We start from the raw sequence: 141,110 nt of genomic DNA on the forward strand, positions 1-141,110 counted from the left end.
TGCTTTTCCCTCTGAGGAAATGGGCCCAGCTCAAGGGCAGCACACGAAGCTCAGCAGCCACGTGTGTCTGTGTGTCTGTGCTTACCTAAAGCCAGGCGCTAAGAGGCACAAATTTAGGAAGTGCCTGTCCTATGATAAGGTGGGAAATGCCATTTCTAGCAAAGCCAAACTGCTGCAGGGAATTTGATTTGGGGAAACAACTTCCAGTCCTCCCAGCCCACAGCCAGGCTGTCTCAGTTGGGCAAGAAGTTCACTGATTCCCCTGGCTCTGTCACATGTCAGCCCAGAGCTAAGAAACCCTCCAGCGATCATTTGCATCCCTGTACCTGGAATGGCAGAAATGCTTCTAGAAAAGTTCCCAGAGGCTCTGCATCAGCAGAAGAGCTGCTCTCCTTGCTGTCTGTCTATAGACTGGAGTGTCCTGTTCTCCCCAGCAAGGAGCATCGTGTAAGGCTGGGTGATTCCTCCAGCAGACAGGAGAAATGGGGTGGGAGGATGCTTGTTTTTAGCAAGCTCAAAATCCATCTTCACCATGTTGGCCCAACCTGAAACGTGGTATCCAGGGAAAATGCCAGACAGCAGCAGCTTTCTGTGCTGAGAGTCCCCATGGTCCCCAGCTAGATGTCAGGCACAGCCTGCTGTAACCAGGCAGCCAATATCCCCTGCACTCTGCCCAGCCTGCATCCCAGTAGAGCACACAGAAAGTCCCCAGGGAATGGCAATAGTGAAGTAACTGCATGTTTTCAGCAAAACAACTTGGAAGGCAGAGGTGGTTGTGGGTCTGGGGTGCACCTGAGTGTCAGCACATCTTGAGCAGGTCAGCAGGGTGACAGACACCAGGAATGCCTCCCCGCCACTGTGCTCAGCTCTCAGCAACTGTGGTGGGGTTTGCAGCTTCGGTGTGTCACATTTTCTGTGCTGTCCCCTCCTTCCAATAGGAACAGCACCAGGATTGAGCCCTTATGTGAGCTCTCAGGTCTGACATCCAGAGAGCTGGGGCCTATGACCTGCCTGAGGTTTGTCACAGCATCCTTGAAGTCTGCTGGTGCAAAACAACTGGGATTTAACAAATTTGCAATCTCCAAGGGGGGAAAAAACCCTGTTCTGCTGAAGCATTTCCAACCAGCTCTGTGGTCACTGTATTTTTCTTTCAAGAGTTGATGTGTTGGCAGGGATGCACAGCCCACGCACAGTCCCCCAGGGTGGCCTCTCCCTGCCTGCATCTCCCACCTCTCCAGCTCATTTCCAGCACAATTCCCCGCTGCTGTCCATCACCACTGTGAGTTACTCTGCCACTCAGCACTTCCAGGAATGTGCAAGTGCACAGCCTTTCCCACACAGTCCCTGATGCCTCTGGCACGGACTGGTCCTGTCCAAGCCCGGGGAGGGACAGGGTGGGAAGCAGGATGCTGTGGGGGCGACTTGCTTGCCCTAACAGCCACTGTGTCAGGAGCTGGCAGAGCCATCGCCAACCAATCTGGGATTGTCCTAATTTGATTATTTGTTGGCTGCCTTCAGTGTGCCAGAGGACAATGCACACAGCCAGGACACTCCTGTGGGTTGGTGATGGAGATTCATTAGGCTCATTGCATACCCCATCACACAGTTAGGAGATGCTCTGTGGCTCTGACACAGTTCTCTAGAAGATTTGCAGTCACACTGCTCTTCCTTGCTCTGTCTGCATTTGTTTCAGGGAAGAAAGGGGGAGCTAGGCATGATGGTGGCTGGAGAAACACTCCATGTGGAACTATTCCCATAGGAGAGTCCACACTTCCGCAATCCCTGTGCAAGGAGCAGGGAAATGTGATTTTCCAGATGAGAGCATCTCTTCTCCAGCTCTGGACACATTTACTGCGTTTTCCTTTCCTTCTCCCTTCTCAGACAGCCCAGCAGCAAAGCAAGATGTTGCTCCCTCAACTCTGGTTCACCCGGTTCCTCCCTTGCTTGCTTTCCTGGGCAAATTATGCGTCAGCTTCAGGCTGAAATCCAAGAGTCCCAGAACTGACTTTCTTGTTCAGTTTCCAACAAATTAAGCAAGCAAACACCAGAACTGTACAGGAGTGTTCTGGGGCAGCAAAGAACATGAGCCCCTTCCCTTTGTCACTGCCCTGGTAATAGGGGGACCCCCAATACCTCCCCTCCGACCCTGTCCCACCAGGAGAGTGACCACACAGCTCAGGCCAAGGGACTTTTTCTGGGTGTTGTTTCCCCTCTGCAGCCTCTCTGTGATATGGACAGGGCTCAGCCTGAGGTCTTCCTGGGGGGATGAATTTTCCTGTCTCCTCTGAAACTTTTTGATGTGTTTCCCAGGAGGGCAAGTCTGGGGGAATCCCGTGGGAAGTGCTTTGTCTGGCAGGGCTGTGTACTGCAAGGTGATGGTTATTAGCACGCTCAAAGCAGCTGTCAGTTATCTTTCATCCCGCTGTATCCCCTGGGAATCAGGCAGAAAGCTCTGCACAGGGCTTTGCTCAGTAGGCTCAAGTCTTTAACATAGGGCTGCTGAATTAACAATCCTCAGCAGCAGTAACAGCAATGGGATGTGACAGCCACAGCCTGGGATGTCTCTGGTGTCTCGTGTCGGCCCTGCAGACTCGCCTTCTAAGCAACAAGATGTGGGACATGCAGGATTTTGCTTCCCAGGCTTCCTCCAAAGGCAGCATCACGCCTCCACCATTCCTGCTCCCACCCCAGCCCAGCAGTCTTCCTCCCATGTCATCCTCCTTGCAGAAGGAGCCCAGGGAGCACTGAGAGCCTGTCACAGTGAGTGTTCCTGATGGTCCCAGGTTAATCACTGCCTCTCACGCACACAGACACTTAAGGCTGTCGTTTGCTGCCCCAGGAGACTCATTACTGGCTGCCTCACAGGGCAGGAGGAGAGGAAGGAGGATGGGAGTGATGAACTGCAGACTACAGGGGGAGGAGAAGAAAGGACATTTGGGATTTTCAGGGTGAAGGCAGTGCTGAACTTCACCTCTCCAAGTGCAAACGTCTGGTGCCAGTAAGTCACTGTAGCACCTTCCCAGCCAATGAAGGGGAAAATTCCTCCAAAGGAGAGGCTGCTTGTTAGAAATGCCTGTTGGGACAGGGCCTTCCAGGGAGAAAACTGCCTCTTCATTGACCTCCAGATAATCTCTGTGTGCTTCTGTCTATCAGAGTTAAAACATAACAGAATTTCGGTTGAATTACAAGATTCAGCTGATGGGAGCTGTACAATTCCTTCCACAAAGTCTTTGTGTGTCTCAGTGGCCAGAAGCTTTATCAGGCTCGGAAGAATAGAAAGAACAAGAGCAACCCTGGGGATGTGAATAAGGAAACATGAGGTATCCAAATCTCTGATGTTAAGATACGAATTCATCTCTAAAAGATAAAAACCTGACAAAATTCACAGAGCAGCTGAGCAGCTCCATCCCTGGCTGATGGCTACCTGCAGCCACAGGGCAGCCTGGAGGAGTGAGGCTCCCTGAAGATGTGGAGGTCAATGACTTTGAGACATAGCTGAAGGTTTGAGCTGACCCAGCAGGATTCATCCCCCAGGCCTGAGCAGCTCCTGGTGCTACAGAGCTCCTGGCTGTCCCTGTTCATCACCACAGATCAGCACCGCCCCTCCAGGGAGCACCTGCCCTCCCAGTCTCATCCTCTCATCCCATCCCACACCCCGTCTGCCTTCCTTCTCTGCTTCTCAAGCACAGCTTTTTCTGCCTTTCTTTTTAGAGACAGAATATAAAGGACAGAGGTCCTGGTTTCCTTCTAGCTCTTGAACACAAGAGCCCTTGGAGAGGATCTATTTTAAGAGAGGAGAGCCTTCTCACTGCTGGCAGAGCGGCCCGGCAAGGGCAGGCTCAGTGCCGTGCCCTCCAGTCGGGCACTTGAGACACCTGCTAACAGCCACTCCAGCTGCCAAATGCTCCTCCAGCAGTGGCAGAAATCAGTGTCTCCACAACAAGCTCTGGCAGGATCCATGGGGAAGAGGGGGGAAGGCGAAACCCTCACTGCACACCTTCTGCACTGGCTCGTGGCATGGGTGGCAGCAATGCCACCTTTTCCCTGGAGTGGGCAAAAGCACCTGCTGGGTGGCTCAGGCCCCCTCCAAGGCTGAACATGTCTTGCGTTCAATCCAGAGGGCTGAAGAAGCTTCCTTGGGAAGAGCTGCCCAGGCTCCCCTTGCTGAGGGCAATCATTTTTAACTCGGTATGAAAAATCCTGAAGCTGATTTTATGTTGGATGCAGAAGGCAGGGCAAGATCCCACAGAGGCCACTTGGCACATTTTGTTCTGTGCTCAGAATTGTAGAATCATTTAGGTTGGAGGAGACCCTTAAGATGATGGAGTCCAACTGTTAACCCAGCACTGCCAAGTGCACCACTAAAGCAGACCCAGGCTTGTGCTCCAGGGTCACATCTCCTCTTGGAAAGCCCCAGTGTGTCCACTCCAACCTTGCCTGGTAGGTCATTCCCTGCTTTTTTGCTTCTCCACTTGGGAAGGTTCTTCTTGACATCTGTTCCGAATTTGATTCTCCTCTATTTATGTTTTATAGCCCTTTTTCCTCTCCTCTTGGTAATTCAGATGATATCTGTATCACTTAAGTTTTTAATCACTTCACCTACATTTTCTTATAATCAGCTTTATTTTTCCCTTTCCATATTTTTTTTAGTGGTGGGTTAAGCATCTTTATCCTGATTTCCCCTTTTCCCATGGTTATTTTCTGGTGGTGTAAACAGAGTTTATCACACTTAGCAAACAATCTGTTAAAAGAGAGCTTGAGCATATAAGTGTTCGGATCCACTGCAGATCCACCCTAAAGAAGACTTTGGACCTCAGTGATGTTCCTCTCACCCCAGAATACATTCAGCAGGCTGGAAGAAGAGCAGATCTATCCTCCAGGTTCAGCTCAGTGATGTAGAAATGAATCCTGCTCACAGGAAAGCTGCAAATCCATTGAAATCAGCTCTTTGTTGCTCTCACATATGCATTGGAGCGTCTTTAAATTCCTCCTTGTCAAAACCATGCAAGCCCATTTTAAGAGCTGGTACCTGTTCCAAGCACTAATGGCCGCTACAGGGAACAGAAAAGCAAGGCTGAAGGCTACGATGTTCAAAGCTGCCTTAATTATTAGAGCTTGAGCTTCCAAATCCCTTGAGAAGCAGGGAGAAATGTTGGCCTCAAAATCCATGGCGTGCTCTGAGAAGCCAGGGAGCCAGGGAGTTTTGGGGACATCTTGACTGCAGTCTGTCTGCCTGGCTCCACCGGACTTGGAATGAGTCCGATTCATTGCAGCAGCTCGGAATTCAGAGCAGAGGGAGCAGACAAGGCTCATTGCCTATTCCAGCCAGAGAGACTGCAACAACATTTGTGGTTTTCTTTTTTTTTCTTTAAAATAAGGTTACTTGAGTAGACAGCCAGGAATAGACCCTCTGTCTCCTCATTCCTAGGCTGAGCCCCACTGATAATTATGTACAAACTGTCAGGGCTGCTTTGGAAAAGCAGTTCTAGAACTAAAGCAGCCTGACATGGCTTTGTGTAAAGCTTTGCCTGGAGAAGTGACGTCCTCAATGACTATCAAAGTCCAGCGGGGAGAGCTGGGACCATTCAGACCCTGCACAGTGCAGCAAGAACTTTTCCTCTTGAGCACTAATGTTCCTGAAGGTTGGGCAGCCTGGCCAAGAGAGGCATGATTTCATTTTACTCCTGAGGAGAAATATATTCCTGTGCAAAGGAAATCTCTGGATATGTAGGTGCATCTGTTTGCAATGTGAAATGTGTGAGGCTCCCTCCTTGCTTCATAGCCTGCTCCACTATTTATCCTCCCAGCAAGCCATCACTGCCTCATCCTCCAGGACTGTGCTTCAACACAGGCATCAGCAATTTCCCCTGCCACAGGCAATCAGTGAAATTACCTGATTTAAGGCCAGAGGAGTCAAAAATGTCACACTGTGGAAAACTCTTTCCACAGCCTCGTTGCTTTTGCACATCTCCAGGCTGCAGACGGACCCATTCGCTTCTTCCATTTTGCACCAGGCTGGAGGAGTGACCACTGGTGATGGCACAACTTTCCAAGCAGGACCCTGAGCATCCTCCACCAGCATCCAGCTGCAGCCACCCTCTACTGCCCTGCACTGCTGGGCTCTGTTTGTCCAAAGCAAATTCAGGCAGATTTCCCTGTTGACCATGGGGATTTTGCTTGCTCAGGTGGATCACCATTTTTATTTTATTTATTTTTCTGCTAAAAGTCTGTTCTATGCAGATAAAACCCCAGGTCAGTCACGCCACAGGTAGCTCCCAACCAAGGCACAAGGATTCATGGATGTTGGTGCTGTCTCTTCATTTCTTGGGAAGGATGGGGAGAGGGTTGGATGCTCTCCCGCAGTGACAAGGTTTGCAATTTCTTTTTAAAAGCCTGTAATCATCTCACTTCTGTGAGCTATTCAGGCATTTACATTGTTTTTCAGCATCTTGAGTGCTGGCTGGAAGCAGCTCCAGGGTTTGGGGGAGTGCAGCAGGATCGCTGTGGGGGGCTGTGCTGACAGGCACCCCCACACTGAGCAGAGGAGGGCTGTGCTCCTGCCCACAGGTGAGCAGGTTCCTCAGCATTGTCTTTTATCAGGAAAGAAAAAAAAAGGGGGAGAAAAAAACCCCAACAAATCAATTCTGTTCACATGAAATTTGAGCTGAACTTCAACTAATAAACACCGAAGGATAAAGAAATGCCACAAAAACAAAAGTCCTGTTGTGACGCAGCCATGGCTGAGGTTCATTCATTTTTTACAGATTGTTTTTCCTTTTCTCTTCCTGGCTAAAAATGAGATTTTTCAGAAAAGAGAAAGCATCACCAGCATACAAACACATATCAAAAAAGGAGCTGACTTTCCCTATGGGTGCAGCCATCTGACACAGGACACAGTGTGGGCACAGAGACCTGGGTAGGAGCTCCCTAATTCCATCCCCCATAGTGGTACCGTGCATGTGCAGCATCTGGGAACCCAAGGAAAAAACCTAACAGGCTCTTGGGTAATGCTTTCTTCCCCATTTTCCCCTTGCAGGTATGCCATCCCTCTGGCAGTGTTTTCTCCCCCTAACCCATGCTGTGAGGCTGGCACAGCAGCTGGGAGCATGGAAAGCCAGCTCTTGCCTCACTTACGACCATTTAGCAGGAGAGGGAGGATCCCCTAACCATTCACCTCACTTCCAGGGATCCAAAGGACTCCCTGCTTTCCACGAGCCACCCCTGCAGAAGTTCCAAGGTCAAAATGCAGCCCTTCACATGAGTCAGTCCTTGCCCTGAGGAGCTGCAGTCGGAGGAGACCAGAAGGCAGGAGAACACTGATTCCCTAAGTCTGTGCCATCTCGTCTCCATGCTGTCATGCCATCTGTGGGCTTTATCCCAGGAACTCCTGTCACATCCACTCCCATTAGCATTTTTTCAATGCTCTCCTGCCCTTTCCCAGCATCTGCTGACCAAGTCCCTCTGGTCAACACTGCTCCTCATCCTTCATCAAGGCTTTTAATTTTCATGATGCTGTTACCCACTTTTGCTGCACTCTGCCCTGCAGCAGCTCAGCACACGAGCTGCAAACCAGGCAACCCAGCTTGCCTGCAAAGAGAGCTTCCAGACGGGGATTGAGCTGCTATTAATTTATCCTATATTTGTTTTGAAAAGATGCCTGGGGAAGGTACACCATTTCCCTTTCCAGTTAGAGGCTTAACAGCCACAGGCTTTCTCCTTTCTCAGAAATGTAAATCCGTGTTTATTTTGCATGTACCCGATCAATCCCCAAGGCATTGCATCCAACAGGCCAAAATCAGAGCTCTGTCTCCACCAAAACACTTCAGGAGAAAGAGGAGAGGGAGACATGCTCTACCTTCTCTAGAAGAAACAGCGATTTATTTGGGACCGAGGCAGCTGCATGGAGTATAAATTATTTTAATTGGTAAGCCCAACAGGACTGACTTCCTCTTAAAGCAGAAAGGGAAGACCTGGAACATCCATTTCCAGAGTGATCACTGAGGAGCAGCCAGACTTCAATTCCCACGAGGCTCTTCAGAGGGTTTGATCATTCAGGATGCTCTCACATATACAAAATACTAATCTACCTGCAGCACCAGCCATAATCTCTTCCCAGTTAAAACTTGTGCAACTCTGCTGAAGCCAATTTATGAAGCAAACATTTAATTTAGCGAGCAGGCTCACAATCCTAAATTTAAACATATGTCAAGCCAGCAAGTGGCTTTGTTTTAATTAACTCTCAAACTTTGTGGCTGTCATTTCTTTATATAAATGAGGATGTTCTGCCAAGGGCAGCCTGTGAGCCTGTGTGCATCCCTACGAAACCTCCTGCTATTTCACAGCCACTTTTCAAAGAGCTCTTGCAGAGGCAAGGGGATGTGGATGTTATTATAAGGGTCCATATGGCAGTACACTGGCACTGCAGCATTAAATCAGAGGTATTGTAGCTTTCCAGCCTGGATTCTCACAGTACCAGGTAATGTATATGTGGCTTTATTGTTGTACAATTTTAGGGGCTATGCATTATTCAGGAGCAGCCTAAGTCTCTGCATTGCCGGAGGTGATTCAGTGATGATAAAGGGAATGCTTTGCTCTAAAGGCAGGAGTGAAGGGATTTCACGGGTCGGTGTCTTCTCCACCCACGGAGAAACAACGGAAGCGTTAACACTTCTGGTAAAGAAATCAGCTGGCGACAAATTCTCATCGATAATTAAAATGAAAGTACAAGCTGCCTTAACATGTAGTTAGACTTAGGAACTCTAACCTGCTCTCTAAATTAAATGCTTTCCTGGATAATTTGGCTCTCGCAGCAGGCACTGAAATCTGCTGGAAGATGCCATCTAGTGGGTTATGGAAGTTTATTTAAGTTTAAATCCACTTGCTGCTGTGGGGCGAGGGTGGCAAGAGCTGCAAATGCTGGGGTGCATAATGGTTTCCGTAGACTTTTTGTTGTTCTTTCAGGAAATTAGGTATTTCCCTGCGAGGGTTTGCATTGGAAGAGAGCTAATATTTATTTTTCCAGTGCCCAGCAGGGCACCGGATTGTCACAGGCTTTGCTGTTGACACAGCCGAGCCTCACGGCTGTTGTGCTGGCAGAGCATCTTCCTGAGCGCCGGGGCTGCGTGCCCTTCATTGAGGAAACGGATCCGCTCCCTATTTTTGGGAAAGCTGTGCCGCCATTGTTGGTTTTTTTTTTTTTTTTTTTCTTTTCCTAAAAAGACCCTTCAAACATTATCCTGTGCCTCTAAATTATGTAGTTTACGTGATAGTTGAAGCCACTTAATTGCTATCCGACTAAACAGCACTGTTTTTTAATGCGAACCACGGGTGGGAATGGGTTTGGAGCGATGCTGCCTGCTGGCGCGGCCGGCGATGGCATCTCCATCCAGGGTGGAGAGTGGCTTGTCCCCCGGTCCTTGTGTGCCCGCGGGGCGAACTCCATCCCCTTGGGGACCACCTGGACCCCTTGGGAGCATCCGCAGCCCTTAACCTTCAGACTAATCTGCTTCTCCCAACCCCGCTCCCCGCTCCCATCTAAGGGGTCTCTCCCAATTAAGGGGTTTTAAGCCAATTAACCACTGTGACTCCCTCCTCCCACCGACGGCCGGTTCGAATCCCGCTCCGGCGACGCCCGCGCAGACACCCCGTCGTGCCGCGACATCCTCGGAGCGCCCTTCCTAGAGAGTCATTAGCGGGGAGTCATTAGCGGGGAGTCATTAGCGGAGGGTCATTAGCGGGGAACGGGGGCGTGGCCTCCCCAGGCGGTGGGCGGGGTCTCCCGGGCCACGCCCCCCGCGCGAGCGGAGCGGAAGTGCCGGAGTTGCCGCCCGGCGCCGCCGCCGAGCGCGGGGGAAAGTTGCGCTCCGGGAGCGCGGCGGGGGCGGCCGGACCGCGCTCCCTCCGCACCGCCGGCTCCTCATCCCCGTCCCGCTGCTCGGCCCGCTCCCGGACAGCCGCTCCGATGCGGCGGAAGCAGAAGCGGCTGCTGCAGGCGGTGGGGCTGGCGCTGGCCGCCCTGGTCTTCTTGCCCAACGTGGGGCTCTGGTCCCTGTACCGCGAGCGGCAGCTGGAGGGCGGCGGCGCGGCCGGCGGGGACGGGGCGGCCGCCGCGGGGGCAGCGGCCGGCGAGGCGCCGGTGAGTGGCGGGGCTGGGGCGGCTGAGCGGCCCCGGGTGTGCCGGGGGGGGGCGCCGGGTTAGGGTCGGGGGGGCTCCCGTGGGAGCCGCTGTCGGACGGGGCTGGGCGAGACCCTTCCCCATCACAGAGGGGAGCTCGGTGCAGCAGGGGGGGCGAGAAGCGGCGGCCGCCCCCATGAGAGGAGGGGGCAAGGGAGGGAAGGCGGGGTGGGCTCCTGTGGTCCCCAGGAAGGAGCTGGTTTACGTGTCCTGTGGCCGCGTTGGAGGGGGAGCGCGAGTACTTCCTTGGCAATTCAAGGGTGCGGGGTCGGGAGGGTCTCCTTGCCTTTTTTTCGGCTGAGCGTGGTAGGGGAATAAAGCAAGGTCTTCGCTTCTTGCGCCGAGGAGTGAGGAAGGGGAGCTGGTCCCATCCGTGCACAAAAAAAGAATAGCAATTCCGTTTGCCAAGGGTGTGCCTCCGTGCCAGTTCTCTTCACCTGCCTTGGAAAGGTGTGGGACGCAAACATCACCTGTTACTTTCTCCGCGTCCCCGCAGAGCTCAGGGCGAGGGCTAGCGGAGAGTGCCAGGTGGAGCCGGAGGATTATGTCAGTGCAGTGATGCTCCTTTGGGAAAAGAGAAGCGGATAACTCTCCCTGAGAGGCAGGAGATGCCCGCCGGATATGTGGCCTGAGGATGTTGCAACACATGGCTGCATTCCTTTCCTGTCCCACTGGTGTAGTAGTAAATTTAACAGCCAAACCTGTCTGTGTAGCGTGTGAGTCAGGAAGGTTGGATCACCAAAATTAGACGTTTGGAAGCGCAGTTTAGCTGCACTTACTTTTGGCTGTGTAATTGCTTTGTCCCCTTCTGGGTTTAGCTTTGTGCCATTAAGAATGATTGGGACTTGAAAGCTTGAAATGTCATTGTGTAACTATCAGTTCAGCTGCCACTCTAAAAGGCACTGCTTGTTCAAAACCACTTAAAACTCTTAGTTGTCTAAATCTTTCCCTCCTTGGAGACTTCCTGCTGTAGCTGCACCATAAAGGTGGAGAAACCTGCTGTGACAATTTCTGCTTTGAGGGAGAGAAGGCTCTCAAAGAGCTGTCCTCAAACTGGGACTGAGCTCTTCTTTCCCCCAAGAAACAGTTTTTCAAATTCAAGCTTTTTAGTGTAAGTCTGGATAAAACCATGCTCCTGTCTCATGCTATTGGGGAAAGGGATCAGCTGTTGACTGTCATAAAACATAAATTTGCAGCAGATCCTCATATCCGCACAGAAGTCCTTTTGACGTGATCATTACATGCCTGGAGTTCCTGGTGTTACTGCCTTATGCTTGTATTTCTGTGGGATGCAGGGAATCTGTTTTGCTTGACTGGTAAAAATCAAGCCCTGCTCCATAGCTTCATGCGGCGTGGTGTTAGGGCAAAATGAAGACCTTTGTAAAAAATCATGCGTCCCCCAGAAGTAATGAGGAGAAAGTTGGTAATTATTTTTAGGAGGCTTCAAAGTGACAGGTTGGTTTTTATGGTTTTGGTCTTCGAAAATTGTCCTTGTACTGTTGGCTTTGGGTGGGTGTAAGAAGGCAGTATCAGCTGATTTCTGTGTCCTTGCAGTGTTCTCCGTGTTTAGGTATCCTCAGCTGCCCGTGTTGTACACAATGCCTGCTCCATTTTTCTTTATGTCTCTGTAAAGTATGGCAGCTGTCAGTGATTTGAGAGATCTGCTTTTGTTTTGATGGTGTGTGGAGCTGGGCAGGAAACGCCTGTGCAGCACGCAGGAAAATTCACAGTAAAACCTCTCTGCGCTTCTGTAAATCAGAGTTGCTGGGTTTGGGGCTGAAGGCTTCATCTTCCAGTCTAATTAACGTGGAGTTATGGGCTGCAGGGGGTCTGTGAGTGAAGATATATTTGTGTCATATGCTTATTTTTTGAATGATTTGGCCCTGCAATGATAGCTCCAGTTACATTGAGCAAGGGAAAACATAGCCTGAAGGACAACAGGCTGTCTTGGTAAAAATAATTTCAGATGAAGCAGAATAAAAACAACTCAGATGTGATGTTGTTTTTCTGTTTAGTTGTGTGGGTTTGTTTTACTGTTGTCATAGAGGTATCTGCTAGCTGACTGCAGAGCGTTTTTTGGGCATCCTCACAATCAATGGTTCCAGCCTCCCTTCCTTGGTCCCGACAAGCATTCATGGGTTTTGTACTTTAATAATCAGCTTCCAGCTTGTAAATGAATATGCTGTTTGTCTTGTTTCTGGAGCTGACTTCTTAAAACAAAACCTCCAGATGATAGGAGAGAATATAATGAAAAAAATATATTCAGAGCAGTCAGAAAAGATTTCCTTCTGTTTCTGGCTCTAATTTGCCTTTTTGTGCAGGCTAATCTTTGAACTGAGGACATTTCCTATGTACTTCAGAACTGAGCTTTTCAATGAAATCTCTGTCCAGGCTCATTCTTTCTCTTTAAATGGTGTCTGCTGTTTCAGTCAGTAGTTTTATCCCTCAGAGTAACAGCAGAAGGGGGGAAAAGGTTTTAAGAAACAGCTGAATTAAAGCTATAAAACAATTCCTAGAACCTTGTCGTGATGCTAAAATTGTGAAGTTTGAAACCACTTCTGTCTGTGCTGTATGTTACCATTAATAACATGGCAATATACATCACTATAGCTGATTTGGCTTTATTTAATCTTTCTAGTGCCTGAAACAAATGTGTCAGAAAATTAAGCAATCAGAAACGATGTAAATATATTCTAGGAAAAATCATTCTGAATGGTTTCTGCGGAAGTGCCTAGGCAGCTAATTGCTTCTGTATTTACATGTTCAGGGGAAACATTATGGTGGCTGAAAATAGTGTCTTGCTTTAATAAGGAGGGTGAGATTTCTGCTCTTTCCTTCTGCCTTTGGGTTTGTTCTTTTGCAGCTCTGTGGGTGCTTCTCGCTCCACAGAGGAGAAATGGAGAGAAGTCATCAAGGTCTTGGCCTCAAGGTCGTTCTGCAGATCTCCTTAGAAAAGCTGAGGCTTTGAGTTAGTCCTCACTTAACTGCTGTGTGCTCAGAAGTGGCCCCTGTCACTCTGTGGCTCGGCAGAGGAGATGATCTGGGAAGTCCTTTTTTCCTGGGGTGTGTAACAGGTCTGGCTGTAAATGGGGGTGGTGGTACTGAAGTGTTTCTGCTGACAGCTCAGAAGCTGCTTTGACTTCATGACTGTACTGTTTGCTCACCACTACGCCTGTCGCCGTGTGCTCACGGAATGCAGATTGACTTTTCTGTGGATTCATCTTTTTCTTTTTTTAACAACTATTCAATAAGTAAAAACATACGATCTGTGGGTGTGGGGGTAGGAAGAAGCGAAAGGAATGCAGCTATTCCTTTTGTCTCTTGGATCTCTGCTGTCTGCCTCAGAGGCTGCTGAGCATCCTCAGCCGAAATGTTTAATTGATGTGGATGTAGCTTTGCAGTGTGTAAACCCTGCATGAGTTAGGCTGTGGGCTGGTGGTTTATGCTTGGGCTAACGCAAGTATTTACGTGGCTTCCAGTGCTCTGCAGAGCTGCTGCTCTGCACTTCTGTGTTCAGGCTGGGGATCTGCACTCTGTGTGAAACCTGCTGTTCTGGGAATGTGGCATTTGAGCTCGCAGAGATACTAAGCTTGACGGTTTTTCTTTGAATTGCTGGCTAAAAGCACTGTAGCAAATTAGCTGCCTTTCGTGGCAGTGCGTTTTTATCTGATATGATGAATGCTTTATGGAGTCGCCCTGTAGCTTGTTGTAGCAGTAATTTGTGCTCTATAAATTAACTCGGGAGCGTGATGGAAGTGTATAAATCACATCGGTGATTGTGTGGTGCCCTCTGCTGCCGGCCGGCTGGAGTGATGTGGGGTACACCCTCCTGCTGCTTTCCTTGGCAATGAGAAACCACCTGCAGACTTGGGATTGAAAAATGACTTGGGAGGCTGCTGCTCTTGGAAAGTTTGGAGCGATAAACTTGGGCTTTAGTGCCGCTGAGCCTAAGGTTTCCAGCCAGCGTGGCTGAAAGTGCAGCCCTGGTGATGATCTGAGTGGGGAGTGATGCTGCTCGTGTCTTCCTCAGCTGTGGGAAGGGGATGGGCTTTGCTGCCCTGACCTGGGCGCAGCTGTGAGGTTTGTCAGGCAATTGAAAAAGCTAATAAGGAATAGGGTATTTGTTGTACAACAGGCTCGGTGCTGCCAGGGCTGGGGAGGGTGGAGAACGGCTTGGGAAAAGTTAGAGGGTAAACCTTTTCTGCTCTCTGCCAGCCTGAGGGAAATAGGACAGCTGGCTTGCTGTACCTCACAGGCACATTCCTCTGGCAGTAGACTGGTCGTGTCCTAGCCTTGCTGCTGCTCCTGTCTGGGGCCTGGCTCCTCCAGGAGACTGCTGTGTTGGCAGCTGTGTTTGCCAGGCATTCGTCTGCTGATGTAAAGGGAAACTTTGAAAAGCTTATTTTTCTAAGTATAGCGTGAAACAACCGGCATCTAAGGGCTGGAGTGCAAGTGCTACAGCCGAACAAGCCTGTTTTAATTTTAAGAGTGACTGATTGAATGTGGGCTGCTCTGAAGTTTATCACTTCAGTGCACTTGTGGAAGGAGCGGGGTTTCCTGAGCTGGGTAAGCGTGTCCTGCACTCGTGATTGACAACGGGAGCTGAAGTGAAGGTAAGATGTCTGGCCCATCTCACAGCTGTAAAGCACAGAGTAGAATTTGAAAATATTTTATAAACATTTATGTAAACATTGAAAGTGTTTATAGAGAAACCGGATGATTGGCAGTCTCAGAAAGAGCTTTCAGTGGCCTTCGCTCAAGGTCTCATTGTGGTGATCTTCATTGTAATAGCAACACTGAATGAAAACATGGGCTGTATTGTAGGTCTACTACGCTCTGTGAAAATAAAAGGTTTGTTATATTTTCTGTTCTTCATCATCAAGCAGGTCCTTCTGTTATTGGAAAAGTGTTTCTGTTTCACTGTTCAAGCATGCTCCATACGCACTTAATTGCTGCAATAGCGACCTTTCTTCGTGGAAGGAACATATTTACTGCAAAACTTTTTGGCTCCTAGCATCTGAACTGTGCTTTAGGTCACTGGTGAAAACCGTAATCATGTGGTGATCTCCAGAGCTGTGTGTTTTTCCTGAAAGAATAAGAATCAAATTGCAAGAGACAACTGATTTGAGAGCAGCCACAGTTACAAGTTTCCTGGCAGATAACTGCCAGGTATTTGACTTGAAAGGACTGAAAAACTAACAGGAAGTTACTTATTACCAGCGGGTAGGATTGGTGAAATTAGGCAGGAAAATGTTATCAACCAGACTTTGTTATAGACTGCCACCTTCCACTTCTTGCTTGAATACAGGTACAGCTGTGACTAGAAAAAGATAAAGAACTGCAGTTTACCTTCCCGTCACTCGGTATTTTCTTCCTTGTGGAGCCAGCTGTAACCTTGCTTACGCTGTGTAGGAACAGACCCTACCTAACTCTGAGGAAATTGTATCCAGGTGTTAAAACAAATCTGCATGCTGCTCCTGTTTGTTTGCAGCCTTTTCCTGTGCCAGGTGAAGGCAGGCAGCTGCCGGGGTGCATTCGGAGTTGGTAGGAGGGATTCTGCTCTGTGCTGGAAATACTAGCAGAAGAAAAATTGTGCTGCAGGAATTTGTTTTGATTCCCCATGAAAGCAGCCATTTCAGCCTGTGAGCTTGTTATCAGGTGGGTTTGAGTGGAGCTGTCAGTGGTGGGTTTTTATTTTTTAGGAGTGCACCTCAACCGGAGTGCAGCATGCTGAGTTCCCTGGTACTTCAGCACGCTGTAAATGCTGGTGTAAACAAAGCTGCTGTGGTATTTGCCATCGGAGGACACTCTCTAGTGTCCATCCTGCTTCATGCTTCCATCCTGTTAACTCTGTGGAGTAACCTGAGTTAGCAGTGCTTCTGTTCAGTAGCAGCATGAATAATGCACAGTTCTGTGTACACTCAGGGAGAGAGCTGGCTGCAGTGACTTTGTGCACGTGAAGTTTTTTTATTAGCAGTAGGTCCCCTCAGGTCAAGTGACCTGAGTGTGTGTGTGTAGATTTTTTTTTTTTTCTGGATCACGTTGTCTAGAAAACTGGAAAGGCTGAATGTATTAAAAACTGTCTGCTGTGATGGCAAGCAGACATTAATGATTATTTTAATAGTCATTCATTTAAATACTATTTAAATGTTGCTTCAGTCAGACTGAGCTAGATTGGGAATAGTTACTTTCTGTTAATTTAATTTGCTCTCTGTTCCTATTCTGAAGTCAAACCAGGGATAGCCTTTCTGCCTGACATTTGCACTTTTCTTACCCTGATCTCCTGTCCCTGGACAGAAAGATTTTGGTCAGTCCTAGTGCAGTTTGACCACTTGCATATTCCTTCTAGATACAGCTTGGCCTGGGATTCCTCTGCTTCTGGAGAGTTGTATAAATGACATTCTGTCTTGCCTTCAGGCCCCAGATTGTTTGCAGAAGCAAAAGCTGTCGGTGGGGATTTTTAGCAGTTCAGGGATAGTGTGAATCTGTTTATCATGTTTCACAGACTCCTGAACAAATTCTGGTGCCTGAGTCACTTTCAAGAGTGTAATAGTGTGATGCTTAATTTCCAAATCCAGAGATAATAGCCCCCACTTTCTAATTTTAAAAAAATCATGTTCTGCTTTCAGACTGCCTTTTGTCTTGGTGGTGGAAAAACTTTCATATTCTCTGTTATCTCTTGAAGAGTCTGCTTGAGGTTTTCCCTTCAGGTCATGACTTCTTACAGCTCAGGGAACCAGTAAGTGCTACTGGTCCTGCTTTATTCCACATAAGGCTGTCCTCTCAGCAGCAGTGATATCTTTTCTATCAGTGTAACCAACACCCGTGGTGGTATTTCCTGCATTTGTGTTATCCTGCATGGCTGATGGATAGGCAACAAGGAACAGAGTGTTTATCTACACAGCTTTGTTAAGAATATAAGTAGTAGTGGATATCAAATTATGGCTGACTTGTCAGACTCTGCCTCTTTTGTTAGATTTACAGGGCCTGGCAAACGATTGGAGAAAGCTACAGATGAGTAAATCAATACAAGCACAAAGAGTTGCCAGGCAGCCCTCCTTTTCAAATGCCTGGGTGGAAGAGTAACTTCTACTGTGTCTGAGGTCTGCTGGCAGCTCTGCACCCCCTAAAGTACAAGAAATGGGCTGTGTGACATTTCTCCTTATTGTCCCTTGTATAAACTTGATAAAGCTTTAACTTGCAGCTTCAAAGAAGGGAGGTCTACCATTTTTCGGTCCTTCAATTTGCTTTTCTTTCTAAATAATTACCTCCTTTCTCTGTCCCCTTTTACAGTTCTTCCATTTTCTGTAATCTTAGCTCTGGGTTATAAGAGAGCTCCCTGGAGCATATATCTATAATTAAGGCTTTTAAACCACACTTAGAGCATCAGCGATGCTCTGGTGCGACCAATATCCAAGGGAGAAACTTGCTTCAGTAGCAACGTTGTTGGTTTTTATTGCAACCAAAGTCTCTCCTGTCCCACTCACTGAGTTTCCTCTGGTACTGCTTCATGCCTTCCCACTTTGCTAAGTTGTATTTCTAAAGCTGATGACCATTAATGGCACATTTTTTCTGTAGCTCACAAGAATAAAAAGGTTTTATTTAGTCCACCTGTCATTTTCTGGAAACACTGGCTGCCAGCTACTGCAAATCACGTCCCTCACGAGCACATTCAGAGAACTGGAGGGTTTAAAATGGAAACCCTGTTTTAAGCAAGCTCGTGTAACTCATGTGGATATTTTGATTCTTTCCTTGGCCAGAAATAGAAAGCAAAGGAAGGGAAGGAGGATGGAGTCTACGAAGGCTTGACTGTGTTGTGCTGCCCAGCTTGGTGGAGAAGCTCACTCTTAATATCACCAAATAATGACTCTGTCTTCCAGTCTTAACTTCTTATTAATTTTTCAGCTTTAACAGTTTTTTCCTTCGCAATTAAGGCACATAGCAGGAAGCAACTTCTAAAAACTGTCTTTCAAAACAGTGAGTCCTTCCCTCTTAGGCTGAGAATTACTTCCGCTCAGAGTTAACTAATTCCTGATCAAATCATCTCCCCTCACCACTAGTTTATGTTTCTCAGGTGTAGCTGATCTAGCAGTGACCTGACACCTGTCCCTGATGTAGCTCTCAGAGACAGACCTTGTCCTGTTCTTTGTGGTTGCAGATCACAAGGTGACTGCTGAAGTGAAACTTCCAAGAGGCATGTCGGAATATTTTTTTGAACACACGGAAAATGCAGCTGTTTACTGAAATAATGACCAACAAAGGGGTTAAATTTCAAACAAAAAGAACTCGTGTCTTAAACTTGGATGCCTGTAAATGAAGCCTGTCTTCCTGCTGTAGAGCTACTTGGTCATAAAAATAAAAGATTCACAGAATAACAGTAGATCAGTCTGTCTCCTGCAAGAATTTTGATTTTCTGGATGTATGAAATGTTCTTGTTTGAATATTCTCCCTTTCAAAAAATCTGATTAGATTGGCGTTTCTTCTTTGTTAGTCAAGGTCTTGTGATGTTTTGGGACTTTACCAGATCTTATCTGTAAACACTGTCAGCTGTTCCTCCTCCACACAGAGCTGCCTTACTTCAGCCCTCCTGAACAACTGGGGTTTTTTTACAAGCTTAAGTTGCTATGAAAAGTTCTGCTCTGCTTGATCCCTAAAGCCTGAAATCCTTTGCTTGCAGCTATGTTTGCAAGCTAAGGTGACTTTTCAAAGGGAAGTCATTTTGTTCTCTCTCTGCTTATGATTATTCAGAAGATCTAATGTTTAAAACCCCCCAGTAGCCAGTCTTGTTTGTTTCTCAGTGGTAGATCACATTGGCTTGTTTTTCTGTAAGTTGCCTTTATTTGTGTTCAGATTCATTTGGGAGGTTACTTTTACCTAGTTGATCACACTAGCAAGGAAACAATTTTTCTCCATGATGGCAAAGAACTGTTTTTTTTTTCTTTCTTGAGCTTCCCTAACGTTTCCCAGCCTTCAGATGGAGTCCAAAGAAGAAATGTTCACAGGGACTAATAAGCATGAGCTGTTTCTTAATAAATAAAACAGGTGAAACAGAGTTTGAGTGTTCGTAACACTTAGACTAAAGTTTTCAAAGATGTCTTAGGGTATGATGTTCCTGTGAAAAATAAGAGTCTTACTGACTTTGATCTAGGGTATGGTATAAAAATAACCACAACCAGGACTGGCAACCTGTAAGATTTTTTTTTGTTTGTTTTCTGAGGGTTTTTATAGTATTTTTAAAAGAGTAAGCAGCTCCTCCACTTCTGCTCAGACTGACTTTAATCTTAACTCTGCTCCTTGGAAGTGGCTCTCCTTAGAGACTGTAATTTCAGCTCAGATAAATACGAGCAAAATATATTCCATCACTGAAGGAAATCAGAACCCCAAAAACTAGATAAATACAGACATAATGATGTTGTAAAAGGCTTTCATTGGGCGAGTAAGTAATTTTCTGTAACATTACAGAAGGTCACTTAAATTTAGCCTGTCAGTCCATGTTAGCCACTGTGTAACCGGCTTATTCGAGATCTCAAAAAGAAGTGAACCCTGTTGATTATCTTCTGTCTTCTCATTTATCTCCCCAGTGGCCTGTTGCCAGTGTTTTATGTGTGATGGCCAAGTAAGAAGGAATAACTCTTTTCCTCCACTCCTGTGCACGTTGGTTTTGCTGATCCACCAAATGCAATCCTGGCTGCCACTTCTCTTTGATTTTCGGGCTGTGGCTTCCTGTGTCAGAAATACTTGAAACTCCTATGGATATCTTGCTACTGCATGTTGCTTAATTTTTCTGTGTGTGTGTGTGTGGCTGTTTTGGAAACTGATTCAAAGTACTAATTTAGCCTAGGGAAAAAAAGTCTCCCTTCAGAAAACCAGCATCTGCTCACAGGTCTTATTCGCAGCAGTGAAGAAGTTAAATTGGTACAGTGTTTGGAGTGAGACTTCTGAAGATTATTTTGCTTGCTTGCTTCTGAGGGCATGGAAGTAAACTGCAAAAATATCTGCAAAGTATTGGAAGACCTGGGATTTTGATGTAGAAACTGGAAGAATTTATCTGGTTATGTGTATGGACACCAGAGAACTATCCAGGTTATCATTGTTGCTGTTGCAGCTGATTTTTGGAAATGTGATTCTTGACCCATTGTGCCCCAGATTGTTTCTGGTGCTCAGATGTGAATTGTGTGCTCTGCTAATGGGGATGTGGATCATGGCAAAAAGTCTTACCTGCCATGTGTGAAGGTCCCACTTGTGTTGTCCTTGGTTTTGACTGCTGCAGAGAATCTCTGTATAAAAGATAACGAGTTTTCATTTATTGTACTGTCATATTTTCTGCAAATAGGAACTTAGGGCCTGCTGATTACAGAAAAAGAGTCCTTGGTAAAGCAATTGCAAACTAACAAGAGAGTGTCTTGATCCTCAATCTGTGCCAACATCCTTTTCCATGCATCTTGGCCAAAGCTGTTACCAGCACAAACTAACACTGGCCACCCTGGGTGAAAGGCCTAAGCTGTGGAAACAACTGATGGCTTGTGGCTTTTCAAGTGCTGATTTTTTTATAATAGGAGGCTGCTCCTGGTAGAAATGCATCTGAGAAGCTGTGAACTGTCATGAATACGTGAGCAGAGAGCACTGGCATTGCTGATGAATTAGCTGGGAATTGTCAGTTGGGTAGAAGAACTCAAATATTGCCTTAACCTGAAAACGTGAAATTAAATAGAAAAGAACAGATTTTTCTCTCTGGGTACTTGAAAACAATAACAAGTCATGTGAAAACTTGTTTTAGAAATTATTTCTAGAGGGTATGAGTTTTCAAGCCTAATGCAGTGAAGTCTATTTTTATAGTCCTTGAAAACAAAACCTGACAGACCATATTTGCCAGCACTTATATTGCTCTGGTGACAGTGCTGCTTTCTCGAGCATGCCAGAGGAAATACTCTGTGCTGGAGCATATGTCAGTGATTAGTGGGACCAGTGCTGCAGGATGAAGAGGAAGAAATATGGTTGTGTGGAAAAAAAGCTGAATGGACAGAACGCGAGAAACGTAGCGGTTTGTGGGTCGGGTTTAGGCTAGGAATGGAAAATAGTTATTTTTAGAAATATCTGTATGTAGCTGACATGCTGTCTTCCTAATCACTGAGGTTTAACTGAGAGGATGACTGCTGCCTTTTTCTGTGTGTTCCCCTTCATTTCTTCTTCATGCAGAAAACTGTTTTCCCTTTGAATTGATCACTGTTTGTACTATGCCGGTGTTACACAATGCAAGTGTTTGTGTGCTCAGGGTAAACTGAGAACTTCAGGGAGTGAGAGACTTTGGTACCCAACCCTTTTTCGTGCATGATTTAAGGGCTGAGGCAGCGAATGATCCTCAGAAAACAGACCTGACATCCTGGGTCCAGAATGCTGGCCAGTCAAGCCCATGAGGCGTGTGCTCGTGTTTGGGTTCAGGGTGGCATTTGTCACCTCCTTCTGTCCCCAGTGCCATCCTTGGCATTGACCACCTTGTGGAGGATGCTGAGGTCAGAGCACAGCTCTCAGCCCCAGCTTCTGCAGGAGCCATGTGGGACTCTGGGTGCTTGTGTTCAAAGCTCTGGGGTGGAGGGAGGAGGAGGAGGATGGAGCCCTGCTACCTTTCACAAGGATCACTGACAGCTTTTACTCAAGAGCTGCAGCAGCTACAGCTCTCAGTTGACTTTACCTCCCTGCTTTGACCATGCAAAATAACAAATCCCTGTGTTCTTTGCAGGCACCAGAGCGTGCAAGCAGGTTCAAGTGATTCATGTGCAATATTGAGGCAGCATTGTACATAAGCCATGTACCCAAACCTGGAGAAATCAGGTGATAAGCCTGTCCTACCCGGTTGTTTTATTGTGATCCTGAAAGTGCCCACAGACCCCACTGTGGGAACACACAAAGCTGGAAGTTGAGCTGCAAGATGCACAGCCTTGTGATTTTCAAGTTTCTTGTATATTTAGCCCTTGACATCATGGGTTAGTCATCAGTCAAGTGCTGTAAAAATGTTCTGCTGCCTCACCCTGTTTTTCATGTCTTGTCACTTACGTTGGAGTGCTCCAAATTTTTTGCTATTCAACATAAATGGGAACAAAATGAAAATGCCCTGTTCCCTTTATCACAGTTGAAGGCTGTACTTGAACTTTGCCAGTATTTGTTTATGAAAACTGCTTGTTTTCCCCTCTGAAATGTTTTTGTCAGAGCAGCTCAATACAACTTGTGTTAGGGGAAGTCAGAAGAGGTTAGAGAATCCCTGAAAACTAGAAAAAGGATAGATTAGACTGCTACATAGAATTACCCAGCTGGTATCAAAATTAAACTGCTGCTGCAAAGTAGATACTTGGCTATTAATAGTCAAAGAAATAATGCAAGAAGCTAAGTAATATTTAACTAAATGCAAGTTGTAAAATAATTGTCTTGAGCTCAATACACCTGTGATTTACCTGACTTTTTTTTTGCAGAGTTTTCCCTCATATTTAAGTGTTTTTAAAGCTGTTTTAGGTCTGGTTTTTTTGCTATCCTGTAAAGTTCTTGCTTTTGAATAACTCTTGAGATAATTAGAAAAACAGAATTAAATTATTTGGGCCCTTTAGGGAAAAGTGAAGGCTTCATGAGATTTGATTTGTTTTTCTATAGCACACAGGAGGCCTAGTCAGTAGTCTGCAGGGAGAAAGTAAAACACCTAAAGGCAGACTGCTTCCCATAAAGTAACCCAAACTGAAAGTATGTATTTATTTTCCTTCCCTAAAGTTGCTTCATAAAAAATACCTTAAAAATTGGATTTTTTGCTGGTACTTGTACCAAAAAAAAGGAGCTTCTCAGCAGTGCAATAATTAGATTTTGTATTGTGTCACCAGTACTGCATGGATTTCTGAAAGGGACATCTGGGTTTGCACTGGTGACTGAATCCAGTGTTTAAAGATTTCAGTGTTTTCAGTCTGATATGTGGTGTCTCTCCGTTCTGTAATTGCTTCATACTTGAATCTGCTGGCTCAGGCATGAGATTTATGGATCCAGTTTCCTCTTCCTTAGTTCGTCAGAGCTGTGAAAGGAGCTCACTTTGAAACCTTGATTATAGTTAATCGTTTTGGTTTTGGACAACTGTTAAGGATCTAAACATTCAAGAGGAGCACCAGCTTACCTCATTTGGGAGTCACAGCTTCACAGTGACAGGGCGTCTTCAGCAAAATGTTTTCAAGCTTGTGGAAGTTGGATCCATTTGTAATGGATTCATATTGGGTCTGTCTGGGATTTTTTGTCTTCTGCTGCAGGATGTTGACAGCTGTGGCTCTTGGTGAAGTGTTGTGATGTTACTGTGGACTTGTTCATCATCTGCAGTGATCTCTGCCCGGGAGGGGGAAGAGAATACCAAAGGAAATTTCCTTCCATCCTGCTTAGGGGCTTTGCCAGCTCAACGTGAATGAGTTTGGGCTTGTGCTCATAGCTGCTGGATTATGCAGTGAGGATTCTGTTCTGGCTTCCTAAACAAGAGCAGCGTGTGCTGCTCTTCACATCACCATTCAGTGTGTGTGCAGCCTGCTCTGGTTCTGTGCTGTGTGCAGTCAGCAAGAAGGGTCAGGATTTAAATAACGAGATCAGATCATGCACCTGGATCTTGTTTGAAATCACAGGGTGCAAAGCTTCTAAAGCCTCTGAAACCTCTCAGCGGCTCCTCAAAAGAGGAGACAGACAAGACCCTGAAAACTCACTGGTTATAGTGTACTCTTAAAATTTAATGAAATGTAACCCATGGTTTTAATTGCATGTCTGGGTTTATGCATTTAATGTTGACTTTAGCAATTCTGCTTAGTACCTAATGAGGCTGAACTCTTTGTGTAACAGTGAACCTCCTCCAAAAGATCTTAAGATTAAGAAATACTTGAAGAAGCAAGGAGGGAGAGACAGCAGTTGCAAAGATATCTAGTTTCTTGAAGCTCCTGGAGTTTTAAGTGTCCTTTGTGGTTCAAAATAATCTTGGCTTCAGTTTGCTATGAAAATTTCCTCCTTACTGGTCTGCAGAATGGCTTGGGCGATCCATGGCGAGCGTGTAAGAGATTTCTGTGATCTGCAGCCACAACAGTGGAAGCATCAAACAGGCTCTTTAGCAAACACACTGCAGAACAGCTCTCCAGAGGGATTTAGAAACCTCCATTCCTTCATCTGCTCCTCAGGCAGCATCCTAATCCCAAACCCAGCAGAGAGAGTGGGCTGCAATGGGCAAACACTTGGCACTAACCCTGTGAAAGCTGATGGGCTGTGTACTAGAAGCTGGCATCCTGTGAATCTGACACAGTGCTTGACAGAACTCTTAATCTGTGTTAATGGAATTGCCTGAGTGGCCTTGGTTTTTTTCATTGTGGAGTCAGCAAGGGGGATGTTTCACGTCTGTGGGGTCGAGTATTTGCTCCTAATGCTCCCACCCAGCTCCAAGGTGGAAGCTGCGTTCTGGCTCAGCAGGTCAATGTGCAGCTGATGCAGAAGGTGGTTGCCCTAGAGCAGCACTCTGAGATAATAATTGTGTGTCCTCTCTCTGGCTTTCGTGTGTCAGAATAGCTCTGGTTTCTCTCCTGGTTTGCAGCTTGAAAGGAAATGTCTGTTATGTAAACATTTTTGTGTGTTTATAACAAACTGTAAACACTGAAGTGTTTTGGTACCTTGCAGTGTAAGGCACCATCCAGAAACAGGGGCATTGGTTGGATGGGCAACTCTCAGACAGAGAAAGGTATCTCTGCTGTAGCTTTTGCTGCTCCATCTATTTCTATCATCATTTCTATTGCTAGAAGGGGGCTGGCTGTACTTCAGAAAGGGTATAGTTAAAAGAAGTTACAGCACAGCACCAAGCAGGGTATAATCTCCTCCAAATAAGTACTTGATAAGGCATTTCAAGACCTAAGCCTTCTTTAAAGAGTAAAGGAAAGTTCATTGGTATCCAGACAAAGACCCTTTGGCCATCTGGACTTGACTTACTGTTGTCTGCTCTTGCTGGTGGGTGAGGAGGTGCTGTCTGAGCTGTGGATATAAGGTGCTATGCAACACTTAAGCTCCCTTGACCTAATTCACTTGCTTTTTTGCTGGAGCACGGATTAGCAGTGGCTTGCTGGCGCAAAAGTAAGCAGCAGTTAATTCTTGTAAGTCAAGTCCTGTATGACTGTGATTTGGGTAATGCCATCTTTGTGGAAAAAGCAGGGCAAATTCCTCAAATGAAGTGATAAAAGAGCGGCAGGGGCGATCCTGGAGGCAAATACTGACACGGCAGATAAGTTGTGTGTTCAGGTTTGGATGATGCTGGCTGCTTCTGACTGCTGCTTTCCCTTTCTAAGTCATGACTGATCTCAGCTCAGCCAAAACAGGCTTCCTTGGCGGCCTTAACACATTCCACAGGATTCCAGATCGTTCTGAAAATGCTTTCTAAATGCTCTCTTATTTAAAGATTTCTCTAAGTCAGAATTAAGTTATTAAAATGTTCCAGGCATTTTCTAGAAGTCTTTTGGAAGCTGGCTGCGCATTCCTTTCAAAGTTGATCTACTGCCTGCTAGAGTTACAAAGTAATATTGTGCTGCTTTTGGGTTACAGATAAGTTCAAATAAACAGACGATTATGGTTTTTTGCTGTAGTTTGCCTTTTTGTGAACTGACACTGCTGTTGCATCACTCTTTAGGATTTTGGGATTGTGTAGCTGTGGTTCTTTAGGAGTAATGGAAACAAATGTTTCATGTGCCTTGGAGGGCACTTCCAAAATCCCTGGGTATGCCAGAGCAGGTAGTGCTGCATAAGACAAGGACTAAGAGCCGTCTAAAATGCTTTTGTTTTGTTTTGTTTTGTTTTGCAGAACCTGTGTCTGCTTCTAAAAGACTGGGTGACCATAGATGGTAGATTTTGAATCATACAGAAAAATTGCACTGTGTGGCAAGTTTGCTCACCCAGCTGTGGTGCTGCAAGTATTCAGTGTGCTGCTGAGGTGATCTGGAGGTGGCAATGCCAAAGAAAGAGAAGCTGTGCTGTCCTGAGTCTGTCCCTGCCACACTCTGGGAGAAGAGATGGTTCTCTGCCACCAAAACAGTGCTTCGAGCCTCAAAGCCGAGCCCCGTCCTGACTTCAGATATATGCACTGACATGGATTGGGTGCTGTTGTTCTGGGTTTTAATTAGGCTTTTAGTGTTTGAAAGGCACGCTGCAACCAGAAATATTCTGTGTGTCAAACTGAAAAGGCTTTGTATTGGAGGGAAGTGGATTTCTGTAGCAATGGAGTTCTTATCTTGAAATACGTGTTTGTGAGAGAGCTCTGGTTCTGCTTCCTTTGCAAATCCAAGTTCTGCACAGATTATGTCCTTGCATTTTGCAGGTAGTTTGGAGGAGTTCGAGTGGAGTTGTCACCTTTTCCTGGCTAGTGTAGTTACCTTCTGCAGGAAGATGATAATCAGTGTCCCCTTGACTCAGCCAGTGTTGGGAAACCTTGGCTGCTGGTTCCAAGATAAAGTCAGTGCACAGGTGTCTTCCTGAGCTTGCAGTTGGCTTTGGCATTTTGCTGCTCAGCTCTATGAAGTTGCAAAAGGTTTAAAAAAAAAAAATTAAATCAGAACCTTTTCAGTTTATATTGCTTCTGCTGGGACCCATGAGCAGCTGTGAAAGAGCTGATAAAGTTGATGTTCCAATTCTGACTGGAATTTGGACGAGCATTTCAGGTTAGAACTTGGCCTGAAAACAGATGTGTGGTTATAGAGAGCACTGTAGTCATGTACGTCATCTTTTACAGTAAGTGAAATGTTAATTGTTTTCTGTTTGCTCTGCGATCTTCTGGTGTATCCAAAGCTGTGTAATTATCTTTCCTTATTAAAAGTTCAGCAGTGGGAATGGATGACTGTGTCCATGTTTGCTGTGCAATTACTGTTAGGAAATGGGAAAGCCTGCTGAGGAATCAGTCAGCAAAAGCATTACTGGGAAACTGCAGCTGTGGAGCACATGGAAGCAGAAGACAAACCTTTAAGTGTCTTTTGTGTTCGGAAAGAAGGATGAGAGGCAGCTCTTACAAACTTTGCACTGAGATCAGAGTCTTAGCAGTGAAGGCAGTGAGTGCATTAATCTGTGGCACTGAGAAAAATGTTTCTTTTCCTAAGATAACAAAGTTTGACAGGGCTGTTTATCTCCCTTAAGTTTCCCAGGAGGTCTGAAGGCAAAATAGCTTGTGCTCAGCCTCTTCTATCACTGTGCTGGGCAATTCCTTTGTTAAACATCTTACCCAGAGAGGTCAGGTTTTTAGCACAAGCCTTGCTCCTCTGTTTCTGCTCTGTTTTTGAGAGTGTTTTGCGGATGCGCCTGGTTTGTGAGAGGTGTTTTCTCCAGGGCAGCAGAAGTAAAAGGAAGTTTATAGAGCTGCTTGCATTTAAAACACAAGGCAGCATCACTGCTCTGTGAACAGTTGCTGCTCTCTGACCCACAAAATAACAATTATTGGGAAGATGAAGTTTTTGGGGAAGACTTACATAGTTTTTGGACCACTTCATTGCAATCTGGAGCACAAGTTGTGTGTTTGTTTAGAGGATTTCCATTTGCAGTACATCACTCTCCCAGCGCTCTTGGTCTGGATCTGGCTGGTGGAGTGTCCTTAGGAATGCTGAGCTGTGCTCACAGGCCACAAAACTGGGCTGAACATTTGCTATTGAAATTGAGCATTTTTGCCTACCTGGAGCACAAGTTGTTTAAGCTGGCTTTGGCCATTACATTCAGGAGTGCCTGTCTGGGCCATAGGAACAGCAGCTCAAGAACCTTTGCAGCAGGAAAATCCTGTCACCTTGTTTGAATGGCTTTTATTCAGAGGGAGTGGGTCAAAAGTGAGTTCCTGACTGATTTAAAATCCCTGCTCTCATGTACTTCGTTTGAAGCAGTAAGCCACTCTTTATTTGAGATGAAGTTTAAATTTAAAACCCACAATGTAAATTACATGGGAAGGGATGTCATTTCATGCACCCATAATGGTGATAAGCTGAATAAAACAATTGCAGGAAACTTATTTCTGGGGGAGAAGCCAAGGGAAGTATTTTAGCCGTGGCACTTTTATGATAACTTCTGGAGCTTGCTCCTCTTACCAGAAAGATTATGGGTGTTTGACTGCTACAATCAAAACCAGCTGGATTTGGGGAATTTTAAGGGGTTGTTTTTTAAAGCATTTTTATAAAACCCCAAGAAGTCCAATTAGTAGAATTCAATTCATAGGAGTTTAAAAATTAATGGTAACTTACCTTATGAAATATGGATCGCTTGAGACTAAACTAAGAGCAGACATATGGTTTGGGGTTTTTTTTTTTTCCCCTTTAAACACCAGCACCGTGCTAAGGCCAGACAACTTTATTTTCCTGATACATTATAACCAGCTGCAGATGTTTTAGACGTTATCGCTTCTAAATGGGCTCTGACAAATGTCTCCTGGAAGCCAGCAGCTCTAAATATTACATACCCTGTATTCCGAGGAAATGTTGAAAATAAAGTTTTAGGAATTAAATGTTCAGTGTCTGAATCAAGAAAATTTATTTTCTGCCTTTCTCAGGAGGATTTGCTAGCTGAAAACATTCTTCTGTGAGACAGGCACAGATGTTAGTCAAGGCACATGTGGAGGCTGGAACAATTATTGCCACAGATGGTCTTGCATGGTGTTATTTACTGGCCCTCTACTGCTAATACTGCAAGGTGGACACTTGAAAATACCTTGAAATACAACTAAATGTTGACCTGGAATTTGTAGCAGGTGTACAGCTCTTCAGCATTTAAAAAAAAAAAAATTGAAGTATTTTTGAAAACATATGGAAATGTGGTTTGTGCATCACGGAGCAGGGCATGGCCCTCTGCTACAGAACTTTTTGTGATATTTCACTTACTCTGTTCAAGATTAAACTAAATAGTTTCAACTAAAGATTTTTTTCGTGCTTCTTGTCTTTTCTGCATAGCTTTGAATCACTCAGAAGGACATTTTCACATGTATGTGGGATACAAAACGTTGCTTGCACATCAGATGTGTGGCTTTGTGGGGGGAGAGGGACCATATGAATATTGACATGGGAATTGCATCTGATGTCCTTGACTTGCAAAATTCAGACAGCTTGATTCATCACTGCATAAGCCATTCATATTCATTTTTCCATATCCTGAGAGAGAGTGGGAAAATCTCTGTGCTTTGCTGTAGACACCTCATTAACATGTGATTCCATATGCAGCTCTCAGAGTTCTCAGGTCAGCACAGGAGAGGAAGGAGGTGTCCAGAGGGGCCGGGGTGAGTGGCTAAAGGCTGCAGGCTGAAAACTGGGCAGTAGAAATACCTCTTCAGGCAGTGATGTGCCAAGTAGGCACCTGATCTCATAGGGCTTGTTCGTATGTTACCAGTTCACCATGTAATGGTGGTCCTGATCGCTTGAAATTTTGTTGGGAGTCTTGCCAAAAATCTTTATAATAGAGTTTTAAAGGAAAGTGGGGATTGCTGAAGTGTTATCCGTAACTTTTTCTTTTCTCTGTGTGTGAGAGCTGCTTTGGTAAATAGGTATTTCAGCACACGGTATGTACTTACTATATATATAAAAGGTTAATGTTGCATCTACTTTGTACCACACAGGGTGATCAGAGGGAATCTCCTTGCCCGTCTGTGTTACCCCTAAAGAGCCTTGCTCCAGCTTTGGTCTGGTTTAAATATAAACCAGCTTGTGCTCACTGGAATCCCTGGAGTCTGCCTGGCACTGGGGAGCAATTCCAAGAGCAGATTAGGGCTGGAAGCATCAGTGGGTAAGTGCCTGAGCAGGGACCTGAATGCTTTGCAGGGAGGGACATGGCACAGTGCCCTGGGCGGGAGCCGAGCCCAGCAAATGCGGGTCTAATGATTTGGATTTTGCTATTTCACATTAGTGTTTAAAACTGCTTAGATATAATCCCCCCAGCAAATCTCTCCATGCTCTGGGATGGTGAACACTCGCCGCTGCACGCTGATTTTTAAGTATGAACTGGTTACACTGAATTCTTGTGCAGCTGAACAAAGGCTCTCTCTGGTGCCTGGCAAAGAGGAGAAGTTTTCATGTCTGAATCTGTTTGTACAGGAGCATGAAATGGGTCTTTGTATCAACATGCTACAACAAATGAAACATTCAGGCAGCGGTTTGGTTTGATACTTGCCAGTTGTGTGGTGGCTCTGGAAAATGATAGAATGTATGTATAAAATCCTTGGCAAGGAGGAGAACTTCTACTGAGTTCAGAGTCCAGAGCATGTGTTGAGTTGGGCTTTTTTTTTTGGCTTACAAATTATTACTAAGAAAGTTTATACATTGAAGTTTGATGTTCATAATGTGAATCTTTTCCTACTGGTTGCTCACCTGAGCCACAAAGAAGTTTCTTTCTCCAGTCACCCAGGATATTTCCACTATCTCTTGAGCTTGCTCTGGTTTCTTGCCATCACTTTATCAGAAAAAAAATCTCAAAGATAGTACGTGCCCCTCAGCTGCAGCTGTCTGAACATACTTATGCTCAGAGGTCCTTTTTCTTTGTGTGTGGAGCCTGAATACCTCACATCTCTGATTAAAAGACAAGCCACAGTTCATTTTCTGAAACATCAGTCAAAGGCACGCAGTATTTTTATGCAGCTCTCAGAAGATTGATCTGAATACCCTGAAATCCATAGAAGCTATGAACTTTGGCTTGCTTCTTCTTAAGGAAAAGAAAATTATCCTACCTTTGATGGAATCTAGCAGAAAGTTGGCTTCCATTTAACTTGAAGGAATTTGGGGTGGCTTCTCATCTCTGTGGTCTAAGTGGAATATCTTGGCTTATTCGAAACAATTGCTGCTTTTTTTGAAATGCATTTAAAGGAATTTTGGAGGTTAAAGTATTTGATTTTCCCTTGTCACTCATCATGTACTATAGTTTCTTCAGACTTTCCCCCTCTTGGAGGAAATGTTCAGCTCACTGCAGAGAGAGCTGCTGCAGAAAGTGTTCCAGACGGTCAGGAGAGTTCTTACAGAGGATAGAGGATTAAGTGATGCAGGCTTTTATAACCACATGAGGATTGGGTTGGTTTTGGTTTGTTTTTTTTTTTTGGATTTGGTTTTTTTTGGGGGTTTTTTGTTTGTTTGTTTGTTTGTTTGTTTTTAAATGCAATGGTCTTTCTGAAGCTTGCAAAGAAGATTAAATAGAACAGTGTTACTGTGGAGTTGTTGTTTAATCGGGCTCTTCTTTGGCTGTCAGTGAGATTAAAATGTTAACACAGGCTTGATGCAGTTCTAGGAACTAAAGCAAGTGCCTGTTTAAAGTTTTATATAGGGAAGGTGGCTTAAATTGCAGCAACTAATTAGATTCAACTGTTTGGAGATGTTAAAATAGGTGTAGTAAGCAGACAAAAATGTGTGGAATTTCTCACCTACTAATAATTATTTATTAATTCCGTTAAGGCTGGCACTGAGGTTTCCCTTCTCTTTTGACAGAAGCAACTTTATGCTTTAAAAGGTTTTTAACCTCTTTGGTTTGATAAGCCTGAAAGTTAGGGGGAGGTGAAGATTGATACATGTTCCTGTATGAGGAAGTATGAAAGTGTGAATTTGACTTTTGGAGTGGTAGAGGTGGAAGGAATAATAGTAAATTAATTGCCTGACTGTGCTCTGCTGCCTGAAAAATAGGGATCCAGTAACCAAGGCCTGTTAAGGAGGGCTTTGACAGGGGCTGTGTCAGTAATAGAGGCAATTTGATGATCTTGCCCCCAATTTCCAGTTTGCTTTCCCCTCCATTGCACTGGTATGGCACTGGATGGGAACTTACTGCAACCAGATCGATGAGAGAAGCTGGATTTGAGACAAGAAAGAAGCCTTTAAACTGAGCTCTGCTTCCCAAGATGGTGAGTGTAGAAGAGCTGTTTAATTCAGCAAACTGTTTTTGCACAGCTGTGTAGAGCAAAAAGAGTGTTGGTCTCACCCTTCAAAGAATTTGCAAGGATTTACTTCAGACCATGAACAAAAGTGTCAGGATTTATCAATCGAAGATTAGCTTAACTTGAAAGTACAGAGCAGCCTTGATTTTTTGTTTTGTAATGCAAATTGGAAACTAATTCCACTAAATTGCATGTACTAAGAATCCTACTTTTTACTTTTGGGCAAGATTGACATCTTGTCATTACAGTAAGTGTTATGGTCCTCCCTCTTGTTAATGTAATTTGTGAAAATCCAGTCCCACGTAGGCTCTTCTGAGCAGCTGTCCTAAATGGGATTACTGAAACACAGACATTTATCTGAGCTTTTTGCTTTTATAATTCATAATAGCCAACTGCTCTGGCTTAGGCTTTTTGGGATGGTGAACTTGTCTTGCCTCTTTGCACACTGGTAAATTTATGGAAATACATAAATATTTCCTAATCTGAGAGCATCATGTGGACGCTTAAATCTTCAAGTCTCTTTGCTTACTTCAAAAGCTGTTCTTAGAAATAAAAAAAGACTAGTTCACTTTGTGTGGCCTCTGGAGTGTTCTGTAACTTGAGGCAGGGGAAAATAGGTCTGGTTGAAGTCATCTGTGAAGAAGCACTGAGAGAGAAGTGGCACTTCTCTCTGAGGTACACACTGAGGAGGGGTGAAAGTGTTTCCTTGCTCTGTCTGCGTGGTGAAGTGAATTTAGATGCATCTGAAAGGCCACTCTGCTTGGCAACTTGGCTGTGAAATACCAAGGCTGACTTTTAGTATGTGTTAGATACGGATTATGAAGTGATCTGGGTCCACGTTCACTGTGCGTATCTTAATAGCATAAAATTATTCAAAGTTGACTTGTTTCCATGCATTAAATGTCTGGCATATTTATGATTCTCTTGCCTTTCTAGCAAAGGTGGTAACTTCCAAATGTAACATTTAGCTTGTGCTTTGGAAAGGCAGTTGCTTTTTTTTTTTTTTCCTCCATATTACCTTAAAACATGTAGCTTGTCTCCCAGTGGTCTTGCATGTGCTGACACCCCAAACTGGCACTGTATGTAATGGATTTAAGATTCAGACTAATGTTCTTGGGCAAAAAGCATTTGCCATATAGCATCATGTTTCGTGATCCCATGGGGAGAGACTGCTTGCAGGAGTAGGTGTGGCTGCCTGTGGTTTGGGCTAAATAATTTGCCTGCCTATTTCTGCTTGTTTTGGTAACCAGTGCGGTGCTTTTTTATTCCCTGAAGCTTGACAACCAGCCCTCCTGCTGCAGTTCCACCTTTACTTAAAAAGCCATCTTTCTTACCACAGCCTGTCTCATCCATGAATCCTTACCCCGAGAGCAGCACTGCAGAGGGGATGTTTTCCACAAGAAGTTGGTTGATTAAATGCTATGACAAATTGTTACATCTACTTGAAAGCAGTTGCTGCTGTCTTTAATTTTACAGTGTCAAGTTACTTCCTCTCACTTAAGTGCCAACACTCTCCAGCTGCCTTTTGTCAAGGTCATTGTACATGGCTCACCTGTAAATATGTTCTCTTCTCTGGGAGGGGAGAACAGGTGTTTCTGCCTCCAAAAGATGCTCCAGGCACTTGCTGCAGGAGGTGGTCAGCAGGCTGTCAGAAGCAATCTTTATGGGCAGGCTGGTCTTTCACAAGGAGATGTGTTTACAGAGCATGAAATGAACATTTTTGCACAGAGGCAAATAATTGCTTACAATGGAGACTTTAGTAGCAGATTTGAAGCTTGAATGATCATTAGTAAGGTCAGCTGGAGCACACACAGTGTCCATCTCCTGAGCAAAGTCATTCAGGACTTTTTTAGCTGTTCTTTTGTGCTGAAAGGTTTTAAGATGTAATGTTGATGCCATGAGCTTGTCACTTTTGATAAAAAAACTTGTGATGGGCTGTGTTGCTACATCTGTATATGTAGTATAGTTTCTTCAAAATCATTCTTGAATGGAAAACTATTTTTTCACTTGCAGGAAGACAGGAAAGCACCCCTTTGCCCATTATCTCAGTCTTGAATTATTATTTAATAGTATTCCAGCATTGGCAGGGTTTTTAAGATTCTCTGCATGAAGTGTGTGTGAAACAGGCTATTGTCACAAGCAAAAGGGATCTCTGTGAAAGCTTTCTGTGGTCAGGAGATGGGTCTGAAGGGCAACAGCTCTCAGGCAGTATTGGCTGCCCCAAAATGCTCTGGTTAATGCTCTCACTCCTCAGGTCAGAGCTCTTTCTTGGGCAGTAATGAAAAATGGTTTCCGAAGAATGGCTATTGGCAAAATTAACCAGATTGATTCTTCACTTATGACACAGATCAAGACTTGAACTTCAGTCTTCTATGGTAATAAGACCAGTTCATCATCACTAATTGCATCTCTTTGTTCCTGGCAGTTTCTTCATCCTTCTTACTCTCCTCCAAGGTCACTTCCTCACTCAACAGATGTGCAAGTCTGACAGAGCGTTTAAAAGCCACCGAGCTTGAAGGAGCTGAAGTTTTTGTTGAAGCAGTTCTGTTTGATTGCAGTTCACCACGTCACAGAATTCAGGAGGCCTGACTGAGGTTAGCTGTGAGTGCAGACAAACGTCAGAGCAGGGGGAGCCTCTCCTCTCTGCACACCACACTTGGAAATGCTTAAGGCTCGGAGTGCTCCATTTCCAGCACATCTGTGCTGCTTCAGGGAGGGAAAAAATTGCCGGTGTCACAAAGGCTGTTCTGAAAATCTCTTTAAAATGCAGCGTGTTACACCCATGATCTTCCCGTTGCTTTTCTGTGGGACATCATTCTCCAGAGGGCAGTGGCCCTTCTTCCCTCGTTCACATGGTGCAGAACAGCATTAACCATAACCCCTTTCAGCAGAGTTATCCTTGTCTGTGCTGAAAGCCAGTGAACGTGGCTCTTAAAAGGAACATCCGAGCATTGCCTGAATACTCCCAGAACAACTGTCCTTGAGTCCAGGGAGCACACAAAATCTAGGATACAAGTTGTGTCTCATTCCCTGTTCCCATTAAAAGGAGGCTTTAAAATAGTTTATGCTAGTCTGTACAAGGCTGAACAGAGATTCACCTTCAGAATTCCTCCAAAGAGATGAAGTGGAGCTCCCTGTGTGAGCTGAGCAGCCAGCACTGTTTTGCCAGTGCTGCTTTTTGCCATGAGGTGTTACACCATAAATTTTCAGAGGACTCGAGAGAGATGAACACACAATGAATTAGTCAGGCACTCTCTAACACGACCTGCTAATAGCCTGCCCTCTCTGAAACAGTCCCAGCAGTGGGAACTTAAATTCTTTTTTCCTGTTTAATGAGACTTGGTAGAAAAAAAAAAACCGCCTAAGCAAATCTGAGGAGTTTGTAGCTGTCATTCTCTGCTGCATCTCATGTATAACCATGCATTTTATTTCTTTATTGATTTTTTTCCCTTTTTGTCGATGCTTAAGCAGTATTCTTTCAATATGAAGCAAGACTCATAAAAATACCAGATATAACACATAACACCCACAAATTGGGTGCATCTTTATTCTGGTATGAGATGCTACAAAAACTGTATTTCAGAGAATGTCCTGTTGTACAGCAATTTTTCTCAGTCCCATGGAGCTTCATTATAGCGAGGTCAGACTATGCTGTAGAGAAGAGAATTTATATTTTATCATAGGGCTAACTTCTGTGCTCTTGTAATGACCCTGAAGGACAGTAAATGCTCTAAATAATTCAGCTTCTTTGGAATTTAGTTCTACTGGGCTAGAATAGATCTAGGAAAATAGAAAATATTGTGGTATATTTAAATGTGATGCCTAAAGGATGCTCCTGAGGATGTTTGGCTGCTGTAATCCTCTCCAGGAAAATTTCAGGAATTCAGTGTATTCTCATGGGAAAGACCTCCCTTAAGATCCTCGTGGTGAAATGAAACTCCTCAAAGTCTAATTGCCTCTTGGCCCAGGATGGAATATATTAATTTCTCATATAGTTGAAAAGCCTATTCCATAATTTCATGTGTGGTACTTTTCATTTCATGTCTTGGCTTTTTTTTTTCTTTGCAGCAGCGTGGAAAAGTGTGAGGGCTATTTGTAATGCATGCCCTTCCTTTTCTGCCCAGTCATCTCTGCCCTCATCAGCATCTATTATTTTGCATTTTTCTGCGTGTGATGTTTTTGTAAATATCTCTGTATGAAATTAGCTTTTTTCAAACAGCAGGACAGAGTTCCATACAGTCATGATGATAGAACAGCTGCTGAACAGCTGCAGAAAAAAAATGTCTCCTTTACCCTTTGAAATGTATTCTAAATTTTTGATGCTTTTTTCTATGGCCGGGACTGCTTTTGAATTTTAATCCCATTCTCCAGTTAGCGACATCAGCAGATTTAACAAGCCTGTTTTCCATTCCAGTATTGAAATCGATAGATAATTTTACAGGGTCTGGAAAGATTCTGGCAAAGATTGTTTTGACGCATGACCTGAATGTTTGCATCAGAATGTGTAAGTTTTGATCAGATTTGAGTGAATTCCGGTTTGGATATTAACAATAACAGGAGTCAGTATGCTCAGTTTTACATCACTGGGTGACACCTCTCTTTTCTCTCCTGTCTGCCTGGTTGTTACCTGTCCCACAAAGAAGCTGCTTGTTTCTTCCTTTTTAATCCTGACACTGCTGTAGTTAGCAGCAGTTTGTCACTTTTGAGATGACATCCAAAAGTGATTTGTCACCTTTTTGACATGTACAATGTTTTGGTGCCTGCATCCCCGGCCCTGCTCTTCCTCAATTCCCCAGAAATGTTCTGCATCTTTCAGTTATTGGAAATATTGTCTGCCTTCCACAGGCAGCCTAACGCTGCCAACCAGCTTCTTCCCAGACCAAATTAATTTATCTTTCCTGCCTCTATTTTCCCCTTCTCCACCCAAACCAGGCTCAGTGGTCACTACTACAGGGCATCTCTAGAGGGTTCCTGCCTCTATTTTCCCCTTCTCCACCCAAACCAGGCTCAGTGGTCACTGCTAGAGGGCATCTCTAGAAGGGACCAGTGGTACCCGCACAGATTGAGTATTCCAGTGTGGATCACTTGATCCTTTCCTGGCCTTGGGTCAGCCTCACCCCAGGCTGCAGCCAGGCACAGTTAAAAGTCTTGGGGTGGCATAAAGATGTGTCATATTCCCAATTTCATGCTGTGTTTGAAAGGGGTGGAGTGAAGCCTCGTGAGCAGCTTGCTTGGGAGAGGAGTATGAAACTTGGGAAGTGTGGTGAGATGATGCACATACAGGAGCAGGAGTGCTGCAGGGAGCTCTGCCAGTGCTTTCCCTGTGGAGGGAGGAGTGGAGAAAGGGTGCCAGACGCTCTCCCTTGCTGGGTACATGTGCTTGGCACCTCAGCTTTTAACTGCTGAGAAGCCTCTAAACATTACTGTAAGTGCAAGTTATTTTTAAGGTGCCCAGAACTTGTCCGTGGGATAAGCTTCCCTGAGTGCTTCCTGGTGGGTTTTTTAGTCCGTAATTGTGTGGTTATGTGTGTTCTCTGAGTCACTGTGGCCACCCATCGGTGGTGACCTGGTTTCCTAGAAGAGGCTGACGACTGAATTTGGGATTTTTGTGCAGTAACTCTGATTTTTGAGATTTTTGTGCATTTTCTGGGTGCAACACGCTGGTTGTGTGAGCAACAGTTAAATAACTCCTTGGGAAGAAGAGCCCTGTTAAGTGTTGCTTTTTAGTGCTTATATTTTCAGTTTAACGTAACACTATCAAGAAGCATCAAGTTTGCCAGGAAGATGGTAAGGAATTCACTTTAAAATCTTTAAACAGCTAAAAGGGAAATAGGGGTATTCTGTTGATGAAAGCCAGAAAATTGTGGTTTTGCTGCATTGCTGCTAAGAAAAGACTGATGCTCTTGGTGGGAATCAGGCAGCAAACCTGATTTGGAGCACCACCTGAAGTAACAGTAAAAGTTTATTGAAAACAATGATTTTTTTTTCCCCCTAAACTAAAGCTGTCAGAGTGATTGTTGATTTCCCAGTGTCTGCAAGGCAAGTGAGCAGTGTCAGCACTGAAGGAACTGCCTGAAGAGTGTGGAAAATAAAACAGAAAAATGCTTGTGGTTCTTTTTGCTTTATTGGAGTTTGCAGGAACTATTTGATTCAAGATGTGTGTAAGTATTATGTAGGCAGCTAATTGTTCCTTGTAGCAGAAGATAAATGGGGGAAGAGTGCACTCTGAAAACACCTGTAGGCCTCTTGATGGTTTAAGTCCTCCCTAAAATCCTTTTGGCTGAGTATTGATTGTGTCACCACATTTCCAGGGACAGTTGAGGGTTAAGCTGCAGTCGTGGTGTGCTGAGCAAGGTGAGCTGGCAGAGAACGTCTGGGGATCCTTCCCTGTGTTGGTGGATGCTGTTCATAGATGTTCTGGCATCCTCTTTTGAGGTTTTGAGTCTGACTTTCCCACAGATGACAGTCAGATTGTGCCTCCACTCAGATATCTGGCTAGAGATACTTCATTAGTTTTATGTACGACTCCTAATGATGGGTGAAGGCTCAAGAAAAAAAAACCCCTAAAATACGGATTTTTTTTTTTTTTTCTCGTAGCTTTCAAAATTCAGGGAAGAAACAGTTTCTAAGCATGATATGCAACTTGCTGTGGGAAGCACTGTGCTGACATAAAACACATTCTCAGTACCTGGCACACAAAAAAGTGGCAGCTACAGTTCTTATTCCAGTTTTTGAGTCATATCTGTCACGTAGGTTTTTGTATGGATTGAATATATTTTTCCATCGCTCTGAATGTTGGGTCTTTTTTTTTTACGTTTTTGAAGATTTCAGAAGAGCAGTATTAACCTTTCTGAAGCCACTCTGCTTGCTAACAAATCTTTGCCCCTCACCAGGCATCAAACCTTCCATAATGTGCCCTTGAATTTTGTTTGTGTAAGTTTGGCAGCAGCCCAATTTCCGTGAGGAAAGGTAAATATCTGATCTACGCTGTCAGCTGCTGCAGACTGCAGCAGCTCTGTCAGGCTTATGGATGCCTTATGGTGCTCTGCCTGCTTTTTTTGGGCAAAATCCTGAGCATTTCTGTTTACTATTATGAACTATAACTGTTGGCAAGCTTTCAAACTGCCTCGCTCATCTTACCTCAGAAAACATGTTCTAGTGCAGTCTCGCTTGTGCCTTTATCACAAAGTGCAGGGTGTCCTGAGAGTATACTTTGCACATTGGTAAATCCCCAGAATTAAGTGGGTTTTTTCTCTTGAAATGTCTGTCTCCGTGCAAAGTACTTCAAATTCATCTTTTGCATGTCTAGCAGGTAGATTTTGTCCTGTCCTTTCTTCAAAGATTATTGGAGCATTAGCAGCCTTATCTTTTTTATCATTTGATTTCTTTTTTCATACCAGTTATGCCAGTTTACACCAGGCCTTATACCAGGGTTTCCCAAGGACCCAATCAGGTGGATTCCACTGAATGAAAGGCACAAATTGCCATGTTTTATCATTCAAATAGTTATAAGTGCTGTACATTTTTTCCTGTAAACTTAACAAAGTCAAACTGGCAGTCACACATTTGCCAGGTCCAGCACCACCTTAGTTGTCATGTTGATTGAGTGCTGGGAATTTCACCTCTGTGTAGTATTTCTGTGCTGAGGATATTCAGGATGCTCATTGTGATGTATTTTTAATGAGATTTCTGCTAATATTATACAGAATTTGCTTCTATGCTTGTGTAACAAATATTTGGAAGATGTGTTCACCTGAACAGTCCTTGATTGGCTTAACATTAATGTATGTAATCACATATAATGTGATCTGGAGTTTATAGCTCGAGTACTGGGAATTCCCCAAAATGGTGGAATTAATAGGTGTTGTGTCCTGCATTTGTATTAAATCTTAATGCAGATCATTCAACTACTTTTGCATGTACAGCATAATCTGTAAGCCTTGCTGGGAAGTCGGATTTCAGAAACAGTGCTCCAAAGTTTGCCCTTGGAGGAAGCCACTACACCTTGTGGGCTGTTCAGCTGAGTTCAGTGGGGTGTGGGTATCTGCAGACGTGTGCCAGGTTCTGCTTCAAGTGCTCACATCTCAAACTGATCTCCAAACCAGCTTGTTTCTCCTCCTGTGAATGTAAGGCTGTATTTCAGACAGCTTCAGCTAGCACTGGATTCTGCAGAAAACAAAGTGCATCTCTCTGGATTTCATGCCCCTAGCTTTGGCCAGGAGTTGCAGTCCAAAACCCGCTCTTGGACGTGAGATAAAACTCTAAATGTACCCTGGTTCCTTGGGAGAGCTCATCTAGCTTCACGTTTCCAGCAAGCTGTAAAGCAGAAAGGGAAGGTGGGAGGGGGGGAAGTCTAATCTTATTTGGAATGTCAGTTCAGAGTTGCTTTTGTCTACATCTTCATTTTGTGTTTGTTGTCCGAACCCCTCCTGGCTCCTGTAGCTCAGGCAAGGTGAAGGGTGGGTTGTCTTCATCTCAACCAAAGGCTAGCCCAGGTCAAGATATATTCTTCGGGAATTTTATAGGGTGTTGCTGGATCTTAGAGCAAGGTCAAAGAAGTGTTCTTACTGCTTGAGGGGAAAACAAGGTGGTTTACCCCAGCTAAATGCCTGCGGGAGCTTATTCCAGTGTTCAGCAGATTCCTGAGACAGGCTCAGTGTGGGAGGTGGAGCAGTTCTGGAGATGGAAAGGGCTGTAAACGTTTTAGTGAACAAAAAAAAATGAGAAAGCTGTTGTGGGCAAATGAATTCTAAAACTAGGCCAGCTGGGGTTTTAACAGCTGAAAGGAAAGTCTGAGACTGAAACTGCTGTGCTATCACAAGACAAGCTTAAATTCAGGGAGGAACTCGCTGCTTGGTGCTCCGTGCTGACCTTGGAAGGTGCTGTGCCTCTGCAGGCCTGGGCTGAATTAGTCAAACAGTAAGTTCAGAACAGCAGACATCACAAAACCGTAATATTATATCTAAAGGTAAGCAAAGAACAAAGTGTGAGGTGTTTGGCAGAGATAGATGACTAAGCTGGATGTCTCATCACTGTTCTCAGCTCATGTCTTGCAGACTTTAATCCGCTGATGATCCAGGACTTTTTGCGAGATGAATTTTTTTTTTTTTTTTTTTTTTTTTTTTGGTGCTAAGAGGTTTTCAGCAATTAATGTCGAATAAAGCTTGTTAACTGAAGGAATTTTAAAGGGAAGGGGGGAGTTTCAGTTCAGAGAAGTACTATTCAGGCATTTGATACAAAAAACTTACTGCATTAAAAAGCAGAGTCAGCTGAAAGCAGCAGGCTGTCCCATCCACCAAGGAGCTGGCATTCTGCAAGGAACATATTCTTTATTAGCTCTACAGCTCCCAAATGTCCCTGGGCATTCTGCACAAAAGGCTCTGCTCTGTGCCTGTCTGCACTGATCCCTTCAGCTGGTTCTGGTCCAGCTGTGGCTTCATTCCCTGACACAGGGAATGATCCAGGAGTGCCCACACCTACCTGAGGCTCTGCTGCTGAAGTAATCAGACAGGAGGATATTTCCATGCTCCAAACCTGGCCTCCTCAAAGCACAAATCTGAATTTCAGTACTGCTGTTGTTCAGTGTTACAGGTGGGAAAGAAAATGATGGCCGAGGGGGATAGCATTCTGCAGGAAAAGTTCAGGTCTGGTTCAAACCTGTTGCATGGATGTGAGTCCCAACAAGCTGTGAAGATGAACTTGGCTTTTTTGTCTTTGAAAGCACTTAAAAATTCTGCATGATGTGGTGCCATTTAGTCCTGCATTGCCTTTTAATAGTTCCTGAAATGTTGAAGGTATAGATTATGTTAATGTACCTTTTAAAATTTTTATGGACTGAAATAGCTTCAAAAATTAACCTTTTGAAAACACTTGGGTAGATCACACAGCAGGCTTTTAGCAGCCTTTTTTTTTTCCAGCAGTGTGCTGCCTCCTGTTCCAGTAAACGAGGAGCTTTGATTGACTGAGGTTATGCTCAGCTCCCTGACCCAGGAGCAGCCTCCAGCTGATGTTGGTGATATTTTTATTTTTCATTAGCTCATCTGAAAGTCTCAGCTGTTTTCCTGCCAGTAAAAAGGATGGAGTCTGTTTGTGCTGTACCAGTTTGTTGTTCAACACTTGCTAATAGAGCTCTGACAAACCAAAACCAAGAATTGCATTTCTTCGCGGTGCAATAAATACTTGCCATCTATTTATTTACGAAAGGACTACTTACAGTTAGCATGGATGGTCCCACGATCATTAAAACCTGAGTTTGCTGCAGTGAGAGGGTGGATTCCTCCTGTTTCTGCTAGACCTGGCCCCCCTCACATTTTGCTTCCTGAAACACCTCGGGTACTGTAGGTTTTGGAAGACTGGAAAGAATCTGCCTATAGATGTTTCCTCTCTCTGTTTTGCCGTGTCACAGAATATGACAGCTGGGTGGCTCCCAAGTGTGTACTCTTGAGTGTTCCACCGAGTTCACCTCGGTGCAAGGTTGCAAGCTCCTTTCATAAATAGAGGAATGGTTCTTAAATGCTGCTTTCCCTTTCCCTGTTGTTTCTCTTGAACTGTTTTGGCATCCTCAACATCTTGTTGTAGGATATAAGTGCAAGATAGACTTGCTGAGGGGATGGGATAAATGAAGAGGTCTGGAGTGAAGCAGATGCCCTGTTTGACACTGTCTCCAAAAATCATGGGTCTGATTACAGCTCCTTGGCTTGAAAGAAAATAATAAATCAGCAAAACAAAGGTTTGAAGCGGGTTTGAGATCTGTAGAGCATTATGGTTAACATAAGTGCTTCGGCAAATCTTTTTTCCTCATGTGTAGAAAACCCTTGGCTTATGTCTTCATGTGCACTTTTTTTTTTTTGGCTGCAGCCAGGCACACTAAATAGTGATTAAACAAAAAATTAAAATTCCATTTTTGTGCATTTGGCGTTTGAACGCTGATCAATTGCTTTGGCGGCGTGTTAAGTAACAGTGTGGTAGACAACAGAAGGGGCTTATTTACAGCAATCTGTCTAAATCCATTTTCAATGTATTGCTTAATATGCCTTTCTACTTTAGTTCATTTTCAGCTTTTAAAAAATGAAGGCTGGAAACAGGCAGAACAGTTTAAGATATTGCTGGAGAAGTAATCACTCCTTAGTGGTAAACAACTTCCAGTTCTTAAGGAAAAGAAAATGTGCTTGAGCTGAAATAGAACGTAGAGGCTTGTTGGAGGAGTTAATGGATGGAATTCAATGGCTGGTGCACTTACAGAGCTTGACTAGATGATCATAATGAAGCCTCCATGCTTTAAAATGTGCTTTTTACATCTTGTTTACAATTGACCATTTAAAAAAAACCAGCAATATTTTTGCAAAATGGAAAGCTAATGCAGAGCAAAAGTGAAAATTGCTGACCTCTTTCACAGGGATAGAAATTCACGTCCATAATGTGAATTTACCCTAACCATGCAGAATTGACAGCTGCAATGTTCAAACAATGGTCCTTGCATTCCACAGAGAAAATGCACATAAGGGGGGGCTATGGTGGAGGGTTTGGACAAAAATGTTCTGCCTTCTGCTATGCAGTTAGAATTAATGAGAAATTAGGATGAGAGTGGAAATTGAGATGAAATACAGCATTAGACGTATGACACAGCTTCCCATAAATGAGATGCTTGTTTAAGAGTTAAAGCAAAAGTCAGTCCTAGGAAACTTGCTGTGTTTTGCAGATTGCTCTGATATCACAGTCTAGAGCATTTGTTGAAGGAGTATCATCAAGTTATGTAATTTGCATAATTGAGTCAAATCCCATGCAGCATCCCTGAAGGAAACCACTAAAAAAAGCAACATTCTGGTCCCTGTATGCTGTGTCTGGATTTCTGGAGCTCAGACATCTTTGTAAAAGAAGGGGGAGGGGAGGGGGGGGCAAGAAAGAAGGAAAAGAGCTCCCAAAATCACATCAGTGTCAGCAACCTGCCCATTTTCCCAGCGGGAGGGACTTGGGGGATATCTGTGCACATCCTTGCTCTGCCCGTGGTGGCATCGTGCCTACAACCTTACACACAGCTCTGCTCATAGTGATGGCATGAGATAAGAACTGCAGTCGAGGAGGAGCAAGGCAAATGTTTTATGGTTCACATTGACTTTCTTTGGTGGTTTGTTGAAATTAGGTTGGTGCTGAAAGTGTGGTTCTTAACCAGAAATACAGTGTTGGATTGGGCTGCTGCAGCTACACCTTCCCTCCAGGGCTGTGCGGATGGTAAGGGCTGGCAAGGTCACCCAGGCAGAGACACTGATGTTCCTTTTCCAGCACTGAAAGTCACTTCAAAATTAATGTTTAGACACTGTTGACAGAACTTGTCAGTGACTCACTTTTCAGTTAGGGTGTTTTAACAGCGACCTGCAAAACCCGTGTAAGCACTGTATGTTTGCTTGCAGGGGATACAGTAAGAAATACTCTAACCTCTTAACATTTACCCAAGGTGAATTAAATGTAATGGAGGACTCCAGTGCTGGATGAACTAAGGTAACTTCCCTGCCCAAGACCAAAAAAAAAGCTCCAGGGTGCAGCATGTCTGCCATGACCTGGAACTGCATCTACCCTTCAGGATTCTAAAAGCCGCTTGGAGGTTTATGTTGATCCAGCAGAGGTTCATGTTGTGCTTGTCCTGTGTGAATCTCTTTTGGTGTTTAGTTGTACAGGGCAGCAACACCATGAGCACTGCAGGCAGAGGAGCTGATAATGACTTACCCTGCACAGTTCTCATTTCACTTTGTCAATGCCAGCATGAGGAAGGGTTGATCCTTGTGAGTCTCCAAGACTGAGAGCTGTACAGAGCCTGTTCCCAGGACTTCAGGATCGATAACTCTTGCTCTGTGCACCTCTGAAGTTCCATACTGCAGTTCAGAGTGGGCTGAATAACTGATCCTTGTGCTTCATAGTTTTCCCTCTTGCTTAATTTAAAGTTTACAAATTACTGACATGTGTGGCCCTGACAGGGTAAGCTTAACCCAGCTCACAGATGCCTTTGTGTGTAAATTTATCTGGGACTGAGCGAAATACATCTGTGTGCCTGACTTTCCACTGTCCATCTGCCTGATTGGTGCTGTGTGTAATGCAGTGGCAGTCTCCATGAGTTTTTTTTTTTTCTTTTTTTTGTTTTCCTTTATTTTAACAGCCCTGGAGGATGGTGTACTGCTGCCTGCTTTCCCTCTGTCTTGGGGTTTAAATTGCTTGCATTAGGTTGTTGTTTGCTCTGAGGATGTTTACATGCACATTGCTGACCCCTCTGAAGAATGGCTTGAAGCTGTGCAGAAAATTTACTTCCCTGTACACATTATTCTACACTGAGCACACAAACACAAGGAACACTCCAGCCCAGAGCCTGGGGATGCACACGCTGAGCAGGGACGGCTGCAAGTGCATTTTAATGGCTTTTAGGCTGCTGCTGTGGTGGGACAGCTGTGTCATGGTCAGAGATGCCCCTCCTGAACCAACCCAGTGCTGTGGCTTCCCTCAGGGGGTTCTGGGGATGTTGCTGTGAATCCTTTGGGGTGTGTTTCAAATGTCTCTCCTGTCTCCTGGGAGCTGTTGTGGAGGACAGCTCCAGATCCATCCTGTTGGTGTATTTCAGAAGGAATGAGTGGTGGTTGTATCTCAGCTGGCAGCTCAGCCCCCGCCGTGGGGTGGGGGTGAGAACTGGCAGAGTAGAAGTGAGAAAACTCATGGGCTGAGATGAAGAGTTTTAAAAGTAAAGCAAAAACCCCGCAAAGCAAAACAAACCAGGGAATCCATTCCCCGCTTACCGTGGGCAGGCGGGTGTTCGGCCTTCCCCAGGAAAGCAGGGAAGATAAATGTCAAAACACCCCCCTGCTTCCTCCTCCTTCCCCCAGCTCTATGGGCTGAGCATGCTCTGGGATGTCCCTGGGGTCAGCTGTCCTGGCTGTGTCCCCTCCCAGCTTCCCATGCACTGCCACCTTCCTCTCTCAGGGCAAAGCAGAAAGGCCTTGACTTGGAGGCCCTGTCCAGCAGCGACAAAAACATCCCTGTTTTATCAGCCCTTTGCAGCACAGAGCCAAACCACAGCCCCACACCAGCTCCCGCAAAGAGAATTAACTCTACCCCGGCCAAAAGCAGCACGGGGAGCAGTCCCTGGGTGCCTGCCGCAATGGCCGGGTGTCTTCTGAGGGATGTTTTCAGAGGTCGGAGGGAAGGGAGGTGCTCCTGCACGTCCAGTTCAAGTTGCCCAAGTCCCAGAAAGAGATGGGATTGAAGCACTCTTAGCAATGCTCTGTTGGACAGATTGGGTGTGTCTGTTTGCTGGGGCGGGGGGTCTCAGTTCTCCTCTTCTCCAGGTCGCCTGAATTCCCTGCTCGCTTTGGGTGGGTTTGACTTGGGGTGCTGGGCTCCCACAGGCGCAGTGCCTGTTGTGAGGTTCAGAGCTGCACTCTGTATTCTTCCTTCGGGATCTAGTCCCTGGACGCTCTGGCCATGCTCTCCTCTGCAGTGGTGGGTGGGGTTTCCAGAGCAACTGCTTTTAAGGGATTTTCACACGTTTAATCCCAGCAAATGGCAGGAGGGACAGTGGCCTTGTCAGCAATTCTCCTGATGTGTGCGTTCAGTTCAGAGCACTATAAACAAGAGACAAAAGAGACCTAAAATATAAAGATCCCAGTCGTGCCAGTTGTTCCTGTGCCCATTGTGATACTTGTGCAGAAGGCCAGTGCTCAGAAAGTTGGCAAAACTCTCCTGGCAAGGAGGTGCTCCGGTCTGTGAGGGCTTTCCAGGACTTTTCCTGGCAGAGGAGTGTGCTGGAGAGGAGACTGCTCAGTGAGCTGGCCTGGCACAGAATTGTTCTTGCAAAACAGAGGCAAAAATTTCACAGGGTGGAAGTGTGCTCTAGTGTGGGTTATTTAGTGGGAATGATTAGAAGGGGTGGCATTATCACCAGCTGGGAATTTACAGGAGAGCAGTGGTGTTTAATGGGACTGCTGGAAAACCACAAGGCGGGTTAAGCAAATCAGTTTGATATTTATGTTTGGTGAGTTCAGGTGAGCCCTTCCGTGACAGGAGTGTGTGGTTTTTCACCAGCTCGGCTGCTCTGGGGCTGCACTTGCCTTCTCCTGCATGATGTGAATCAATAAGGCTTTTGCAGTGCCTCTCATGGCTCCTCTTTCCTTCAGCAAATGTGAGTCTCCATCCTGTGCAGTCAGGGTTGAGCTGGAGACATTGGATTACTGGGGATCTTCATTTGCTGACTTGTTTTCAAAGCAGCTGTGGCTTTTGAATTTCAGGGGCAACATAATGAAATAGAATCTCTAATTGGGTTCAGCAGCAAGAGTCTTAATAAATGACCTTTTAAATCTTATTTTGATTTTATTCAGGTGTGGTAGCGTCTCATTAATAATGATCCTGCAATAGGTCTCCCATTACATCCTATTTAATTAACAAAAAGGCTGTAAGATGTATTGGACGTTTTCAAAATGAAAATGGGAGTTTTTAATAGGTTCTCTGATTAAGAAATACTGTTCTGCATATGTGATGGTGCCCTGGAAAAATATCACTTAACAGATGCAGATAAAAAACCTCACTTCCTCCCTCACCCTTTTCAGGCTAAAAGCCACTTCCTTGTAATGATCTTGTCTTAAGGGAGATGTTTAATTTCCTCTTACAGGAAGGGGAGGCTGCTGAGGAAAGGTTTCATGTGTTGTATATTTATTATATATCCAATTTTTTGTTTAAAAGGCATCTTATGTGAGGCAAAAGAAGGACCCTTACTTTGCTGATGGACAGAGGAAAAAGGACTGGCATAACAAAGAAGCCATAAGGAGGGACTCTGAGCGTGTAGGTATGTAAGATTGCTATAAAAATGTTTTCATGCAGATTGTAACTTTGATTTTATTTGGTCGGCTGACTGTAAAACAACATGTTCAAGTTTAGGGTCAAGGTGATGTTTTTGACACGATGCACCATTAAACCAAATTCATCTGTTAATTGTTTAACTCTGTTAATCCCAATTAAATTCCTTTTTCCTCAACTCCACAGTAACTATTTTGAGGTGCAAATGTGTCACTTAAATCTTGGTGTTTCATGATAGGTGGAAAATTGATTTTTAAAGAACTTAGCCCCCCCCCACACCCCCCACAAAAAAAAAAGTGTGCATGTGCCTCTCCCAAAAATGGGAGATCCAGAAAGGAAGAATAAGAAAAATGTTCTGGACTATAACATTCATGCAAGTCCATTCCATAATTCTGGGGTTTGTCTTGCATTGCAGATAAGGCCCGTTTTGAATGTCACAGCTTTACACTGATGTGTTTGCAAGGCTCTGCCCCTCAGTGCAAGAGCACAAATCCATCTGTGCTGAGAATTCCAGCAGTGCTGAGATACTCAAACCGCATGGATTCTTCCCACTGTGAAACAAAAGGCATTCTGTAGATCCTCCGCAGCATGGCCAAAACCCCTTCATCTGTTTCTGGTGTTAGAAGGGAGACTTTTACCTTCAGTATGCACAGCTGAGTGGTTTGTAGCAAAACTGCTTATCAGATAAAATTGTTAAATTGACGTGGTTGACCCGGTGCTAAATATGAGACAGAGCACAAAACTAATAAGTAACGTTCAGAGGATTATAAGATGCTCTTTTTTTGCTATATGGATTAGTTTCTGGCCCATTAAGCACTAATTAGCAGCAGTGATCTGTATTTACTTTCTGTCTATCCACAGGAAATGGAGAACAGGGAAAACCTTACCCAATGACTGACGCAGAGCGAGTGGACCAGGCATACAGGGAAAATGGCTTTAATATCTTTGTGAGTGATAAAATTTCTCTGAATCGTTCCCTTCCAGACATCAGGCACCCAAAGTGAGTATACAGTTTGCATTTCTACCAGTGAAGCTTTGCAAGCCCTGAATTACCACCTCTACAGGGATGTGTTCTTTTATTTTTGGTTTTTTTTAATGGGCTCTTGTACCTTTGTTCATAAAATACAATCCTTGCAAAGCTGGGTCCTTAATATTTCCTTAATAAGGGGCGGTGTATAGTAATTTCAGTGGGAAATAGAAGAGATCACATCTGGGGAAAAAAATCAGGTTTTGATCAAAGAACTTAAAATTACCACAAACTTGCAACCCTAGTCAGAAGAAATCTTCAGTGTAACCCAGAGGTTCCAGTTCTTATGTTGGCCACTAGCTGGAAATGACTGTGGAATTTCCAGGAGCAGAAAAAGATGTGAGTAGCTTCACTCAACTATGTATGAAGAGTGTTACCTGGTTTGGGGATTATTTTCGTGGATATCTTCCTCATAAAAGCAGCCTCATCAGGGTTTACAAGTAGAAATGAGTTCCAACTGAATGCTGACTTTAGAGTTCGTCTGGTTTTGGACATTATGCTGTAGGATGGTGTTGAACTGGATTTTGGTCAAGCCACAGGTTTTTCCTTTAGCAAAAGTGCATCAGTTAGGACTTAGTCCTTGTTTATGAGAGGGTTTTAAATACTGTTTGTGAGGTTCTTAATCTGAAATCATTGTTAGACATTCGAATCAAAGATTCTTTTGTGTAAACCTGTGTTTATCACAATTTAGTAAATCTGAATTCAACGTCTATTTTATTCATGAGATACAAGTTCCAGAAGTCTAGTTTTATAATTTGTTAACTGCACAATTGAGATATTACCTCTTCAGCTGTCACAGCAGACTAATCAAATACACTGGCTTGACACCCTCTCTCAGTATAAACACATAAAACAAAGTAGTGAGTGTAGCTCCATAAATATTTTAGGTGTGCAGCTGAAATGTTTAAACACAGAGATAAATCAGGTTACTGTAGATGTTTGTGGATCAGCCAATGCTCAGGTTCTAGGAAATACAGTTTGAGTTTACTAATCTAAATTCCACCTGGCCTCCATTTACAGGGTGTGCCTTGGGCTCTGAGAACTTAAATATCAGACAATGCCAGTATTTCATTATCTGAGGGTTTAATGTGTTACCTCAGTGGTTCCTATGTTTCCTGAAATTGCCGACTCAGTGTTGCTAATTCTGCTATTTAAACTTTCTTAAAAATGTGAAACTTCTAACTCCAGCCCCAAATAAAATCAATAAGTGAAGTGTCTGGGACACCAACGACTTAAGCTGTGATTAATGGTGCTGCTGCAGTGGTTTGTTTGTTGCTTGACACATCCTTTCCCCCAGCACAGCAAACTGTAATTGTGGGGGCCTCGAGGAGTGGATAAACAGCATGTGCTTAATGGGTGCTGAGATTAGCTGGGCAGGGAGCAGGGTTACCCATAGTGGGGATGTGCAGTGAAGGAATTCATGGCTGGAAAGATCTGCAGTGCATTCTCTGTGCCCATTAAAAAAGATATACATGAAATGATAATGGTTTGTGTTACTGGAGAGGCTGATGAGGGCACTTTATAGCGAAGTTAGGCTGAGACCTAGTCATAAAGTCACAAGTCCATAAAGAGTATTCCAGAAAGAAGGGAGCTGTGTTTTAGAGCCTCTTACATGCAGTGAGGTAAAAGAGAGTTTGGAGACGTGCCCACATGCAGCAGGGAGGGTGAGGAGAAGGTGTGCTGGGGGAAAATGCATCATCTGCCTTGCCCTAAACTTTGGGGCCACACCTGGACTTCTCTCCAACAGCTGCCCTGGGTGGGGAAGGGCAGAGAAGCAGCTGATGTGTGAGATGGTTTGTGTGGATTTTAATATACCAAATAGTGTGTCAGCGCTGCTTTCTGTTAATTGTGGGACTCAGGGAGCTGGGGCACAGCATGTACTGGATCTGCCTGGTGCACACATACAATTGTTTGTTTCAACAGTCGTGTCTTCCCCTGATAACATTTCCTTTAAGCTCCTCTAGGGTCTTTAATATTAAATACTAATTTTGCAGGTCTTGTAAAGCAATTGTAGATACAGTAGCTGGAGGGAAGCAATTTCTCTCCACGCTTAATGGTTAAACTTAATAGCTAAAGTTTTCCACTTGTTAAAGTTAGTCAGAAAATGAGGATTCCGGTTTAAGAAGAGTTAGAAATAATTCAAGGGCTCTTGGTTCGTACTGGAACAGAACAGTAGCTAGTAGCTGTTGGAAGAAGGTTAGGATGGCAATTCCAAGGGCTGGATGAAAGCAGTCCCTGCAGCTTCAGTTTGCATCTTGCATCTGTGCATTGCAGCCACAGCCTGCAGGCTCTTGGCAGCACCCCAGGACAATTCATTACACCCAGAATAAGTTACTGTCTTCTCACACAGGCACCAGAGTAACTTCCTGTAGGCACAGATGTACTGAGCTTGTATGACATAGGTGCATCCTTCTCTGTGCCCTGGGAAAGGTACCAGGAAAAAACTGCTGCTCCAGAGCTGCTTTCATTCCCCATCTGCCCTTCCGGGGGCCAGGGAAGGAATTACTGCCTGCGTGCATGGAATTGTGCAGGGAGTGACAGCCCCCAGGGGCCTGGCAGGGCACAGCCTGCGCAGCAGCTTTGGGGGCTGTGCAAGGGACAGGGAGCAGCGTGGTATCTCCCTGCCCTGCTCCAGGGCAGCTTGTCCTGCTGGCACTGTCCTTGTCCCCTCCACACACCTCCATTCACGCAGCTGCCGCTGGTTTGTTCTGGACACAGGGGGCTCCAGGGATGGAATAGATTTTTCACCCCCACCGAATACTGTGTGTTTTTATAGATAAATGCTGGGTGTTTTTTAGCTACATTGGGTCGCTGTGTGGCCTTAGAGGTTTCCTGTTTAACAAGGTGTAAAGTCCGCTTATGGCCACACCTGCAGGAGAGTAAACAGTGCACTTCATACTGCAGAATTTATGAAACTACCTTGAAACCAACCCTACAAGGCACGAATTCATTACCCCAATTACAAAATAAAGAAAATCAATGTGCTCTGCATCATTTTGAGGAGTAAAGAATGAACTAAGTTGCTTGCTGGTTATTAACATGGAAATGCTGGTGTGTTTTGGGTGTTTTTTGGTGTGGCTGGTGTGTTCTGGCAGCACCTTCTGACTTGGCTCTGTCTGTGTCCAGCTGCAAGAACAAGCTGTACCTGGAGAAGCTCCCAAACACCAGTGTGATAATCCCCTTCCACAACGAGGGATGGTCCTCCCTGCTGCGGACGGTGCACAGCGTCCTGAACCGCTCCCCGCCCGAGCTGGTGGCAGAGATCGTGCTGGTGGATGACTTCAGTGACAGAGGTTTGTATGTGACATCCCCACCAGGCTTCCCCACCTAAGGGATCGATGCACTTGCAAATATGTGTAGAATGACCTGAGGTTTTTTACTTGCCAGCAGCAGGGCTCAGGGGAATCTCGCTCTGGTACATTTGAAAGCAGAAAATTTGTGTTCCATACTCAGGGTGTGCTGGTTTAGCTGCTGCTGCTGCCGTGGACTGTCCTGTGTTCTGGGCAATAGTAAAAGCCAGGGAAGCTGGTTTTAATATTCAGCTAAGGGCCTGTGTAGCCCTTAACATAAAATGTTAAATGTTGACTCTTGAAATAACAAAAGAAAAGCCAAGGGACAGGAATAGCTCACTCCTTACATTCTGCTTGCTTTTTTTTCTTTCTTTCTTGACGCAGAACATGTAAAAGAATCCTTCATAAAAGGTTTCCACTTGAGAGTGCCTATGATTTGGCTTGCCTTTCTCATGAATTTTGTGCTCCTGAAAAGTAAATGTGCAGCATCCAAATCTTTTCTCTCTCTTGCTGGGAACTTCCCTCAGTATTTTGTACTGCCCTGCCTGGAGTAGTCACTTTGGATTGGGTTGAAGTGCTGTCTGCAGAGGTGTGGAGTCACTGGCATCACCACGAATGGAACAACCACTCATCAATGCAGCAGCAATGTGTGCATGTACTTGCTGAGATCTTTTTCTCTGAGCCATTTAAATGGTGCCTGATGCAAATTAAGCTATGCTTTGCCTTGTATGTTCCACCCTTGCTGTGGTGGAAAAGGCAAGCGAAGGAGGAATCAATGCCTCTGTTGTGTAGACATTGCATAGGTGGAGAAATCCCATGGAAAGTCCTCTGACTGGTGTTGAAGAGGGCACAGTGACTTTGAGAGGTTATGGTCAGATCTAGTAACTCTATTTTCTCCTTTAAAGCTACAAAGTCTATTCAGCTTTATGAGCTGCAGAGTTCAAGCCACTGATATTACTCAAGTGAGGCAAAGGAGCTTTGTGTACAAATCCTAAAGGATACATCTGCAGAAACCTGACATATAGGAAGCTCCTAAATGAGCTTGGAAACAAGCTTGTGAATATTTAGTGTTCTGACCTATACTGGCTTCCAAACGGACACTACCCATCATCAGCTGTAGCACTTGGTCTAAAGTTCTTCTCTCATTAGTTTGCAAGCAAGGTGTGCTGCATTGAACAAATCAATGCTGCATGAAATAAGTATTTCTTCAGAGGATTTTCAGGCTAAGGTGAGGAGCAGGAAAACCCACCCTCCTAACAAGGTCTTTTTATTGCTACTAGAAGCAAATTAGACAAGCTCATGCTGTAACCACAAGTGAATTGTACAAATGGGTTTCTTTTCAGAGAAGTGGAAGTAATGAAATCTAGTTTCCTGTGGATCTGTTTTCCCTGTTCTTTAGATGTGCCCCGACCAGGTGAAAAGAGAGAACTCCTGGCTCTACCCCTGCCCCTCAATCTGCACCTGTGCTGTTTGTCCAGCTCTCTCTTCTTTGTTCCCCCTGCCTCTGATAAGAAAAAAACTATTCTCCCTTGGTCATCCATCTTTCATGCAGAGGTTGCAAGATGTACCTGAGATTCATTTGTGTACAGCATCTATTTATAAATGGATATAAAAGACTCCAGATTCTGGATAGTGAGTTGTCAAGGGAAGAGAGTGTGTTAATAAAAACTGGTGTGGGGTTCTTTTAGCTTGGATTTTTTTTTTAAACCAGTATTTTCCTGCTAGCACAGTTGATTTCTGCACACTGGGACAATTGCTGGTTAGGATGGAACATCTTTCCTTCGGTGCTGTCAGTTCTGTATCTGCACTTTTCTTCCTTAACCACGCTGGTGTTGGCTTCCACATCCCTCAATGGGCTTAAGTAGATCCTTCGTCTTAGGGGGCTCTTAAATCCTAGTCACATGATCTTGACTTGAAAGGCTGATGGTTACAAAGTTCTGGTTGTAATTTATCTATTGTTAAAGGAAAAACAAACCCCAAACCTAAAGGGCAAGCACTTCAACCCACTAACTGAGAATTGATAGTTCAATGCATCAAACTGAAATGCATGAAGGAACAGAAGTTCCAGGAAAACTTTTGCTTATATGTTTGAAAAGAGCACATTCTTAGATTTGGACTGTTGGGCAACTGCTCTGGTTATCTGTTTCTTATGATTAAATTGGGCAGCTAATAAGAACTCGGTGTCCAAGCTGATGATCATCACAGCTGTGCCACAGAACTAGAGTGCAGTAAAAAGAATGAGAAGAAATTTCTTGATGTTTCTTTGCAAATCATAAATGATTGGTCCTCTGCATTGTCTGCAAAGTCTTCTGTATTGTCTTCAAGAATTCTGTGCTTCTGTTTGAAATAATAGTCCCCTAAATTTGTAGTAGCATCCTTCTTTTGAAGTTACAGAATCACTGTTGGATGTAGTGACAGTAGAGGTCACGTCTGAGATCAGACGGGCATAATACAAGCAGTAAATGTCATCTCCTTCCCTGAAGAGATCAGTAAATAGTCGCCATAAACTCCAGTGAAAAGCCAAAGAGGGAAAGGATAATCACTCAATAAAAATCTATTATTAATTTTTTTTTATCGAGATGTTACTGTGTCAGGATAAAACATTGGATATCTCTGCTGTATCTCATGCTGGCCTTTCACTTGAGGGTTGTCTAAACAGACCTCTAGAACTTTAATAACTCTTTAAAGAATAATCTTCAAAGCTTGACCTTCCCTGGCAAGGAGACTTTCTCTCCCTCTCTTGCCAGCATTTCTTGTGTGCTGACCTGTGCTGGGGTTAAATGTGCTGGGGTTTGCCCGCTGCCCTTGAGGTGCTGGAATGTTCCTCTCTTGTCCTGCTGTTTCACTGGTTTCTGGGAATGGTGATATTGATGCTGACCCATCAGCCTTTTTTTATCCCTGTATCTCATACATGGAGAATCTTTGCTGCACATGATGAAGAGAGGACTTTGGTAATAATAGGAAGAGCGAGTGTGGAAACCTGGCTACTGCAAACAGTGGTTTTCCTGACAGATGTTATTTTCATATGTTTTTCATCTGGTTTTAAGCTTGAGTGTAAGGAATTTTTGGTGTGTCTACGAAGAGGGGCTGGGAAGTTGGCTAACAGAGTGACAGGAGAGTGAAGACAGATTTCTGGGTTAGTTGGTGGCTGCTGTGGTCTGCAGCAAACCTGAGGGGCAGCTGTGGCCGTGTGTTATTGGAGTCCTGGACAGATGAATCATCATCTGGAAGTGTCAGCAGCCATTTATTTCTTAATTTGTTTGAAAGAGACAACTCTGTGACCTTTAGCAATAAACATTTTTCATCCAAAAAATGCTGTCCTGATGACAGCAAATCTTAACAGGGAGCAGCAAAAGCTTTACGAGTCATGTTTTCTAAATGTTTCCTTTGCTTTGTACTTGGAAAGTCAAAATGTGCTGAACGACTTGCTGTCTGGAATGGTTTGGGGTTTTTTTGTATGCCTGCAGTACAATGCAAATAGTCCAAATCTAAAAAAAAAACAGGCTGGAGCTTTACCTCACCCAAATCCTGTGCAGGATTCTGCGTCAGCCAGAGTGTTGTGGGAGAGGCTGCCTGTTACTGGGGCCAGTCAGTGTGGTTCCATCCCCTTTGCCTTGAGCTGCAGACCGTGTTGTCACCTCCTGCAGCTCCTTCCTGACACTCAAATCTTCCTCTGTGGGGATTCCCTTGGTAGGTTGGGTTGATTTAAAAGGAGCTGCTTTCCATCATGTGCCATTGGTCACAGCAGAGTGGATATTGCAGGGCTGTTTTTTACTTCCTCCACTGGTAGTCTCTGCTGTCAGTGTAGCATTGCATTAAGACTGCTGTAATGCTTTTTCCCCCCCACAAACTTGATTGAGAGTGATGTAAAAACTTTCTCCCCAGTTCAAAACTTTCGTAGGGATTTTCTGTGCAGGAGAAAATAGGCTCTATTGAAGAGGAAACACCAATTCAGCAAACAATTGTTGGAGAATAAGAATTAACCTGCCCAGCATTGGCTGCTCCTTCCTGCATGGTACAGAGAACTGCTGGAGAGCCACAGACCAACCTCCATTGGTTTGATAAACCTCAGCTATTGCAGGGTGGTCCAAAATAATGCCTGCCCTTCTGGATTAGCAGAAATCAGAATGCAACACATGTGAATTACCACTCTAGAGCTCCTAATCATAAAAATTCCTAGCTGTGGCGGTCCTCTGTGAATTTGTGGCTTCACTTTTAACTTCTATAGCTATTCTTTAGGTCTGCTAGGTTAAATTAAACCTTTTCAAATGCTGGCTTGCAGGGTACTAATTGCATCCCTCCAAGTCTGTTGTCACCAGTATGGCCCTAAGTAAACTAAAATGGTTTTTCCATGTATATCCGTTTTCTCCTGGGGGCTGTCATGTGAAATTTGTTTGCCTTTTGAATATGTAATTACCATGCTGCGGAGTGGGAATTTGGTTCTATTTTATCACAGAAATGGGAGGAGGAGAACTGAAGTGGAATTGCAGGTCAGTCTGAAACACTGCAGGTTTCTCTGTCAGCTCTGATAGCATTTTGTTATTGATAGCTGGCAGCAGGCAGGCAGTTCATGGTTCTTCAGGGTCTGCTTCAGTCCCTGGGCCTGCAGCCTGAATTGCTGTGGTGAGAAATGGAGCTGTTCAGCTCTAGTGTCTGTCTTGTACGAAATGAATTGTTGGTCTCCGCCTAATTCTTGTAGCTTGTGGACACCTCTGCTGTAAAAGCTGTCTCTGAGTCTGCATGAACAGATGTAAAGCTGTCCTCTGTCACTCAGTAATAAATGATCAGCCCTGAGCTGGAGGAGCAGGGGATGGCACATCCCTTTGCAGGATGCCTGGCAGAATGTTCTTTGCATTTCACCTGGTACGTGCTGGTAGCCCAGCACAGCAGGAACATTAAATACTCCTGGTGAAAGGCAGAAGGCAAACTCCTTTGTTTTGGAAGAGAGGTCTCTTACAGCTGCAGGTGGGACTGGAACAGGTACAGAATCAAAAATAGTTGAGTTTGGAAAGGACATCTGGAGAGCATCTAACCCAACCCCACTGCTCAGCTACAGCAGGTTTCTCCAGGTCTTATTATTCACTCAAATTTTGAAAATCTCCAAGGATGGAGACTCCATAATGCCTCTGGGGAACCTGTTCTGCTGTTCAGTCACTCTGTCAGTGACCTAGTTTGAAAAAAAAATAATTAAAAAATACCTTATGCTTAAACAGCATTTCCTGTGCTTTAGTTTGTGCCCAAGGACTCCCAGGTCCTTTTCTGCAGAGCTCCTATAACTTATCTAGGGAACACCTGTAAAAGAACACCACTAAAACAAACTAATTGTTTGCATTTATGTGCTTCTGGAACAAACTGATAGCGTGGATTTTTCAGCCTTTCCCTTAATGTCAGACATGGTAGGATTTTTACCTTTTCAACCCTTTGCAGCAATGGAAATTTAAAAATTATTCAAGACATTTGAAGCTTACTGTGTGCAGGAGGCTGTGACTTAATTGCTGAATGTCATTTAAAAGAAACATCTTGTGGTGTACTTGGGGCTGGCTGTGTGCACAGAGGAAAGGGTACACACCACACAGGGTTTGTCTTATTTCATGGCTGAACCTGAAATCTGTGATCGTGGCTAAGAGCTTGAAATTCACATAAAACTCACGTTTCAGCATTCAATTATTTGCATATTGAGTGACAGCCTGTTCTTACTTGTTTTTAAGATTACTTTGGTATGAATGACAGTGTTTTAGAACAAATGTTGTCCCTTGTTGAAGAAGAGAACTGCAGCATCAGTCATCTCCAAAGCATGAGTTACATGCAAAGCACTGTGTTGGTACAATAATGAAGCTGGTTGTGGCAGCAGTGAAAATACTGCAATCTCCAAACACCAGGGTTGTTCTGGAGGTGTTAACCCAGCTGGGCCCTCTGCCTTATGGTGCTTCATGTCTGTACAGTGGCAAGATGTGAAAACTGAGCATCCTTCTCAGAGTAACCAGGCAAAATCTGCACCTGTCACTGGGAGGCAACAGTGGCTTTCAGCCCAAGTATTTGAATATTTTTGACCCAATATGGCAATGACATTTGCCATGTGAACCTTCTGGGTTTTACATTAAACACGGTTTGGTTTAGGGAGCGGTTATTCAAGGGGCTGTGTGAATACATCCTTGGCTGCAGCGGATTCCGAGGAGACAATTTTGTTCTGAGGAATGTGTATGAGAACTGATTTTCCCTTGGGTGGTCATTATGGAGATCCTGGATTTCAGCTTCATCTTCTAAGACTACCCTGTTACCTTGAAACTCATCTTAATTTGTGAAAACTTTTTTTAGGAGTCTAGTCTATTTATATGTTCAACCATCTAATTTTTTTTATAATTCCTTCCCCATTTTCACTCCCTTTTTCCTTAGCTGTGTGTGTTCAGCAGGACTGTGCAGTCAGGCGTGGAGCTGCTCTTTGGCATCTGGGAGTCACCATGAGCCTGGAGTGTGGTGTGTGGCAATTGCTCATCTTGGAAAGGCAGCAAAGAGCTTTTAGGCCTTTTTATAGAGGAGTCCAAGGAGTGTTTTCCCCAGGAGTGTCATCTCAGCCCTGGGTATTCACCAGCATTGTTTGCCCTCTCCCCTCATGCACCATTGTGCCATCGCCCTGGAGTTGCCCTGGACGTTTACACCCTCTTGGAGCCCATCCTTTCCCAAATCAGAGGGGATACACAACCAAATCCTGCTTTTTCCTTTGACAGATAAATCCCTGTGACATTTTAAACCTCTCTTTATATTTCAGTACAGGTAATTCTGGAGGTACAGGATAATCTGAATGGAAAACCAAAAGTGAGTGAGGCAACTTGGCTGAACCATGAGCAGCATAATTTGGTCTGGAGGGCAGAAGTCACTAAGCAGTGGAGTGAGGGAGAAGGCAAGGGGTGATTAATGTGTCATTTGGTGCAGCAGCAGGTATATAGCAAATACAGCTCTGTTCCATTAACCACGTCTGCCAGGCCTTAATTGAAAGAAATCATGTTCTCAGTATCTGAAATAGAAAAAGGTTTAATACTTGAATTCTTTTTGATCTTTAAATGGAACAGTAACAGATTTATGCAGCTAAAGAGATTATCTTTTCATCTTTAGGCACATGCACTGTAAAAGTAATTTTTTTTTCTCTTAAATGCACTAAAGTGCATCTGGTTAGTGCATCTCAGAATATGGAGTGACTGTGCTTAGGTCAAGGTGATGACAGCCTTTCTTGCTGAATTATCAATATGTTTATCTTAAAGCTTTTTACCATCAAGTATGGAGAAAAGAAGAAAAAGCCACACTCTCTTGGGCCAACTGTGCTTTTCTACAACCTTTTAAAAGTTTTGCTTTCAGGGTCTCTCATAGAAGTTGTCCTGTAACTATTGTCCCAAACAACTAAGAAAAAGATTACTTTTGTAAATTAAGTTACAGAATAAAGAGGATTTTTTCCTCGTTAGAATTCATTGCAGGCCATCTCAGGTCTGTTTGGACTTGTAAAAAATGCCTTAGAAGTAACAGTCAGATAGATCTCCCTTTGCATGAGTGGGAGAAGGTTGGTTCATCTGGGTGGAGAGATGGGAAATTTCTGCCCCAAACTGCAGCAGGACTCCCAGGCAGCACAGCAGAGCAGGGACATGAGTGTGAGTGAATTTGTGAGCTCACCAACACTCTTTTCCCTAGTGAGCACCAAAGGGAGCAACAAAATAAAAGCTGGTGCAGATGTCCCGTTTTTGTTTATGAGAGTAATTTGTAATTCTCCATTTCTGGCAGTGTCTTGTGGATGTGGGATACTTCAGATAACAGTGACAGAGTCTGCTTTGGATCACAGTGAGATGTGGATGAGATTCAATTTTATGTTTTCCCTTTTTTGAGTATTCATTTTTAATGCGTCTTTAATGTCTGTACTCACGTATTCCCTTCATAAAGGGATGTCTAAAACCTGCACTGTTCATTAGGCAGTGGCTGGGGAGCATTAAAAGTTTATTCTCTGGTGTTCTAAGAGGCACGAGGGCCTATTGTAGTTGTTTACTGCAGCTTTGTTTGTGACAGCCTAAATTAACTAACCAGTTTACTTTTCATCATCTTGTATTTATTTCTTTAAGATCAGCTGCTGCAGCTGAAAGATTCTTCTAGAAAGGAGATGAGGTGGCTTTAAAAGGTCAAGTTTACTGTGACCTCTTTCTCAGCTAATTATTGTGTAGTGAAGGATGTCTGGCAGTCTAAAGTTTAAAAAAATAAATAATTGAGGAGCAGAGTTTCCATTACAGCTCATTAAGTAAATCTCAGTGCATTGCTTGCTACTAAGAAACCTTACACATGTAGCTTCTGTTAGAGGAATTTTGCAGGAAAACAGCTTTAATTTTATTCTCCTCACCTTGAAGTACATGTCCTCATCTGCTCGGAGTCAAAAATCTAGATATCTGCCAGCTGCAGTGCAAATCAGCATTTTAATGCTTTACAGCTGCTCCTCTATAGAAGTTAATTAGAAATGTGATTCAAACACCCTCTGCCCATATATGATATCTATTACTGGTAATCGTAGTTTCTGCTATTTAAACCTGCATTTGGAGGTGTATTAACAAAGCAGCTGTTCCACACAGGGACTTCATGATAAAGGTGGAAACTTCACTTTGAGAAAATTGGAAGCTACATGCTGCTTCAACTGAAAAATAAAAGTGGATAAACCAAACCACATTCCTTTTCTAGTTTTAATCGCAGGTATATTTTCTTAGTGAAGAAATGTCACAGAATTCTCTCAGTGTAGCATCAGTTCCTGAGGACCACTGTTGCCTGTTACCCACAAGAGGGATGCACTGGTGGAGTTTAACTGTGCTGAGCAGGGGGAAGCCAAAGCTCCAGATTTACAAGCAGGTACCTTCAGCCATCAGTCCTGCCCTGTCCTCTGTCATCCAGATAAAATTAATGTGTTACTTGAGAATGGTGTTGCCCACAAGATGGCTTAGTTTTGGTATCAGTACAGCTGTGAACAGGCCTGGATTTGTGCTTCAGGATTTAATGGATTTATTGACCTTTCTAGCAGATGTCATTGACTTACTGTGATAGCTGCATTTCTTGTGAGTAAAGTAAACCAGAGTGTTGGGAGCTGATGGTGAAGAGGTCTAGAGGAAGAGTAAAGTGTTAGTTTGTAAATTATACTTCTGGCATGGCATAGTTTGTTACTGCAAGTCAAGTGTGTTCTCCCTGCAGCTGTAGTGCTAATTTTTTCATTTGCCCAATCCATTGTTTACTGTTCTCTGACACACAGACTACAGGACAGACCTCCTTCTGCTTTGTCCGTCATGGTTATTAATGTTTAAGCATCATAGTAGGACCAAAGGATTATCAGTTAGTTTTTCAATATTCCAATTTGGCTGCAACCCCAGAGCAAAAACTTTGTAGTTCTCTGCTATTAATTTTAGGCTTCATAGTTGTTCTTCCTCACTTAGACACTTGAGATCAGAGCCTGTGGGATCCAAAGGGATGCATTCCTACCAAATCAAAGCCACTTTCAAGTGAGTCACATCTCAGGCCTAACGGACTGTTCTCTAACAAGACAAAAGTCTGGAGCAGATTTCTCTGTCAATCCTTGTGCTCTTTCTGGAATATTTCCTTTTTTGATGATTTGCACAGAGCAAATACTTTCAGGCCAAGAAGTTATTTGCCTCTATCAGCACTATTCATGTACAAAGCCAGCTCTCCAAGGACTGGTTTGTTTTGGCATCTTCTTTTCTTTTCTTTTTTTTTTTCCCCGGCAAAACTCAGTGACTTTTAAGGCTTTAATCTCACAGCTTTGATATGTTCCAAAATGTTTCAGTAAGAACTGTCTTAACACTTCCTCTGCCTGCATCTCTTCAAATGATGGCAAGTTTTGCCTTGCTGTTGGTCATAGGCTTTAGGTTCGTGTCATGATACGCTGTGCAGAACGTCACTGGAAGCAGTGGCTGTATCCTGACATGCACCCTGGGCACAGAGGAGGCTTTGGAAAAAGCTTCTGAGATGCTTTTGCACCCCTGCTTGTCTCTCCAGTGCCCAGAAAGCAGTTGATGGTGTAGGTTCAAGGCAATTAAATATTTTTAGAGTGCAGGCATTCCTTTGGTTAAACAACTGGACAGTCAAAGCCACTTATGTGGCCTTAAGATGAGCGCAGAGATTCCTTGGGTTGAAGGCAGTATTTGGGACAGCAATGCCCTTCCTTGCCAGTCACCATGGCTACATCAAACTTGAGCTGAATAATAAGCGTACTGAAGGAATTCACCCCTGGTTTGCAGCTACAAAGGCTGTGTAGGCCAAAACCTGCATCTCTCCAGTGTGTGTGTGCCAGCACAGCAGCTCTGAGGTTAAAAGCAATCAACAGGAAACGACTGAGAGTCACAAAACACCCTCTTTAGATGAGATGTAGTCAACAGAAGAGGGAAAAAACCTAAGTGGGTGCTTTAATCTTGATACATATTTAATGAAATGGGAAAGGAGAAGAGTAAACTAATGAGAATGACTTGACTGTTCCCCGTGGGAGAGATGGGTTCTGGCAGAGGGGGGAAAACTGATCCTTGTGGTTTGGCCAGAAGGTCAGTGTGCAGGAATTAAGAAGTGATGCATACACCACAGGTTGGTTGGCTGCACTGCTCCCGAGGAACCAAAGGTGTTTAAACCTTTACAGCATGAAGGAAAGATGAGTAAATGGATTTTTCTGGATTCCCTCAAAAAGCAGCAGTTGGAATAGACTCCTTTATAAATAAAACTTTTCTAAAAGATTGAGAGGTTGTGCTGTCACTAAGATGTTTACTCCCTGTTTATTTCCCTGCTTGGAAATGCAGCCTCCTAAACTTACCCTGGGGTCCGGGTGTATTTATATACTAATGCCAGTAAGTGTCAATTTTCCCATTTTAAAATGACACCTTTGTGTCTGCATTCAGTGCTAGTATCTCCTGCAGGATACCTGAGCAGGGTTGGGGTGTCATCTGTAGGGTGGAGGAAGCACTGAGAAAGTTCCCCTTGCAAACTGAAGGATGAGTTGATGGCACAGGCAGAACAGCAGAAGTTTATGCACCTGAGTTTATCACAGCACAGGCTCACACCCGTGGTCTTTTCTCCACTAACTCACAACCTGGCTTGTTTCCAGGGCTTCATTCTTCCACTTCTGTGCAATTTATTGTACCTGAAACAGAAGCTCGGTTTGAAACCATTTAGAAGGAGAACAAAACCAGTAAGTTTTTCAGCAAACCCTTTTAATATTTGTGAAGTCCAAATGATGCTATATTTTCATGTGGGATGGTACACATTTAGCTATTGTCCCATGCACAGAAACCCTTTTCCCCCCACAGTTTTTGTTTTTAGCGTTGGGCTGAGACCCATTGCTGATGCAGAATGGGCAGTGGAAACTGGGCCCCCTCCCTTTTTGGAGTCCACCCCAGAACTGGAATCAGTGAAGCAACAAATATTAATTCTCTCCCTTCTCAGGGCTTTTCCTCTTTGTAAGAAGATTCAGCTTGGAAAGCTGTGATCAGCCTAATCAGTTTTCTATTACTGAGACTGGTGCTCATAGTACAATTTGTTAAATCAATTTATTATCCTCCCAACCAACTTCACTGATCAGAGCGTGAAAACATTGAAAGAAAATTAAAACTAGTGGAAGTGCTGCCTGTTTGGATAACAGCACATTTTGCTGTTTCAAAGGATTACTCATCTGCACCAAAACAGGGAGAGAAGTTAATTTCAATGATTTACAGTCTTCTATTTCAGGGAGGCCTGTCTTGCACATTATGATGGATTCAGGAAGAAGTATAATTCGTTCTTAAATTGTTAAACAGCACGTTAGGGCCAAGTATCCAAGTGAAAATGAATGGATTCGTTTGTAATCTTCAACGAGCGTGTCTGTGTGTGGGAGGGTAGGGATGGCAGGCTGGGGTAACCTGTAAACAAATGCTAGATGCGTGCTGGCACCTCAGGCTTTGGTGTTGGAAAGCAGCCAAAATAACCTGCAGAGAAGGGAAACGGTCCTTTTCTGCCTAAAATGGAATTCTGCAGATCCTCCAGTCCTGTCCTCCTGTGCCCTTCAGTGGGAGGGAGAGGTTCCCTGCGTTTTCAGAGTGCAGTGGCTCTCCCATCTTCACATCTTGAAGCTTCTGAGTGTAAACTAAAGCAAAGCACCTCAGCAGGAGCCAGGATCCTGTAGGGCAGAGAGACCTTTGGTGTTAGCAATGGCATCTGAGTAACGTGGGAAGGTGTCTGGGAAAGTTTCCGGTTTCTGCAGTGCTGTTCCTTCTGGATTGGGTTGATGATACACATATGGCAAAGGCACTGGAGCTGCAGATGTGCTGTACAGTGTAAAAATTCAGAAACCAAAGCTGATGGTATCATATGAACCATGAAATGTTGCACTGGGAGGACAGGAGAAGCATTTCACTCATAGTTCTTTCTCAGGACATAAATCAGTTTAATAGTTTCAAGTCATGGCTGATATTTAAAATTAGTTGGGTTTTTTTTTCTATGGCAAATATTGGTACTCCCTTCCCTGCCAAATACTACAGAGCCATTACAGGGACTATAAGCTATTAAAAAAACCCCAAAAAACCAACTCCTTGGACTCTTCTGTCTCCCACTTCTGCATATACTTGTTTTTCAATTTCTTAGGTGCCTCTTCAGGTGGCAGAGTGTGTTGCTGGAATGAAAAGTCAACCGGATATGAGGAATTCCAGTCTTGGAAAGTCCTTGCCATGCTACAAGTGGTCACCAGACTAGAGGGATCTGAGGGCAGCTCTGCTTGAATGAGGCCAGTAGGAAGAAGTACAGTGAGACCACCACAGAATTTTGACCTAGGGGGAAAAAATGCCTTATTTTGGAAAGTTTAGGGCTGCTTCTGTAAAACACGCTGCCTGTTAAAGCTTCTCTGCTGTCTTCACACAGCTTTATTTACAGCTCAAAGTAAAGAAAGCAGCAGTTCTTGACTGGTACTGTTAATGTATACACTGTACATCAACTTTATTGCAAAGTGTGTTAGAAAACTGCTAGAATAGTTTTTAATCTGCAAATAATCTTACTCTCATTTATATTTTTGGGCTGTGTTACTTTTCCCAGGATAGGCACAGCCATTGGAATCCATCCAGTTCACCTAACAACTTTCATTAAAGAAAATTGCCCTTGTAATAAAAATTACTCAGTGTGACAAGATTCCATAATATATTTTTTTAAAGCTTCATTAAATTTTGTAGCAGTTAACGGCACTTGTTTGGGTTTTTTAAATTTTCTTTTTAAAGCAAAATTTGGCTTAATTGGGACAATATTTGAAACAGAATGAAATAACTATTTTCTGTGTGGGTGCATAGAAGCCAGGCTGTGTGGCAGGAGCAGCTGCACAAGGATAAGGAAATAAGAAATCTCTCTGAAAACCACATTTTACTGAGTTTTGTATATTGTGAGGTTGCTCAGAAGTCTATGACTCTTCAATTAGGCAAAGCAGATGCAGTAAACTCTGTCCACTTGGAGTTCATGACAGAGAATTCTTAATCTTACAAAATGCAGTGACCCAACATGGATTTTTCTGCAGCAGTTGGGAGGAGCAGCTTACCTGAGCATCATCAGCTGCCCCAGGTGTCACCACAAATGAAATTGCACCACAAACCAGAACAGTTTTAAAAGGCAGGTGATGCTAAAATGGAAATGATGAATACACATCCTCTGGGATCATTCACAGTCTCATATTCTCATTTTCATTAAAATAAAGAGCTGAAGAAAGTCTCTTTATATTTTCCATTGGTTTGGAGCTTTGGATTTTTTTTTTCCTAGTGCTTTATAGGTTTGGCTTGGATAATGTAAGTATTGTGTAGTCTGATCTTCCAAGTGTCTTCTGCTGTTATCAATCTCTGGCTGTTGTTAGGGAAATCAGACTGAGAGTGTCTGTGTGACAGTTCCCTCCTTTATTATAACGAGCATCAGCAGCCACTGTCGTGTTTATCTTGTCTTGGATGCATTAAGTAAAGTCTGCATCCTGGTTTGGGCTTGGCTGATTTATGCTTGAAGTGAGGATTGTTTGTTCTCTGCGATGAAACAATCTTTTGTGACAAACTAACAATGGCAGGGGATGAGCTCGGATGTTAAACAGTGGTAGCTTTTCTTTCTTTTTTTTTTTTCCTTTTCTTTTTTTCTTTTTTTTTTTTTTTTTCTCCTCGTTTTAAGTCTACCCACTGCCTCAGGAGGAAGGCAGCTGCACTAATAATATGTCTAGTCTCTGTGGAAGGCCCTTATTTGAAAAATCTGTAATTGAGTGGACAAAATTTCTGGTTGCTTGAGAGGATCTATTCAGAAGAGACCTGAAAAGGATGAGGGAAAAGCACACTAGACATCAAGAAGTCCTAAGGGCTCTATTGAGAGGGAAACCTATGTAGATATTATGGGACAATTACACTTGTCAGGCAAAACACTAAAATGGATCTGTGAAAAAAAACTCCTGGGGAATGTTAAACAAAGCTTTGAACAGGGCAAAGAGCTTGCTGGGAATACCTCAAAAGCAAGGAGGTATATTTGGGTGATGTTTGAAGGAAGACACATGACGGCTGCTTCAAAGAGCAGGCACAGAATGTGTGTTACCACAGGGTTCTGGCCATTCTCTCAGTTGCCAGGTCAGCACAAGGGGAGAGCTCATAACTAGGTTAAGTTTATTTGCTCCTTTGCTCTTTTCAGTCAGCTGTTCCAATGCCCAGCCTCCCTGGTGCCCTGTTCAGGGACACTTTCCTGCTGCTGGCCTTTCCAGCCCCTGCCTTTCATGCCTCCTTTGGAAGCTGAGGAAGATGTGCTGTACAGAGTGGAGAGGATGTGTTCCCTACAGAAGGCAAATAACCCTGTCAGGGTATTTGTATTTCAGTGATTGCTTCTAGTTCTGTTCTGTGAGATTTTAAGAGTTAGTTGCTTAGATGTAACATACTAAGTTTTGTCTAGTGAGGCTTCTTTCCTGCATGCCTTGCTGACTGCAGTGGGTGGTGTGGGGCATTAATGAACAATCCCTGGCACCCTCTGAATGGGCTTTGCTGTCAAAACTTCAGATGCCTAAAAGATCAACCTATTAGTGATGAGGCCAGCGTCAGCTCAGCCTATTTTCAGTTTTTTCTTTGCCGCTTCACTCTTTGATGTAAAGACAGCTGTGTTCCCCTCTCTCGTTATGCAGACCAAACTTACTATCTCCACTTTGGAACAAGCTGTCCATTGTTTTGATCACTCAGTGATCTTTCTCTGCAGCTCTCCTGTTCAAATTCTTGTTAATTGTGGTGACTGCCCTGTCTGTGTTAATTCAGCTGTGGCTCCAGTCCATGTTCAGTAGTGTAAATATTTTCATATTTAAATGCAAATGTCCTCAGTTAAGCATTTAAGGAAGCCATCCCCATACACTCTGTGGCTGTGCCTGCCTTGCAGCTTGGAGGGGTGTCTGACTAGGCTTTTTCCTAGGCTTTATTTATGCATGAGTGGATTGTTATGTTGTGTGTTTTGAAGAAACCACATACAACTTAAATGCCCTGAGTGTGGTTTGCTTCTGAAAACAAATTCCCCTGTGTCTTTTCTAAATTACAGTGGTTTTCCGCAAGTGTCCAAGAATCCTGGCTCAGGGTCTGCCAGCTGTCTTTTTATTCCTTTTCCTCTGCTGCTTTCTTTCTCATCCTATATTCTTCGTTCCTTTCTTTTTTTCTCCTCTAATTGCTTCTAAAGTTTCAGAACATCTTCAAAAGTCTTGCTTAGGCAGTTAAAAGAAGTAATTTTTACTTCCTTTTCCTTGTTACTGCATTCGTTGCCTGTTGAGGCCATACTTCCAAAGACATGTCCTCCTGGTAAAGACAGAGCAGCGTTTTTAAAGGGACTGGTTGTTGCAGTGTCCCACTGTCTCCTTTTTCACACAGAGCACCTGAAGAAACGTCTGGAGGATTACATGTCCCAGTTCCCCAACGTGCGGATCCTGCGCACCAAGAAGAGGGAAGGGCTGATCCGGACCCGCATGCTGGGAGCCTCCGTGGCCATCGGGGACGTCATCACCTTCCTGGACTCCCACTGCGAGGCCAACGTCAACTGGCTGCCACCTCTCCTAGGTCAGTGAGGGGGGTTGTTGAAATTATTCCCACCTGCTGCTTTCCCCCTCCTGCTGTAAGTGGCTAAAAGAGAGATGAAATATCATAAAACCAACTGTAAGGCTCAAGGGTATTGTTGGCAACTTGTAGTGTTTAGTACAGGAGTTTTTTTCTGTTCTGGAGTCCTGCACTGTGCAGTAACCTTGTCATATGCTTTTGTTAATTAAAGAGCAGAAATTACATTCTTCTGTTTCCTCATTAAATGAAATCTTAAATAATTTACAGCTTGCTAGAAGAGTAAACTATCACATGGTCATTCAACAGCTTGCAGGGAGGAATGGCTTTATGATACAGAAAAGATCTTTAGGTACAGTTTTTGAGTAGCTTTTAAGGGTTTATCTCCTATATAACTATATTTAACTTCATGGTCTGCAAAGCTGTGAAAAATACTTCTTGTGAATGAGAGCTGCTGGTGTGTATTTGTAGAACATGGGCACCCTTTTCCAAGGCAGCACTCCATCTCTGAGGAGGTGTCAGTTCTTTCCAAGGATGACTAACTGAAGGGACAGTGCCGTCTGTTTCTGGTACCTGTCTGCCTCCGGCCGGCGCCAAACTCCCTCACAGCCCTGCTGTCAGTGACCTGTCAGAGCTCTCTGAGGTGTGACTTTCTCAAATAGGCTGGGGCAACAGGAGTCAAGCAGAGGTTTAAGAAAGACTCAGATTTTCCTGCAGAATTGATGGATGGTTATCCTGTTGCTTTCACTACAGTTTATATCTGGCAATAGTTTGAAACATTTGCAGCTTTACGAGCCCCAGGGAGGGAGGACAGAATTAGCTCCAATGCCATTTAAATGAGAACACGAAGAAGATGCTTTGATTTTTAAAGCACGGAAAGGATTTCTGTGAGATGTGTTTTGGAAGCTGAAACATCATTTTATCGCCTCTGCTCTGAGAGCTAACTTCAAACAAGACACTGTCTCAGTAATAAAGCATTTAAGAAATTCCAGATGTTTATGCAGGAGTTTATCCTGTGCTGTATTATTTGGTTGGAAGAAAAGCTTGGAGGGGAGGAGGTAATACTTGCAATTCTTGAGCCTGCTGTGAGAGTACTTACGCCATTAGTCTGAAACACTTCCTGCCAGATTCTGGTGTGGCAGTCAGGGCTGGGTGGTGCAGTGGGTTTATTCCCTGGATTTGTATCTGCACAGAAGGGGTTCACATCCTGGTCACTTGTGGAAATGAGGATTGCTCACTGAGTACAAGAGGTCTGGTTTTAGCCTGGCAGTCAGTTCTCTGTGGTAGTGTGGCTGTGTCTTCCCATTCTGCTTCTGGGTGATTGGTGCCTGGTGTTTTTCTCTCAGTGATTGCAGAAGTAGCAGATAAATTGATATCAATTGGAGCCTCTGCTCACGAGAGAAGGAATAGGAAGAAAGCTGTGTCACTCTTGAACAACTTCATATTTTGATGCTCTTTTTTTTTTTGTAAATTCATGGTCGAAGGAACCAGCTGGTGCAGGATTTCTAACATGTTTCTCCAATCTTCAGATCGCATTGCCCGAAACCGCAAGACTATCGTTTGCCCGATGATCGATGTTATTGATCACGACCACTTTGGATATGAGACCCAGGCGGGAGACGCCATGCGAGGGGCCTTTGACTGGGAGATGTATTACAAGAGGATCCCTATTCCTCCTGAGTTACAGAAACCTGATCCCAGCGATCCCTTTGAGTAAGTTACTGAAACGCAGAGTGCCAAGAGCCAGCTAATGAAATAACACCCTGCTGCAGGGTTGGTTTACACCTCAGCATAGCAAAAGCCAGAAGCTGGTGTTAAGCTACTTGCTTTTTTGGCAGCTGTTTGCTTTGCTGGTTTAAAAGAAATGCATTGTATATAGCTGTGAACACTCTCCTTTTCATTGCTGTTTTTTGCCACGTTAATTCCTGCAGAAGTTAACATTTCATTGAAAACTAATGTGTAACAATTAATGTGGTCATTTATTACTGAGATCTTTCAAACATAACTTAGTATCCCTAATGCTCTGCCAAAAACAACAAATCAGTGGTGGGTTATGTGTCATTCCCAGGTGGGGGAAGAAGAAAACCTAGCAGAATAATTACAGCAATTTTGATTATTACAGTGCACTGCAGAAGTAAATCTGTGATCAAGTTGTGCTCTGCTGTTGCTGTGCTTGCCAACATTGAGACAGTTCTGCTGTCCTTTATACTCTGTAGTGTTTAAAAAGAAACAAAAAAGAAAAACGAACCAACAAAACACTTTTTGAGGTCAAACTCAAAAAGACTCGACCCTACAACAGAAGCAGAGCACTGTGTGTGGAGCTTACAGATCCCTTGGGCTGAGGTGGTGTCCTGTCACCTAATGGTTAACTCCTGCCTGCTTGGAGGAGAGGCACTGGCAGGTTCTGAAGGGAGCCTGGTCTAGTCCTCTTCGTTTGCAAGTGGGAAATCAGTAGATGACACCAAAACAACTGTTTAATGTTTAATGACAGGGCTGTAAAGGCACCAGGGACACTGGGTGGTGAAAAGAGTATTTGTCAAATCTTGCTTTGTTTTCTTAAATGTTTAGCTAGAGATGTGTGTCTTTGAATGTGTTTGTAATATGGAGTCTGGTTTTTCCTTAAGGTCTCCTGTAATGGCTGGAGGACTGTTTGCAGTCGATAGAAAGTGGTTCTGGGAGCTGGGAGGGTATGATGCAGGTCTGGAGATATGGGGAGGAGAGCAGTATGAAATATCCTTTAAGGTGAGCCACGTTCTCTGGAAATTACTTTTGTTTTGAAAAGTAAGAATTTGTTCCGAGGCGCAGAATGTGAATGATCTGTTTTGTCCTTACTTTTGCGTGTGACTGAAGGTGGAAAAGGTGGGAGTAGTAAGACAGTGCACAGAAGAATCAGCCCTGATGTGAGCAGTGACTTGTGAGGGTCAGTTTTGGAGCAGGATTAGCTGGGTAATCCCTGTTCTGTGGTCACAGCTCTTCCCCGCAAGAGTAAGTCAGCTGGTGTGGAGCTCTCTGCCCCTGAGGCTGCTTAGTGCTCACCCTGGCAAGGTGGTGAAATACTCTCCTCCTTGAGGGATGGAGGATTCCCGTTCCGGGAGGACCTCAGTCCTCAGCTTGAGTTCTCAGAGAGGAGAACAGCTTTGTCTGTAGTCAATCCAGCTGACCCCTGGCTGTGAGGAACTCAGGTTGTTACTTATCCAAGAAGAAATCTTCAAAACCTGGAGTCATTATGGTTGCTGGCAGTGACTTTGGATCATTATCTGCCTGGCCTGGGGACAGTTCTGCTCCTGACTGATGACTGAGCTGGTCAGTGGAGGGCTTTGAGAGTTAGCCAGCTGATTAAAAATGCATACAAAGAGCAACAAGTCACTGTAACCCACCAAGACTGCTGATACCTGTGTTAGGTTGGCATTCTGAAATTCAGTTTGGAAAACCTACCAGAATGTCGCAAGCCCCTGAAGGCAGGTCTTCAGTGGGGGCAATCCTTCCCATAGGCTGGACCAAACTGAGCAAAGATGTCTACATTAAACTCTGTTTGAGGTTTCTTTCAGAGGTTGAATATTTAATTTTACAGGTGTCCGGCTGCCACTGATCTAAGCTAACTGACCTTAGCATGAGGCTAGAGGACAGCAGGGATGTCGTGCACAGTTTGGCTTCAGCAGCTAAAATTCTGCCTGTCTCCCCTGACAAGTCATGGCTGATCTCTCAGAAAACAGATTACACACACCCAGTGTGCCACTGGGCAGCAAACAGTGGGAGAAAAGACACTGATTTTGAGACATCGTTTCCTCACCAGAACCCACAAGTCACCTTGGATGTCCCTTGTCCTCTGTAACAGTGGCAGGAAGGGAGGGGTGCGGGCACCCTCTCTGGGGGTGTCATTGTGGTTAGAGCCACTTCATCTTTGTGTTGGATGTAATGACATTGTGTAAGGCTCTCATTCTCTGCAGGAGGGGAGCATTCAGCCTCCTCCTCTCTGAAAATTCTGGTTTCCAAGAGTGATGACAGTGACTGGGCAAGCCCTTTGTCTCCAGTGCCACAAGCAGACAGTCACACTGCTTGATCTGCAGGAAATAAGACTGCTTCATTCATCTGTTTGCTTATCCCCTCTGAAACACACTGTGTGTTATTTCAGTCCAGAGATGGTAATTTATGAAGGGATAAATTTGCTTTAATTAATCTCTGGAAAGACCCCCTTTTTTCTTTCATTGTGCTACAGAAAAATGAAGTTTTCACTGAAAGAGGCCCAGTGTATTTTCAGAAATTAAGATAAATTGATACATTCATCTGTGAATGATAGATTTAATAATTCTGCTGGAATTGCAAGAATAGAAGGTTTGTTCATAGAATTTATGAAGCTATGACATTTCCTGGTGAGCTCAGAGCTATGTTTTTACCTTTGAAAGTTGACTGAGATTTTCTGGTTAAAGGTGCACTGTTAAATAATTTAGATCTCTGGCTTTAGGTGTGGGGTACCTGCTTTCACATTATTTATTATCTCACGGGAATTCTAAGCATGCCAGAGTTAGACCTGAGCTTTACAAAGAATCTATTCCTGTCCCTGGGTGTTGTGGGTGCAGATACTCTTCTGTGCTGCTGGCCTGTAATCCATTGCATTGGATCTGGCCTTCTCGAGCCTTACAAGGAGCAGAGGGCTTCTTTGGGGGTTATTTTTTTTCTAATTTTTTTCCCTTAAACATATTCCTTTTTTGGCCATTCATAGACTGTCCTTTGCTGGTTTTGCCTTTATTTTAAAATACAGGGTTCTATTGCCAAGAAACTGGAAATAAACAAGTTTATGTAGGACCCTCTTGCCTTTCTTTTTGGAAATCATACCTATTTCTGTTATCAGCTGGCTCTGCTTCCTTCTGAGCAGAAATTTTCAAGCAAGCCAACCTCAGAAAAAAATTAGCTAAAGGGTGGTTAAAACTCTAGAAGCCTTGCACTTTGTATGAAACATGTACATCAAACGTCATTAGGAAACGTTGCATGTAGGAGGGACAGAAAAATTAAGGTGAACTTTCTAACCTTAACTGCTGGTTTGTTGTGTTCTGGGTCTTAGCAATCCCTTAAAACAGAAATTTCTAGTTTATAAATGAAGGAGTTGATCTATCCATTCCATATTCAAGCAGAAAACTGCTTCCATCTCTTGAGCTGTGTGTACCCAGAGCAGCTCAGTGTCTCTGAGCCAGCACTGCTGCAGTCAGGGTGCTCCTGGTCACGTCACCCCAGACACAACAGGCAGATCACAATCTCCAGTGGTAGTTACAGGTGAATTCCCAGGTGCTGACCTTGAAGTGTGTTCTTGTATTTTGGAAAAAGGGTAAACAAACCTTCACATCTGTCTCTCTGGGGCGTTTGTCACCTTTCCTTTCTGCTGCCTTGTGGTTCCTCTGTTCAGCAGGCTTCATTGAGGTGGGGTCCTTTGCACTTCCTTACCTCTCCTCTCTTACAGTTTTTCCTGTTTTTTTTTTATCTTCCTGACTGTGTGAGCAAAACTCAAATCTTTACCCAAAGTTATAATGAACCTTTCCTCTTCTAAACAAGTTAATAGCTGCCTACGTAACCACTTCTTTTTTTTTTTTTTTACATAAATGCATTTAATTTGGAGCAGTATGTGTGAAGCATTTAAACTGTTCCTTTCTGCAAGTGCTACTTTGTACAGCACTTATCTACACTCAGTTTTATTTGAGATGGTGTTGCCTGTTTTCCAGTATTTTTGTGGCTTCTATTCTGTTTGGCTTACATAAATCTTCTCTAAACTGCTTCACGCCTCTCTTCCATAAATACATAGTCTCTGATTTTTTTGGTTATGGGGAAATAGAAGAGTAAAAAGGGATGTCTCTGACTTGTGTAGGCATAAATATAGATGTACTTTGTATCTCAGATCTGAGTGATGTGGTTCTCAGTCCTTTAATTGCACACTCTACTTGAAGAGCAAAGAATGAGGATCCAGAATGTCCCCCTCTAGGTGATAAATCATTTCAGTTTTAGAAATGTTTGCCTTGTAATTTGGAGATTGTAAAGCCTTCATAAAATGCAAAGGGCTCGATGCAAACAACCCAAATTGACAGTTGCCCTGAAAAGAACAATTAAAAGGGAGACAAAAGAGCTGGTCAGTACTTGTGGTTTTCAATTCTTTCTTCAGCAGTAGGAGAAGAGCCATTGCACTTATTCTGGTTCTTGTGGGTCATTGCATTTTTCCAGATCCTTTACCCAAACCGTGAATGTGGATTGTTCCTGATTTCCACAGCACAAAATATGTTACATGTTTTCCAACAAACCCAAGTGCTGCACAGCTTCTGTTCACATGTCTAATGCCTGCCTCTCCTTTGCCCCATGCCAGCAGCACGTTTCTGATTCCCATTTTGCCACTGAGCTCTGGCAGGTGTGTAGTTCTGGTGCAGCTGCCAAGGGATCCCTTCTGACAGTGTTTCTACTTGTGTTGCTGAAGTTAGTGCTGATTGTGAGCCTGCACTGCTTATTCCAGGCACATCCTCACTCCACTTTCCAGCAGCTCACGTTTGCCCACATTGGAACAGGCTGGGCATTCTGCTGGGTTTTTTGTGGGTTGTTTTTTGTTTTTTTTTTGTTAGCCAGCACATGCTGCTTAATTCTAAGGCTCTCAGCTGCAGTACAGGGTGGCTTCTTGATGCACAGATCCATTTCAGATCACTGACTTGAATTTCTTGCCTCTATTCACCCTCTTCTTGGTTCAGATTCCTAAACAGCCTCCCACCAAGCAGCAGCAGGGAAGTGCTCCCCTCCACTCCCTGAGATGTGATTATGAGAAAGTGCTGTCATTACTCTCAAATGCTCCAGACTGTGAGGAGGAGCTGTACTGGTGTGTGGTGTGTGAGAAGGTGCTGTGCACACGCACAGATCCCAGTGCCTCACAGGCTACCTTTAATCTCTCAGAGCACCAAGTCCCAGCAGCAGGAGCAGCTGATGCTTCCATATAGAGGATTACAATTTTCCTGAGTTACTGCCCTTGCTTTCATCCTCTCACCTACTTTGTTATGCAGAGAACTCCCTTGACTTTACCCTCTGTGTCCTTTTCTTCCCATCTTTCAGTGTGTGCTCACACAATCCGCCAGCTGCTCTTTGTTGGTCCATCCCGTGGTCTTCATGTCTGTTGTGTCTTGCAGAAGCAGCTTTATTTTCAAGGCTTTAACTATCCTCTCTTGGGAAGCATTGCCTCATCATGGTGCAGTCTTGGGAAACCATAAACCTTGTATACCCAGATAATTTGTGTTCACACACCAACTGTAGCATTGTATTGTGTGTTTGAGAGGAGAGGTTCAGCTGTCTTACCTGACATTGTTTTCTGAAATTGCAGAAAGGGAATTGGATCAGCATAACATTCCCATGTAGAGAATAGGTGGCATATTATCTGCTGCTTTCACAGCATACTGACTGAATCAAAGGCTCTGGAGTCGCTTTATGAATATGGAGTTACAGCTCTCCAGGCTGCTGGGAAGATGGAAGCAATATCACCAGTGTTACTTTATTTCCCTTGTGTAGTTTTTATTATTAGGGTGAGATTGTGGCCTTAGCTAAATCTGCTCAGTGTGCCCGTTGACCTCAGTGTGGCCAGGTTTTCTCTTCATTCTAGCCGATCTGTCAGCTGCTGGATTCCAAGCCCAAAATGAAGATTGTCAAAATTGTGCCTGAGGAGGAAGAGAAATTTCCTGTTCTCTCTTCATGAGATCTGATTAGATTATTGTAAGAAGCACTGTCTGCCTGACCAGCTTTAATTCTTGTTCTTACGGCATAAATGGCTGTTAGAAATCAGTGCGAGTTCAAGCTCTGACGTTTTCTGTCATGTCAGCTGAGGAGTGAGGCAGGATCTGTAAAACACCTAGAAACTGGCTCCTGTGGCCGAAGGAGAGGCACTAAGGGACAGTCAGTGTTGTGGGGAAGGCGTGAGGTGCTGCCCCACAGCCCAGCACCGTTTCAGCTGGCTGACAGCGTGGTATTTTTAGCGCTGTACGTCCTGGTGTGTCACGCCTGAGAACTGTACTCTCGTTTAAAAACAACCAAATATCAGTAACTGAGTGGAAGCGTTCCCTCAGCTAGCACACAGCTATTTTGGGTTTGCTTCCCTTGCATTTACTCTTTGACAGACCCCTGCATGCAACTCCCTGACCTTTAGCTCTGGCTTTCTAACGCTTTTGTTAGCTGGGTTTTGCCAACGCATATCACGTTCTTTCCCTCTCCCTCTTCTTCCAGTTGTATAGATAAGGACTGGTAATTGTCTTTATGGAGGTTGTAATGAGTTCTGTCACCACACAAAGCAGCTCACTAATAAAATAAATCAAAGCAGCAACGAATGAGTGGAAAGCATGCCTTTAAAATTAGATTTGTACTGCGGGTGCCATACTGTCACTTGCAGCGTGAGGCAACATTAAAAAGGCACAGAGGTGGCAAAGTACCATGAAAGGGTCACTGAGCTCTGCTGGTAGGGATTAGGAAGCTTTCCATTGCCTCCATTCCAGCATCGTTTGAAAGTAAATATTTTAAAGCATGATCAGGAAAAGAGCAAGCCAAACTGATGTTAGGTTTTACTTATTAAGCAACTCAGGTAAGTAGCTTTTCTGATCACATTGCACATGTTTGTGTAATGTTGTCTTCTGTGCCTGGAGCCTTGTACCACCTTGGAGCTCCTGGCCCATCAGTTCTATCCAGCTTCCCACTCCTGCCTCTCCAGCTCTGCAGCACAAGGGCAGCTCTCTCCTCTCCAGCTCTACCGACTGCAGGGCTCTGCTGCTCAGCTTACACAGGGACATCATGTTCCAGAGAAGTGTGTTTGTGGTGGCCTGGCTGAAAGCCTTTCCTTAGAGATGGGGTAGGTCAGGCATGCTGTGGGCAGGCAGCAAGGAAAACAGGCTGGTGTTTGCAGCCAGGCTTGTGTTACACTAAAATGCAGCTGCTGTGAACCCCTCAGGCTTCTTGCTGCAGGATGCAGTGCAGGGTAGTGCAGGTTGTTGAGGTGTGCGTGTCTGTGCAGCTGAGCTTGGGGCTTCTGCTGCTGCTCCTGCAGGTTTTTGTAGTTCACAGGTCTGTTGCAGCTCTCACAGCCTTGCACAAACCATTTCTGTCCCAGAAACACAGACCATGCCCAAATGCTTGTCTCCTCAGCCTGTTAATTTCTCAGCAGCGAAATCACGCTCTGGGCCCTCTGCAGCCAAAAGCACAGTCGCTGCAGAATAAAAAGCATTCCTAATTCCGTAAGAAACTTCACAGAAGCTGAGTGCTAGTTTCTTTTTCATCTCTTCTATACCAGCCTCTCAGGACACAGCAGGGACAAAAGGATTGAAATTTTGTAAGAGTGTTTGTCAACTTTCTTCTTGTCTCTCTCACCGTAACGACATGTAATTAAGTGCCTTGAACTTTAGAAGATGCCTGTGAAAAATATTTCTCTAACTGAGAGCAACCAACCTCCATTAAGTTATACGCAGTCAGCAAATGACTGTAATTATTAGGGCCAGCAGACAGAGCTGAAACTCCAGAGGACTTCAGTGTCAGAGCTAATAATTATGCAGCAGCCTTGGCCAAATATTTCTCTTCCAAGCTAAGTATTTAATATTGTCACTGTAGAATATTAATGGAATTGCCTGCTATGTGTAAAGCTGTTGACTAAGCTCATTGTACAGTGAACTGTGGTGGCTCAAATTAGCCCCAGTGAATGGGGAGATCAAGAGCACTGCACCAGCCTGCCCAAAATCCTTTGGGGCAGTCCCATGGGATCTGGGGACAGTCAGAAGGGCAAAAGCAGTGCCTCGCTTCAGGAATTCAGAAAGTCATTTGTTTGGCATTCTAAAGGGTACTTTTTCTTTAAGTATTGATTGGATATTTCTGTGAAGCACAGAAATATTTCTTAAACCTAATGAGGTAGATTGGCTGGTTTAGAAAACATCTCCTTTTGTTTCACGTGGACATAATTACTACGTCCATGCAATAAATAAAGAATAAAAGAAAGTTGTTGCAGAGTGCTGGCACACAGTAAAATCTTCCCAGATGGGAAAGGAAGCTTTTGGGCCCACTCTAGACATTAACCAAGCATCAAGGTAGTCATCTCCAACTAGCAGTGTGTTCTAGTGACTTCCTGAGGGCTTTTTTAAAGCTATTTATGTGTTCACCAGGCAGAGATTTCCACTTAATTGTAAGGCTGCAAAAGCAATGAATGAATGTCAGCAATGAAACCATAAAAGAGCAGTGATAACCACGGGAAAAAGTAGCAGTTTCTTCTGATTTTTGGCACTTGAACAGGCTCATGAATTCCCTGGAGCCTTTTGCATAACACATGACCACCTGTACTAGGGAGATGGCCTCCCTTTTACAGCCTCATTACACAACCTACACCCAGGGTTTTTTATGGCAGCCCAGTTTAACTATTGTGGTTACTATTGCTGTAATAACATATATCAGTTTAAAGCGAGGTGTGTGCTGTTTCCTCAGTGCTTGAATTTTCTTGCCCTGTTCTTTTCTGTATAGAAGGCTTGAGAGCACTTGTGCTAAATCAAGGCTTGCTGCATGGCTCTAAGCGGGTTGTTATAGGATTTGGGACTAAGGCAGGGAGGGGAGGGGATTTGGGAAGAGTGTACTTTAATGTAAAAATCTGGGTTAAGGTTATTTTATTACTTGGAAGTCTTTTCTTTTTAATTTTCCTCCATAAAGCCAAGATTGAATGTGTTTCTCTGCTGTTCCACAGGTCTGGATGTGTGGAGGTCGCATGGAGGACATCCCTTGCTCTAGAGTTGGTCATATCTACAGGAAATATGTTCCATACAAGGTTCCCACAGGAGTCAGCCTGGCAAGAGTAAGTGGCAGTGGCATTCCGCATGACAGGAGTCTGACTGCGAAGTGACAGTGACCGTGCTGTTGTCTGTTCTCACCCCACAATGGGAGGCGAATGTGGAGGGTTTTGTCTGTAATTTGCATTTGTACAGTGCAAGTTGAGCAGTTTTGCAGTGGTGGATGTGTAGCACAAAGGGAAGCAAGCCCGGGGAGCTGCAGATGTGTGTGTGAACAGCTGCCATGCTCCAGACATCAGCCACTGCTGGGTGCTGGGCAGGGACTTTGTGATCAGGCGCTGGCTATAAAAACAAGATATGGCTTTATTTGTATAATACTTCAGTCATTTTATAGCTGTGCTCTCCAAGAGCAGCAGGCTTCAGTGTGGTGATAGGTTTTGGTGATTGAAAGACCTCTCAACTTCAAGCATCACAGACCACTGAATGGGCAAGCTGTAATTTTCCACAATGGAATGTTCCATGCCATCTTATTTCTTAATCTAGTGTAGCCCAAAGAAGAGCTTTTGTCTATCCTGCTCTGGGTTTCTCTAGCTAATTTTCAAATTGAGGAGGGATTGCATTGCCCTCTGGTGGGAGAAAAACATCCTAGGAGCTAGAAGGCTGCAAAACTAAAAACCTCAGAGAGGTGTCCTGCTGTTCTGAAATCTTAAGGCTTGCACAGTGTTACAATGCTTCCCACTTTAATAGCATCATCCCAGTTATAGATTTGGATTTATTCCTCAGCCCAGCAATGACCTGTCAGAATGACAGAGCACTCTCCTGTCTCTGCCATCTCTTCAGGAGGGAGCTGTACTTCTTTTGATTCAGTATTTGGCTCTTGTGTACTCCCACAGTGCTGGAAGGAGACAGCAGAGAGGTAGGAAAAGCTGTTTCTTGGCATTTTAACAGACACCTTGAGGTAAACACCTGCTCCTGTTGTGTGCAAGGCTGCATTTGGGGCAGGATCAGCACACTCTTAGCTTCCTAAGTTTTTTGGTAGTAAGTGATCACTGCTGGACTGAGCAGCTTCATGCAAGGAGTCACAACTGCACATGGCACATTACCAAGGGGCACCAAGAATGTGCCTGGTGTTGCCAGAGAACAGCCCAAGGTCCAGCACTCCCAAGGGCACTGTGATAAGCAGGTTTTCTTGAGTGGGTGGTATTTGTTGCTGCCCTTGGAGGTGCACAGGGGATTAAGCTTTACAGGAATACATGAAATGTGCTGCTGCCATGAGGTAAAACCCTTTGCTTCTATTCTGAAGGGTCATTGCCTGAAAGCCTCATATTGCTGAGGTATCTCAGTTTTACCCAAGAAAATGGAAAAAGAGTGCTAGGAAAAAGAGTATTGTGAACTGGAGCTTTTCAGAAGGGAGTACTGCAAATCCCATTCCTAGATGGATATAAAAGATGCAATAAGAAGGATTTAAGAAAGCAGCTTTTTGTCAGAGACCTTTGAATGTCCAGTGGTATTTACCAGCATCATGTTCTGACTAGTTTCCTTACAGAAAAAAAGGAAAAAAAACAACTTTTGATTAATGTTGTTTTTCTTAGCCACAAGGAACTAGATATAATGGCCAAGTGCCAGGTTTCTGTTTTGACCTTAACTGAAAATATCTTTCTAAAAGTCCCTTGGAACTACAGAGTAATAAAAATAATCTTTGTCCTGAAGCTGGAGAGAAAGAGTGGATGTGAATGAAAATCCTTTCTGAGCAAAAACACGCGAGCTGCTCTGAATGCTAATGGTGGTTTGTGCAGCACTCTCAGGTGGTTTTCCCCTCTCGTTCTTCCCCACAGAACCTGAAAAGGGTGGCTGAGGTGTGGATGGATGAATACGCAGAGTATATTTACCAGCGCAGACCCGAGTACCGGCACCTCTCAGCGGGCGACGTCGCCGCGCAGAAGGAGCTTCGCAATAACCTCAACTGCAAAAGCTTCAAGTGGTTCATGAACGAGGTCGCCTGGGACTTGCCAAAGTTCTACCCACCAGTGGAGCCTCCAGCAGCTGCCTGGGGAGAGGCAAGTTTGTGCTCTGACATCTGCAGCGGGCAGATAGGCTGCGGTTTGGTTTTTTTAAGGTTGTCCCTGGGCCTCAGTTGCTGTGGGTAAGGTGTGAGTGAGTGTTTAAAGATCTGCTTGATGTTTCAAAACCCCAGAACTCCTCTACCATTGCACTGGCCTGATCAAAGCAGGCAGTTGGGCAGGCAGCTGCTTCTATTAGTGCACAGCTCCAACAAGAATAGAGACTTGGCTTGTTCTGCATGTTGTATATTTAGTAGAAAGCAGAATATGCCAGAGGGAAGACTAGGGAGAGGCAGCAGCTGAGCAATAGTGAAATCTTGTATTTCCAAAGGGCTTCACAACTGTGTTGAGCTACTCTCGTCTTTAGCTTTCCCATGTGAAAGGCAGGAAAACCATCCATATATTTGGAAGTCAGCTGTGTTCTGGGAATAAAATCACCCCAGGACCAAGGCTGTAAATTGTTACACACAACTCTCATGGCTGAGTGTTTTGGGTCGCTTAAAGCATCACTGGCAAAGGTGTTGGCAAAAGCAAGTGTAATATAAAAGTTGAAAACATGACAAAGTTTATTGGTAAAGTTCACTCTGCTGTTTTCTAGAGGGTTAAAAGCACACAAAGAAAAAGCAAACTAAAATCTAAATTCAATCAATCAAAAATTGAAATCAACCAAAACTTACCTGTGTGAAGACTGGGGATGGAAAAGGGTAAGGATAAAAAAGAATAAGAGAGATCCTCCCATGGAATCACAAGGTTCAAAGTGGACCCCCTTACTAAACTTAGCTCTGAACTCAGCCAAGAGCTTAAGCCCAACAGTTTAAAAGCACTTAATCTGTAGCTTAAGCTAAACAATTCAACAAAAGATTCATGTAGAATTTACTATAGCACAAGAGTAACTGACAAATCTAAAGTACTTAAGAATCCAGAAGAGCAACATTCATTGTACATTTGCTATAGCATATTCACACTGGCACAGACTTCAGGGAGGATGTACAAGGTGTAGACCTGTGAAAAATGACACCACCAGACAACCCAGCCCACAGTGAGCCCTGCAGTCCTGTCACTGCTAGGTTTTGCTGTGTGCTGGAGGTACAACTGCATCCTGGTTTGAGTTCTGTGCTTTCTTCCAGCTGTTACTGGCCCCCTCAGACTCACAGTTAAGAGAGGAATCTTAAAAACTAACTTCATACAAATACAGCTGCAATTTGAGACAATTTGAGCCTTCTTTCCTGATAGGAGTAGGAGATTCAGTGACTAATTAACTATTTCAGATACGGAATGTGGGAACTGGACTGTGTGTGGATACTAAGCACGGAGCCCTGGGATCCCCACTGAGGCTGGAAAACTGCGTGAAGGACAGAGGAGAGGCAGCATGGAACAACGTGCAGGTAACAATCTGATAAATCATCGGCCCCTAAATCTGGGGAGGGAGAGGTTCCAGGGGCCAGTGCTGAAGGAATGCCATTTAGAGCTGTCAGGAGCTCCCCAAGGCTCACATGCTGATTGTACTGTGGTACAGGATGTGGCTTGTACTTGTGGCACAGGGGGGTCTGGAGCGTGCCAGACTGTGCAGAGCTTTTACTTCTGCTTTGAAGTTCTTAGAGTGAACAAAAGAAATGACAAGAAAACAGTGTGCCAAAACAATAAACCAGTAACAAGGCAGCTGTAATATGTAACAAAGTGAATATTAACTTCAAAGGTTGTGCTGAAAGAAGTGATAGAGGAGCATCATGCATATTAATGAAGCTGCAGGAGCATTCAATAACTGTTCACTATCATCCTCCTGACAGGAGGCAAATGCATTATAAACACCCAACCAATGCTGGAGAGATGAAACCAGCCAGGTTATAGATTCACCCTCTCAACATATGAGGTGCCAGAAACGACAGCTTTATTGTAACAGAAGGGAGGAAAATATTAGTTTGTCTAAACTGTAGCAGCTGAGCTGAGAAAGGATCAAGAAAACAATGCCTCTGTTACAGAGCCGTGCATAACTCTTCAGGGAATGGCTTCTGTAGTAGGAGACAGAGGGTTGTTGCATATCAATTTGATGCGTGAAAAATAGAAACAAAACCAATTTACTCAGGCACAGTCCAAAACTAAGCCTCTGTTGTGTCAGGAGGATCTTGAAAATTAGTTTTGGCTTATGTATAGGAAGAGAATGCAGTTTGAACTTCTGAGTAGCGTTGAGCCTAAATGATTGTGGTAATTTCTCAAGAGGGATTTAAAAGACTGGCAAGAACAAAGTAGTTCCTTTGTGCAAAAGTTTTTGGCCACACTGCTTCAAATAGCAGGATCCTGTCATTACTTGCCTTTCTGACTGCCCCATGAGAGATCTCTGAGGAGAACTATTCCTCCAGCTGACTCCAGAGGAGCCTCCAGAACAGCCTTTTCCTTAGGGACTGACAGGGAGATGTGCTGGCTGGCAGCCCTGCAGAACCACATGGGCCAGTGCTGCCCTTTCATCTGGGCACTGCATTGCCAGGCATAAGTTGTGCTCAGTTACGGGAGTTAAAGCTCTTCCTCTGCTCTGTAGAGTCCCTCCTTCATTTCACCTGAGAGTGCTGAGAGTTCATTGCAGGGTCAGTAGAAGGGATGATCAGGAAGCAACACCCAAGTGTTTGCCCTTCCTGCACTCTTGTGGGCGGGCTGGGAAGCCGTGGCTCCTGGTCTCCTGTCCCACGAGTGTGGGACAATTTCTCGAGGTGACTGCAGGCTGCCTGTGCAGACTCCAGTGTTCACTGCCAGCATTAACTCCGAGCTGCTGGAGCTCTCTGGCTTTTTTGCTGGCTGGGAAGGGCTGTAATTGGTCAGCTGCTCGCTTAATCCTTGATGTATGTCTGCACTGCAGTGACATCCAGGGCTGCTCTAGTACCCAGGCTGACCAGCATGACTGGCTGCAGCAGCACAGTCTTGTTTCACACGCTGTGTGACAGCTGGTGCAGAGTCCCCTGGTCAGCAGTCCCTGTCCCCAGAGGCAGGAGGAGTTTTTCCTCTAGAAGACACTGTCATTTCCTTGATGCTGTCCCCACCCTGTGGGCACAGGGAACAGCATTCTGCTGGTGAACGTATCATGCCCAGTACCAGCCATCATGAGGGCCCTGTTTGTCCTGACAGGTATTCACCTTCAGCTGGAGGGAGGACATCCGTCCAGGGGATCCTCAGCATACCAAGAAGTTTTGTTTTGATGCCATTTCCCACAGCAGCCCTGTGACCCTCTATGACTGTCATGGAATGAAGGGGAACCAGCTCTGGAGATACCGAAAAGTGAGTCTGTGTGTGTGGGCGTATTCTCCTCAAAGGTGTCAAATTGCCTGAGGCGCTTACGTTTCCTGAAAATGTCACCACTCGTGTTTTATTCCTTCTCTTCATGTAGCTGTAATAAGAGACTCTGCAGACAGCCTCTTGTCGTTGTACCATTGATTAAAAAGAGGTGACTCCCCTGTTCCACTGGTTAGAAGGGTGAGCACCCCAGGGCTCCTGAGCAGAGGACACTCTCTGTGCAGTGTCCCCACAGCTGACAGTGAGGTGATGCAAGCCCTTGTGTTTGCAAAGAGGTGTTCTGAGAGTTGGTCTGCTCTGAGTGCTGGAATGTCCTGCCAAAAGTAGATCAGGATTTATTCTGATCCTACTAAGCAATGCTATTGTGGCCATAGGTAAGTAAATTCTTGTCTAAGTGCCCTGTCCTAGTCCTTGCAATCTGCTGGTACAGGAGGGATGCAGCAGGATTCCAGCCTGGAGAGCCCCTGGGAAGATTTAGAGTCCCAGTACAGGTGTGAGGATTGGGTCGTACTCTGCTGGAAGGGGTGGGAATGAACCCAGACACTTTTCAACCAGTTAAGTGTGGAACAACTTCAGGTACACCCAAGTGACATAATACCTTGCCTTGGTGTTTAAGACTTCTTTCTGTTGGTTGTTTTAAAACAACTTTTCTTCTCCATTTAAGCAACCTCACATCACATTTCTCTCCTTCAGGACAAGACCCTGTACCACCCAGTCAGCAGCAGCTGTATGGACTGCAGTGAGAGTGATCGAAAGATCTTTATGAGTAGCTGCAATCCTTCATCTCCAACACAGCAGTGGATATTTGAACACACAAACTCAACCATCTTGGAAAAATTTAACAGAAACCTTGATCTTTAAAAGACTGAGAGAAAAATATATCTATATTTTACAATTATAGTTTTTACTGGGGAGGGTTACAACAAAATTTTTTTAATACTTTTTTTTAAACACTTAATGAAGGTAAAAGGGAGAATCTCAGGAGAAGGTTAACTAGCAGGCCAGTCTTTATTCTGAAGATGCTGCATCCTTCTCTTCTGGGGATGGTGGAATTTTAAAGGCTTTGCCAGAGCCACTTCTGTGCTGAGACTGAACAGAAACTCTGTTTTTAGAGGAGTCTGAATGTGTTTCAAATGGCGCTTTTTTTTTTTTTTTCCTTTTTTGTTTGGTTTTATTTCCACTGGGGTCTGGTGTTAAATGATTTTGTTATCCAGGACCCTGCAGGACTTTTTGTAGCTGCTATACCACCCACTGAAGCGTTCCCACAGAGGTGCTTTATCTTTCAAACTCCATATAAGTCAAATATTGAAGACAAGATTTAAGCCTCCAATCAAAAAAAAAAAAAAAGAAAAAGAAGCCCATTATTGTAAAATGAAATAAGTATTTTTTTTGCCCTGAACCAAATATATTTCAAACAGGTTGAGTATTATTACTTTCCAAATCATAGCTCTGATGAAGGAATGAGCTCTAGTGGAAGTGCAGCCAAGTGTTGGGAATATGGCTGTTGTTATTAGCCATGAGGAATCTGGGTTTCTGGTCCATTCACTTTGCAGTCAGTTTGTCACTCACTGTTGAATCTTCAAGGTGAAAGATTAGCAGAGGGTTTTTAAATAATCACACTTCTTACAGGTGAAGACTTTATGCTAAGAGCCTTGGGATATCAGGTTCCAAATTTGCCTCTTATAACCTTTTTAGCACAGACATCTCCAGGATTTCTCAGAGTCAAATCTACTGCGTGAAGACAATTTCCATTCTTCCTTTAGAGGTTTGAAGGCTAAGTTAATTTGCAATTGGTGTGAGCAGATTAATTCAGGATAATTAAGTCAGGGCTGAGATTAGCCATTGGTCTTTATCCATTTGTTCATCAGACTGTAGTTTCTTGAGTCTCGTGGTCAGTGGTGTTCTAGCCTTGTGGAAACGTGCTACTAATCTCTCCTCATTTCCCAGCACCCACAGCACTGTACAGTTTACTGTGACTGGAAATCTGTTTATTTTAGCAGAGATGTGGGACTGATGGACACATTTTCCTGGTACCCTCTCCCTTGTGCAGTGATTGAGAAGTGCAAGGTGTTACCCCTTCTGATTTGGCTGTGGGATCTGCCAGACAGTGAACCAGGATTGTCTCAGCCCAGGAGCTGGAATGTACTGACACTAAAGAATGAATGGGAGGACCATTGGTTCAAGTCTATCTGAAGCAAGTATTTTAAAAAATCTGGTTTAAAATTAAGTTGTTGCAAAAACACACGTACTAGTTCCCCTGACTTAGTCTTGTACTGAAGGGAGCAGTGGCATTTTCTGGTAAAAGCTGTGAATGATGATGCAGTGAACAGATGCCGTGTAAATTAGTAAACAGGATTCCTTTGCCAGGAATTGCCCAGCTCCTTGGTTTGTCTAGCTGCCCATGCAGGGGTGTTGCAAGAGTAGGCAGCATGCAGCCACCTCTGGGGGGATGGGGATGGGACCCCTGTGGGATGCTTGATGAGCATGGTTAGTACATTGCCCCTCCTCAGAGGGGCAGGGAAGCTCTGCTCTAGGATGTCTTTCATGTGAAGGCAAGGAGATGCTTCCCTGGTGTCCCAAAACCAGCAGGATGGCTCCCTCTGCAGAGCTCCAGAAGCAAGAAGCCCTTTTGTTGCCAACTGTAGGGTTGTGTCCCATGTTTCAGATGTGTTGGAGGCCCCGTAGTGCTGTGCCTGGCAGCTGGGAGCAAACAAGGACACAGCTGTCTGCCCCCTGAACTCTCCAGTCTGATGTGTTGAGTAGGAGGCTCAGAATCCTTTGCACCTCTCTCATCCACACAGCTGAGGCCGTGTCTGACCTTCTCTGCCAACTTAGCTGGTCCATGCAGTCATGGAGAACAGGAAGCATGGGCACTGCATTGCAGCTGGGACCAGGCTTCCCAAATGTTTGTGTCTAAGATTTTGGGAGTGACGAAAGAAAGAATAGCCCTAGAGTTCCCTTGTGACAGTTCTGCAGCAGCACTGGATGGAAGTGAGATGAGCATCAAACAGAGTTGACATCTTGTTCTCAGTGACTACAGTCTGTCTGTCATTAGGATCTCTTTGCATTTTCTGTGGGAGACAGAGTCACCTTCCAGTGCTTTTTGTCTGGCTGCTGCTTTCCTTAAGTTATTAATGCTCTCATTAGCTGAGTAGTGCTGACTGTGGAGCCACTAGATGGCCTGACTAGATGTCTTTATGAATGTTTTAATGCCTGTGGAACAAGAAGCTGTTTGTCCATGAACACTGCTAGTTTTTTATAACTGGGACACAATCAGCATATTCTATAAATGGACTGTAGGTTGTTCTGCTTGCAGGTTGCAGCTTTGTGTGTCTTAGTTTTCTAATGAGAGGATTAGCTTCTGTTTCTAAACTGCATGGCTTGCTTTGTTCTTGGGCTCACCTTGTGAAGGAAGCCCACGCTTCGCTCACTGGATTCTTGCTTCAGAGAGAGCTGCAGCAATGATCAGGTCTTTTACCACTTGGTGATCTTAATTTGGAGAGAAAGGTCAGCTCTTAGCAGCTTGCACCAACAGATTAGGCAATAGTTGAGGCAATTCCTGTTTGACAACCCACCACCAGTACACAGAATTCAGAGATTTAGTGTCAGTGGTTGTACCAGGCCCATCTCAGTGTGGTTGATCTCTTTCCTGAAGGTTTGGGGTCTGAGTGTGGTAAGAGCCTCACAAATTCTGTACACTTCTGACTAGCTCACTGGGCTTTGAGCTATTAATTATTTGCATCAGTTACACTCTTCAGTACCCTAGAGGCTTTATTGACTAATGCAAAGACTTAATATAGCCAACCATCCACTGATTGAGAAATATAAACTGTGTTTTATCATCTGCATCTTTAACTGAGCCTTTGCTGGGCAATCTGGTTAATTATTCCAATTACTTTTGGTTATTTGTAAGCAAAATCACTAAAGCATGAATACATAATCAAATCTTCACATCTGCATGCAAGTCAAGACTGGTGATTAAACACTGGTGATTATCTAATGCCAAATACATGTTTCCATATTTTTCCCCCGAAAGTATCGAAACACCCCTCTCCTGTGGCTGTATAAGTTTTGCTGTTTTTAAGTATCAGAATCCCAGACAACAGGGTGTGTGTTATGTTGCATAAAAACACTTTGATTTGCTCTTGAAGGTGTTGTTGATATATACTGGTGCTAATCTCTAAGGCCTGCAGACAGTAAATAGGTTTGGGGCTCTCATGTGTGCAAGGTGTCTTTTCTCATACCTAGGAAATTAATTTTCTTTTTCAAACCACAATAGAAGAACGTGAGCCTTCCTGAAAGGGGAATACAGCATCATTAAAATAAAGATGTGCCTTTTTAAATGTAAATGTACAGCAAATGCTTAAACTTGAACCATTCCCTAGTGCCTTGCTGGACAGGAGAGGAGAGGGGAAGGGGTTGGGGGATAAGGATGTAAGAGAAAGCAAGCTTGACTCCTGCAGTGTTTGTGTGTGGGTTTGGTTTTTTTTTAATGTCAAAATTTCAGTGCAAAATTTGCGTGAACAACAGTAATTCAGAAGCTCTTGGGTTCCCTCTGTTAAATCGATATCATTAATGACTCTGGGGAGGTTTGTCACTCCTAATAGGAAGACTTGGAAGGGTTGGCAGCTTCCTCTGGGTGTGCTGTAACAGCTGAAGCTCTAAGGAAGTTGTCTTGGTTAGCTGCTGGATGTTTCACCTCATGGTGAAGGCTCATGATTTCACTGGCATGTGGGACCCTGCATTTTATTTTCTAAGTATACAAATCACAAATAGTCCCAAAAGCATATAAAATCTGTAGCAGAAGTGTCTCTCAGAAGAAGTTGATGCCTTCCATCACTGGGAAACTTTTTCAAGAATGTATTAAAATCTCTAATGCAGAAGTAGCAAGAAAGCGATTTCTCAGCCTGACTTTCCTCGTGGTTGGTTTTACAGCAGTCTCTGCACAGGGCTTTGCTTTACTTTACTCCTGGAGTGTTCCAGTCAGCCAACTTTCCTTCTCCCTGCTGCACTGAGATCAGTGACTGGAGAGTCAAACAGGCACCACCAGCATTGCAGGAGCACAGTGCTCTGAGGCTGCTGCTGGCTCACATCACCCAGGGGAGACATCTCCTATTAGACAGATTGGGAAATCATGGGACTGCCAGGTGAAAAGGGAGAAGATTGTATTCTAAATTGTCTTTCAAGATACAGACAGGGACTTGAATTGATTGGAGAGAACAGCCAGCCTCTGGCAGTCAGCCTGTCACGCTTGCAGTCAAAAGAGCCCCTGTTAAAGCCATGTGTGAAACAGCTCTAGTGATGCACGTGTACCTTACAGCCCACATCCACTTCCAGCTGCTGGGGATCATGGATTCACTGGGTGGTTTCACAGGATACACAGCAAAGTGGAGCTGGCTTGTGAGTCGGGAGCACTGGGTCCTGCCCCCCAGCTCCCATGGCCTGTTACTTGATCTTGCACAAGGAAAGTCTGTGTGCTGCAATTTCCCAGCTTGTGTAGGATTCACTTAAGGTGCTTTATTTTCTGACCTAATGAGTGTTGAGTCCAGATTTTAAAACAGGCTGCAAATCCTCACCTGGTTCAAGTGGAGAGTGATGCAGTGGGTGGAGAATGGGAAATGAGATCTGAAATTGCCATCAGCATTCAACACAGACTCATCAATTAATTTCATATTCCTCATTAACCAGTCAGATTGATTTATTCACATTATAAATTTGAAGTGTAACCAAAATAAGCTCACCTCCTGCTCTGATTTCTACTTTGTAGTGCTGTGCTTTAGCGTGGGGAATCTGTATGGAACTAGGCAATGATAGATCATGGAAACCCTAATAAAAAGTCGGTGTCTGTTTCTGACTCTGCTAGCTGAGTACACTCCTTAGCTGACTGCATTTGAGCTTTCTTGCTGCGTCTGTATGACCCAAAAGGCTTCAAGGATTCCAGCAGTTGTGAGTGATTTGGGAGTTTTATATAAAGCCACTGGATCTATGTGATTTTAAATATACGAGTTCAACTCAAGGAGAAAAGTCTTAATCCAGGTAGTGAGCAAACAAATGTGAACTTCAACCACAAAACAAGATAAAAACTGATCAAGCCAACAGCCTGAAACCTTAGCCCTTACGATAACAGCAACAAATAGCTTTAGCCTCTAGGGTGGAGAAGGGAATTGGTTTCGAAATGCATTCTCTAGGATCTCGGTGATTAGGTCTAAGTTTGTCTGTACCTTGTACTGCATGCATTTTCTCTGTAAAACTGGATGGTGCCTCTTGAATCAGTGTGTATTTATTTTGTGTGTATTAGGACCAACAGCCTAATATCTGGGGGTGGTAAAGGACTTGTAGCACTTTAATGTAGTAGCTTTCATAAATTGGGAATCATTGATAGAATGCCTAGTGTTTTTAAAGTTGAATGGACTTCCTTTTATAATATATTTAAAATAAATTTTTAATGTGTTTTCTGAAAACTGCGTGCAAAGACGTGACTGTCCCCGCCTGTTTTGCTGCAGTGATTGATTTCTTTTCTACTTGTGAGAATAAGCTCAGCTGCCCTGGTGTGGTGTTTGCCCAGCACAGGTTTCCTGTCACTCCGTGCCCAGTGGTGCAGTCCTGAAGGAACCACGACCTGTACCCAGGTAGGACACCCCTGGGGGACAGCAGACATGGACTGTCCTTAGTAGGGCACACTGGGAAGCACAGAGGAACAGAGAAAACCCAGCTGTGATTCTTCTTTCTCTGCCTGTTTGCCTATTTGGGAGCAACTGCTGGCAGATCCATCCCACCCCTTGGTTTATAGGGGAGGGTTTTAACTCGGCTCCATTGGGTGAAAAACAGCGAGGGGGAAAACGGATGGGAGACAATGAAATGTGTGAAAATCTGTGTGTGGGAAAAGGAGCCTCTCTGGGGGGACTACCAAGGCATGATCCCCAGGGAAGACTGTGCTGCGATTCTTGGCCACGGTAACATTGCCCAGGGTAAGTATGTGCCAAAAGCTGTGACAGTTTGAGCATTTTAGCAGGTTCAATATGTGCCACCCTAGAAAAGTGCTGAGGAGAGTGGGAGTCTGGGGGAAGGTGCCAGAGCAGTGTTTTCATTGGCCTCCCCGAGGTACTGCGAAAGGAAGTGGTCTGATTTCTGATGATGAAAAGTTTAAAAAAACCTTCTTCCCAGGACGTCTCACGCAGCACAGACCGCTGGGAGAGAAGTATTTCTGTCCTGAGCCCTTTGAATGGCTCCATGAAAATAGTAAGTTCCAGATGACAGCTACACCACCGACTTATCTTTAGAGGGTAGTGCTGCTCCAGGTGAGATTTACAGGCCTGCACAGGCTCCTCTAATTTGATTAGAGGCTGACTGGGATGGCCAAGCTATTACTGCTTCAGAGGCACTAAAGCTGCCTGGGTACTGATGGGTTTATGAAACATTGTTTCTCACTTCGTTGCAGCTCCCACAAAGAATTATTGGATCAGGTTAGTGATAGATACCTAATAAAGAATGTCTCTATGAGGCAGTTTATTTTGCAGCAAGCTTGTTCCAGACTAGCAGACTGTGAAATCTGGAGGTTCCCATGAGGATAAATATGCTGAAATAAACTGCAATTATAAAAACACCTCCATGCTTTTCTTTTCTTTTCTTTTTTTTTTTTTTTGGGGGGGGGGAGACTGAAAAAAGGTCTCAGCGTGTTAGCCTGAGCAGGAGGTAATTAGCATTGAATTAGCAAACAGACAGTGGCAAAAGCTGGGTTTTTCCTTCTAGTGAGCATTGCAGAAGGACTTTAAACCTCTTTATCTGCAGGGATGAGAGGTTGCAGCCCAAGATGAAATACAGCCTGATGGTCAGTACCAACCTGTTCTGACCCTTATGGTGCCTGTTTCTTCCCAAAACAGAGTCAGGGAGCACCTGCACAATCTCCTCCTCAAGGGGACAGGAAGAAGTTCTGCTTGTTATGGCCATGCCCCCTTTTATCTCCTTGCTTGCTGTTATTATCATCTGTCCCTACAGTCTGTGGTTTTGGCTTCCTGAGTGTCAAAGATAATCCTTCTGCAAGATTTCCTCAGCCAGCCATGTGATTTTTATTGGTAATGTTAAGATAAAGCCAGAAAGCTTGTTATCAGCAGCTCTGAGATCTCTTGTCAGCCTCTTGGTGTTTTTCCCTTTCCCCCAAACAAGGGAATATCTGTATGGTTTCGCCAGGAGGGTATTACTTCAGGCAGGCAGATTCCAATCAGTTTGGCCTGGGGCTTTTATAAGCCGTAGTGTTTAACAATTTAAAATCTCTTTGCTAAACTGCTTGTTTGGTCTGCGGGTAAAGTCATTTGTTTCCAGCAGCTTCCCGTGAGAACGGCCGGCTCCAGGGAGCGTGTCCCCAGGAGGGTGCACTGTGGTTCTCTGCTGGTCACATGCACAAACAGAAATTACTGAGTGCCCGAGGGCACCCGCACTAAAAGCCAAGACAAGAGGCGGAGCTGTTGAGGAGTATTCAGTCTCTGCCCTCCAGATTTATTCTGAGGCTTGTTTGCTGTCGTAAGGAGTGCTTAGAAAATACAGATTTTGGCTTTTCTCAGTTGTGCAGAGCGTGCAGAACTGGTTGCCAGTGTTACTGTGTGGAGCAGCCTGAGCTGATGACTAAGGGCTTTAAAGAGTCTCTTTCTTGCGAAGGTATTTTGTGCGATGCAGCACCGTTCACCCAGTGCTCACGCACATTGTTCCATGTGCAGGATTTCAGGCTTTGAAGTCATTTTAGCCTATAGAACCTTTCTTCTGTCTGCGCAGAAAGTCCTTTCTTCAGGAAGATGAAATCCTTTTCGTTTTAGAGCAGCACAGAAACCTCTGACAACAGCGTTTGCAGTCTGGCATTACAGAAGTCACAGCACTTCCAGAAGTTTCATCTTTCCTTCACAGACCAACAGGAATTTCATTCTTTGCTTCCCCCCCAACTGTGCCTCCTCCTTTTTTTCTCCCCTTTTTTATTTTTGGGGAAATTTTGGGGCTGGGGCGGGTTTTTCTGTTGGTTTTTTCCGGGTTCTTTTTGGGATTTGGTTTTTCTTGTCCTGAAGGTGAAAAATGCGAAGCTTAAAGTCGCATTGCTTTGAGAAACACTTCTCCAGCTCCCATCTTCTCACTATCCCCGCTGCGTGATTACGGGAAAAAAAAAAAATCTTGTATTTATTAAAAAATTACATTTCAGCGAGGAACTCCAGCCTAGGCGACGACCCAAGAACAGGCATTTGTGGCTGTGCCGACCCGAGTTTTATACGAGGGCCGGGTGGGAGCCCGGGCAGTTTCAGGTCAGTTACGGGTTCAGGTCTGTCACAGGAGCGGTGCCGGTGCAGCGGCGGGCGGCTGGAGGAACCCTCGCTCCCGCGGCTGCTGGCGGCTGTCCCGCGCGCGTCTCGGCAGCAGGGGAAGCCCGAAGGCCGGCGGGGCCGGACGCCTCCCGCCTCCTCCGGGCGGTGCCTGGAGCACCTGCCGAGCAGCGCGGGGAGCGGCCGGCTCCCCTCAGGGGCCGGGGGGGCCGAGCCGCCGCTCCCTCCGCGCGCCCCTCACGGCGACCTTCCGGCTGCGGGGGCCGGGCGGCGGCGGCGGACGGACAGCTCCTCCGGCCAATCGGCGCTCGGAGCGGCGCGGGCCGCCCCGCCCCTCCAGCCGTCAGGCCCAATCAGAGCCGCCCCTGCGGGCCGGGGGGCGGGACTTCCGCGGCCGGGGAGGCGGTTTTGTGTGTGCGAGCTCTGCGCGGTCCCGGCTCCCCGCGGGCGGCGGCGCTTGGGGGGCCCGGCCCGGCCCGACCCCGCGGGCAGCGCTTGGCGGCGGCGGCGGAGGGGGGTCCCCTCCCCTGCCGTAGTGGGGGGCCCCCGCAGGGGCGGCGGGGTCCCCCCGAGGGCGCGGTAGTACCGGCGGCTCGTCCCCCGGTTGGTCCCCCGGTTGTCGGCTCCGCGCGCGGGGTGAGGGGCGGGCAGGTGGGCGATGAATGGGTTCAGCACCGAGGAGGACAGCCGGGATGGGCCGCCCGCCGCCCCCTTTTACGGCCAGAGCTGCTGCCTCATCGACGACGGGGACCGCTGCGTGCGCCCCGCCGGCAACGCGTCCTTCAGCAAGAGGATCCAGAAGAGCATCTCGCAGAAGAAGCTGAAGCTGGACATCGACAAAAGTGTGAGTGCGGCCTCGGCCGGGGCTGCCGGGCGCCGCCGAGCCCCACGGAGGGGCGGCCGGGCCGGCCCCAGCCGCCACCGCACTGCGGTGCCTCCGGGGAGATGCGGATCCGCCCGGCGAGTTGAGCTCCCGGGCGGCCGCGGGGGTTGGCGTTGTCCCTGCGGGCTGGGGCTGGGGCTGCGGGGCTGCGTGCGGCACACACCGCGCCTCCCGAGCGCCTTCGCCCGTCCTCAGCCTGGCAGCGCTCGGGAGAGGGAAGAGACGTGCCTGGGTGGACCCGGCTGTCCTCCGGGTGCACAGCCGGCTTTTCCCTGTGGCACTGCCCGCCTGCTGAAGCATAATGTGGCTAAAGCACTAAATCCCGTGTTTGGGAGGCAGGTGGTGCGCAGGGAAGCAAAGGAGCGAGCTGTCAGTGCTTCGGAGCAGGAGTGCTGTTCCCGTTGCGGTTTCAGGTTGGAAAGGCTGCTTACTGCCAGGTGAAAACAACGCTGTGGTTGCTGCTTCAGTCAGGCGGCACTGACGTTACTTCTTTAATTGGTAGGAATCGGTGTTGCAGTAAAGCAGGTTAAAAACCAGGTTAAAAGCCGAGCTGGCTGTGAGATGTGCTGCCTCTTCGGCAGGGCTTATTCGCGCACAGAACAGCCCGGTTTGCTGCCTAATGACATTAAGTGGCAGCTGTCAGCTCGAGATAGAAACGGGTTATTTTGCCCGGCAGAGAAACAGGCAGAGCAGAGCAGATCACAGAGGGAATGTCTCAGTTTCTCAGAAGTGACTTCGTTAACGGAATTCAGCTCTGCACGCTTTTCTCGCCTGATCTTTTAAAGATCAAAACCGTTGAAAACAAAGCAAAAGGAAAAAAAAAAAAAAAAGGTGAAGTTTTGAGTCAGTCTGTTTGGCAGCTCCCCCAGTTGGTCGGGTCCCTTCTGCACACCCGAAACGCATCGTGTCACGGGAAAAGTGACTCAGTTTGAAACATATTCTTAAAAAATAGAGTATTTCTCCCAGATGTAGTTCTCAGCAGATTTGTCTAGTGGCGTAGTAATTTCTTGCATTTTAGAAATGAGTCTTTGTTGACAGATGCCAGGCTTTAGAAACAGAAAGGGGAAATCAGAATAATGCAGTCAGAACAAAGGGAAAGTGTAAAGCAGGCTGCATGGAGAGATTTTGGATGTAGGGTGCCTGTGTTATCCGAAGATATTTTGCCTTATAGATACCGAATAATTTTGACCATTTGAAGTGCTTTGTTTTGCTAACTCTAGTGAGATAACATTTGTTAAAAGAAAGGTTCCATGGCTGAACAAGCAATAGGAAGGAGGCTATTCTGCATTTGGTTTGTTTGTTTTCATTGAGGTGATCAGCCCAAGTTTTATTTGGTCAAGATTTTGAAACACTTGCCATAATAATCCTCTATACTATTCAAGCCAGAAAGTTCACAAGAATGGAATAGAATAATATATTTTTTGATAGTTACCTGCTAGTAAGTCCTGAAATAAATGCACTTCCTCCAGACAGTCACCCTTTTTTTCCCCTGACATATGATTGCAGCCATAAAAAAGAAATACATTATATGCAGAGGTTCAAGGTCAGCTGGAGCTTGAGTTGTTTTATTTGCCTTTAGCTTTTGTAAGGTAAGTTATCTCTGAATAAGGAGTGGTGATACCAGGGCTAGGATTTAAAATTAGAAATTCCTTGATGTCAGCCAGTCACGCCAGTCTTGAGGGATGCACCTGACACTGGTGTCTAAGTGGCTGCTGTAGGATGCTGTTTCACAGGATCTTTTTTGATTGCTTTTTCATCACTTCTGGTTCTCAGGTGAGACATCTGTATATTTGTGATTTTCACAAGAACTTCATTCAAAGTGTTCGGAACAAAAGGAAGAGGAAGACGAGCGATGATGGAGGTGACTCTCCTGAGCATGACACAGATGTTCCGGAGGTTTGTGGGCTGCTTTTCCAGTTCTTAGCACGTTGAAGTTTCACTTGGATGTTTTCATATATCAGAAAATATTTATATTTTAAATTGCAGGGCTATTAAAGCTGCTGTGGAGTTACTTTCACTTTCCAGGAAGAGTTTTTTCTAGCATGTGGTGTCCTAATTTTCTTCATTCCCATATGAGTTCTTTGCCCATGTAAAGTTTTCTGTAAAAAAGAGGTGTGATAAGGTAACTGCACAGCTTCATGTTTGTACAGTTAAAATTGTATTTGATACTAATTTTTTTTAAGGCTGAAAATAAGTTATTTTTGATGGTGTCTGATGCCCCAACATAATCTTTTGGTTCTTAGTATGCATCATTTTGCAAATACACTACAGAATTCGACAGATCACTCACTTTGATTGGATATTTGATACCCAGGGATATTGAGCTGCTCCAGATATTTGCATATATGGGGTTTTTTTAGCACTATTTAAAACTACCTTTAAATAGTTTGTGACACATTTTTATTTTCAGGAGATAGGCCTGGGGGAAGTTCTGTATAGAGAACTCTAGATTAATCCTTTCTCTGTGCCTCTGCGTGCTGCACTTGCTTCAGTGATGTTTCTGGTACTGTTGACATGGCAAAAGTCGTGCAGAGGTGATGTTCAGAGAAGCAGAGCGTGGCCACGTCAGCAGAGCCCTCTGCTGGAAATGCCAGCCTTATTGGCAAAAAGCCTTTTATATTTCTGAAAGGAAAAAAAAAAAAGCCACCAAGAGTTATTTTGCCAGCAAAGCTGTGTCTTGGTGCAAAGCTGGTGCACACACCTCCTGTGTGGAGGTGTTGAAAGAGTGGCAAGTTTTTGATATGGGTTTTTTTTTTATTTTTTTAAGATAACCTGACCTTTTGTTATCACTGTTCATGTTTCCATTCTACAAGGTTCTCCATCAAAACTTTCCTGTTCAAGCTTTGCAGTAGTTGCCAGGGTGATTGCTGAAGACCCAGCTGGCATCTAAAAATGTTGGTGCTGTGGAGCACAGAGAGTATTTGGTGACTGAAACCTGATGGATGCACGTCACCCAGCTGAACAGGGAACTCTGCACCGTGTCAGTTTTAATGTCATTTCCCTCTCAGTTTTCAGCCGAGATTCCTTTTGTCTTTGAAATTTGGCATTTCCCACATGATCTTCATCTTCCCTGCTGTAACCCTGCCACCACCCCCTTTGCTTTTAAACTGTGCACTTCCTATTTAAGTATTTGAATTTCATTTCATCTCTGTACTCTGTTTTATGTCACAAGCCGTTTGTTCAATGCCTGCTAAATTGTTATTTCATGTGTGAGCTTTTTAAACCTTGTGGGAACAAAAGGTTCCCCTTTGCTTGGAGGTTGCAGAGGTGTAATTGAGAGCAGAAATTGGCCAGCAATTCTGTTGACAGCATGTGAACCAGAACAAAAATTTCTATTTCCCTGAGGCTATTTTGGTCCTTTAGTATTAACAAATACAAAGTATACTTAGGTTTGTCAGTAAGACAAGCCAGTGTGGTTCTGAATGCAAGCAAGGTGAAATCCTGTTGAGGAAGAAGTAGTTATTTTTAGATATTTTTAGATAAAATAACTACTCTCAGAAGCTAAAGGCAGTGCTCATGCCCTCTTCATCACTTCCAGGTTGACTTGTTCCAGCTCCAAGTGAACACCCTGCGACGTTACAAGAGACATTATAAGTTGCAGACCAGGCCTGGACTCAACAAGGCTCAGCTTGCAGAAGTAAGTGAGGACAACGGTGGTGTTATCTCTGTTACAAGAAAACTTTATCTCCTCTGTTCAAGGGCACGTTTTGGGGGCACTCACACCTGTGTGACTCAGTGCTACAGACCCAGTGTCCTCTGAAAGGTTTCAGAGGATGCCGGCAGAAAGCTGCCTGCTTGCTTTCACCTGGGACAGGCTTGGAAGGCATGGACACTGACTGCTGAAAGCCCGTTTTAGTAACTTGCTTGTCTCTGCTTCCTTTCCCACCCTTTTCATAGTTCAAATCAGTGCCCTTTAGGGAGCAGAAACAGGAGCCAGTTTTTGGGTGTTACCTGGGGTTGCCTGCTCAGCTGAAACTCAGACTTAACCCACTAATCATCTCCCTAAGTGCTCCTGATAATTTTTCTTTCCTCACAGGCACTTGAACTCGTTGGAATTGCTTATTATTGAAGGCAGCATCACTGTCCATGGATTCAGATTCTTTATTTCCCTCTCTTGTCCTGATGATTCTGTATTATAAAAGGCTTTTATTTTAAAGAGCCTCTGCTGCTTTCTCACCATATGGGCTACTTGTTCAGAAAGAACTCTCTGTATCTCTCTGGTATTTGGGCAAGATGTGCTTGCTGTGCTTCTGCTCTGCTCTCTTTCCTGACTTGATCTGAAGCCATGCTGTGGGAAAAAATCTTCTCTAAACTTGAAAAAACTGTAGTAGTTACTTATTAGGACTGAGGTTGATTTTGTAAGTTGTGACTTTCACGACTGTCTGCCTAAAACTGTCTGGTTTGCTTTTACTTTTGCTTTAAAGAACAAAAACCTGACAGACCGAAAAAGGCAGCAAGACACTGTCTTTCTCTCTTTCAAAGTCAACCAGGGAGTGAATATACAGAATATCAAGAATGTGCAGTGTAGGGCATGTAGGAGTAAGTTGAACAAAGTAGGATGGGGTTGTTCCTCATTAGCAGTCCTGATTTGTCATATTTTAACTAACCAGTTCAAGTCTGTCAGCTGCCTCCTGCCATGAAGGTCTGCCTGCTTAAGGAATTTACCATGAATGTACCCAAGAGGAAAGAAAAGATCAATTACTGTGCAGGCGGAAAATAAAGGGAGCCTCACTTAAAGCTGTCACACACTTCCCAGATTTCCTGTGAAGCCTGAGCAGCTTTGACTCTGTGCTGGATCCTCATCCAGCTCCCATGCTTGAATCACTGCTGCCTGAGGCTCGTACGCTCCTCATGCTATCCCACCATGAGGTAAACTCAGGCTTCCATAAATCTCCTTGGAGTGACTTATTGCTCAACCTGCATTAGAATCCCATTCTAGATCTGTGTTGGGTACCAAAAAAAGAATTTCTTCTCTGTGAGAAGCAGCTCCAACATGTTTTCTGCATTCACTTTCTGAGGAAAAAGCTAATGTTTCAGGACTTATGCTACTGTGAGAGAGGGGTAGCCCTAACCAAAACCTGACCCTTCCCTTGCTAATTCCCTGGTGTTCCTTTCAGTGAAAACTTAAAAGAGTCCAGAGGAGATCACTTTGGGATAAACTTTGCTATACCTGGTTCACACAGCAAAGTGCTGCAGTATTCCTGACACTGTCCTTTATAACACGGAGGTGCAGGGTAAGCTTGCTCACCAAATAATCTCGGCACAAAATGTCGCTGAGGAGAAGCTGTGCTGCTTTGGCAGGAGGACATTCTGGCTTCCAAATTCCTCTTGTAGGTTGGCTGCAAATCCTGCTGACATAGCAAGGCTATGCTATGTTCATACACACATTCCAGCTGTAAAGAGAGAGGGAGGTAAATGAGGACTGACAGTTGGAATTGGTGCATGTTTCACTCAAAGGATAATGCGCTCAGTGGCCATAAAATTGTTTTTGGAAAGTGAGGAGAAACCCTGTTCTGATTATTTCTAGTTTTTAATTTCAGCATGTCTCTTTACCTGTTGTCCTTCTAGACTGTCAGTCGTCATTTCAGGAATATTCCAGTGAATGAGAAGGAGACACTTGCATATTTCATCTACATGGTGAAGAACAACAAGAGCAGGCTGGACCAGAAATCGGAAGGCAGCAAGCAACTCGACTGAAGATTAACAAGGCTTGGAATAAGAGGACCTTGAAGGAACCATGTGGTATTGTGCATTTTAGGTTTATAAAAACTGTTAAAAGTATATTGTAAATTTTTTTTTTAAATGCAGTGTCTGGATGACAGAAAAAAAATATAGACATTCTTATGAGGAGTATTTGAAAACATGTGCCCAGCATGTTTCCGAAGACTTCTTCCCCTCATTTCCAAGTCATATTGGAATAAAGAAATGAGGATAATGGGGAAACCAAATAAACCTGTAGAACTGTGGAGTTTGTCAACTTGGTGTTTTAAACCATTTCTGGAAATCTACATCTCAGTGCAATTCAAATCCCAGATGGAATTTTTTTCACTGAATTCAGGCTGCATCACAAACCACCATGCAGTTTGTCTTGATACAGGACTGGAAGAGCAGCAGAGATAAGATTCATTATCAAGGTGCATGGGTCAGAAGTTTGTCTGAAGCTTGCTGCTCACCTACACATGCTCTGTCTTGCCTTGAGTCAGTGCTTCAAGTCCCAAACTTCTACAAATGCTCCAGCTCACCAGATCTACTCCAGTGAACGCTACTTGACCAGTCTGAAATTGATGGGGTTTTTTGCCATTTTTTTCCTCCCAACCCCATCCGACACAGATGCCAACCAACTCTCTGCAGTCTGTTTTCTAATTTCTTTCAAGAACTCACTAATTAAATTTTCTGTAAGCATTTAAAAACTTCTGCATTTCTCTGAATGTGGTATTAAGGCAAACACAACCTATTTGGTGTGTCTGATCATGTTGGTAGAAGTGCTTATTTAATTGATTTATGCAGATTTCAGTGATGGTAGGTGAAACAATGGCTTGAGACATCAGTCTCTTAATTTCTGTCAGGTCAGTATCGGTCACAAGTGTTGTGCATTTTATACTGAAGCTTTAGCAGGTGTCACAAAACTGCTGTGTGCTTTCAGGGGCTCTGTTTAGTCTAAAGCAGATTTATGGGTGAGGCACCATAACCAGGGCAGTGATCTGACTGGAGCATTTCATGATACATTTCATCTCCCTTTGCAGTGGGCAAGAAGCATCAAAGCATTTGCCTTTCATGAACATTACATGTGCTTTCATGAGAGCTGTGTGAGTGAGGGTGGCACACTGGTGATCCCTAGCAGGGCACTGTAGGAGGAGATCACCCTGATTTTATTTAAAGCCGAGGTGTCCTTACAGATAATACAGTGATTATTTTGGCAAAAGGAGCTTTTAAAAGTGTTGGTCGTGACTGACTGTTCTCCAGTGACCTCAAATTCTCTTCAGGGGATGTCATGATTTAAAGCACCGCTCTGTTTCTTTGCTGTCCTGACCAGTGTCTCCATTCTGGTACAAGATGCCAAGACTCCACATAGAGAGGATATTCTTAACAAGCCTTAAGCAACGAAATGAACAGTAGAAAACTTCGGCTAGCATTTTGTAAATGGCAAGTTTTATTATTTCAGAACTGGATGAAGTTTTGTTTAAGAGCTGAACACACTGGTCATGGTCCCAGCTTAGTACTGCATTGTGTTTTGTAAGGCATGAAGGGTTCACTTAGTGAAGCTCTTGTTGAAGCTCTCCCAGGGTCTCTTCAAAATTGAAGTCACAGTTAAAAGCAAGTTGTTCACATCACTCTGAATTGTTTGCTAATACTCCAAAAACATGTTCAACAAACTTCAGCATGTCTTAAGTCCTGTGTCATAGGCAGAAATACTCTGTTATGGTACATGTCCCATTTGTGACATCTGGGGAGTGTGATTGTTTCAGCATTTCCTTGTTCAATTCCGTATGGATTTTTAGAACATCATACAACAGAGAGGTTCAAGGAATGAGGAGAGAATGTCTTTGTGTCAGTATTTCATGAATGTTTAAAGATTTCCTATTTGTGCTGGTCCTTTCCTCATTGAAAGGGTGAAGTAGTTCCCACATCAGTCAACATGATCTGGCTTCTCTCATTCAGGACAGATGGTTAGAAGGGCACGTTCTCTGACTGCATGATAACCTTCAAAGTGCTCATGTAATCAGAGGATGTTACCAAGGGAAAATGAGTTTCTGAGTTGAGAGGATTATGCCTCATAGTGATTTTCCCCTGTACTGGGCACTGGTGAGGCCACACCTTGTATGCTGTGTTCAGTTCTGGTCCCCTCAATTCAGGAAGGACATTGAGGTGCTGGAGCAGGTCCAGAGAAAGGAAATGAAGCTGGTGAAGGATCTGGATTACAGGTCCTGTGAGGAATGGCTGAGGGAGCTGCAGTTGCTCAGCCTGGAGAAGAGGTGGTTCAGGGGGCACCTTCTCCTTCTCTGCAACTCTCTGACAGGAGGGTGGAGGCAGGTTGGCCTCTTCTCCCAGGCAGCCAGTGACAGGACAAGGGGAAACTGCCTAAAGCTGCATCAGGAAGATTTAGGTTGGACATTGGGAGGAATTTCTTCACAGAAAAGGTGATCAACTATGGGAATGGGCTGCCCAGGGAGGTGGCAGAGTCACTCTCCCTGGAGGTGTTTAAGGAAAGGCTGGCACTTGGTGCCATGGTCTAATTGACACCGTGGTGTTTGGTCATAGGTTGGACTCGATGATCTCAGAGGTCTTTTCCAACCTAATTGATTCTGTGATTCTGTGATTCTAGACCAAAACTGTAAAAATGTAGTTTGTTTGGGATTTACGTTTTTTTGTGGTTGTATTTTATTTTGTTTTGTTTTTAAGAGTAAATAAATCTGTTGGGGTGTTTTAGTAGCCAGCAGCAAAATGATTCTTTTCAAGGAAATACGGTGGCAGGTTCCATCTGTTCAGGTGTATTCACTGGAATGCTTTTGCGCCGAGGTGGTATCCAGGAAACTTTTCTTTTTTTTTCTTCCTGAAGTAGTCAATTGATGTTAAATGTGATCCTTGTTGGTTTCACTTCTAAAGCAATTATACTTTTTTGAAAAAAAAAAAATAAAATTCTTAGCAAAGTGTGATGATAAAGAGATGTTTACCAGCCATTAGCAGTTGTTTATAAGGTGGAAAGCTTGGAGGCAAGACACCAAAGAAACAGAAAAATCTTTGGCTGTCAGACCCCATGGCCTTATAAACCCCTTGCAAATGCCTTATTACCTTGTTCTCAATTTAGCTAGAGCAAAACACCTTGAGCAACAGAAAGCTGATGGTCTTGTTGGAAGGGTCAGCCACTTGCTGGCTCCCGTGCTATGAACTGAAACCACACGTCAATTCAGTAGCAATATCCATGTTCAGGGTGCCTGTGATTCTTGAAAAGCATTTAGTGTCTAATAACCAGAAAACGCAACAATGCAATTGTCGTTGTGTACGATACCGTGCTGTGTGTTCGATTCCTTATGCTGCATGCCAAGTAAAACAAAAACAAACAAAAAAGACTTTCCAACTTTTTATTTTAAATGTCAAAGTAAATGTGTTTGAACCTCACACTTGTGAAGCCATGAGGTGGGACATTTTCTCAGCACTTTTAGATGGGACTTGTTGGAAAGGTGTAAGACCCAAATCGCTTTGGCTGGTATGATTTTTTTTTTTTTTTTTTTGCATTTTGCTTTTCACAGATGGGCCTTAAATTCTGTCTAGCTTTGAACCATGGAGCACAAGCCTTGGGGGCATGGAGGATGACCAGATGTCATCTTCTATTTATAATAGTGGAAGCTTATTTTTTACAAGCTTGCATAGGTGACATTCACCCTGGGGCAGAGGAATTGTCTCCGAAGGTCTCCAGCCATTATATAGCCTAATGCAATTCCATAGCCTAGCTCAATTCTCATTGCAGAGTTCCATTAACTTAATTAGAGTTCTGAATAGATCCAAAGCCATTAGTATGCAATTCAAATAATGCAGAAACATCTCTTCTGGGGTTAATTTCATCCTGTATGCTGACCCTCTACTTACTTCAAGGGAAGAAGAAGAAATCATTGCTGGTAGTTATTGGCTTGAGCTCAACTCAGGGGAGTTGGAAACATGCAAAGACTCGAGTCAGTAGCAACCTGATGGCTGAAAAGTGAAAACACATCCAAGGAGGCTCTGTTAAAATGCAGTTTTCAAAATTTTATAATCTGAAAGATTATTGTGTATCAACCTGAAATAAACAATTGCAGTAAAAAGTAATGTTCTTTTGCCGGGCACTTTAGACGCTCAGCCTGAGAAAAGCAGAGCTTTGTACCACTTCTCTCCAGTATTCTGGTGTCCCAGTTTTCCTTAGAAATGTGGCTCTAAACCACTAGATACCCCAGGGTGCAAGAATTGACCAGAACATGTCAAGCCTGGCATTTCAAATGAGTCCAAAGTGCAAGCAGGGTTCAGAGAGGCTTTGAACACAAGAGCAGAAATAATCTACAGTAAATGGGAGTTTTCATGCGGGTCATGATGGCACAGGGAGGATGAAGCAGGACATGGCCCACAGGGAGAATGAACAAAACGCATTTCCACAGCAGCAGCAGTGTGGAGTGAGATTTATTCTGAGTCAGCTCTTGTGATGGATGTTTTATGAGAGGGGGAGGAGGGTGAGCTGTGCACTTTACATCTTTTGGTTGAGCCAAATGTAAATACCAATGGGAGATCTTCAGCAGGAACTGCAGTTGGAGGGGAGAGGAGGGGTCTGCTGAGGGACTGTTTGTTTAAGTTTGCAGATCGCTGGACTTCCCTGGAGCACTAGAGTCACTTTGTCTCTACAGTTTAGAAACGTGGGTAATACAAGGTGGCCTCCCTTCCAAAAGGAGTCCTTCTGCTCAGAGTAAGGACTGAAGAGTCCTAAAGATGAAGGAATGTTATTGATGTCTCACTCCTCATGTCACTGATGCCCTTTAACCATCTCTAGCTTATCAAGTTAGGGAGTTCTCATTTTCCACTTTCAAAATGCAAATGAACTGTTAGGATGTAAGATACTCCTTGCACTTTTCACAGCTATCTCTGGTCTTGTGTTTTTGACTTGCTTGTGAACACATCTGTTTGGGATGAACTAAATGCTTGAACAAAGTGTGGGGAGAGGCTCCTGCCTTAAACCTGAACTTTGCTTGCAAGCAGCTCTGCAGGCCATCCTGTACATCAGCAGGCTCCAGGAGCCTCTGGCTTAGCTGAGCCTTACCAGGGCTGGGTTTACTCCTGTCCTACCCACACCTCTGCTCCACAGCTGCTGCAGGGGAGGTGGGTAGCAGGTAACTTGCAGAATGGTTTGGAGTCGTTTGGCAGGCTTACTGGGAGAGAAAACCGTGTTCCCTCTTCTGTTTCTGGCCTCCATGTGTTGTGCTGATCTTATGCCAAATGTTTTGGACACCTTGTATTTTTAACTGTGTAATATAGCTGTGTATTGTTAAAGCAACTTAGTAACTTATAGCAAAAACTGTAGAACTCATTTCTCTGAGGTGTAGGAAATGTCCTGCTTCCACTGTGTATGAGACTTTAACTCTGTACTGTCTGACAAAGATAAAATTCTGAATTTCACTTTAATAAATGATCTATCTAGCAACCAGGCCCACATTCCCTTGTTTGCCTTTCTGCCCTCAGCACTGATGGTTCCAGAGCCAAGGGAGTTCTGCTTCGTGTGGATGTTTTGTGCCAGGCTTCTCAGGTTTGCTGCCTTTTTCCACCTGCCTCCCCAGGGCTGAAAACACTGCAGACATGGAGCAGAGAATGGCACTGCTCAGTGGGAATGCCAAGCCTGCAGTAGAAATCTCAGGTGATGGGGTATTTTCTGACAAACCCATGTTGGTTGCACAGATGCAATTCATGGAGTCTTTTGAATGCAACAAAAAGACAACTTGGAAGAAAGATGGAGGCTGATGAAGAGCCACATGCCCTTGCATTTGGGGAAGTGTTGGGCTTTTCTGTGATGGGAATTCCTCCCCTCCTGTATCATGAAGAGTCTGTCATGTGAAGCTTCCCATTTGATTCATGTTTCCTAATGAATCTTCTTTATGTCTAGTTCAACCCTGTGCTTTTGCTCCTTTCTCAGGCACATCCCTGGCTTCATTTCATGCATGATTTATAGCTCCTGTTGTCCAGAGTCAAACCTGCACACCCAGCTGACAAGGTGGGCACAGCTCCAGAGCAGTAATGACATGGAACATCCCAACACTGAAGATCCTTTCCCATGAAATGCTTTGTTTCATTTCTTTTTCTGATATTCCTCCTGACCATCAGCCTTACAGCCAAAGGTGTTTCACTATTTTGCTGCACTGAGGAAGCAAGTGAAAAAACCTGGGACTTGAGTAGTTGTTCATCTGAACTCTGTCATGGTGTTTTTAAAGGCTCTGCTGGCACTGTTTGAGTCGTGCTTTTAGCCTTGATTTTTAGCCAGGAAAGAGGTTGTAGTGTAGCTTTTCACATACTTGGGTTCTCACAGAGGAGGATGATCAGATGCTGAAAGCTTTACACCCAAAACAGATCCCAGGGTCCCCAGTGCTTGCCTTTGTGGATGTGTCTCAAAGCCTTAATGAAGCAGCATAATTTTGGAACATGCTGCTCTGCCACAGGAGGTTGTGCCTGCCTCAGGGAGCTCTGTTGAGGAAGGCAAGACCAGAGGTGACACGGGTGGACACCAATGGGAAAAGGAGCAAGGGTGGATCATGTCATACAACCTTTGTGCTATCAAGGGTTTTTAGGAGGTGTCAGAGGAGTCATTCAGGTGAGGACAAGGGCAGCATGCCCCAGTGGACAGGGCGAACTCCGTCATTTGCATTCCCAAATTGATGAGGGGGGGTCTTCTGCCAGCACACTGAGAAGGAGGGGCAGTAGGGCTAAAGGAGGACAGCTGTAAGCAGCAACCTGTTGTGCAGGTGCTGACTTTAGTACAAGAGGGTATAATGGGAACTTGTGATAGAAATAAACTGCCAGTTAATCTGCTATTTGTATAGAGTAATGAATAATGCTCCTTAGTCTCATGTCCGCTCCCTACCAAGAAACCCACAGAAGATTTCAAGCTGAAAACCGAGGCGGAATCTGCTCAATCTTTAACATACTCACACTGCCAAACAAAGGGAGCAGCAGATGGATCTGATGGGCCGAGAACTGCTGGTCCCTCTCTGCACTCTGGCTGCCGTGCGAGGGCAGTGTTAGCTCAGGAACCCCGGGGGGGATCGCTGCCCCTCCGAGCCCGGGGCAGCTGCCGGGGGCACCGGGGCCGCGTCCCCATCCCGAAGATGCTTCCTTGGCAGGAGCTGCCTGTGCCTGTCAGAGACCGGAAGCAGGATTATGCTGTGCCGGGATGTGGAGATCATAAAAACGGTTTGTTTGGGTTTTGAGGGGTTTTTTTCCTGGTTGGACATTGAAATTGAACACGTCCGATCCTCTGCGTGAGCCGTCCTGCGGCCTCCTTGCAGCCTTGATGGAAACCAGGCCTTGCTTCCCCACTCCCCAGCAGAAAGGGCAGCACAGAGGACCAGGGAAAAATGTGAATGTGGATTTAATGGTTTTGTGTCTTAGAGATGTGACTGTGCAGGAGGAGTATGGAGGGGAGAGACTCAGGGTTTGCTTGCTTCTTTTTTTTTTTTTTTTTCCTTTTTTTTTTCCTTTTTTAAATTTTTCCTCTGTCCAATAAGGGATAACTGCACAGCTCTACCAACGCTCAGTCTCACTTTCTCAGGAGCTGGAGTCCATTTCACGTCTCTTATCCTTGCAGGTAGTACTGGCTTCTTTCCTAAGTACCTGAAAACCCCCCAGTGTGCTTTTACTTAATTGCCTTTGGATCTTTCTCCAAGATCTGGTCCCTTTACGTGCTGCAGGAAGTGCTCCGTGATCTCCCCAGCACCTTCAGCAGGAACACCCTGTTGCTGTAGGGAAGAGGAAACTGTCAGGTAGCTGAGGTGGCTCTGCTGTTTCTCCTGCCACAACTATGGACTGCCGGAGAGCACATCCCATAAGCCCTGGGTCTCTTCCTGGCCTTGACACCTGTGTGAGCAAAGCCTGGTGTATCCAGCTCCTTTGCACCTCACTTTGGTGTCTGGCTTCTCAGCAGCTCCTGCACCCAGCCCAGCAGCCATGGCCTGGGAGGAAGGCCAGGTGAGCAGAGGAGGGAGTTTCAGGGTTCCTGCAAGCTTTGTGCACTAACTCAAACTCGTAACTCCTTCTCATGTCTCAGTTTGGGAAGGAGCTCCTGGCCATGGCAGTTAAACCAGCCTGCTCTGGCCCCTGCTTTCCCCTCAGCTGCTCCTGCAGGTCAGTCACAGGCCATCACAATTTTGTCAAGGTAGCTGCAGTTTGAGGCAGAAAAAAAAAAATGCTTTTCCTCTCAATCCCTCAGCTTTCAGCTGCTGGTGATGCCATAAATTCCCCTACTTCTCTGGTCACTGTAAAGTCTTTCAGGGTGGTCAGGACCTGAATTCCTCACACAGAAGAAGAAGCAGGGGGAAAGGAAACAGCAAGAAGGGCCTTCCCTGCCTTGGGGATCTGTCAAAAGGGCTCAGCGAGGCTCCAAACATGTGCTATAACTCTGCAATCCTTCTGCTCTTAGGTTACTACCTCTCACTCCCCTCTCACCAGTGCACACCCTCCTCCCAGCCTGTGCTTCCCACTCATGATCCAGGAGCCAGCAGCTCCATCTGGCTCCTTGGCCCCTCTGATCAGGTTCCTGGAGCTGCAGCATCTCCAAGTTTGTTATTGCACTTCAGCTTTGGAGTAACCAGGAGAGACAGAGCTCATCCAGCATCACAGGGCTGTGGCACCGAGTGCTGCTGAGCAAAGTGCCTGGATGGTTTCACCCCCTGCCCTGAGCCGTACAGCGCTGTCCTCTGCCAGTCCTTCCATCCTGGGCCTTAAATCCAGCTGCTGCATGAGACACAGGTGGGCTGCTGTGCCACCCCACACCACCCACCCTCACCTGAGGGCTGTGCTGAGATATCATGGGAGATCACTGGGAAATTGGCAGCAATGTGTCAGCACTGCCAGAGAAGGTGTTTGCCATGGGCATTGCTCCACCACGGAGCAGGACAGGAACAGGTGACCCTGCAGAAAGCTGTAGGTCTCCCAATGCACTGGCAAAAGAGCCCCCATGGAGTAAAGGAGCAATGCAGCTTGCCTTTGGAGATGTAGGGACATGGGATGGATGATGAGTTTCTCCATTGTTTGAAGGATGGTCTTGGGAAGGTTGGCCCAAGGTGCAGGGTTCGTGGTCTTTTCCCAACAAAGGCAGCTGCATGGAAAATTTACCCTGGGCAGAGCTCAATGCAAGCAGAGCCAAGCAGGAACTGCCACAGGGGTGAAAACCCAGAAAGTTTGGATTTGGTTTAGAAATTAAAATAAAAGCAAAAAAGTGAAAAAAAAAAAGTTAGCATTCATCTACCTTCTGGCTGCAGAGTCTTCCCGTGCTTGGACATCATTTCTACAGATGGATTAGAAATGCATCTTCTCTTTAGATGGGTCTTGGAATCACATGACCACAGGAGCATGGAGATTTGGGGAAGAACTATTGAATGTCATGAACTTTGCAGCTGGGTGGGGCCTTGGTTGGACAGAAAACCTTCCCACCTGAGCAGTGCTCCCAGGAGACAGTCTGACTTAGGAGCCAGCAACTGGCCTGAGAGGCTCCGAGTGTTGGGAGAGGATCAAAAACTCCCCTGGCAGTAAATCTTTCACCTGCCATGTGACTCACTGGGGCTTGTGGCCATTCCTCCGAGGTCGGCCCCGGGTCAGGATTTCTCCTGTCTCTTTAGCCCCCAAACCTGGAGATTTTTGTCTTATCTTTGACGCCATCTTGACACCGAAAACAAATTATGGCCCAATTACCCTTACTCAGAGGGGCTGGGGCTACCTTAAATGGCCACAACTACCAGGCGCTTCCTTAAGAGCGGTAATTAGTGGGGCGTGGGGTGGGCAGGGGGCAAGGACTGGGGGTACCCCTGGCATGAGGCTGCCCTTGCTCCCCTGTTTGCCGAGGCAGGAGGGGACATCCCACCCAGCCCCATCGCATCCTATCCCCTTCTATCCCGTCCTATCCCTGCTGCACCTTTGGGCTCCGCGCAGGCCGCGCAGAGGTGGGGCTCCCTGCCACTGTGGTGTCCGGGGTGCCTCCCCCAGCCCTGTGTCACCGGCTGGGGCCAGCCCAGAGGGGCCCCGTGACGGGAGGCAGCAGCCCTGGCCCTGGCCGTGACCTTCGGGACGACCTCGAGTGAGTCTCTGCCAGGGCTGTGCCTCTCATTCCAAGCTGGGACATTTCCCTGTTCACCCCGAGAGACACGGGACAGCAGCATCGCAACCTAACAACCGACCTGAAACTATAGAAATTTATTTTTCTTCCCATCTCTCTGTGTCATTACACCGCCCTCTCCTCTGCTCTGTCCCTGGGCATTTTTTGCTCAGGGCTGTGCTGTCTGCCTGAACCCAGCAGCTGTTTTGAGAGCTGGCAAATCCAGCCTGCAGCCTGTCCAGTGCTCATGGATGATCGGGTGTCTGGGTGTTTCTTTCTCTCTGCCCCCCCCCCCCCTTTTTTTTTTTTTTTTTTTTTTTTGTCAGATTGGTATTTTATTTGGCTCCATCCTGTCTACCGAGCTGTCCAGTGTAACCCTTCCCTTGCTGCTTCTGAGATAAGAATAGGCTCCCCCGAGATCAGATAAACAGGCCCATAAATACCTACAACAACAAGAAGCAGGGTCCGGGCTTGGCAGGAAAGGAGGGAAAAAAAAAAAAAAAAAAAAAGGAGCCATTCCTTTGCACGCCAAACCAGGGGCGCAGAGCGAGGGGTGGGAAGTATCCGACAGCCTCCTTGCCCACAGCATTGCCCCCTTGGCCAGACAGGGAGCCAGGGGCCGAGCAGGGCAGGCAGAGGGTCCCCGGCAGTGTCCCTCGTGGCTGGATTCCAGCGGCAGGGAACCTGGCACGTAAGATGCTGCCCCGGGGCCAAGCGATCCCTGCGTGCGTGTTCCTCTGCCCGGGCAACCGCGGGCCCCCGCCGGCGTGCCCCGAGCCAGCTGCTTCCCAACGGCACCAAGTTCACGGCAGGGTCGAGCCGAAGGTATGTGCAGGGCCGTCTCCCCTGACCGATGAGCTAGGCACTTCCATAGTAGCCAAAACTTCCAAGCTGATGGCCAAACTGTTCTTCCAGTGAGTTCTGGCGCCGGCGGCACCGGGAGCTCTGCCGCTGCCTTGCCGGAGGCTCCGGGGCGCCGCTCCCAGCCGTGGCTCGCTGCCGGGGGAAGGGAGGCTGTCCCGGTGCAGGGCTCCCATCCCCCTGCAGCTTCTCCCCCTTTGGGGTGAAGGGGTGACCCCATCCCAGGCTGGAACAGGCGCTGAACTGGAAGCTCGACCCCCCTTCCCGGCCCCGGAGTGGCGGAACCGCCTGAGCGGTGCCGAGCTGGGGAACGGAGCTCGCTGCTTGCAAATGCCTTGCAAAACCCCTCCCAAGGCGTTTTGGGGAGCGGGTAAGCCCAAGGCTACAGGAAATGTTTAGTGCATTTTTTTTTTTCGCCTCTCTCCCCCCAAATGCTGAGCCACTACCTCACAGGAAAACCCCCTTGGCTAGGCAGGGAAATCCTCTGCAGCCGAGGAAACGGAGAGCGCTTTCACTTACAAAATCCCGAGGAGCAGGGGAGGCTGGCACTGGGGACACCTTCCCCAGAAGTCAGCAGCCAGCAGGTACCACCACCAGAAACCTGTGGCAGGAAAAGAAAAAATCCTGCGGGTGCAGGCAGAACACCGCCCTGGCCGTGCAAGGTGCCCCTTCCCAGAAGCAAAACTGGAAACACAAAAGGTAAAAAACCAGCGGAGGTTTTCGGTGGGGTGAAAGGTGCGCAGGCTGCGGGCGATGTACCGTGGTGTGCCGGCACCGAGGACACGATTCCCGTCAGAGTCACCTTTGCCTCACAGCACAGCAAGTCCCGAGTCCCCATTTAACCCTTTCCCTCTCCCGCTGCCGAAGGGCATCCCCACTGGTGCTATAGGGATACACGGACACCGCTGGCACACAGAACAGGACTGCGGCTGGACGCATTTATGGGGAGCTGGACTGTAGCGTTAGCGACAGCTTGGGAGCTTTCCCACAGTAACCCAGCCTTTAGGAGACTGTGAAACTTAGACATAAAATAGCATCTTTGGGGATGACTTTCTGTACATTTTTTTTTCTTCTCTTTTTTTCCCCTTGAATGCTTTTGGGTTTGGGAGTGCCCTACTCTACTTCACTCATGGAGGTGGTATCATGCTAAACCTCTTATAGCTCGAACAAAAAATGTACCACCGCGGGCGGGCATTGCTTTTCTCTGGCAGTCAATTTTCATCTCAGCCTCGCTCAAAGGGATCAGAAAATAGATCAGGGGCAGGGAAGGCAGCCGTGCAGCGGCTCCGAAGCGAGGGAAGGCTGATTCACTCTTCATCGTGAGTTAATCACACTGGCTGTACCCCTCAATGTTTGTGTGAACCTCCATCTCTATTTGTACACATGCACAAAGTAGCTACAAAACCCAAGCTGCTTCCCCACGGGTGAGCTGGGGTACTCTTGATGTGAGCGGCTGCACAAGCACAGGCTGGTCGATGTGTCAGTATGTTAGAGATGTTGCATTATTACTTCTATACCTTTAGTCGCAATCAAAAGCATGGTTTCAAACAGAAAATGAAGACATCCCTGCTGTGAGCCCTCAGATTAGCCCTAGAATAATGTACTCATTTTCCCGTGCTGATTTCTTTGCCCCAAGCAGCCGCCCGAGTGTCAGGGTTTATCCCGGTGTCTCCGGGAACGACAGCGTGGGTCAGGATGGGAAGGCAGGATCAAGCTCTGAGCCCAGGCATGCACATCTTGCAGCTCGTTGGTAAGAGCAGCATGTGTGCACAGCATAAAGGAATAAGGATTTGGCTTTAATTATTAAGGATTATTAAGGATTTATGCCTGAGTGGTGGCAGAATTTGGGCTGCGTGAGCGTTGCTGTGTCTCAGGCTGGTGGCATCCATTGCGCTCGGATGGCGAGGAGGGGACGCTGCTCCTTGGAAATGTGGCCTGACAGGGCATCCCTGCGAGAAAGTGCTGCCGGTGCCAGAGCCGGGCGGCCTGCCCCGGCAGGACACGGGAGCCGAGCCCCGGCTCTCTGCGTGGCAGCAATAAAACCTGGGGCTCCACAGCTTTATGGTGCCATCCAGACGCTGTAAAGGCCTGATCCTGCCATCCTTCCCCACGCCAAACGCGAGTCCAATCCCTCTAGCAGGTCTCCTGGGCAGGGAGGGAAGGGCTTGTAGGGCAGGGGCAGAGTTCGTGCCCTGGAGGAGGTTGCGGGTACACATTTGCAGAGCTCCACCAGCTCCTGCGGTGAGCAAGGACGGCAAAAACAAGTCTCAAAGGATCCCGAGCTCCCCAAGGAGGAATTCCCTCACATGGATCGGCCCCACAGCAGAGCACTGACTTCAGGGATGTCTTTAATCCTGCAACATCCCAGTGGGCAGCACAGGGGACCGGGCAGCACAGGGGACCGGGCCAGAGCAGCGTGACTGCCGGAGCAGGGGAAAGCAGAGGGCTTGGACCCGAGGCCGTTTGCATAAAGATTAAATTTTATTTTATTAAATTTTTTTTAGCTATTCAGTTTTAAATACGTGGTGTGGCGCGCTCGGTCCCTCGGGAAGTGGTCATGCAGATCTGAGGTAGAAAACCCGGCACAGGAGTGTTCCCAAATGCACCTCTAGGTAGTTTCACCGCAGCCACACGTCGGTCAGGCAGCGGACGGGGAGAGGGGATCGGGGGCTCGTATTTACAACAGCAAACGAATCGAACCGTTCCAGTCCGGCCCCGCGGGGCAGGAGCCGCCGATCGCTGCTGGCAGCGGGAAGGAGCAACGATTACTGCAAATGCGGGAAGGGGACAGGGGGAAAGGGCCCGGCTGGTCCCCGCTGCCGGTGAGGCGGGCAGGACCCGAGCCCGCAAAGCGCTCTCGCCTCTCCCCCGCGGAGCATCCGTCCGGGCGGCGGGCAGCGGGGCCGGCTCCCCGTATCCTGCGCCTGGATGGGCTCCGAGGCCGGGCTGGGCTCTCTCCGACATTGCACATGGAGGGGCGGGCGGGGAGCGCCGTCGGGGCGGCGGGGCAGCTCTCAGGGGTTCAGTTCCAGAGCCCAGACCTGCTGGGGCCAACCCGTCCGGCCCTTCAGCTTCTTCTCGCCGTGACCCAGAGGCTGCGAATAGACCTCGGGCTGCTGCGGGAGAGGAGATGGGGAGAGGAGGGAGAAAGGAGCGGTCAGGAACGGAGCGGGGTCCCGGGCCGCCCGCCCGCCCCTTGCGCCCGCCGCAGGGCTGCAGCCGGACCCCGCAGCTCCGAGCGGCTTTGCCAGCCCGAGGACAAAGAGGGGCTTTAGGGGTCCCCAAGCGCCATCCGCCCGCTGCAGCAGGGGAAGAAGCGGCCGCCCTTGCTCCGAATCGCTCCTACGCCCGCTTGTCTTGGGAGAGCTCCCGGGAGAGGGGAAGGACAGACCGGGGGAGGCTCCGCCGCGGCCAGTCCCGGCCCCGGGGGCTGATCCCTCTCGGAAAATGCTCAGAAGCCCAACCGGCCAGTCGGCCGGGCTATTTTCCGAGGAGTTTCCCTCCACAGATTTGCTATTACCACTACTACTACTACTACTACTACTACTACTACTACTACTATTATTATTATTACTACTATTATTGTTACTACGATGGGAAAAAAGGCTTCAGCGAGGCCGGGAGAGTTTAAGAGGATTTTTCCCCCTCCAGCCCCAGGGTTTTTCCCGCCCGCTTCTGGCCCACGGAGAGCAGGGATGCGGGTCCCGATCCGCCTCTTACCGTCTCCCTTTTCCTCTTGTTCTCCCTTCCGTCCGCCTTCTTGAGTTCGGCTTTGAAGCCCTCGGTGTCCCCGGGCTGGCTGTCCTTGGCCAGCACCTCCATCAGGTAGGCGATGTAGCTGGTGGCCAGGCGCAGGGTCTTGATCTTGGAGAGCTTGGTGTCGGCGGGCACGTTGGGGATGCACTCGCGGAGCTCGGCGAAGGCGCTGTTGATGCTCTCCGTCCTCCGCCGCTCCTTCTTGGGTCCCCCGACCCCTTTTCGCCGTCCCAGGCGGCCGCTGAGAGCCTCCAGCCGCCCCGGGCCGGCCGGGCCGTACTCGGCGGGGCCGTAGTTAGGGCTCTGCCCGGCGAGCTCGGGGGTCGCCTCTGCCGGGTTGAGCACCCAGCCGGGAAAGTAGGCGCGCTCCTGGTGGCACCGCGCCGCCGGCCCGAAGAGGAAAGGGTCGTGCAGCATGTGGTGGTGATGGTGGTGGTGGTGGTGATGCTGGTAGCCCCCCACCAGGTTCATGATCCGCTCCGCTGGCCCCGGGGGCCGCTCAGCAGCGCTCCATGGCCGGGCGGGAGGCGCTCCCCGCCGGGCGGGCGCGGCGGGCTGCGGGGAGCGCGGCTCCGGTGGCGGAGGCGGCTGTGGGGTTTGGGGTGGGGCGGTCGGGGTTTGGGGTTTTGGGTTTGTTGTTTGGGGGTTTTTTAACCCCTTCTGGAGCCTCCTGACCCTGCCTTTATATAGGGCCGCGGCCCCCCCGCCGTGGAGCCAATGGGGAGGGGAGGATGCGCGGAGGCCTCGGGGGGAGCGAAGCGGCGGAGGGGGCGTGCGCCGGGCTCGGGGGCTTGGGCTCACACCTCCGCCGCTTGCCCTCGGTCCCGCCTGCTCCTCGCTTTCAGGGAGAAGGGGGTGAGGGAGAACCGAGGGGCACCCCACCCCCGTCCCGGAGCGCTTCGATTCCCGCTGCCGGGGCGGGCGTGTCCGAGCCCCCCGAGAGCCGCCGCGCCCGGCCGGGGGAGGAGAGGCGGCAGCGGGACGGGGGAGCCCCGGCTGTCCCGAGCCCCGACGGCCGGGCCGGGCCGGGCCGTGTGCGCGCTCCGGGCCGCAGTGACCCGGGGACTCTATGTTCCCAAACGCCGAGTCCCCACGCGGGACAGGCGCGGCTCCGTGGGAGCGGAGCGCGGCGGAGCCGGGCCGGCAGTGCGGGGTGCTCGGGGCCGCCCTCGGAGCCGGGGGGCCGGGGATGGGGAGGAAAGGGGCTGAAGGTATCGGAGTGAGGCGGGCTGGTCACCCCTGCGGTTGGGGCTGGCAGGGATGGGGTGTGGGCTCCCTGCACATGGGCTCCTGGCCTGCTCCGTGGGTTGCACAGCTGCACTCCTGTAGAGCACACGCTGTGCAGGGCAGGCTGCACAAATCCACCATGCACTGCTGCTCACACCAATGCCCTGCGCACGGGTCCCACATGCACCACATGCATGCACCACACAACTCTCTGTGCTGCACACATGCTCCACAAACGCGTCACACACGTGCACCCATGCATGTTACATACGCCAGCAGCACGGATGTGCCACACAGTGCCATTACATGACACACACACGTGTGGCACACGCACACCTATCACACACACGGCTTCTAAACACGTGTGTGTGTGCTGCTCACCCGTGCACAGACACTGCATAGATACGTAAATATATAAAAATTATACTGTCCATGCACACAAACGTATTTACAATAGGGAGGTGGGGACCTGTCCTGCATTTCTCTGTCCCAGCCAGGCTACAAAAGGGCTGGGGGCACCCGCTGAGTCTGGGATCTTGTACTTCACCACAGCCCCAAACCCAAGCCCAGGGTGGAGCCCTGAAGTGGACAGCACATCCTGCCTGCCTCTGCACCCACGGGAAACAGATCCCCAGGAGGACGTCTCCCCAGAGCCCGGGTTTCACCCTGATGGGTGACATTGGGGCTGACCCCTGCTGTCGCTGCAGTGGCTCCCAGTGAGGACAGGCTGGGCACAGCAGTGGTGATCACAGCGCGGCGGGGCAGGAAGGGGCTTTGGGCCCAAGGTATGTTAGCGATTAACGGCGCTTTCCAGCGATTCATCTTGCAGCGGAGGGTGGAAACGTTGGAGGGTTGTTTGCAGGCGCTTGTATTAATCATCCGGGCTAACACACCATTAACGTCCTCCTGCATTTTAAAGATGACAAATTTTATTTGACTTCTCTCAATCACGGTTCCCGGGCGGATTCGGGAGCCACTTAAATGCCTCGGATTTTCCATCGTTAGTTGTTACAAGGCGAGTTGCAGAGGCAGGAGGCTGGGGGGGCCGGGGCAGGGTGCAAGCAGGTCTCCGGTTCTGCCGGGCCCCGGCGGCTGGGGGGGAGCGGCCGTGCCGGATCTGCCCAGCTTTGTTCCCCCCTGCTTTGTTCTCAGCTGCTGCAAAGACCCCGCTTCCCCACCCCCTTTAAACAAGCGCCCTGCGAACATTTGCTAGTGATTACTCTCCTGTTAGAGCCAGGCCTTGGGTAGGGTAGGGCGTCGGATCCCCGATTTCCTTCCTAACAGCCGTGGTTGGGTGGGATCCCCAAGCCTGGCTCAGAGCTCGTGGGAGCCAGTGCCCACCTGGGAGAAGTTCAGGGGTCCCACCTCATGCCTCACCCCTCCATGCTGGCAGGGCATCACCTGTGGAGCCCTGCTCCTCTTACAAACCATGCAGGCTCCTTGCTGAGCTTCTCCCCAGTTCTACAAACTGCCAGGTTAGAGCCTGTGCCACCCAACCCCAGCTCTAGAAATACATCCCAAAAATAGCCCTTTCATCCCCATAGCCCTGCATTGCACAGGCCACTTACAGCCACATCCAGCTGGGAGCTGTCGCCTTGAGCCGTGCACCAGAGTCACCTCAGGCTGCCAAGACAGGTAAGTCCAGCCCAAGCCCGGGCATTATCTTGCTTAATCCACCCCCTGATGGAGGTCCCTGGACCCTGCAGAGTTTGGAAATGCTCAGCTGAGCAAACAGTGGGACCAGAGGGTTGATTTTCCTTTGGAAAATCGTTCTAATCTTTCGTGTTTTAATAAAATAATAAAACCAGAGCCCTTTTCATGCCGACACCTTCTAAATCAAACCAGACTGCCTTTGTCATGGCGTCCAAATTTAGCACTTCTCAAACTTTTGGTGATTTTCTTTAATTTCACATCTCCCCAGTTGCATGGGGGAGAAAATGCCGAGCAGTTTGCATTAAGTGATTTATGGCTGGCATGGCAGGAGGAACCACATTTCTCTCCACCTGTTTTCCTTCAAATCTTTCCCAGAGAAAGATTTCCTGCCCTCATGGCCAGGTGATAGTGAAGGGGCCAATGCTGCATGTTGGGAGTGAGGTTATCCCAGGTCTCTCTGAATCCCAGCACCCCAAACCCAGCAGGAGCCACCAAGCTCTGCATCCATCCCCATTTCTGGGACAGGAGCTGAGGTTTTGGCCCTGGCCCCTCAGCCACCTCCTTATCAGTGCCCAGCGAGCGGCAGCCCCGGCTGTCCTGTGACTTTGACGCCAGCTCTGCTCCCCCCCTCTGGCTCCCTTATCTAAATAGGAGCGTAAATCAGGGCCTTGGCAGATGCCCTGGCAGGACAGGGACTCCATAAAAAGGGGCTCTGCTCCAGCTCTGTTTACATTGCAGCCCCGTAAAATATTCCCCTTGTCTTCCTTGTTAGCGTCTCCCTGCAGCATCCCGGCACCCTGCTGCACCCACATTCCCCCGCCCCGAGCTCCACTGAAGCCCCAGGGTGCAGCCAGGAGGGTCCCAGCCCTGCCACCCCACAGCCCCACACTGTGTCCCCATCAGAGATGCCCAGGGTACCTCCTCACTCAGCCACTGCTCTCGATCCCCTTCTCAGCCACTGCAGGCGCAGAGCAGGGCTGAGCCAGCTCCCCTGGGCAGCTGGGTTGTGTCTAAAGGTGCCCCTGGGTATTTATAGCACTTGCCTGAAATAATGCAATAATAATCACTCAGCACCTTCCTAACAGTTCTGCTGTCAGAGGCCTCGGGGGACGATGGCAAAAACCCTTGGGAAACTGAGGCATGAGCAGAGTCTGCTTCAAGGAGAGCTGCAAAGAGCCGCTCTGGGGGATTATTTTCCTCCTGGCAATGTGAGGAGCAAGAGAACCTGCAGAAGTGGATGGAATCAAGTCAGTTTGGTCAGCAACGAACTCAGCTCTGGGGTCACAGCCAAGGCTGGGCTGTAAAAACCCACTCAGGGCATCCCTCCTCCCCACCAGGGTTTGCCACATGTGTCCTGCTGTGCCAGGAGGGGTTTCACAGGGGTGAGGGGTGCTGGGGTGCAGCAGAGCCCACGCTTGCTGGTGCCCGTGCTCTCCTCTGCCCACACACTCCCTGAGTCCCCCAGACTGCATCACTGGGCTGCTTGATCCTGCATCAGCACCACAGGAGCAACTCCAAGTGGGGTTCAGTCTGTCAGAGCCCCATGGAAGGAGCAGGAGGAACTGGGGGTGAACACAGGGCTGTGCCTGGATGTTCCTGTTCCCAGCAGCAACCCACAGCGTCTTCTCTGTCCACACCCCTCCCGTGCCGCCCCTACGGCGACACACAGGATGGTTGCAACCATTGCCCCTCAAGAAATACCATCTATTTATGGCCCAACAGCCACTGCCTTGCGTGGATAAATCAAAAGGAAAACAAAGCTTTACGGAAAAAAGTACTAAATTTTCCATGTGCTCCTGAAGGGATGGGCCAGGCACTCGCTGTTTATTTTTTGGGCTCTCTCTTTGCTAGTACTGTAAGTGACATTGTGTTTACAAAAGTTTTTATGTCATCAGAGCAAAGTCACAGCTCAGCTTCCTCTCCTGTGTATTTTATGTAGATGGATGTGTCTGTGAGGAACATTCAAACTAAACAGAGAGCTGGTTTATAGGAAAATGTATTTATTTGAAAAATCGTAACTCACAATTTCGGCAAAACCGGGCTCCACATTTATTGCTGCTAATGGGGTGTGGCGGCCATAAATTAACCTGGAAAATTGCTGCGGCCATTTCAACAATGGCTCATTGTGCTGATGGAGAAGCAGCTCCTCAAAGACGGCTCATGTCAATTTGAAATTGAGTCTGCATGTGAACAATAGGTAAAGGGAAGGTAACAGCAGCCTCGCTGCTGGAACCAGCCCCAAAATCATTGCTCTAGGCTGCCATGGGTGCCCTGAGTCTCACTTTAAACAGAGCTGTTCCCTCATCTGATTGCCATGGAAATCAGTGGAAGGAGGCTCCACCTGCCATTAAGGGTAATTTCTATTTATATTACATTACCTGTCATAGACACGTAATTGTCTATGGCAGAAAAACCCAGTCCGTGAGCTCTTACTGGCAGCCCCGGTGAGCCACATGCATGGAGTGTGGCTCCAGTCGCTCCCTGGTTGACCTTTCTTCTTGAAAGAAGTTTAGCACTGAATCAGGAGTGATGCTCTTACCCTAAAACCTCTTATTTCCCCACTCAGATTCCTTGCTGAGACAAACACTGATCCCCAAAACCTCGAGGCTACTGCTGACCCTGGGGTACAAGCTGCCACTCTCATTCTCCCATCCTTCATCACCTGGCTCAGGACAGGGTTTGGCTGCTGGTTCGTGGTGGCAACTCTCCACTCGTGGGGAGTAGTGGAGAAGAGCTCCCAGATGATTCAGGTCCCTGACAAAAACCAGTGCCTTTTCCTCCTTGAACCACTTTCCACTCCTGAAGCAAATTTACAAGGGCTCTAAAATGTCCTGCTCCAGGGCATCAGCCAACTGCTAATGGCCGGGGATTGGGAAAGACATTTCCTCTGCTGAGAAGGATTGCATAAGCGCTTATTAAGGCAGCTCCTGGCGTCTTCGTCAAAAGCATCTGGTTTGGGGCATAGCTGGAGACAAACTGCTGGGTCTGGGTGGGCAGAGCTGGACTCACTGCTTCCAACCTTTCCCTTGGTCAGATGTTAGTGCAGGTTTGGGTCATCTCCTGTGTGCTGGTGGGGAAAGGGAGGTGGGTCATGACATGAGATGTGTCTTTCTCCCTCTCCCCCTGCTCTCCATTAATCCTGGTGGTGCCACTGTGGGGACTTCTCTTCCCACTCCTTCCAACTCCAGGAGCTCAGGGACCTTCCAACCCCAGGTAATATGACACCACGTGTGCATGAGGGATTTCCCTGGTCCCTGCTTACCCCACCATCCCACATTCCTTGAAAAAGGAGCTTTCCCTCCTGTCCCATTGCTGTTGTGGCTGGCACAAGGACTGACCTGGCTCGTTGGGTGAGCTCCTGTTCTGCGCCATGTTTGTATGACACTGCAGGTAAATGGCTTTGTGGTGGGAAAAGGCTGCTGAAAGGGGTCCAGACCACCAAAATAGATTGGGATGCTTTTGACAGGGCTCCGTCACAGGCTCAGTGTGATGTGCTGGCACTGCAGAGCAGCCAGAGCCAGGAAACAGCATCCTGTCCATGTTTCCCTGTGGTGGGACCACGTCCTGGTATCCCTATTTCCTACCTTCCTCTCTGTGTGGATCCACATGGGGTTTTTCATTCATTTTGTCTCTAAGGTTTTTCAGGGCAATTCCAGTTCTCATCACACAGTGTTTCATGCCAGGTCTGGCTATGCCTTCCCAACTGTGCCAGGGTAGGACAATGAGGACAATTAGTGGTGCCTTATTATCCTGGTTATACTCAGCTCTCTCAAAATTCCAGGTTTTCTCTCTGCTCAGGTGAAGGAGTTACTATTCACTTCCATGGGAGCAGAGGGACTGATTTTCCCTTGGTTCTCCCCACTGCATCCTGAGATGTCTGTGCAGCTGCCGGGCCAGCCATTACAGAAAGACTCTCAAGATGGGTTTTCCAAGGTTGAGTTTTTTTGCAGATTGAGATGATTTTAAGAATTAACAAGCATCTGTTAATACTTTTTTTTTTTTGCAACAGAAAATTATTTGGGAGTTGGGGGTCTTAAATAATTTTAGTGCGTTTTCCCACCCCTTTTTCCACTATTTTATAAATGGGAGGTGGCAGAAGCCTCCCAGGAGCTCATTATTCCCCATCCCAAACTGGGGTCCAGCACCCAGCATGACTGTGCTGTTGCCTTCATAGGCATGGGGGAAAGTGGGGGGATTTGGGGGTAAAAAAGACACAGAGACACTGAGCGTCCTTTGGTCAGTATGGTCCATGGTGTCACCACGGATATTGTACCTCCCTGCATCCAGGGAGTCACAGGATGGGGATATGCTGTAAAAAGTGAATCCAGACCTCCAAAGAATAACGCTTTTATTGTATATCAATATACACAGTAAATATGTGTCTCCTCCTAACATGTTCTGGAGGAAAAAACTGTCTGAAATGGAGCTTATTGGAAGGAAATAAACTGCTCCCATAAAAATGCTGATCCCTCCCTACTTCTCAAAACTGAAACAAAATCGTCTGCTGTGAGCTGAAGACCTTTCTTCTCTTGGCTCCTGGTTTTCCAAGAAGACCAGGGAACATGAAGGAAAAACGAGCCTTCCTCATTAAAACACGCTTAAACGAAACTCCAGTTTTCTCTTAAACTTTTGCTTGGAAACATTTGGAGCAGCTTCGTGCGAACCAGTTCTGCTCTTTGGAAGGCCATTAAAATAAAAAACCACCCAACCCAAAATAGCCATCTCTGCAAGAAGCATCTTGTTTGGACAAAAGTGGTTTGTTTTACACCGTAAATCCAAACACTCCTGGGGAAACGTTGTGAAATCCGTCGCACCGGCGGTGCAGCGGCTCCAGGGATGTTCTGTGGGACATGGACAAAGCTGGTGGGTGCTGGCAAGGTGATGGCCACCACCAGCACTTCACTGCTGATTATCCCAGCTGCTGGAGTATCCCTGACTTCAGCACAGTGCATTTTCTATCAGGGTACAGGCTTGCCGGGCTGAGTTCTGGCAGGGAGGGATTTTGTACCAGCGTTCAGCCCCACTCTGATCTTGCCCCAGAGCTCCTGTGGCCGCTCTGAAAGGCCTGTCGTATTCAGGAGCTGAGAACACTCACCCTGGGACAAACAAAACCCATTTTCCAACAAGGTGTTAAAGCCCTTCTAAAGTTTTTTGGGTTTTTTGGTGTTTTCTGTTGTTGCTGTTTTTTGTTGTTTTTTTTTTTTTTTTTTTTTTTTTTTTTAACATACTCCATGTTATACATAGAGCACAAAAATTAGGATTTTTTTCTTCCTAAAAAGAATCCAGTAATTTCCAGTAATTCCTAAGCCAGCAATATACATACATCAGCAATTCTGATACTATGTATATAAGAATATACTTGCATATATAAATCAATATTTGAATATATAAATAAAATAAATGTAAGTACAAATATAATTATAGTTGTAGTTGTAAATATAAAGAAATATATATAGTGTATATATATATGTATGTATGTATGGTGCTGCTTTTTCTGCTAGAGGCATCAGTCTGTGATTTAGGCACAAATATTTCTATCCCAGGGTCTTTAGCAGTGAAGTTTTGCCATGTTGCTGCCCCTCCTGTGCAGCAAGCCCAGCCTGACGAAGCCCTGCCAGGAACCCAACACCCACAGAATTAGGGAGAAGCTGTTCCTCATGGATTTGCCTGAACCTGCCAGTTTATGGGGGAAACTGGGATCCTCTGGATGGCCACTCCACCTCTCTGTGGCTCTCCAGGAGGAAGCTGGCCCAGCCTCATCTGCTGGGTGTGATGCTGAAATTGTGGGGTGGAGGGTGGTGAGCCCCCAGTGTCACTCCTCCCACCCCAAGACCTGCTGCCCCCACCTTTCCTCTGGAGGGGATGGGGGGAGAAGGGGCTACACCACTGTGAAGCTGCAGTCTTAGAGGGTGGTAGTTGTTTTCTTGGGCCAAAAGGACAAGAGACATCATGTCTAAAGATGACAGGCTCGATTTGCTGTGTCATTAACCAGAGCTGAAACTCTAGATGGGCTGGGTCTCCTGCGAGCTGCACACTGCTTCCCTCACTGCTGCTGAGCTCTGATTCTGCCAGATAAGGGCCTTTGTGGGTGCGTTTCTCTTGCTCAGACCTTGTTTTAATTCCACGGATGCTATTATGCAGTCTATGGGATGAGGAAATTTTTTCTCCCCCTCTCCCACATGTATCTGAATGTGCCCCCTAAAATACACTGGCTCCGCAGCACACGTGTGCTCCCCCGGGTATTTGTAGGGACTTCAAATAAGCACAAAGCAAAACCCTCCTTCTCTCCACGGAAAAAAATCCTCATTCCCGACCTTCCTCAGCCTTGAGAGCTCATGGAAATAAGTCCCAGGATCCAACCCCGGAGTGGTGTGGTGGCAATGGTGTGAGGTGCATGCAGGCAGCAGAATCGGGAAGCCCCACAAAAGCCCCATAACCACCCATCTCTTGGTCCTGGCTGTGGTTACAAACCCCATTCCAGGTTAAAAGCAGCTGAGACCCAAATGTGGTGGAGGAGGAGAGCAGCCACCAGCCAGGTGAGCTGAGCTCCAGCATTTGGCCACACCAGGGGCTGTGCTGGGCTTATGGACACCAGCACCTAAACACAAAGCACTTCTTTAGTGAACAGGGGTGCTCTGGGCTCTGAGCAGCCCCTGTCTTTGCAAGCAGAAAGCTGGAGGCGACAGGGCTCACACGGAGCTTGCTGGAAAGGGATCAGTGGAGCCGAGTGTGCTGCCCGCCTGCGCCGCATGAGCCGGCTCAGAGCACAGTAGGAAAAAATACCGCAATAGGCAAAGCATCTCCCATTTGCCCCTAAGCTCCGGCTCTTCCTGTGCTGATAACAAGCCCAGTAAATCTCCTTACAGCAGTGAGACATTTTTTCCCCTCTCCTTCCCTCCTCACAGCCTTGTCAGACCGCACCGGCTGTGGGAGCTGTGGTGGGACTGCCCTCCTCACCCCTCTGTGGGGAAGAATCCCAAAGCATGCAGCCCCCCGAGCATCCCAGCAGGTTCCAGAGGCTTCAAGCCCTGCCCTGAGGTGTGGGAAGGAGCTGGGTGCAGGCTGGAGCTGTCTCCTCTCTAATTGCCCCCGGAGCCCTGTGGCTGAGCCACTTGCTGCTATCTCAGGCCATCGCAGCTGGTGCTGGGCTGAGTCAGGAGAGATGGAGACTGATACTGACCCTCTTGTCCGACTGACAGGGGTGCAGGGCAAGAGTGGAGCAGGAAAACCGGAGATGTACATGCCCAAAATCTCCCTGGCTTTAGTGCTTTGGATGAAATAGGGAGCTTAGGCAGTGAGCAGGTTCCCATCAGCAGTTTGGTGCTCAGTCCTGGGATGGATGAGCCCCAGTGACCTGTCAGATGTAGCTCCTGACCTGGGAGGGTTTGAGCCTGCAAAGCCTGGCAGAAAGAGCGTTCTGAAAAAGCAGCTCTGGATATGACTGGCAGCAGAATGGGGTTTATTCAGTTTAGGGGTTGTGGTGGGGCACAGGCCTCATCATTTCCCATGCAGAAGACGGTCACAGAGCTTCCTCCCACTTGCTCTTTTTATGGTTGAGGGCCAGGACCCCCTTCTGGTCCCACCACGCTGCTGTTCCCTCCCCACAACCAGCACCCTGCCACCAGATTGCCCCCAGTAAATGCCACCAGGCCATGGCTCAGCTGCTGCCCTGTTGGGATCTTCCTCCCTCATGCATCAGCAAACGCTGCTCATTTTCCTCTTCCTCTCACAAATTCCTCATAAATTTCCCGCTGCCGGCTCCACCAGCACCATGTTCCCATTAAACCTTGCAGGCTGATTGCATCTGTCAGTGTCACTGTCTGGGGCTGGAATGTGTCACCCTGCTCCAGAGGAGTCATGTATTCAGCCGTGGCAGAGCATTTCAGGACAAAGCACTGGGTTAGATCACGGTGGGACAGTTTTCCTGCAGTGGCAAGCACTGATCCATCTCACGGAGCGGGAGGAAAGCACCGCCTCTGGATTCTTTCCTATTTATTTTTCCTAAACAGAGGGCTGAGAAGTGCGAGAGTCACCTACCAACAGGATCCTGAACTTTGCTGGAGTGTCCTGAAGAAAGGGAGTTTGCTTTAAAAAGTCTCCAAACCCCATGAATTTGGAGCAGACATTTTTTTCCACCATCTCTGTCATGTTTCACCGCTTTTGTTCGGATTCTTGGGGTACCCGGTTGGTGGCAGGGGTGACCCCATTGCTGCATGTACTTTGGGATCCCTGCTGTGTGGTAGCAAGGGCTACCTGTGGGGTCTGGGATGTCCACAGTAGCAGAGGAAGGAGGTACAACCATGACCCAGCACCTCACCATGTCCCTGCAGGCAGTGGGACAGGGAAACTCTGGTGGTGACAGTGCAGTGACCGTGGGGAGTAGCCAGCTATGACACTCCCATGACCATACCAGGTCCCTAATGCTGAGGAGGGATGGTCTCTTGAGACATTAGGTGTGATAAACAGACATTCAGAGTTAAAACATAAAATGAAATTACTCCTCTGCTCTCATTATCCATGTAAATGTGCAGCTGCATGCAGGAATCCCACATGCTGGAAAATACTTCATCCTGACCATCAGGAACTTCATTCCCTGACCCTGCCTGGGAAATCTCATCCCTGAAGTGGCAGAGATGTGTGTTTGGGTGGGGCATGGAGTGAGATGAGGAGATGAAGGGACAGCTGTAACCTCGAGGACAGGCACCCTTGTGCAGCGGCTGTGCAGCAGGACCGAGTCATTCCCAGCACGGTGATGGACTCAGCTGCTTTCCTTTGGGATACATATCCTTGGATGGGACTGTGCCACAGGTAACAGGTTTCCCATTGCTTTTCCTCAGCTACCTGTGCTGGTGTCCTCGAAGGGGGGCTCAGATGTGCTGGGAAGCGCCCCTCCCCAGGGTGCTGCCCAGTGACCTGCGCATGGCAAGGGTGGAAGAGACAGTCAGTCTGTGTTGCTTTGTTTATAAGAACATATTTGCAGTGATTGATGTCTGAGCTGGGGAAGTATGCTTGCAAGTGAGACTTTAAAACATGAATCAAACAATGTTTGGGATATGTATGCTGCTCTGTCAAACATTTCTCGGCGTTTGGAGTCTGCAGAGCCTGCGCGTCCAGAGGTACCAGTGCCTGCGCAGAGGTGTCTGCAGGGAAAGCATCCGCCACGCTGCGAGGGTGAGTGTGGGCATCCTTCAGCCTCACCATCACCTCTCCACGCCAGGAGGCTGCTGGGGACAGTTCAGGATTTGCACCCGTGGCCTGGGGTGCACGCGAAGGTGTCCCATTAAGCACTGTCCATCACGGGACATTCCTTTACACGACGCTCCTTTCTGCCAAATTGTCCCTTGGGCTGGCTGAGGAATGAGAGCTGCCCTGGACGACAGAGCCGGCTTCCAGGCTTCCTTCCCCTCCAGATAACCCGGCTGCCCGTGGAGAGAAGAAAGGTCTGGAAGGGGCGGGCCGTATCCAGATGTTCACTGAGTGCATTAAGACCCTCAGCCAGCGGAGCACATGCTTCAGGTTAAGCCCCTGAGCAGACCCAGCTGCAGCAGAATTAATAAAGTCTTCACTTAATCGCTTACTGAATGCTCTCCCTGATAAGGGCCGGGGTAGTTTATAGTGGACAGGGAATCTTCTCCGGGTTTCTCTTTGCGTGTCCTGCTTGGGCAGTCCTGTACTGATATCCCTCCACACTGGCATCCCTGCTGCCCTGCCGACTCCTTTGCCCATGGAGCAATGTGAGTTTCCCCATTCAGAGAGCTGCCTGCACCGTATTGCAGGGTTGTGGATCTCATCCCATATTTTCTGGAGCTCTGCCTTCTCTTCCATTCATAGGGATGTTCCACTTCCCATTGCCCACGGAGTGGGGCTGGACACAGCTCATCTCAACAGAACCAGCTGCGGAAATCACTTCCAGCTGTTGGAATAGCTTTGTCCCAGCTGCTCCATCCTACTTCTTCCAAGTCCCATGGGATACCTTGTTCTTCTAACCCCAAAACATCCCTGGGCCACCACCTCACTCCACAGAGGGATCCAGCCACACCAGCTGAGGTGAGTGATGTCCTCAGACTCAGGAATTTGCAGACATGACCTGGTGGCACCAGGTGATGTGTCATGCTCAGAGAAGCATCCTCACCAAAATAAGCTGTCCTGGTGGGCAGGATATCTGAGGTAATGCCAAGCCCACCTTTCCTGGGAAAGGGATTGGTTGGGAACAGCCTGAGAGGAGCGGGTGCCAGCTGGCTGCCATTCACTGCCCATAAATGATGCATCCAGCCCCAGACTGGGTGAGGGCATTTGGAACAGAGAGGGACACCAGAAACTGGGCATCCCTCCAAGATGGGCAGACCTTCCTCCTCCAGGCTGTCTGCCCACTGCTGCCCATGGGGACAGCAGGTCTGCTTGTCGTATTCCTCCTCCCAGCCATTATTTATTTATTTGTTTTCCCCAGGAATCCAAAGAAAACTATTAGAAAGTCTCCTGTTCCTCCTCCCAGGCACACCACCCTTGTGTGAAGTCTCTCTAACTGTGCACATGGAAAACACATCCCATGAGCAGATCCCCTTCTCACGGGTCTGCTGTCGTTGCCTTTTAGCACAAGGGAGATTTATTCACTTCACGGGTATTTTTAAAAGGCTTTTTTTTTATAGCTGGGCTTCTCCTACTTAGGGGAGATTAGGAGATCGTATTTCATCACTTCTTGTGGATCCCCTTTCGCAGGCTCTAATGAACTATGGATGAGTGACCACGGTAATCCAGTCTGTGCAGGACCTCATTAAAGTCACCAAGCCCTTTATAATAACTGGCTACATCTGATCACATTACTCCTTTAAATCACTGATTCCACTGGTATATGAGAGCCTGCTCTTAGCCCAGCACAGGCAGCAGGAGCTCTGCTCTGGCCTGTTGCCTCCTGTGCCCCAAACAAGGCACAATTTGATTAACTCACGCTGCAGAAAGGCCACAGGATTTCCCTTCACTCTTTTGCTCAGCCAACCCCAGCCAGAGCAGGCAGTGTCTCATCCTGCTGAAAGCAGGTGGATGGCCCGAAGAAAGGATCCAGACATTTCCCAGTTATAAACTTACCACCTCAAGCCCACGGCATCCCCACAGTGGCAGGGCTCACAGCCCCAGAGCCATGGGATGGATCCTGCCCCACAGCCCCAGTAAGATGGAGCCTAGCACACCAGTAAAACAGGCTGCAGCCCCTCTGGCAGTGTAGTTTGCCCTCCTGCCACACACTGGGGTGGTGGTCCTGACCCCTGCTCATATCCCTTCTTTACTGGAAGCAGACACAGCCAGCCCAGCAAATATCCAGAGGGGCAGGGTGAGAGGGAAAGACAAAAAAAAAAAAAAATGAAAGCCAGATCCATCTGCAAAAACCCAGGCAGAAATGTTTCTTTGTCTTGGGAAGTGTCAGCGAAAGAAATTCCCTTTGAGGGTAGGTTTGTGTTTGCAAGACTTCAAACCCCTCATCTGGACAATAACAGCTTCTGTCTCGGGGAACTGGGGCTGCGAGGTACCGGCCAAGCCTGAGGTATTAGAGGTTCGGACGGTAATTAGGGCTCTGGCGCTGATAAGGGTGCAGAGCTCAGCCACCTTGGGCTCTGCTCATGCCAGAGCAGTGAGTGTGCATCACGCCGCGGGTGTGCAGGGCTCCGGCGGCGCGGAGGCTCCGGGGGATGTAAACAACCGCGGCCAGGGCTCTCCATCCATCGCTGCCACCGCTCGGCACCGGCACCCCGTGCTCAGCAAAAGCGGGACATGCTCAGCAACCGCGGCAAACACGTCCCCACTGGCAGCATAACACCAAACCTGATTTAGTATGGGAGCAAAAAAAGTGATTTTTTTTCCTTGTCTCGGCCACCCGTGCCCTGCCAAACCCCTGAAGCTCCTGCTCCGCTGTGGGTTTGCCGTAGGGTACCAACTCCTGCCCGCGCGTGGGTCCCTCATGCACCGGCACACCCAAACATATTCAGGACCTAAAAACCTGGTTTTTACAGCTGCTGAAAACCAAGGATGTGCCTTCACCGCCTTCTCAGCCCGCTGGCAGGGAGCCCCAGGCTGGCAGGGGCTGGTGCCAGAGCTGTGCAGCCCCAGGATGCAGAAGAGGAGTTGATGCACGGGACTGCAGGCAGAGGAAGGCCGCCGGGGATTTCTGATCATCTCATTAACCATGAGAAAGGCAGAAAATAATTGCTCGTGGTTCAATGCAGTCCATCTGTGTGGGATTTTCTCAATAATAAGTGCATACGGCCTGGTTTTAATGTTTTTCAACATTTTTTAAACTGAAACATTTCCTAGTGCCGAAGCCCGGGCAAAAATCAGTTCCAGCCCTGGGGGCAGTGAGGGGATTTAGAGGCACAAGTCTCAGGTTGACTTTTTAACAGGGTTCGTACAAACTATCCTGCCCATAATGCTCGTGTAATTGATGCTTTTGAATACTCCAAGGAGGCCAAGGTCCTCTGAGGCTTTGAAAGTATGTTTTACAGTACTTTCTGATGTGATATATAAAAAAACCCTGATCGTGAGTCAGGCAAGCAAAGCTCTTGGGACTGACTTAAAATTATTTACATGCACACACACCCCTTTTTAAGTGATCATACTTAAATATTTTCATTTTTAAAAAAAAAAAAAAAAAAAGAAAAGCTGATTTTTTCATGCAGAAAGCAAAACTTCAGGACTCTGGAAGTTTTGGTGTAAAAGCTGCCCCTGAGCCAGCTGCAGGGATGCAGCGAGGGCTGGACATGCTGGCTGGACAAGATTGGGCTGTGCCTTCCTGCAGAAGCATTCATACCCAGATCTGTCTTATTTCCCTGCAAGATGCAGTTTGAGGCTTAACTCAGGCCAAGCAGCAACTGAGAGGAATTTTGCTCATTGGGATGGATGAAGAAATGGGCTTGGTCCTTTCCAGTTTTTTCCCAGTCCATGAAAGCCAAGCAGGTAACTGGAGCACTTTGCCTGGGCTAAGGGAACTTAACGGGCATCTTGCAAACACACACATGCTTGTTAAAGTCATGGCTGTAAAAGTGGCGTTCTGGCCCTGCCAAAATTCTGTCCTAAGAATTTCCTCGTGTGGGGAAACACTGGGCATTTATTGTGGCTTTGCTCTGCTGCCTTCTCTCCAAGGGGAGAGCACAGAGGGCTGCACACCCTGCCCACCCCACTGCTCAGTCCCAGCCCCTCCTGGTGACTGGGGAGGGAGTGAGGAATAACCCTCCTAGCCCCTTATCAGGCTTGTGTGTTTAATCCCTCTTTTAAGTGGCACCGAGTTAACTGGCTCCCTTTCCTGGGGCATTGCTCAGGGGAGAAGAAATGCTCCCTAAGAGGGTCATGGTGACCCCCCTGGGCCCCTCTGTGCCTGGATCCCACTGTGAGGGTGCCAAAGCCCTGGGAGCAGCCAGCTCTGGCTGTCTCACCTGGCTCTTTCTGCTTGGGACTGCCTCCATGACACAAAGCATTCTCTGGCCCCCCAGCCCCCCTGTCCCTCCTGTCCCCACTGTCCCCACTGTCCTTCCCCCACAGAGCCCTCGTGGGCATAGCAGCACCCACCCCCAGGGATGCCCCAACAGTGTGGGTTCAGTGCCACAGACAGAGGCTGTTTTGGGGAGGATTTTGTCCTGGGAAATCATTTGGAAGCGTGAACAACGCAGGAGTCGGGATCCGGCCCGAAGCATTTCAAATATGCCTCGCCGTGGGCTGGAGCACCCAGCCTGCCTTAAGTGGGCAAGGGATTTAGTAATCACAGCCTCCCATCGTCCAGCCAAGGGCACAGGAGCACAGCACTGCCTGCCACAAAATACTCTCTAGAGGCTGAATATTGCACAGTTTTCCACCTACCCTCAAAGCCCACAGTGGGGCTGAGCTCGAGCTGCGCACCTTCCCCAGCTGTGGCTCACATGATGGGGGGCTTGTAGGCTTTCCAGGGGCTGTTGGTCACTTGGATGATAACATCATTAATTGCTGTGATTAGTGATAATCCAGGAGAGAGAAACAGGAAAGAGAAAAATTGGATTTTTGGGTATGTCTGCATCACCCCCGGGGAGCTCTGCCAGCACAGTAGGGAAGCAGACGGCATTGCACTGAGCTCAGCATTTTGGGAACTGCCATCAAAACTGAGAACTTCTCTTTCCCACACACTTCCTGACTGGTTTGGGTTTCACAGCTCTCCCCAAGAATACCTAGTGGGGAAATAATGAGATTTTGGTGCAGGAAAAGTACCAAGAATCTTTATTTAAAGGTTGTAATGTGCTCATGTGAACCAAATTGTACTGGTTTGGTTTGTTTTTGGAGGAGACACTTTCCAGATTTAACCATTTTTTGCCGAGTCCCTTCAAATCATGGAATGTGAACTTAGGGCACTGAGGAAACATCTCCTAGACATGGGAAACCAAGTCATATTTTTAAATGTCACTTGGACTTTCTCAGTCCATACTCCAGGCTTTGCCTGAGCTGATTAGAGTTTGATTACAATTTGCAAATAACTTAGCTTACCTCAAAATTTACACTTTTTATAGTGAATATATAGTTCTCCAACAATTTTTTTTGTTGTTGTTGCTGATGGGCAAAGGCAGTTTGAGCTATAAAAAGGAAAGGGTGGCAATGGGTTCTTTCCCTGCATTGCTTTGCCAAGGAGAGGGAACTCCATGAGCAGTGGAGCCTGGACAGCACCCACAGTGGGCACACACACTGGGAGCAGGGTGATCCATCCTGGAAAAGGGGGTGGCAGGCTAGAAATGGGTGACACATGCTGGGAAAGGTGTGATGCATGCCAGGAAGATGTGACACACTGCAAATGGGGTGACACATACCCAGATGGGGATGTTATCCATTGGCAAGGGGGTGACACAAGCCGGGGTGGGGGTGACGCAGTAGCTGTGGAGGGTGTGACACATGCCAAGAACAGGTGACACTTGCTGGGAAGGAGGTGATGGACATCAAGAAGGGAGTGACAGACATTGAGAAGGGAGTGACACATGCCGGAAAAGACACGATGCCCATCAGGAGAGCAGGGCAGGGCCATGCATCCCAGCCCAGCAGCTGCAGAGGGCACAGGGCAGCCAGGATGGCACTGGTGTGCAGCAGCACGGCCAGATCCTGTGGTGACAGGCCACCTCAGCTGTCACACACGTGTGCCCACGTGTGGAGCAGCCCAACAAGGAGCAACGCCTCACAGAGCTGCTCCCCTCTGCCCAGCAGCAATACCCACCACTGGTGCTCGAGCTGTGGCTAATGTCCTTTCGCCGTGTATTATACAAATAATATAAATAACTCCTCCTCGGACTTCAAACATGCCACTTCAGATGTATGGTGGGAGATTACAGAGTTTGTTAAAGCTCAGGTCTTCAATCATCCGGGCAGTTTCGAAGCTGCTCACTAAAATACAGATCAATGCTTCAATTTTATGGGAGGCCTGTCCCATGTGACCAGACTCAAATCCCCTATTTTATGGCTTGCTTATACATTCCTGGTGAAAAACGGTTTACATTTTGGGCCCCGGGAGCTCTCCTAAATCAGCTGCCAGGTTTTTGCAGCTGGTAGTAAAGGGAAGCGCTGTCATCGGGCTGCCCGGAGGTGAACAAACGAGCCGCCAGCCACGGGACTGACGGCTCGCCCCGACCCTGCGCCAGCTCCGCGGCTGCGGCTGCCGCAGGGACAGCGATGAGGCAAGGAGACCCCGCCTGTGACACCCTGGACACCCCCCCAGAGGCGCCATCCCCATGGCAGCACCTCCCCTTGGGAGACGCCAAAACTTCGGGGCTTCAGAGATACTCAGATGAAAGGGTTAAGCCGGACTGGACGGCTGGAGAGGAGAGGGATGTTAATCCCTCCGCTCTGGGTCTGCTAATTATTTGCTGATTCAGCTGCTGAGCAGAGCCCGGCTCCAAAGCAGGGCCCTGGCCCTTGCCTGGTGTCAGCACTGAGGTGCTGATGCTCCTGCCGTCAGTTTTGGGATGCTGGGGCTTGGCATTGCCGGTTTCGTCCCAAGAGGCAGAGCTGAGCTCCAGCTGTCCTATCCTGAGAGCAGCAGTGTGTCAGAAGCAGGTTTTGAAGGGAAACTTGGGCATGGGTTATCCCTGGGCAGACCCAAAGGAGTGGTGATTTTATCCTCTTTCATTTTCCAGCGGTGCTCCACCCTTTCCCTTCGCTGGTGAGCATGAGAAAGGGCACTGAGGGCTTCATCTCCTTGGAGGTTCCTGAGCCCCAGCAAGGAAAGGAGCTGCCACCCACCCCAGTGACACAAGGACCTGCAGGAGCGTGCCACAGGGGCAGAATTTGGTAGCGCATCCACCATTCCGACTTCATTGCTCTCCTCCTTTAACGATCACAGCAAGCTCCCAGCATTTCCTGCCATCCAAGATCCCTGATGTTACCACGAATGAAGGCTCCTCCAAAGCCCATAAATCCCGTTGTCAGCTGCCACCTCACCCAGGCAGCTCCAGCACTGAGCTGAGGCCGTGACACTCAGCTCTTGCCGGGGGGGCAGCGGTGCCATCGGCAGCAGGCGGCGCCTGCAATTCCCACACATTTAAACACCTCCTTGCCCGGCCCCTTCCCGACGGCACTGTCACAGAAAGCAGCTGCTTTTGACAGAAAAGGGAACTTTGGGCTGCAGAAGAGTGGGGGTGAAAGGAGCCTGAAGGATGAAGGCGGGTGCCCGGGTGTGCTGATGGGGTGATGAAACCAAGCAAACCTGAAGCAGTGGTGGGGTGTGGTGCTGTGGGGTTGGAGGATGGCTGAGCCCATGAGCTCAGGTTTTTCCTTTTTTCCCAGTTTTTCCTCAGTGTTCCCTTCAGTTTTTCCCTCATCTATCCCATTCCCTGGCTCCCCTGCACAAGGAGGTTTGTGTCCTCATGGGGTTACCACAGATTTTTCCAAACAGTAAATCTGTGATGCGATGAGGTGAGATGAGATGCATCCAAAATTTATCTGGGCTGAGCTCCTCCAGTGCCTGCCCAAGCAAACTTTCACAGTACCTTGGAGGCATCCTGAGGAAACCCAGCTCCTCTGCACTGGCCCCTGACCCCGTGGTGTCAAGGTACTGGTTCCCTGCACTGAGCATGGCTGGGAAGGATTCCCTGTTCCCCCCTCTGGTGATGGCCAGTAAAATGCCAGGGGTGATTTTAAACAAAGCTGATTTCTATCTTGGGGAAAGCAGACAGCATCCTCCTTCTTTCAGATATTTAGGGGAGAGCTGAAGGGACTTTCTTTCCCTGTTTCAAATGGGTAGCTTCATAAAGAATAGAAAAAGAAGAAGTAAAAAACGGCCACAGTCATCTTGCTTTGAAAATGCTGTAAATAAATCAGTTCACTCCCAGAATAAGCTCTGCCTTCTTTTTGCGGTTGACTCCTGCCAGTGCTAATTGGAGCCAATAGGCACATCACGAGGGGAGCAACCCCCTTTACAGGTAACACTTTAGCCTGGCAAGCATGTTTACAGCCTTATTTCAAAGCCTTAAGGAGGAAGGATCTGTCATAAAGCCTGGCAGCTTTCGCTGAGCAAACAGTGCTGCTAGAATAGTTAAACCCCCGGCATTTGGGTGAAAAATATAGAAAACACGTGTGTTTCCATGCGAGCTCTGCCTCTGTGCAGAGCTGGCTTTGTGGCACTGCAGGGCAGCTGCGGAGCCTGGCAGGTCCCAGGTGATGAAGAGCCATCTCTGGCAGGGCTTGAGGACACTATTAGGTCTGGGTGACCCTGAGGACACCCTGGGACCCTCACCCTGCCCGTGGAAGGGCATCCATATAATCCCAATGCAAGGTTCAGGGAGATATATTCACTTTACTGTGCTTGTCCTAAAATGAGCTCTTCAACTCTTAAGGTGCCTGAAGACAATGATCTAGAAGAAAACCACTATTCCCAGTCAATGAAGCAGTTAGTTGCTGGTTTGTTTGGGGTTTTTTGTTTTGTTTTGTGGGGTTTTTTTGTTTGTTTGTTTCTTGTTTTGTTTTTTTTTTAAAGAAAAATAATATCTTGGGGAAACTGCAGAAGTTAGGCAAGACATTTTCAGGATGACTTTTATATGAAGAAAATAAGGAGAGATTTCCTGTAGTACAGATGTCAATGAGGTTTATAGGAAAAGCTCTGTGTAGGTGTCAAAGAATGTGTGAAGGAGCAGTGCTCTGGGATTGGGATAGGGGCACCATGGCCCCACCTGCAGCTGATGCTCCTGATGCTGCATCTCTTGCTGCAGTGCCATCTGCTCAGCCATCCTCACCTCTAACACTTGGGCGTAAACTCAGTGTAAATAATTAGCAATAAATCAGATCTTCCTTGGGCAGACCTCCCTGATGGTGCCCTTTGTCACCGCCCCTGCACACAGTAGCTGACGGTGCCATTTCCCACCTTCTGCAGGGTTAGGACCTTCCTGTCCCAGCAGGGCAGGGGAGCAGGAGGCTGGCAGGGCTCCAGCAGGGACACGGCACTGCCACAAGCCTTCCCCCAAAGATGAATGGCTGCCAGTTTTCTTAATCCAGCCACTTTGGAAAAATTGTTTGTTCTCATCCTGTTTGAAACAGCTTCAAAGTGGCTCCAGTCTAGACTGTGCCAAGATAAATTACAAACCTAAAGCTCTGATATAAACCATAGGGGAAGCAGTCATTTGCTCTAATGTAATTAAAACAAGATATCATAATGTATGTAAGTATGTATATATGCAGGCAGGCTCTCCTGGCAGGGAAGGAGCAGGATGCTGCCAGGCTATCCCCAGCAGAGACTGCACCATCCCTCCTGGGCTGAGGGGTTTTGTCCCTTTAAGGGGTGGTTCAGCAGGTAGACCACTCCTCCAAAACTTGACAGCCAATCAGACTGTGAAAGGTACCCGTGACATCACTACAGCTACTATAAAAGGTAAAAGCACTGAGTTCTCCTGTGCGGTGGTTGGACATGGTGGTCAGTCATGGGCATGATCCTGGTTCATAGTGGTTGGTCATATCCATGACCTTGATTCATGGTGGTTGGTTATATCCATGATCCTGGTTCATGGTTGGTCACATCCATGATCCTGGTTCATGGTGGTTGGCCATGCCCGTGATCTTGGTGCATCGTGGTTGATGCCCATACGTGGGGCTGGTGTGCAATGTCATTGCTGGAAGCAAGGTGGAGGGCTCTGGAGAGGTGGCAGCGTGGCAAGGGAGGTCCAGACCATGGTCATGGGAGGAAGGGAATGCCAGAAGGACATCTCTGATGGAGGAGATGAGGCAGGGAATGGGAGTCTTTCAGCACCAGGATGCCTTTTGCCAAAGTCTATCTGATGGGAACTTTCCTCCAAACCTGCCATGAAGGCAGCTGAGGAAAAGGGCTTTTATTCCACAAAATTCAGAGAGAAATAAACACTTTTTCCTTCTTCTGGAATAGGTCTAATTTGTGATGAACTAGAGCAAATGATAAGCAATTGTTCCACTTCAATTAAATGCAACTCAAGTGAAGCAGATGGGGATTCCCTTGCTCTTAAAGTCTCCCCTCATTTACTGAAAATGAGGAAGGAGGAGAAAAAGGAAATACAAAGAACAAGCTCTGAAAATTGGGGGAAAGGAAAATAAATAAAATTGTGATAAAAAATCCAATTCTGAGACATTTAGCTGACAAATTAAAGAGTCCTTGATAAATAATGATTATATAAATTTAAGAGACTTTTAAAAAACCTAAAGATCATTAATTTTCACCATGACTTGGGATACAGACAAGGATCAATGAAAGTTAATCCTATGAAAAGAGGCAATTACCAGCTAAACTATGTGTCATTTTGTTTTAATAGCATTATGACACTTGTAAATGCAGATACGTGTACGTACAGCTGGAATTTAATGTGTGTGAACATATGTGTATGCAGACTTGTTTGTGAGTGGGCATCATCATGCTGTACATCATCCCTCCATTCCACATTCCTGTCCTCCCCAAAGCCACGGCCTGGCTTTAACATCCCTTGGATCTTCTGCCGGGGTCTCTTTCCTTGGAGCTTGCAGCATTGGATCATGCAGACACTGTCTCAGGTGTGAGATGCTTTCAACCCTGTGCTAAGCACGACAGGATTCTTTTTCCAGTCAGGAAAAGCAACTGAAACGACTTCTTCCCTGGTGGTGCCCAGGCGCTGTGCCCAGGGGTGCGGTGGCAGCAGGAGGGGTGGGGACATACCGGCGTGATGCCCGATGGATGCGCGTGGAGTTTCGGCTCGTGCCACCAGAGGTCTCACGGATTTCATCGGGACCATCGGAGGAGCAAAATCCCGGTTAATGAAAGCAGGATGTAATGTCACGCTCGTGGGACCTCTCCGGTTCAAATGGAGCGTGGCTGTGTCTGAGCCCATGCTTTTCCCGGGAACAGCCCTAAATCTCGCTCCTGACATCCCAAAAGCCGGTCTCCAAAGCTACTTTATGCCTGTGAGACTGTTGCCTGTGGAAAGCAAATTGTCCCTCATCATTGCCGGCAAAACACTTGGAGTCCATTTCTATGGGATGGTCTGGGAGCCTGCAAGCACAGAGAGCCCACGCCATGGGACAGAACCCCGTCTGGGGCTGAGCTGCTGCTTTCACCACTTGTGCCCGTGGCAGCGCAGGGTAGCCCCTGCTTTGCTCCTTTCCCTCATCCCCTTTACATTCCATTTGTCAGCTCCGCGCGGGCAAAGCGCGGTCCCCTCCCCACGTCCCTCCCGTGTCCCCACCCCGGGCTGCTCCCAGCACCCACGCGGGCTCTGTGAGCACAGAGCTCAGTTTCAGCCCGCCGCTTTGAAGTCCCGAGGAGGGGAGTTGTTGTTTTTGTTTGTGAGCGCTTATCGGAGCGATGCTCCCGCCTGTCTCTGGGCGATGGCTCCGACCTGCCGTCCGTGCAGCCCCGCTGCCAGGGACCGCCGGGCTGCCAGCGCCGCCTGATAAGGATGATGGATGGGGATGAGGATGGCTCCACCATGGCCGGCCGCTTACTGGGAGCCAGAGCCGGCCCAGCTCTCCCTGAGCCTGGAGGAATGTGAATTCGTGGGATGGAGAGCCAGCACGGGATGCTGAGGCCTCCACCAGCCCTGGCAGTGGGTGCTGGTGCCACACGTGCACCCCAACATCAGCCAGGGTCCTGTCCACACCCCCTCCCCACAGAGCAGGGCGGGCAGCACACATCCAGACCCACAGCCGCGGTGGGCAGTGGAGAGAGTTCCCACCCTGTTCCATCACCTCCAGGGTGGCTCTGCAGCCCACCCTGGTCCCCTCTATGGGATGAGGGCAGTGGGTGGCTTTGATAGGTGATGGGGGGACTGCCACCATGCTGCCAGGGTGACCCCACATCTGTTAGCAGCAGCCTGATGCCAGGGGGAGACCTGCAAGCAGCTGGTCCTCACTTGCTGAGCCAGGGAGGTGCTTTTGTTTGTATTAGTCCTCCTGGGCTGGGAGCAGGTCTGCGTGGGCTCTGCACACCCAGATCCCTTTGGGAGGGTGGGCTCCAGCACTGACTGTCCCTACTCTGGGTTTAGGGCATCCCAGCATTGAAATGATGGTGCATTCCCATGCCTTCACTTCTCGGTCCTCCCAGACCTCAGGGAGGCTTTTGCAGTGGTTTTCAGAGCTGACCTGCTGCAGACATACCTGGAGCTACTCTCTCCATGGGCCAGCTCTTGTTCCTCACTCAAAGCAAGCCAAGGGAAACATTTTTCTGCAGCTACCACAAGGCCCATGTTGTCGTTATTTTGCAATGGTGTTCTTCCTTCTCTCCCTTACCACAAGTTTTCTTGGCCTACCTTTAACCCAAACCTCCCTTCCTTTTGTATTTCTTTCCCATTCCCTTTCTCCCAACCTGTGCCATGGAGGATTCAATGCCTCTGTTCCCAGGCGTGAGCTGCAGAAAGCAGCCAACCCAAATCCTCTTCCCCTGGAAAGAGTCTGGATTTGGTTCCCTCTAACAGGCAGGATAACAAAGAGCCCAGAGCACGGAGATTGCCTCGAGTCCATTCCCCACAGCATCACTCACTGAGCCCTGCCAAATGCAAACCTGGGATAAAACACACTAATTCCAGCCCCTCAGTCAGACAATGGAAAAATTGGATGCCTTTCCACACCAGTCTCATTATGAGGCGTTCTTAAATGGAGGTTGTGCTTGTAATTAAATAGCCATATCTTGGCTCCCCGAGACAGGAGGAAAAGGCAATTTGAAAATGTATTAAAACAGAAAGTTTGGCAATTCTCCTGGATTCAGAACAATTCATGGATTTAAATTGTTCCATTTCGAAAATGTGTGCTTGCTTTCAATGGAATTAAATAAAGATGTGCAAGATGGGGGGAAAGCAGTACTTTCCTGGATGCTTTTCCCTCTCTGGCTCTGAAGGGAAGGGGTAACTCTGGGCACTGAGAACTTCCTTGGTAGCTGTGTGGGCTGCTCTGTGCAGCTGACACATTGGCTGACTCAGCTGAGGAGTATAGAAAACAAAAAGTCCTAATAATGCCAAATGTCCCAAAGTTTTTCAGCCTGGTTTCTGGTTTTACTTTTACCTCTGGCACTCCCTAACATGCTCCTGCCACTGGTGGGACCAGCTCCCCAGGCATGAGCTGTGACTGTCTGGGGATGGGCAGGCTCCTCTTCTCCAGCTGCTTTTTTTTCAGGGGTGCCACATGAAAAATAATGGTCCCAAGGTTGCTAACAAAGGACTCCTGAGGCATTTTGCACTCTTTGTTTTGGCACAAAACATTAGTAATAGCATCATTATACAAGTTTCCACATCTACAGGGGGAAACTCATGAGATATTTGAGAACACATCAAAATCTAACACCTCTTTTACTCCAAGAAAATATAAAAAACATCCATAATTTCTTTTTAGACAGCAGCTCTTGTGCTGGGAAGGTTTAGCTTGGTGATAGCAGCCAAAGTTCCTTGCTTGATCAGGGGTAGCTACTGGGGAAGAATGGGAAGTTCCAGAAGAAAGTAACCCCTTTGCAGACCACTTGCACACCTTTGCCTGCTTGTGCATTTAAGAGTCACTTATTTTAAGCCCCAAACAGAAAAATGCTGTCCCTGCTCCCTCTGGCTCCTCTGGCATCACATGTGTGTGTGTCAGCTGGGAGCTGAACGGGAGATGAACTGTGAGATGACTTATCCGGGTGTCAGGGAAGACGCAGGAATAGCTTGAATCCAGCCCAAATCCTGAGCTCTCTGGGCTTGACATAAGCATGTAAGCCTTTGGTTGGGATCTGGTGATAGAAGAGGGCTGGAAAGCACATTTCTTTTGTGGTTAAAGGTCCTTTTGCCAGTCCATAAATCCAGAGGGAGGTCTGTTTATTCTGT

The 141,110-nt window shown here is 46.7% G+C and overlaps 3 protein-coding genes across 5 annotated transcripts; 2 read left to right on the forward strand and 1 right to left on the reverse strand.

The window, feature by feature from the left end:
- Window positions 1–9,855: 9,855 nt before the first annotated feature.
- On the forward strand, window positions 9,856–90,823 carry GALNT10 (polypeptide N-acetylgalactosaminyltransferase 10). 2 transcript variants are annotated; one of them, XM_066196889.1, is made up of 12 exons: window positions 9,856–10,135; window positions 47,781–47,883; window positions 48,756–48,894; window positions 52,048–52,214; window positions 68,090–68,275; window positions 69,799–69,982; window positions 70,894–71,011; window positions 78,981–79,088; window positions 80,859–81,080; window positions 82,352–82,468; window positions 84,198–84,347; window positions 85,056–90,823. In XM_066196889.1, exons 1-12 carry the CDS (start codon window positions 9,962–9,964, stop codon window positions 85,221–85,223), a joined length of 1,836 nt encoding a protein of 611 aa, XP_066052986.1. In that variant the 5' UTR covers window positions 9,856–9,961; the 3' UTR covers window positions 85,224–90,823. The 2 variants fall into 2 exon arrangements, with proteins under 2 accessions (XP_066052986.1, XP_066052987.1); XM_066196890.1 differs by lacking the exon at window positions 9,856–10,135 and adding an exon at window positions 14,321–14,787.
- Window positions 90,824–94,073: 3,250 nt separating this feature from the next.
- On the forward strand, window positions 94,074–100,510 carry SAP30L (SAP30 like). Its single transcript, XM_066196865.1, has 4 exons — window positions 94,074–94,505; window positions 96,318–96,440; window positions 98,083–98,181; window positions 100,113–100,510. The coding sequence occupies exons 1-4, from the start codon at window positions 94,320–94,322 to the stop codon at window positions 100,239–100,241; spliced, it is 537 nt and encodes a 178-aa protein (XP_066052962.1). The 5' UTR covers window positions 94,074–94,319; the 3' UTR covers window positions 100,242–100,510.
- A 13,214-nt stretch (window positions 100,511–113,724) lies between these two features.
- Window positions 113,725–115,504, reverse strand: HAND1 (heart and neural crest derivatives expressed 1). Of its 2 annotated transcripts, none has more exons than XM_066197176.1 (2): window positions 114,937–115,504; window positions 113,725–114,329 (listed from the first exon to the last, which is right to left on the reverse strand). In XM_066197176.1, the coding sequence occupies exons 1-2, from the start codon at window positions 115,441–115,443 to the stop codon at window positions 114,231–114,233; spliced, it is 606 nt and encodes a 201-aa protein (XP_066053273.1). In that variant the 5' UTR covers window positions 115,444–115,504; the 3' UTR covers window positions 113,725–114,230. The 2 variants fall into 2 exon arrangements, with proteins under 2 accessions (XP_066053273.1, XP_066053272.1); XM_066197175.1 differs by having other exon boundaries at window positions 113,725–114,332.
- Window positions 115,505–141,110: the final 25,606 nt, after the last annotated feature.

The sequence above is a fragment of the Chamaea fasciata genome, unplaced genomic scaffold, assembly GCF_029207755.1.
Source record: "Chamaea fasciata isolate MVZ Bird 193981 ecotype frontalis unplaced genomic scaffold, bChaFas1.0.hap1 SCAF_15, whole genome shotgun sequence".
NCBI classification, from domain to species: domain Eukaryota; kingdom Metazoa; phylum Chordata; class Aves; order Passeriformes; family Sylviidae; genus Chamaea; species Chamaea fasciata.

Bases quoted from the DNA above. Each gene is read 5' to 3' on its own strand.
- GALNT10 (XM_066196889.1), top strand. From the start codon at position 9,962: ATGCGGCGGAAGCAGAAGCGGCTGCTGCAGGCGGTGGGGCTGGCGCTG. The intron at 48,895-52,047 runs GTGAGTATACAG...GTCTGTGTCCAG, and splicing joins CCAGACATCAGGCACCCAAA to CTGCAAGAACAAGCTGTACC. The intron at 84,348-85,055 runs GTGAGTCTGTGT...TCTCTCCTTCAG, and splicing joins AGCTCTGGAGATACCGAAAA to GACAAGACCCTGTACCACCC.
- SAP30L (XM_066196865.1), top strand. From the start codon at position 94,320: ATGAATGGGTTCAGCACCGAGGAGGACAGCCGGGATGGGCCGCCCGCC. The intron at 96,441-98,082 runs GTTTGTGGGCTG...CATCACTTCCAG, and splicing joins ATGACACAGATGTTCCGGAG to GTTGACTTGTTCCAGCTCCA. The intron at 98,182-100,112 runs GTAAGTGAGGAC...TTGTCCTTCTAG, and splicing joins ACAAGGCTCAGCTTGCAGAA to ACTGTCAGTCGTCATTTCAG.
- HAND1 (XM_066197175.1), bottom strand. From the start codon at position 115,443: ATGAACCTGGTGGGGGGCTACCAGCATCACCACCACCACCACCATCAC. The intron at 114,333-114,936 runs GTAAGAGGCGGA...CCTCTCCCGCAG, and splicing joins ACAAGAGGAAAAGGGAGACG to CAGCCCGAGGTCTATTCGCA.